This window comes from Sorex araneus, chromosome 8 (genome assembly GCF_027595985.1).
Source record: "Sorex araneus isolate mSorAra2 chromosome 8, mSorAra2.pri, whole genome shotgun sequence".
Lineage (NCBI taxonomy): Eukaryota > Metazoa > Chordata > Mammalia > Eulipotyphla > Soricidae > Sorex > Sorex araneus.
Genome location: NC_073309.1, coordinates 49,781,709 through 49,917,652, shown reverse-complemented (window position 1 = coordinate 49,917,652; position 135,944 = coordinate 49,781,709). Strand labels below are relative to the sequence as shown.

The 135,944-nt window shown below is 57.2% G+C and overlaps 8 protein-coding genes across 13 annotated transcripts in view; 6 read left to right on the top strand and 2 right to left on the bottom strand.

Annotated features, from left to right (window-relative positions):
* The window catches only part of SLC1A5 (solute carrier family 1 member 5), a 13,082-nt gene extending 622 nt beyond the window's left edge, over positions 1-12,460 (top strand). The window contains exons 1-8 of one of the 2 annotated variants that reach the window (XM_004607801.2): positions 1-506; positions 2,681-2,723; positions 3,181-3,228; positions 5,163-5,329; positions 7,798-8,031; positions 9,229-9,423; positions 9,515-9,649; positions 11,118-12,460. The exon at positions 1-506 is cut by the window's left edge and continues 622 nt beyond it. In XM_004607801.2, coding sequence (XP_004607858.1) covers positions 1-506; positions 2,681-2,723; positions 3,181-3,228; positions 5,163-5,329; positions 7,798-8,031; positions 9,229-9,423; positions 9,515-9,649; positions 11,118-11,349 — 1,560 coding nt within the window. In that variant the 3' untranslated portion in view covers positions 11,350-12,460. The remainder of the gene's footprint in view (positions 507-2,680; positions 2,724-3,180; positions 3,229-5,162; positions 5,330-7,797; positions 8,032-9,228; positions 9,424-9,514; positions 9,650-11,117) is intronic. The other variant, XM_055145810.1, reaches the window with a different exon arrangement.
* A 3,319-nt stretch (positions 12,461-15,779) lies between these two features.
* Positions 15,780-25,058, bottom strand: FKRP (fukutin related protein). 2 transcript variants are annotated; one of them, XM_055145247.1, is made up of 3 exons: positions 24,980-25,058; positions 23,370-23,431; positions 15,780-18,327 (listed from the first exon to the last, which is right to left on the bottom strand). In XM_055145247.1, exon 3 carries the CDS (start codon positions 18,295-18,297, stop codon positions 16,810-16,812), a length of 1,488 nt encoding a protein of 495 aa, XP_055001222.1. In that variant the 5' UTR covers positions 18,298-18,327; positions 23,370-23,431; positions 24,980-25,058; the 3' UTR covers positions 15,780-16,809. The 2 variants fall into 2 exon arrangements, with proteins under 2 accessions (XP_055001222.1, XP_004607769.1); XM_004607712.2 differs by lacking the exon at positions 24,980-25,058 and having other exon boundaries at positions 23,370-24,238.
* Positions 24,588-37,237, top strand: STRN4 (striatin 4). Of its 2 annotated transcripts, none has more exons than XM_055145246.1 (18): positions 24,588-24,926; positions 29,520-29,623; positions 29,808-29,881; positions 30,258-30,336; positions 31,802-31,981; positions 32,173-32,314; positions 32,886-33,045; positions 33,504-33,617; positions 33,894-33,988; positions 34,371-34,546; positions 34,624-34,671; positions 34,781-34,902; positions 35,056-35,226; positions 35,315-35,455; positions 35,534-35,632; positions 35,713-35,799; positions 36,174-36,415; positions 36,525-37,237. In XM_055145246.1, exons 1-17 carry the CDS (start codon positions 24,603-24,605, stop codon positions 36,341-36,343), a joined length of 2,286 nt encoding a protein of 761 aa, XP_055001221.1. In that variant the 5' UTR covers positions 24,588-24,602; the 3' UTR covers positions 36,344-36,415; positions 36,525-37,237. The 2 variants fall into 2 exon arrangements, with proteins under 2 accessions (XP_055001221.1, XP_055001220.1); XM_055145245.1 differs by having other exon boundaries at positions 33,873-33,988.
* Positions 37,238-39,118: 1,881 nt separating this feature from the next.
* Positions 39,119-68,550, top strand: PRKD2 (protein kinase D2). 2 transcript variants are annotated; one of them, XM_004607714.2, is made up of 19 exons: positions 39,119-39,396; positions 39,631-39,932; positions 43,187-43,325; positions 47,499-47,630; positions 50,237-50,391; positions 50,479-50,701; positions 52,862-52,939; positions 53,019-53,172; positions 54,919-55,036; positions 55,667-55,744; positions 56,668-56,926; positions 59,198-59,250; positions 59,343-59,415; positions 60,494-60,600; positions 61,485-61,646; positions 66,137-66,235; positions 66,376-66,643; positions 67,841-67,926; positions 68,186-68,550. In XM_004607714.2, the coding sequence occupies exons 2-19, from the start codon at positions 39,693-39,695 to the stop codon at positions 68,396-68,398; spliced, it is 2,637 nt and encodes an 878-aa protein (XP_004607771.1). In that variant the 5' UTR covers positions 39,119-39,396; positions 39,631-39,692; the 3' UTR covers positions 68,399-68,550. The 2 variants fall into 2 exon arrangements, with proteins under 2 accessions (XP_004607771.1, XP_055001733.1); XM_055145758.1 differs by having other exon boundaries at positions 39,555-39,932.
* A 7,118-nt stretch (positions 68,551-75,668) lies between these two features.
* Positions 75,669-87,878, top strand: DACT3 (dishevelled binding antagonist of beta catenin 3). 2 transcript variants are annotated; one of them, XM_055145989.1, is made up of 4 exons: positions 75,669-76,010; positions 83,415-83,511; positions 83,655-83,807; positions 85,611-87,878. In XM_055145989.1, exons 1-4 carry the CDS (start codon positions 75,762-75,764, stop codon positions 87,002-87,004), a joined length of 1,893 nt encoding a protein of 630 aa, XP_055001964.1. In that variant the 5' UTR covers positions 75,669-75,761; the 3' UTR covers positions 87,005-87,878. The 2 variants fall into 2 exon arrangements, with proteins under 2 accessions (XP_055001964.1, XP_055001965.1); XM_055145990.1 differs by lacking the exon at positions 83,415-83,511 and having other exon boundaries at positions 75,878-76,010.
* Positions 87,879-99,938: 12,060 nt separating this feature from the next.
* GNG8 (G protein subunit gamma 8) lies at positions 99,939-102,168 on the top strand. Its single transcript, XM_055146245.1, has 3 exons — positions 99,939-100,097; positions 101,097-101,224; positions 101,752-102,168. The coding sequence occupies exons 1-3, from the start codon at positions 100,043-100,045 to the stop codon at positions 101,878-101,880; spliced, it is 312 nt and encodes a 103-aa protein (XP_055002220.1). The 5' UTR covers positions 99,939-100,042; the 3' UTR covers positions 101,881-102,168.
* An 11,263-nt stretch (positions 102,169-113,431) lies between these two features.
* On the top strand, positions 113,432-117,897 carry PTGIR (prostaglandin I2 receptor). The gene is made up of 2 exons (XM_004607802.2): positions 113,432-114,663; positions 115,720-117,897. Exons 1-2 carry the CDS (start codon positions 113,896-113,898, stop codon positions 116,080-116,082), a joined length of 1,131 nt encoding a protein of 376 aa, XP_004607859.2. The 5' UTR covers positions 113,432-113,895; the 3' UTR covers positions 116,083-117,897.
* A 4,270-nt stretch (positions 117,898-122,167) lies between these two features.
* Positions 122,168-128,589, bottom strand: CALM3 (calmodulin 3). The gene is made up of 6 exons (XM_055145885.1): positions 128,339-128,589; positions 125,138-125,168; positions 123,967-124,110; positions 123,741-123,847; positions 123,499-123,634; positions 122,168-123,404 (listed from the first exon to the last, which is right to left on the bottom strand). Exons 1-6 carry the CDS (start codon positions 128,339-128,341, stop codon positions 123,376-123,378), a joined length of 450 nt encoding a protein of 149 aa, XP_055001860.1. The 5' UTR covers positions 128,342-128,589; the 3' UTR covers positions 122,168-123,375.
* Between the last annotated feature and the right edge of the window lie 7,355 nt (positions 128,590-135,944).

The following is a 135,944-nucleotide window of genomic DNA, read 5'->3' as shown; positions in this document are numbered from 1 at the left end:
GCCAACGGGGTCTCGGCGCGGGTAACGGTGGAGCAGGAGGAGGAGGGCGGCGGGGCCGGCGCGGGTGCCCGTGTGCGCCGCTGCCTGCGCGCCAATCTACTGGTGTTGCTGACCGTGGCGGCCGTGGTGGCGGGCGTGGTGCTGGGTTTGGTGGTGCTGGAGAGCCGCGGCGGCGCGGCGCTGGATCCCGTAAGCCTGCAAGCCTTCGCCTTCCCCGGCGAGCTGCTGCTGCGCCTGCTGAAGATGATCATCCTCCCGCTGGTGGTATGCAGCCTGGTGGGCGGCGCCGCCAGCCTGGACCCCAGCGCGCTCGGCCGTCTGGGCGCCTGGGCACTGCTCTTCTTCCTGGTCACCACGCTGCTGGCCTCGGCGCTCGGCGTGGCCCTGGCTCTGGTGCTGCAGCCTGGCGCCGGCTACGCGGTCACCAATACCTCGGTGGGCGCCCAGGGGTCCGAGCCCGAGGCCCCCAGCAAGGAAGTGGTCGATTCGTTCCTGGATCTTGTGAGGTCAGAACCCGGCCCTCAAGCCCCCCCCCCCAAAAAAAAAAAAAAACCCAAACCAATCTCCCCCCGCACAGGGGGTGGGGAGGAGGGAACGGCGGGGGTGGGTTGCCCTGGCCACGTGGACCGATCACCAGAGGGCTGAGTAGAGGAGGCTCTGCAAGGGTGGCTCAAGGCTTCTCTGTTTTTTCTTTTTTTTGCTTTTTGGGTCACACCCGGCAATGTACAGGGGTTACTCCTGGCTCATGCACTCAGGAATAACTCCTGGCAGTGCTCAGGGGGGGACCATATGGGATGCTGGGAATCAAACCCGGGTCGGCCACGTGCAAGGCAAACGCCCTATCCGCTGTGCTATTGTTCCAGCCCCAAGGCTTCTCTGTTATGGCTTGGAAGACAGCATCTGGGCGCCTGGCCTCAGCCAGCCATTCTCAGGCTTTTTCCCTTCTGGCTTGGGAGGTCCTGGCCCCCCATTTCTGCTTCTGGTGAATTCTAATCCCTTCTCTGTTTCCTGCCCCTCACTGGCAGGCCCCCAAGATAGCACACGTGTGCACGCACATGTACACAGCTGCCCAAGAAGTGACCTGTTAGAAAGGGGGCAAATTCTTTCCTTCCTTCTGTGGAGGTTCCCCACCCGCAGGCGCTCACCTCACTTTTTCTGCTTGCCCCACTTGTAAGGGGAGGGTAAATTTCCGGGTCCCTGTGACCTTGCCTTTGGAACTTCTGCTGATTCAGTGCCGCCAAATTATGGGGGAGGAAATAGTGAGTCACAGACCAGACCCAGTTCCCCCAGGCCCTTGGGGGCACCCCTGGTTGCTGAAGGGGGTTAGTTTCCAGGAGCAGGGGGTGGGCACCTCCTGGCGGGTGGAGATTAGCCAGGACTCAGCCCCGCCCTTGGCTGCAGGGCGGGCACACCCAGGCCCACGCTGTCTGTCCCCCACCTGTGGAATGAATGTGACCCACACTTGCCCCCCCCCGAGACTGAGCTGGAGCCACTCAGGCACAAACAGGTCATTTATTTAGTGAGTTTTGGGGCTTGCTGTGCTGGGAACCGTACCCGGGCTTCATCAATGGCGCAACTTGTCCTCAGCCCCTGAGAGGAGCCTTGAGCCACGCAATTTAGCTTATTTATTTTTGGTTTTGTGGCGGCCACACCCGGTGGTGCTCAGGGCTTACTCCTGGCTCCGCACTCAGGAATCACTCCTGGTGGTGCTTGGGGGAAAGCATGGGATGCCGGGGATCGAACCCGGGTCAGCCTCGGCAAAGGCAGGTACCCTCCCCGCTGTCCTATTGCTCCCGCACCTGCCACACAATTTTAGATCCAGCTGGACACAGACGCGTGCCCCAAGTGCCATAGCACCCAATGGCACCGTCACTTTGCACCGCCTGTTACACAGAAGCCCAGTAAGACGAACTGGCCTCTGTTAGGGTCTCCCCCCAACAGCCGCACACTCTGCACAGCCCATACTGGTGCCCAGAGCCCATTGCCCTCCCCCCCCCAACCCTGGCCCGCGTGGCTGGGACAGAACAGAGGGCCAGAGCAGTGAGGAGGGGGCACCTCGGGGCCTGGGGGTTAGGGCTGGGTGCCGGGCTGGGTTCAAAACCCTGAAACTGCTTGAAGCACAGCAGCTTCCCCCCTGCTTGTGTTTCCTTTTCCTTTTCTGGGAGAGGGAGGTGGGGTGAGGGGGTCCTACCCATTGCAGCTGTTCTGACTCCCCTCGGCCCCCTAAGACCAATCAGGACTCACTTCCTCACTGGCCCAATGGGGTGTGGGGGGCAGGGACAGGACACTCACGAGTGGCCATGGAAGCAGACGTTCCGCAGGACACACTTGGCCATCCTGGGTCCCTGCCACCACCTCTCTCCCAGTGGAGTTCCCTGAAGCCCCCCACCCCCGCCCCTGTGCCCTGCAGGAAGTGGCTGATGCAAGAGGCCCTGGGGATTAGGTTTGCTGTTGGGGGTGGAGCCTGCTGGGCCCAGGTTCCTCACCCCCAACACACCAGCCCGACCAGACACTCCCCACAACCGTGCAAAAGGGGTGCAGGGCCTCTCGGCCACATGTCTGAGCCAGGCATGAGTGGAAAGCACTCTTGGCTACAAACCAGCTTTCATGTGTCCCCAGCCCAGGGCCCCCCTACCATACCCCTGTAGTAACTAATCACACCTCATGTGTTTGTCTGCAGAAATATCTTCCCTTCCAACCTGGTGTCTGCAGCCTTCCGCTCAGTGAGTCCTGGGGGGGCCTGGGATGGGGGGCCTGGAAGGACCCAGGTTATTGCAGCTCTGGGGGCCTCATGTGGGGCAGTCCCTGGAAAAAAATCAACAAAAGCGCCACACTCGTGCACATCCCAGCCGAGTGACAGGGTGCCAGGGGATCTCAGGGCTCAGCCATGCCCCATGTGGACAAAAAAAGGTGGGTTCCAAGGGCCCACCCTTCCCCACATACACACCTTCTTCGGTTCTAGCTCTTGCTGTGTTACTCTGAGCAGGTGTCTTGGCCTCTCTGAGTCTCACGCGCGCCTCTGGAGAATGGGGGGTAGTGGTGGTGCTGTCAGTGCAACCACAGCGGGGACTACCGGAGGATGGCACGAGCATGCCCACCACACGCATGATGGTTTGTGCACTGCTGATGCCCATCTGGAAGCTTCAATGAAACTGACGTGTCTCCCTCTTCTCCCTGCAGTATTCGACCTCCTATGTGCCCCAAAACATCAGTGGAACCTTGATGAAGGTAAGCAGGGGTGCGGCAGTGTACCCCCGTTTTGCCCCTTCAGGTGGTTTTTCCCTTCTGTCCTGCCACTCGCCCTCCTCCCTTTCCGTTTTCCTGGTGCTTCTGCCATTTAGTGTGTCTGATTCCATCTTAACTTGGAAGTTCAGGGCTGGAATGATAGTTCAGTGGGGAGGGTGCTTGCCTTGTACGCAGCTAACCTGGGTTTGATCCCCAGCACCCGATATGGTCCCCCCAAGCCCCACCAGGAGTCAGCTCTGAGCAGCAACAGGTGTGGCCTCCCCGCCAAGTAAAAAAGCAAAAGTCTTTTTTTTTTTTTTGCTTTTTGGGTCACACCCAGCAATGCTCAGGGGTTACTCCTGGCTTTGCACTCAGGAATTACTCCTGGCAGTAAAAAAGCAAAAGTCTTAGCTTCTTCTGGTTTCTTTTTTTTTTTTTTGGGGGGGGTGGAGAGGTTCACACTCAGCAATGCTCAGGGGTTACTCCTGGCTCTGCACTTGGATCACTCCTGGCTGTGCCCAGGGGACCCTATGGGATACTGAGGATTGAACCCGGGTCAGCTGTGTAAGGGCAAATGCCCTCCCCCGCTGTCCTATCATTCTGGCTCAGGTTGTATTTTTTTCTGCCTTTCTGGACACCTCCGTTCTGTGTCCTCTTCTCCCTCCCTACTGCCCCGTTCTGGCTGGCCCAGGCCCCCACTAATCCCTTCCTCTTCCTCCCATCTTCCTCTACTCGCTTTGGATTTTTGCCTCACTCTGAGCAGGTCTGGGGGCTGATGAAGTGCTGAGGACCCAATCCAGGGCTGCCTCAGGCCAACTGTGTACTGTGGCCTCTCAGGCCACACGCCGACAGCCTGGCAGCTCTAGCACTCTCCTCAGACTGCCCCAACCCCTAAGGGTGGCCTGTCTGCCCTCAAGAGATGCCCTAGGCTCCTTGCCAGTGGTGCTCCCTTGTCCCATGCCTCTGTCCGGTTCTTCCGATTCCAGCCACTGTGAATTTCTTTCTTTCTTTCTTTCTTTTTTGGCTTTTTGGGTCACACCCAGCGATGCTCAGGGGTTATTCCTGGCTTTGCACTCAGGAATTACTCCTGGTGGTGCTCAGGGGACCATATGGGATGCCAGGGATAGAACCCGGGTCGACTGTGTGCAAGGCAAACGCCCTACCCGCTGTGCTATCGCTCCGGCCCTTGTGCATTTCTTTTTTTGTTTTGTTTTGTTTTGAGTCCACAGCCGATAATGCTTAAGAATTACCCACCCCCCCCCCCGGCTCTGTGCTTGGGGATCACCCCTAGAGGGGCTCAGGGGAGCCATAGAAGGTGCCAAGGACTGAACCCAGGTTGGCCATGTGCACGGTCAGTGCCTGATGGCTCCGCATGCCACAGAGTGGATTTCCTTTTTTTTTTTTTTCTTATTGGGTCACACCCAGCGATGCTCAGGGGTTACTCCTGGCTTTGCACTCAGGAATTACTCCTGGCAGTGCTTGGGGGACCATATGGGATGCCGGGGATCGAACCCAGGTCGGCCGCGTGCAAGGCAAACGCCCTACCCGCTGTGCTATCGCTCCGGCCCCCCAGAGTGGATTTCTTCCTGCTCTTGAATGCCCTTAGTTTCTAGCCTGGTGAATGTTATTTTCTTTCTAGAACTTTCTTCTACCCCTTCCTCCAGGTAGCCCTCTCTGGTTTCACTGCTCTCAACTTCAGCAACCCACCACCTCCCGGTTATTCCCCACCCCCATACCCTGCATTGCTGCCCCTCTCATTCCACCCCAACCCATTCTAGGACCATCCCTGGTGATGGGGTGTCTTTTCCTGTTCCTGGGCTGGGAGACTTGGGAGGGAAGACGCCTTCTCTCAACAGTGTCCCAGAACAGACCCTCAGGAATTGTGCTAGTGGCCCGAGCATCTCCCCCTCAGTCCCCGTTCTATTTCTTGTCCAAAGGTGCCCCAAGGGAAAGAGGTGGAAGGCATGAATATCCTGGGCCTGGTGGTGTTCGCCATCATCTTTGGGGTGGCCCTGCGGAGAATGGGGCCTGACGGGGAGCTGCTTATCTGCTTCTTCAACTCCTTCAATGATGCCACCATGGTGCTGGTTTCCTGGATCATGTGGTAGGTGGTGCCTGGGGGTGGCTGCTGGGCGGTCCGGCTGTGTGTCTTTGAACCAGTGTCTTACCCTCTCTGGTCCTCCATGTCTTTATTGCGAAAGTGAAAGGAAGGCTGTGTTCCCTGACACTGGTGCAGGCATCTCCTCCCTTTTTTCTTAGGGTGGAGATGTGTTTGGGCCCCACTCAGCGGTGCTCAGGTCTTCCTCCTGGCTCTGCACTCAGGGATCAGCCCATCAGCACTCAGGGGACCCTATGGGGTGTCAAAGACTGAACCGGGTTGGCTGCATGCAAGGCAAGCACCTTCCCACTGTGCTATTGCTCCAGCCTGCAGGCACCTTCTTGATCTTACTGGGAGGTAATGAAAAGAGCCCCCAGTCGTAGAACTTAACACTGGCCTGAGTTTTCAGAGGTTGATTTATTTATTTAAAACATTTCTTGGTTTGCTTTCATACCCAGTGCGCTTGCAAGGCAAGTGCCCTCCTTAAGGAGCTGTTGCTCCAGCCTCCAGAGATTTCTTTGCTTTCAGGGCATCCCACACTCAGCTCAGGGGGCCCAGTTCCGGGTGACTCTTGGTTTGTGGATCTGAAGATTTGGCACTTGGGCCCCGCAAATCTGGGGGCACCAGTGGTGCAGGGGGTGGGGCGTGGCAAGATCTCTATCTAGTTTGGGGATCCAACTCGGGGCCTAGTGGTGGCTTGCACGTGCTTCAGCCCTTTGCCCTCTTCCTGAATTTCTAGTTTCAGAGGTTTCAGAGGCATCAGAGACTGGCCTTTGCATTAAAGATGGTCTAAGCCAGTGCCCACTGGGCTGGGGAGGTGGCTGGCGGGATGAACTTGTGCCTGTGTGTGTAAGACCCTGGGTTTGAGCATCAGCTCCTCGCAGCAGCCCCTCACCCCTAGCCCCCCGCCGCAGGGCAGAGCCCGGACAGAGAGGAGGTACTGGAGCTTCAGATAACTCTCTTGGAAAGTGCCTGGCACAGTGCATGTGTTCCTTCCTGTTGGCCACAATCAGCATCAATATGGCTTTTGTAATGATCCCCGAACACGAAGATAAAAATGCTCAAGGTCTTTGATCTTCACTCTTGCTCGTCCTTGCCTGGTCCAGTTCCTCACAGGGATTCTCTGACTGCGCTACTGGGAACTCAGGGCATTTAATAAACACCCTTCTCCCCGGAGGCTGGAGCTATAGTACAGCGGGGAGGGTTCTTGCTTTGCATGTGGCTGACCTGGGTTCGAGGTCCGGCACTCAAGAAGGTCTCTTGAGCCCCTGAGAGAGAGCCAAGAGTGAGCTGAGCATGACCGCGTGTAGCCCCCAAACAATAGAAATAAGACCATGTCCTTGTAGGAGAGGCAGTAAAGGACAGGGTTCTCATGCCCCTGCTGGCCATTCCTGGGGTGCTTTAGGATCTGTTACTTGACCCTGCCTCGGCTTTCCCATCTGGAAAATGGGTTGGTGGTCCCAGGCACCAATGAGTTAATGTGTGAGATGTTTTCAGGACAGTGGCCAACCTGTAACCTGCACACAGCTGACACTAGTAGCTAATATTTACCCAGGACTTGGCTGTCTAACTTTGGGGCACACCTTACCAGCTAGGACCTGGCGTCTGGCCAAGGGCTCACTGCCCAGGTGTCTGGAAAATGGTGTTTCTCTTCTGGGAATTAAGACAAGAATAAGGTTTGGGAAACACCCGGTGTAGCGCTTAATCTGGTAGGTAATCTGGTGTGTGTGTGGGGGGTGCACAAGCCCCCCCCACACCCCCTTCAGCTCCCCTCAGGGAAAAGAGAGGGTGCTGGGAAAGCCCGGCCCAGGTTTAAACTGTGTACTGAGTGATTTCGACTGTGTTCTGCGCGCATCATGTTTCACCCTCCCAAGATTCCTGGGCGGGGGGTGGGGTGGGTGAGGGGGGAGGGCACAAGGTTACAGTTTGACCTATTATGAGTTTGTGGTTAAGGCAACAATCTCAGCCCCAGCCCCTTGGGAGTGGAGCCCTGGGTGGGGGAGGCTTCAGCCAGGTGGCGGGAAGGGCGGGCACCTCATAAACAGCCACCCCCCTCCCCCCCCCCCCACACACACCCCTGTCATTGAGCCACACAGTGCCAGGAGAGAATTTTTGGTTGAAAACACCCGGACCCGGAGCCACAGAGTCAGAAGAGGGAAAGGCTGCATGGTGAATGGCTCTATTTTGGGTGTCTCACCTGCAAATGACCCCGTTTTCTCTGACCTCCTGACACCCCCCTTCCCTCCAGCCAGCCCTGCAGCTCTCTAGGGGAGACGCTGGGGGTGGAGTCAGTTCAGTGGCTGGGCTGGACTCCGTGGCTTTGCTTGTGGGAGGTCCAGGCTCCTTCCCGGGTACCTCCTCTACAAAGAGGGGCAGGAAGGTGCCTCCGTGGACAACTGCCCAGAGTCGTCTCCGGGGCTGGAGCATGTGGCCCCGCCCCCAGTCCCAGCAGCCTTCTCTCCTCCCATCCCTAGGTACGCGCCATTGGGCATCCTGTTCCTGGTGGCCAGCAAGATCCTGGAGAGCGGGAACGTGAGGGAGCTGTTTGCCAGCCTGGGCAAATACATCCTGTGCTGCCTGCTGGGCCACGCCATCCACGGGCTGCTTGTGCTGCCGCTCATCTACTTCCTCTTCACTCGCAAAAACCCCTACCGCTTCCTCTGGGGCATCGTCTCCGCGCTAGCCACCGCCTTTGGGACGTCTTCTAGGTACGGCTGGGGACTGTGCAGGACCCTCCTAGTCCCCATTCCCGCCCACGATTTTCTGTTTGGGTGTGGGGCCCCTCAAATCAGTAATCTGCTGCCTTTAGAGACCTCTTTCTTCCACCCCCACGCCTGACCGCGGGGCCACTGTTCCCCCCAGAGCCCTCTGGAGTGGCCTCCCCCGTCTCTACCCCCGCCCCGTCTCTACTGGCCTGTGTGTTCGGAACTCAACTCCCCTTCAGCTGCATCCCCAAGAGCTTCGTAATTCTTATTTATTTATTATATATTTTTTGAACATCGTAATTTTTTCTTTTTTCTTTTCTTTCTTTCTTTCTTTTTCTTTTTTTTTTCTTTTTTTTTTTTTGGGCTTTTTGGGTCACACCTGGCGTTGCACAGGGGTTACTTCTGGCTCTGCACTCAGGAATTACTCCTGGTGGTGCTCAGGGGACCGTATGGGATGTTGGGAATGGAACCCTGGTCAGCCGGGTGCAAGGCAAACGCCCTACCCGCTGTGCTATCGCTCCAGCCCCAAGCTTCATAATTCTTTTTTTTTTCTTTTGCTTTTTGGGTCACACCCAGCGATGCTCAGGGGTTACTCCTGGCTTTGCACTCAGGAATTACTCCTGGCGGTGCTTGGAGGACCATATGGGATGCCGGGGATCGAACCCGGGTCGGCCGCGTGCAGGGCAAACGCCCTACCCGCTGTGCTATCGCTCCGGCCCCCTAAGCTTCATAATTCTTAAGCCAGAGCTCTGTTTTTGGGAGGCTCTGGGGCCGGGGTGGGGGCTTTGTGTCCGTGAGCTCTTAGACATTATTCAGGGTAAGTACAGGTTTTTAAGGGCAGGCGGAGTTTCGCCCAGGGGTGTTCTGGGATCTCTTCCAGCTTGCTCTGGGCTTCAGCCCTCCACGCCATCTCCTGGGCCAGCCAGGCGTCTGCCCTCCACTTTGCAATGCCCGCGTTCTGCCGGGTCCGCAGCGCCTTTTGCCATTTGGCCTTGGGAACAGTGAGGGGTGGCAGAAGGAGTGGGGCGGGACCGTAGGCGGGGCTTGAGTTGTGGGCGGGGCTTGAGTTGTGGGCGGGGCATGCTTGAGCAGCCTGAGCCGAGCCCTTCTGTGGGCAACTTTACGCACGAGGGGCGTGGCTTTCTCATAAGCGGGCAAGGCCTGGGCAGTGGGCACTAACCCTGCACGCTGCCCCCTCAGCTCTGCCACGCTGCCGCTGATGATGAAGTGCGTGGAGGAGAGGAACGGCGTCTCCAGGCATATCAGTCGCTTCATCCTGCCCATCGGTGCCACAGTCAACATGGACGGCGCTGCACTTTTCCAGTGCGTGGCCGCGGTCTTCATCGCTCAGCTCAGCCATCGTTCCCTGGACTTCGTGAGCATCATCACCATCCTGTGAGTGCCCCCGGGGACCGGGACCCTCCCTCCCCATCCACCGGAACCCCCTTTCTTGAGCGCGGGTGACCTGCCGCCCCTCCTCCTCTAGGGTCACCGCCACTGCATCCAGCGTGGGCGCAGCAGGTATCCCAGCGGGAGGGGTGCTGACCCTGGCCATCATCCTGGAGGCCGTCAACCTGCCCGTCCATCACATCTCCCTAATCCTAGCTGTGGACTGGCTGGTGTAAGTGCGGGGCGGGGAGCACCGCGGGGGCGCAGGAGAAGACAGGAAGGAGTTCTAGAGGAACCCGACTCCATGGTGACAAGAGGAGGTCCTTTTAGAAGAACCCCAGAAAGATAACCCGAGTGGTTAATAGAGTAGCATTCTCTGTTGGCATGTAGGGGCCCACACCCTGCCATCCTCAAGGACTGAGGGTTGGGGGAATCCAGGACTTGACATATCTAAAGCACATAGAGTACACGTTTAACTTGTGTGGGGGTGGGTGGTATCCCCCTTTGTGAAAAACAGAACCCAGATGAAGAATGGATAAAGAAATAGACCTTTCCCAGTGCCAGAGAGATGATGCAAGGATAGGGATCTTGCCTTGTATGCAGCTGACCCAGCTTCAACCTGAGCACCGAATATGGTTCCCAAGCCCTGCCAGGAGTGATCCTTGAGCACTCCAGGTGTGACTGGAAAACAAAACAGGGATTGGAGAGAGTCCAGTGGATAGGGCGTTCTCATTGCACGTGGTCAAACCAGGTTTGACTTCTTGCATCCCATATGGATCTTGAGAACTGCCAGGAGTGATCCCTGAACACAGAGCCTGGAGTAAGCTTTGCGTGGCCAAGAAACAAACAAAAAAAGAAAGATAAAGAAAGGAAGTAGCGGGCTGGAGCAATAGCACAGCAGGTAGGGCCTTGCACGCAGGCAACCCAGGTTCAATTCCCAGCATCCCATATGGTCTCCCGAGCACTGCCAGGAGTAATTCCTGAGTGAGTGATCCAGGAGTAACCCCTCTGCATTGCCAGCTGTGACCCAAAAAGGCAAGAAAGAAAGAACGAACGAAAGAAAGAAAGAAAGAAAGAAAGAAAGAAAGAAAGAAAGAAAGAAAGAAAGAAAGAAAGAAAGAAAGAAAGAAGAGTAGAGTAGAGACTGGAGTGATAGTACAGTAGGTAGAGTATTGCACGCATCTGACCCAGGTTCAATCCCCAGCATCCCATTTGGTCCTCCTAGCACCTCCAGGAGTAATTTCTGAGTTCAGAGCCAGAGTAACCCCTGAGCATGGCTGGACGTGACCCAGAAAATAAAAAAAATAAGAAAAAGTAAAGTAGAAAAAAGAAATAGAGGTCTCTCTGTGGATCCCTCAGGGAACCCGCTAAGTGAGAAGTCATATGCATCAGAAGGACGAGGGATCATGCTACTCCCATAGGGAACACCCAGCCATGCACACCCAGGACTGATGAGATGGTTCAATAAGCTGAGCGCAGGCTTTGCATGGAGGAAACCTGGGCTTTGAGCCGCAGCACCCATGGGACCCTGAGCGCAGAGCCAGGAGTGCACAAAACCAAGTGTGGCCCCAAAGGAAAAGAGAAGAGAGCAAAAGGAAACTGGGTCGGGGCAGTTTCAGAAAGTTGGAAAGGGTTAGGGAGGATGGTGGAGCGTGGTGGGGTGGGCTGGAGACCCACTCTGTCCTTGTCACTGCCTGTAGGGACCGGTCCTGCACTGTCCTCAACGTGGAGGGCGACGCCTTTGGGGCGGGGCTCCTGCAGAGTTACGCAGATGGGTCGGAAAAGCAGAGCTCCGTGCCGGAACTGCTCAACATGAAGACAGAGCCGCTCTCGGTGCCGCCCCTCCGCCCCGAGGAGGGGAACCCCCTCCTCAGACACCGCCCCGGTCCTGCTGGGGATGCAGCCACCTGCGAGAAGGAATCGGTCATGTAGAGCCCGGGTGGCCCCTCTGACAGAGCGCTATGACCCGGCCGTTGGAGAGGGTTGGAGAAACCCAGGCCATGTCCTTGCCACACACTCCAGGGAGCCGAGGCGCGCGAGCGCCCCCTGCTGCACAGCGGGGAGCCCACGGTCTGGCTGATTGGGTGTATGTGCTTTGTGTGTGTGTGTGTGTGTGTGTCTGTCTGTCTGTCTGTCTCTGTGTGTGTGTGTGTGTGCGCGCGCGCGCGCGCGCCCCCCCTGCTGCACAGCCCATGGTCTAGCTGATTGGGTGTATATGCTGTGTGTGTGTGTGTGTGTGTGTGTGTGTGTGCGCACACGCGCCCCCCCTGCTGCACAGCCCATGGTCTGGCTCATTGGGTGTATATGCTGTGTGTGTGTGTGTGTGTGTGAGTGTGTGTGTGTGCGTGCGCGCGCACACACACGCACGCATTTGTCCCTGCACCCTGATCTCTGCCCCCTCCCAGATTTTAGAAACAGCCGTAATGGAGCCTACCAGCCTCAGGGGCCAGGACACATAAGGACTTAACGTTGGAGAGCAGGACATGGCTCCTATATGGCTTCTTTTAGTGACTGTTGGTGCCTGTGTCTGCGTGTGTGCACATGCATGGGTGCATATGTGCATGTGTATGCATGCGTGTGTGCACATGTGTGTGCATGCATGTGCATGTGTGTGTTCTGTTATTCCATAGTACAACTCAGCCTGCCCCCAGGCCCCTCTGTTGCCTCAGTAACAATCACTCCTGGGGACCGGGGTAGCGTCCCTCCTGAAGACCACAGTTAGCATCAAAGGATCAAGCATCGCTGATGGGATCTTACTCGGAATTTGACGGAAAGCAACGAGGCCTGGTGGAAGCTCAAAGGGTCAGAGCACATACCTGGCACACACATGGCGCCAAATTCTTTTCCTGTCACCACATGCCCTCTTCCACTCCCCACCTGAATCACACTGGGGTGGCCCTGGTTTCCCTCGACCGTCATTGGGCCTGAACTTTGAACCTTCTGGCCCCGTTTGGCTGTGTATTGCAAGAGTGGTTTCCATCCCCCAAACTTGGTTTGAAAGCTCTCCCAACAAATAGAGGAATAAATCTCAGGATGAACTGGGCTTCATTGAAATCTCTGCTCAGCAGAAAACAGTCAGAAATCATGGGGTCCCATGCTTGCTCAAAGCCAAGGGGGGTGTAGCTGCGGATAGACTTATATGTGGCTTCCGGAACATGATCAGTTAATTTTTTTGGTGGGGGAACACACCTAGCGATTCTCAGGGGTTACTCCTGGCTCTGCATTCAGGAATCACTCCTGGTGGGGCTCAGGGATCGTATGATATGCTGGGGATTAAATGCAGGTTAGCCACTTACAAGACAAATGCCCTCCCTGCTGTACTATTGCTCCAGCCCCTCTGGGCAGCGTTTTCTTTCTGTTGCCACATCTGGTGGTGCTTAGGGACTAATCTCTGTGCTCAGGGGTCACTTCTTGCAGTTTGGAGACCCTTTTTTTTGGGGGGGTCACACCCAGCAATGCACGGGGGTTACTCCTGGCTCATGCACTCAGGAATTACTCCTGGCAGTGCTCGGGGGACCACATGGGATGCTGGGAATCGGTTGGCCACGTGCAATGCAAATGCCCTACCCGCTGTGCTATCACTCCAGCCCCCTGGAGACCTTTTTATGTTGCCCAGTATCAAACCAGGGTTGGCCAGTAAGTGCCTTACCCACTGTGCTACCCCACACAGCTACTGAGCAGACCCCTATCAAGTTGAGGGTACCCCAGCTGGTGACTTTTGAGACTTTACCCCACAACCAGTACCCACATATCTAAGGTGGTGCTCCCCCAAATGCCTGAGATTGGGAAGCAAGTCCTTTGGGTCAGCTGATGCCACAGGAAAGTGATGTCTCACTCCATCGGCACCTGTGGTATTTGGGATGACAGAGAAGCCACAGAAAGCAAAGCTGGTCTTGTTCTGTTCTACAGTGCTCAGGGCTTCTGCACTCAGGGGTGCCCCCTGGTGGAGCTTGGAATGGAACAGGCTGGCCATGGGCAAGGCAAGCACCTCACTCCTGTGCTCTTCTGCCCAGTCCTGTGTGCACCAGGGCTATGAGAACCCAGAACTTTGTTTTTCCCATTGTAGTTGCCACCAGCCCTATGTCATCCCTGCTTTGGTTATCCTGCAGTGATAGTCACAGATGACAGGTGAGCCACTGAGAGGGACTTTTTCTTTGGCTTTTTGGGTCACAGACACTGATGCTCAGGAGTTACTCCTGGCTCTGCATTTGGGAATTACTTCTGGCAGTGTTTGGGAGACCATGTGGAATGCTGGGGCTTGAACCCAGGTCTGCCGCATGCAAGGCAATCTCCCTGCCCACTGTACTATTGCTCTAGCCCTGAGAGAAACTTTAAAAACAATCTCTAGGGCTGGGTGAGATAATGCAGTCAGCAGGGAAAGCACTTGTCTTGTACACAGCCAATAATCCCCGGCATCCCATATGGTCCCGTGAGCTCCACCAGGAGTGATCCCTGAGTGCAGAGCCAGGAGTAAGCCCTGAGCACCTCCGGGTGTGACCCCAATGCCCCAGGAAGGGGAGCAGAGGCCCCCTGACATCAGCCCACATTACCAGGTGGGATCCTAGGGCTGCTGTTGGGACACCCTCTTCTCCACACCCCATCACCTCAGAGCAACAAGTGGAAGAACAAGGCCCCAAGCCCTCACATACTGCTTAGGAGGTGTCAGTTGATCCAGCTTCTATGGGTACTAATAACTCTAGAAACTTAAAGTTGAGGGGCTGGAGCAGTAGCACAGCAGGTAGGGCATTTGCTCTGCACGTGGCCAATGCGAGCTCAATCCCCTGCATCCCATATGGTCCCCTGAGCACCACCAGGAGTAATTCCTGAGTGCAGAGCCAGGAGTAACCTCTGAGCATTACCAGGTGTGACCCAAAAACAAACAAAGAAACCCCAAAACCAAACAAAGAGAAAACAGGTCAGTGATACTCCAGGGGCTAGAAACTCCACATCTGTCTCTGGCTAGACTGAAAAGGCACATATAATCCGCATTTCAGTGTAGGTGGGGCTGTGCCCCGGAGCTCAGGGCAGACCAGTTGGTACCTGTCACCTGGCCGCTCCCTGAACAAACTGATGGAACACAGGGTGCTGGTGTCTGGTTACTCTTGGCTAGGCCCAATGTACTGTTTTGAATTTGCTGACAGTCCTTGGCAAGTTTTGAGCAGAACAGAACAAAAACAGCTCCTCTTCCTTTACGTGACTGGGACACTTCCTGGAAAATCCAGAAATTGCTGGAGCCTTGTAAGGCATTGTTATTGGTCTGAAGTGAGTTAGGCCCCCTGACCTTTGTCCATTTCTTATGTTTGGGGTGTCAGGGATGGAATCCAGGCCTCACACATGGAAGGCAAATGTTTCAGCCCTGAGCTATATCCCAAATTCCTGTTTTTTATTTGAAGATTGAGGGTGGTGGTGGTGGGAATCTCCCAATCAGTGCTCAGGGGTTTTGGTGTTCTGGGGGCCAGGCTCAGTGATACTGGACCCAGTGTTGCTCAGGCCACCCCACTGCATGGAAGGGCCGATGAGTGCTAGGATATGTACCTGGGCCATCTGCAGGCCAGGCCTGTGCTCCAGGACCCTGGGCTCTCTTCCTGGCCCCTCTCTGGAGCACGCGCTCACTCTCTAGGGCCATACCTGGCGATGCTCAGGTGTTACTCCTGTGCTCTCCGCTCAGAAATCACTCCTGTTGGTGCTTGGAGAAACCATATAAGATGCCAGGGATCAAACCTGGGTCAGCCACATGCAAGGTAAACGCCCTCCCCGCTAGGCCATTACTCTGGTCCCTGGGCCTGCTGTTTTTTGAACCTGGTCTCTTTTTTTTTGCTTTTTGGGTCACACTGTTGATGCACACGGGTCACTCCTGGCTCTGCACTCAGGAATTACCCCTGGTGTGCTCAGGGGACCATATGGGATGCTGGGAATCGAACCTGGGTCGATCGCGTGCAAGGCAAACACCCTACCCGCTGTGCTATCACTCCAGCCTTGAACCTGATCTTTTTTTTTTTTTGCTTTTTGGGTCACACCCAGAGATGTTCAGGGGTTACTCCTGGCTTTGTACTCAGGAATTACTCTTGGCAGTGCTTGGGGGACCATATGGGATGCCGAGGATTGAACCCAGGTCGGCCGCGTGCAAGGCAAACGCCCTACCTGCTGTGTTATCACTCCGGCCCCCCTGAACCTGATCTTAAAGCTAAAGGCAAACATGAATGTATGTAGTGAGCCAGTGGTCTGAGATAGGTAGGTGAAAACGTCGGTATTTGTGGCTGGATCGATAGTATAGCTGATGAGACGCCAGGAGTAACTCCTGAAGCAGAGCCATGAGTAACCCCTGAGCATCGTTGGGTGTGACCCAAAACAAAACAAAACACTTTATTATTTTATTTGATTTTATTATTTGATGTTTAATATTTTATTTGAAAATAACTTAAGTCTCACAACACACACAGTCTGACAGTTACGCCTGTCAACAGAAATAAATAATATGTACTGAGGAAACGGGCCCTAAAGCAGGTGCACAATTGCCCGGGGGAGATGGCTGCCCACCTGCCATAACCAAAGAGGGCAGAGCCTTGGCAAGTGATATTCCCTTTCTGGCCTCAGTTTGCCCTGTCTATAAAATGGAAAGGCTTGCAGCTCTCCGCAGGAAAATGGAGGTGAGGGCAGAACCGAAGCATCCACAGGAAACAAGGAACCACACCTGGCTTTGAGCTCCCTGAAGGCCAGCTCTGGTTAGTGCTAAGCACCTCTGGCAAGGCAGAGCTAACTTGAGGTAAGGGTTGCAAAGGAGGGTCTGCCTCCAGACCCAGTGCTTAACCACAGCGGGCGCTTGGTGGGGCTCCTGCAGGAGGGACACAGGTGGCATTCTGGAAGACAAGGGGAGAGGGTCGTCCTGGCTCTCCAGGAAGCACAGGGCTGCGAGAAGCCCCGAAGCTCGGGCGACTTCCAGGCTCTGGTTCCTCTTGGGACCCGGAGCGGGACCAGTGCGCCCTCTGCTGGACGCAGCGCACACGGCGACCAGAGGTTCTGGGGGATACTGAAGCCCAGCCGAGACTGGCAGCCCCACCTGGCTGGTCCCAGAACCAGACTCCCACTCTTGCCAACCTCTGGCCCCTGTATCGGCCCCCAGGGTCTCGGAAATCAGGGGCAGGGCACGACTTCGAGGTCCAGGGCTGTGCTAGGTTTTGCAGGGCCACTTGACCTGATCCATGGTCTGTTCACCCATGTCATCGTGGATTGCTGGGAACCACATCGGTACCCATCAAACACAGTGGGCAGGACCAGAAGGTCCAATAGACGTGGCTTCAGTCCCTAAGTTCTCACCTCCTGTCAAAGCTGCACGCATCCTATCGCTGGCTGGGTTCCTCGTGCCTCCCCGCCAGACACAGTGCGTTGGGGCCTTCATCCGCTTCCGGACAAACTCAGCAGCGCCGGGTTGGGGTACTCGGGGTTCTCGATAACCCCGGGCCCGAACTTGAGCTCCAAGAAGCGACGGTAGTTATTGGGCGCCTGCGCCACAAAGCCAGCGAAGGCCAGGGGTACCAGGGGCTGCAGGAAGTGCTCCGGGAACTCCACGTCCTGCCGGTGGTCCAGCCACGTGTCCTTGGTCATGACCCCGTTGCGCGGGTAGAAGGGCCACAGGTCCACGTGTAGGTGGTTGCTCTCGCTGTACTGCACGCGGAAGAAGTCACCCTCCACCGCCTTCTCCCACACGAAGCCGCGCTCGTCCACCACTGAGCCCGCCTCGGCCCCACGCAGCTGCTCGCAGTTGCCCACGTCCTCCAGGTAGATGCCCAGGTCCACGTCGTAGTCCCACGGGATGATGTCGCCATGCCGGGCCGCCCCCAGCAGCGAGCCGCCCTCCAGCCAATAGCGCACGCCCGCCGCCTCCAGGACGCCCACCACGTAGCGCGCGGTCTCACGCAGGGCCCGCAGGCAGCAGGGTGGCGTCCAGCGCCCCTCGTACAGGTAGGCAGGCGTGTCCCCCACCACGGTGCCAAAGCAGCGTGGGCTCTCCTTGCTGCAGCCAAACCACTCGGACCGCCCGCCGTCCCAGGTGACGAGGCGGATGCCCAGCGCCCGCAGCAGCGCCGCCCGTCGCGAGCGTCCCTCGCGCTCCGCCTTCCAGCGCGCGTGGGCCGTGGTCAGCGGGGGTTGGCGCGCTGCGGCGAAGGACGTGTCCAGCAGCTGCACGGCCCAGCCGCGGAGTGCAGTCTGCAGGAAGAGGCCGCTGGCCAGGGGACGCGCCAGGGGCACCGAGAGGTTAAAGAGGTCACGGGTCCGCAGCAGCACCACTGCGTCCCCGTCCAGGGCGTCGCAGCGGCCGGCGGCCGGGGTGGTGCTGTAGCGCGCCGTCCACTCGCGCACGCTTACGTTCAAACCCAGGCACCGTGCTGGGTTGGTGGAGGCCACAGGTGCAGCCACCAGGCGTGCGCCCCCGGTCCGCAGCACGTCCGCCATGTGTTCCAGCTGCCCGGGGGTCTCAGCCCGCACCCCGTCGGGCACCAGAGCTACAAACTCGGTGGCCACATATGTCTCAGGGCGTGAGGCGGCGGCAGGCCGGTCCAAGGCGGGCTGCAGCAGCGCCAGGCGGACGTTGGGGACGCGGGGCAGGGCCAGCGGCGGGTAAGGCAGCGTGTCGGCGGCCACCAACACCGGCTGGGCCGGGTCCAGCTGTAGGAACGAGGCCACCAGCTCCGGCACCGCGTGGTCAAAGGCTTCGAACTCTCGCACCAGCACGGTGACGCGGGGGCCGGCTGCGGATCCATGGCGGGGCCCCCGGGCTCGTGCGCCCCGAGGCTGATGCTGCAGCCAAGAGACGTAGAAGAGAACCAGGAGGTTGAGGGTGATGGCCGCCGCCAGGGCAGCCTGGCAGCGGGTGAGCCGCATGGAGCCGATCTAGGCCCTTTGGTGGGCACCCTAGGGAGAGGGCAATGCAAAAAAGACACATGTCAGTACACCACTACCTCCACCCCCCTCCTTCAGCTGTTCCCTTCTGTCCTAACCCTTGGACATTTGGTCTCTCAGCTGATTTCCATTCCCAAGCCCAGGATGCACTGTTCCCTACCATTGCCTCCCCCAGGGAGCCTGCCCTGATCTCATCTTCCATCCCTCCTACACCCTAGAGGGCCTCAGGGCTCTTCCCGGCTGCTCTATCTTCACATTCTCAAATCCTAGGACCTCTGGTCATGGTCACTGCTTTCCTGATGGGAAACCAAACTGTTTGGGTCCAGCTTCGAAAGTAGCCTGTTTTATTTAAAAAAAAAAAAAAAAAAAGGTACTGGGTGACCAGGGGCTGGAGCGATAGCACAGCAGCAGGGCGTTTGCCTTGCACGAGGCCGATTCAGGTTCAATTCCTCCGCCCCTCCGGAGAGCCCGGCAAGCTACCGAGAGTATCTTGCCCCCATGGCAGAGCCTGGCAAAGCTGCCCATGGCGTATCTGATATGCCAAAAACAGTAACAAGTCTCACAATGGAGACATTACTGGTGCCCGCTCAAGCAAATCAATGAGCAACGGGATGACAGTGACTGGGCGACCAAACCTAAGACATACATGCAAGACACCTTACACTCAGCTACATCCCCAGGGCTACGTTGTTTTTTTTTTTTTTTCTTTTTGTAAATTCAGAATATGAGCCAGAGTGATGGTACAGCAGGTACGGTGTTTGCCTTGCATGCGGCCAACCCTGGTTCAATCCCTGGCATCCCCTATGGTCCCCAAGCACCATCAGGAGTAATTCCTGAATGTAGAGCCAGGAGAAACCCTGAGCATTCCTGGGTGTCACCCAAAGAAAAAAAAAATTCAGAATAATCCTGATGTATTTTTTTTTTTTTTTGCAGTGCAGTGCTGAGGGCAGAATGCAAGCCCTCACAAGTCCTCACTACATCCCCAGCTCAAATACTCCAATTTATTTATTTTCAATTTTTTATTAGTGAATCACCATGAGGTACAGTTACAGACTTACAAATTTTCATTGTTGTGTTTCAGTCATACAATGCTCGAGTACCCATCCCTCCACCAGTGCCCATTCTCCACCACCAATGATCCCAGTATCCCTCCCATCCCCTCCCCCCACCTCTGTGGCAGGGCATTCCCTTTTGTTCTCTCTCTCTCTCTTTGAGTGTTGTGGTTTGCAATAGAGGTATCGAGTGGCCATCACGTTTGGTTTATAGTCTACTTTCAGTGCACATCTCCCATCCCAAGCGGGTCCTTCAACCACACTTTACCTGGTGTTCCCGTGTTCCCTTCTCTATCTGAGCTGCCTTTTCCTCCATCATGTGAAGTCAGCTTCCAGGCTGTGGAGCAAACCTCCTGGCACGTAGCTCTACTATTCTTGGGTGTTAGTCACCCATTTTGTTACTTTATATCCCACAGATGAGTGCAATCTTTCTGTCTCTCTCTCTCTTTTTGACACATTTCACTTAGCATGATACTTTCCATGTTGATCCACTTATATGTCCAATTTACTTAATAAATAAATTTAAGGCTGGAGCAATAGCACAGCATGTAGGGCGTTTGCCTTGCATGCGGCCGACCTGGGTTCGATTCCCAGCATCCCACATGGTCCCCTGAGTACCACCAGGAGTAATTCCTGAGTGCATGAGCCAGAAATGACCTCTGTGTATCGCCGGGTGTGACCCAAAAAGCAATAAATAAATAAATAAATAAATAAGTTTATTTAGGGTTAGAGGTCACACCCAGTGGTGCTGAAGTATCACTCCTGGCGGGGCTTGGGAAGCCATGTGCCATGCTGGGAATCAAATTGGGGTCCCCATGCACGAGGCAAGTGCCCTCCCCGCTGTGCTACCTCTCTGGTCCTCCAATTTAAATGTTGACTTTTTACCCCAGTTTGATCCCCGGCAGCACATTTGGTTCCTTGAGCCCTGCCACAAGAGATCTCTGAGCACAGAGCCAGGAGTAAGCTTTGAGCACTGCCAGGATGGCAAAAAAGAAAAGAAAAAAGAGAATGGTGGTTGCTGGGGGGATGGGGAGCCTGAGTGGAGACAGTCAGGGAGCGTGTGCGGTGAGGGCTGTAGGTGCCACTGCCGAACTGTGTTCAGGCTGGAGAGCTCAGTGGGCTGAGCACAGGCCTAGCATCAGGAGCCCTGGGGTCCATCCCTGGCATTGCACGGTGCCCTGAGTTCCACCTGATGTGCTCCAAAGATCAACCAAGCAGTAACACACAGGGACCCCCACGCCCACCCCCAGCCCTCCCTCCAATTTATTGGCCAGCTCCTGTCTAAGCAGCTCCCAGGGGCCACTGCCACCCCCACACACACACACATGGGGGGAGGGGGTGTTTGCTACAGCATAGGAGAGGCTGTTGTGATTTAGCAACAGACACAGAACAAGATTTCCTTAGGGTGGCAGGGCGGGGGATGTTTCATCCATTTCATCCCTCCAGGAAAGGGGACACCAAAGATCCCCCCAAATATTGCCAGGAGCAACTCCCAAACACCGAGCCGGGAGTAGCCCTTGAGTACTGCTATATGGATTGATGGGTGGTCCTAGTTCCCTCCACCCCAGCACTGCCAGGTAGGAACCCTATTTGTTTATTTGAGTTTTTGTGCCACATCTGGCCATGCTCAAGGATCACTCCTGACGGGTTTTGGGGGCCATATGGGGTGCTTGGGTCGGCCACGTGCAAGGAAAACACCCTACCTGCTATAATAGTGCTCAGGCCCCATCAAGAATCATCTTGTAGGGGCTGGAGTGATAGCACAGCGGGTAGGGCGTTTGTCTTGCACGCGGCCGACCCGGGTTCAAATCCCAGCATCCCATATGGTCCCCTGAGCACCGCCAGGGGTGATTCCTGAGTGCATGAGCCAGGAGTGACCCCTGTGCATTGCTGGGTGTGACCCAAAAAGCAAAAAAAAAAAAAAAGAATCATCTTGTATTCCGACTAGGTCAGGCCTGGCTAAAAGCCTTTTCACTGGAGGCACCGAGGATTGTCTGTGTGTGTGTGTGTGTGTGTGTGTGTATGTGTGTATGTGTGTGAGTACACGTGCGTGGTGGTGTATGTGGAGTGCTGGGAACAGTATTTTGTGCATGCAAGGCAGGCAGGCACTCTACTGCTAAGCTGCTGGTGGCCATCTCAAAATGGTTTGGCTGAAGGTCAGGATGGTTTTCCCAAGGACTAATGCCATGAGGATGTCAACATCTCCAGCAGCTCCTTTGCAGATTAACTTGTTCCATTTTCTTGTTAGTATCTTTTTACCAGTGAGGAAATGGTGGTGCTGAGAGGGGGAATCCCTTGCTCCGGGTCACAGAGCTGGAAAGTGGGGAGAATTTTCTAGGCTTTTAATAAATACGTTGGGTCAGGGGCTGGAGTGAAAGTACAACAGGGAGGGTATTTGCCTTGCGTGCGGTCATCCTGGGTTCAACTCCTGGCATCCCATATGGTACCCTGAAGCTCTGCCAGGAGTGATTTCTGAGCACAGAGCCAGGAGTAAGTCCTGAGCACCGCCAGATATGGCACAAAAACAAATGTTGAGTCACACCTGATAGTGCTCAGGAATCATTTCTGGTGGGGAGCCAGGGACCCTAGAAAGTGCTGGGGATCAAACCTGCGTCAGCCGTGTGCAAGCCAAGGACCCTAACCACTATACTATCTCTCAGGCTGGGGAGAAGAGAGCACGATTTGACTCAAGAAGCTGCTATTCAGGGGCTGGAGCGATAGCACAGCAGGTAGGGCGTTTGCCTTGTACGCGGCTGACCCGGGTTCGATTCCCAGCATCCCATATATGGTCCCCTGAGCACCACCAGGAGTAATTCCTGAGTGCATAAGTCAGGAGTAACCCCTGAGCATCGCTGGTGTGACCCAAAAAGAAAAAAAAAAAAAAAAAAAAAAAAACAAGAAGCTGCTATTCAGGGAGGGCCAGAGGGAGCAATAGTATCATGACTTAGCATACCCGGCTTGCAAGCATACAGTCCTAAATTCAAATCCTTAGTGTCTCACATGTGCCAAGTGCAGCCCTGGCACCTTGCTGTCTGCGATTCCTGGTCCCACAAGCAATTTCTGCAGCCAGGTGCACAGAAGCCTCCAAAGGGGTTCCACCGCCTCATCTAAAATAACGTATGAGCACTGTGACCAGGAAGTATGACCCGGGGCAAGCAGCCAGCCGTGTTGTGCCTCAACAAAGAGATTCCCAGAGAGCACGAGTGCAAGCACCACAGCTCAAGAAGGTGCAATCCTTGATGAGCACTGGGGCCGGGCGTGTGCGCTCCATGACCTGTGTGCGGAGTGGGTGGGCTGCCCGCTGGACAGAGCCAGGAAGCTGCCCTGGCACCCTGACAGTGGTGGCAGCAACCAAGACAAAGGGAAAGGGCGGGAAGGGAACCTGGATACAAAAAACTAAACAGAAAAGCTGGTTTGAAAGCCGTGATTTAAACCCATCAGTGACAGCTTCTCTCTGGTCCTCAGAGGTGCCTTCAAATCCCAATCTGGCACAGGGGTTAATTAAGGAAGAGACGAATTGAGTGCGTGCTGTCAGTCAGACCTGCCGTGGGCCCCGGGGGAGGAAGCAGTCTGCAGACAGGCTCTCCGGAGAGCCACGCCAGACTCCAGCCAGCCGGCCGGCGATGAAGTCCGCCACAGCAAAAAGCATCAGGAAAGGAGAGGGTGGCTCAAGTGAGCCCTGTGTTGTCCCTTCGGGCCCCGCAAACCCACAAAAGTGGATCCAGGGGGCGTGGGCTTAGCTGGGTCTGAGTTCGGGTGGGGTTCAAGCTTCAGCAGGCGCACCTGCAATCACTGAAATGAGCGCTCCGTGGGTCGAAGCCCTGGCGCTTCCCTGAGTGCTGGAGACATGAAGGTACTTCTTTTTATCTTTTTGCTTTGGGGCCACACTGGTGGTGCTCTGCACCCAGGGATCACACCAGTGGGCTCAGGAGACCATACGGGGTGCCGGGGATCAAACCTCCCTGGTGGCTAGCGCTTCGGCCTCACTGAGGGATTTCTTACCTCCTAGGGAGCCGGCTGGTGGACCTCCGGGGATCTGCTTCCAGCCCAGATCAGCTGCAGGGCTAAGAAATGAGAACCAGAAAAGACCCAATCAGCCCATTTTGCATAACCCAGCACAATGGGCGCTGACCTACAAAAAGGGGGACCAGAAGGTTCGAGCGCTGTGGCTCTGAAAATCCTAGAAACTCCTACCCTGCGACCCCCCAGGCTCAGACATGTGAGAAAAGGTTGTCAGTTCACCTCAAACCGCCCCTCAGTGTCCAGAAAGGCGGGGCTGTGACAGCAGTGGTTACCATGGCAATCCTGCCTGAGACACACTCCACCCTCAGACACCAGCCTGCCCACCCCCTGCCTCGGTGGGCGGCCTCCAAGGGTCATGGCAAGGGGGTCTGGCCCCATTGCCATAGAAACCCGAGTTTGGCCTTGCCTCACTTCCCTAAGGATAGTCCAGGCCCTGTATCCATAGCAACCGTCCTTTAGCAGAGCATCTCCTCTAAAGAAAGACACCTGGCTGGCTTGTTCCCTTGCCCTCCCTGATGGGAAAGGGGGGAGATGGTAACCATGGCAATGCTGCTGGGAAGGAGAGGAGGGGGACCGAGGAAAGCGGGTTTTCCTTATGACCCCTATCCTTGGTGGTGGTGGGGTGTTGGGGAGGTGTACCCTTTCTACCTGAGGCTAGGTGAGATTGCCATGGTAACCAGTGAGAGGCCAGGGCAGAAGGACCACCGGGGACTTGGGTTACCTTAGCAACCTCTTCCTGGTGCAGGGACCAAAGGTTTAGGGGTTCCATCAACCACAAAGGGGTGAGGGGAGTCTAGGGTAAGGTTACTATGACAACCGAGCGGGTACACCAGGAATCAAAGAGGCCAGCCCACCCCACTCTCCCCCCACGTCTCTTCGGAGGTCGCCCTTTCTTTCCAAGAGTGACAGGAATCACCCAGCGGAGGGTCAGGAGCTTCCTGTGGGACGGCGGCACGGGTGGAGCAGGAGCGCAGGTCCTCCCGAAGGCCCCGCCGCGCCCAGCCTGGGTCTGGAGTGCCCGGTGGGGGGCGCACCCCCCATCCCAGCCCGCGCCTGGGTAGCCCCCCGGTGGGCGGGGCGCGTGCCCCGCCCCGCCCCCGCCCAGCAGGCTCCGCCCCGCCCCGCCGGGCGCGCGCGCCGGGGGGGGGGGGCGGGCAGCGCGGCCGCGCAGGCGCGCGAGGCTCAGCGGCGCGCGGGCCGGCCCGGGCCTCCATGATGGAGGAGCGAGCGGCCGCCGCGGTCGCCGCCGCCGCCGCCTCCTGCCGCCCGCTCGGCCCCGCCGCGGGTCCCGGCCCCACGGGGGCGGCTCCCCTCGCCGCGCCGGCCCCCGGCCCCGGCCCCGGCCCTGGCCCCGGCCCCGGCCCCGGCCCGGCCGTCAAAAGCGGCGGCGGCGGCGGCGGCGGTGGCAGCAGCCCCGGGCCCCCGGCGGGGCCCGAGCCCCTGAGCCTGCCCGGGATCCTCCACTTTATCCAGCACGAGTGGGCGCGCTTCGAGTCCGAGAAGGCCCGCTGGGAGGCCGAGCGCGCCGAGCTGCAGGTGAGCGGCGCCCCGGGACCCCCGGCCCCCCGCCCGGCCCGGCCCGGCCTCACCCGCCGCCGCCGCCGCCGCCATCTTGGAGCAATGGCCGCCGGGACGGCCGCGGGGGGCGGGAGCCGGGGCCGGGAGCACTGGGGCGGGAGCACCGGGACGGGCGCACCGGGACGGGAGCCCCGCGGGCGGCGCAGGGGAGCGTGGGAGGGAGCCTCGGCTGCAGGGCTGCGGAGGGATCCCGCCCCCGCCCTCGGCCAGGTGCGGGCGGGAGGAGGGGGTGTGGGGGGCTCGCCGGGACGTGAATTCGGGCCCCGCCCGGGGTTCCCGCCTGCGCTCGGGACCGGGGCTGTGTGTTTCGCGCCGTCTGAGCCTGGCGCAGGGCAGCGAGAGGGATGAGGATGACAGGGGCCCGGGGGGCTTCCCGCTGACAGGGAAACTCGGGAGAAGCCGCGGCTGCCGAGTGCAGGGGGCGTCGCCGGGGTGTGTGTCTGGGTGGAAGCTGCACGGGGGGCCAGCCAGGCTCCCAGCCCGTGGAGGAGGGGCTGGAGAAAGGAAACTCCAGTTTGTGGGGGGGTGGGGTGAGGGGGGACACGCTTCGCATTGGGCGAGGCCCGGGACTGAGGTGCGTGCAGGGTGTCAGGTGGGCGATGCCTGAGCTGGACAGCTCGGGGGCGGGGCGGGGGGTGGTGTTGGGTTTGGACATGAGGGAACCCAGGAGAGGGAGAGGGAGAAGGGCGTTGGGGGGCATTGGCAGAAGGGGGAGGATGTATGAGCAGGCATTTCAGGGGGACCCTGGGGGCGCACTCTTTTGGGCGGGGGACCCCACGGTGTGGAGTGGCTGGGGAGAGGGATGTGCCGTGAGGTGCTGTTGGGGAGAACCCAGAACTTGAGGAGCGGGCCTGGGGAGTGTGGGCGTCAGTGCCGTGGGGAGGGGAGGCCCAGGACCAGAGGGGTGCCCTGCGTCTCTCCTTCTGGCTTGGGGGAGCGGCTGGCTGAGGCGGGACCTGAGTGAAGAGCCGGCAGGAAATTGGTTTCTGGGATGAATGACGAGAGCAACCCTCCCTCCCATTCTCTCACACCCGCGCAGTACTGGGGGGTTGGGGTGGGAGCCCTTATGTAAGTGCCCCTTCCCAGCCTGCCATCAGCTCCTGCACGCCGGACCTTTGTCCTTGTCCATGGGGAAGGTAGTGCCGTTTATTGAACAGTTATTACATGCTGGAGCGCTAAGGTAGCACCCAGTGGGGCCCGCTTGCCTTTAATCCTGGCCACGTTCTGGGAAGGGGAACTGCCCCCTGCCACCCCTTCTTGGATAACTAGAGAGACAAGTGGAGAACTCCAGTGATCACTGGTAGGGTTTAGGGGTTGGGGCTTGGTGGTTGGTGCGGGTGCTGTGGGCAGCTTGTCCCCCACGGCATGCCCCTCTGCTGGCACAGATGATCCCAGGAAGCAGCAGCCTCAGCTCATCTAGGTTGTCACACCAGATCAGGCAGTCGAGTTCATTATTGTTATTATTATTAATAACAATTAATTACTGGTTTTGGGATTAGTCCTGGTTCTGTGTTACTCCAGGATCACTCCTCATAGGGCTCGGGGAACCCTCTGGGATGCCGGGAATTGAACCCAGGTCGGTCACGTGCAAGGCAAATGCCTTCCCTACAGCTCTCTCCAGCCCCAATAGTAAAAAAAAGAATTACTATTCTTTTTTTTTTTGTGGGGGGGGTCATACTCGGTGATGCACAGGGGTTACTCCTGGCTCATGCACTCAGGAATTACTCCTAGCGGTGCTCTGGGGACCATATGGAATGCCTGAAATCAAATCGAACCCGGGTTGGCCACATGCAAGGCAAACAACTATTCTTTTTATAGTGCCAGGAATCAAGCCCAGGGCCTTAAGCGCGTGAAGCAAGTGCCTTCTGGCCGAGCCCCTTTCCTGCCTGGAGCACGTCCGGCCACCTGGGTTTGGCCCTGCCCTCTCCCCAGCCATCACATAGCCTTCCCTGAGAGGCTGCATCAGGTCCCATCTGTGCTGCTTCCCTCACCATGGGCCCCCCTCTTACCCCGAGCACCTACACATCCACACACCCCTCTCTGCGCTTAGCCTGTTCAGGTTCCAGGCACATAACCGGGGTGTGGCTGTTCCTGGGGAGAATTTCCAGTTCCCAGGTAGCAGGTCAGGGATCCCCAAAGTATGCGGGAGTGAGGAGGGAATGATGTCCCTTGAGGCCCCTTGTTGTCCTGTTATCCCCCCCTCCAAATACACCCAGACCCCTCGCCAGCATTTCGTGTCCTCAGCCCATGGCATGTATCTGGCCACGCCCCCCGCAGCAGCCCCAGGCACTTTAGCTGCCGTTGGGAAGGCGCCTTCATGGAAGGTAGCACTGCTGGGGAACGTGAGGTTGGGGGGACCGTCAGGGAGGCGCCTCCTGTCCTGTGTGAGTGGGGAGCTAAGGAGAGGCTGATGATGGTTTTTCATTTGTTTTTTGAGGCCACACCCAGTGATGTTCAGGGGTTACTCCTACACTCAGGAATCACGCCTTGTGGTCATTGGGGACTATATGGGATGCCAGGGATTGAACGTGTGTTGGCCACATGTAAGGCAAGTGCCCTGCCTGCAAGTGCCCTGCCTGCTGTACTGTCTTCTGTACTACTTGCTGTACCCCTAGGAGAGGCTGATGGGAGGATTAGCTGCCCAAGGGGCCCCCACTTTATCTTCCTCACCCTGGCACCTCCTTTCCCAGAACATTGCCCAAATTTCCCAAGTTTGTCGTTCATGAGATGCGATATGACCTGTGAGCTCTGCTGGTCCCCACCCCGGGCCGGGCTGTTCTGGTGAACCCTCAGTCCCCCTGGCTTTGGGGACCCTGCCAGGAGGCAGCCAGGATTGGAGTGGAGTGGAATAAGCAGGCTGGAGCCAGTTTGGGGAGCGCCCCAGAAGTGGACCCTGTGGTGGCAGAAATTCCCTGGCAAGAGAGGAGGCCCCGAAGATCTTGCATAGACAGTGGGGTCCAGGGGGACCTCCCTGGGGCCCAGAAGAGCCTGGGGGGGTTGGTCAGGGTCCTGCCTGGCACATTCCTGACAGAGGAGTGGCAGGGAGTGGTGGGGAGGGCAGCGACTACAAAAGAGGGCCTAGCTGTCCCCTCCCTGCTTCCAGCCTCACCGGGGTATCAGGGAGCATTCCTGGCAGGTGGCATGGAATTTGGGGGGGGGGGCACCAGATGGACCCGCTTGCGGAACCCGAGGGGAGGCCATAGCCGCTCCCCACAGTGCATGTTTGGGGGTGTGTGACTCTGCCCAGCCCAGGCAGTGGTGTCTGGTGGGGACATTTGTGAGGGGCTGGAGGCGCCTCCACTTCCCCTTTCAGCAGGGTCCACAGACAGCCGAGCCCTGAGTGGCTGCTTCTCTGTTCCTCCTGAGGAGCACCAGGAGAGGGGACAGTGGCGCACAGAGGGCTGGAGAGTCTGTCACCATCAGGAGCAGGGAGGTCCGGGTGGTGACAGGAGCCCACAGATCCGGAGGCTCACTCAGATGTGATCGGTGTTGTGCAGCTGCCGCTGCTGATCTTTCTGGGGCTCCAGGACTTGCTCTGCCATCAGCTCTGTCCCCCAATGTTGAGGCTGGGGTGCTGGATGACACATGGCTGGTGACGACGCCTCTCCTAAGCTCTGGGCGCAGGAGGAGGGTGTGCTGCTGCCCGCGGCCTCCACCTCTGGCAGCCAGTATCCCTCCCCTGCAGGCCTAGCCCAGGACCCCTGGGTCCTGTCACCTCGATCACTGAACTCTGGTTTCTTGGGTGACTGAGAGGAGATGCAGAGGAGACTCAGACTCCAGAGGTGTCGTTCTCCCGCCAGCCTGCAGCTGTGGGGTCCAACCCGGGGCCTTGCGCTTGGGCGGCTTGTGTGAGCAGTGATGACAGGCCTGACCCTTCTTGGAGGCGGGTCTCTTTCGGGCTGGCTCTTGTGGGCCGCAGCCCTGAGCCCTGTGCACCTGAGTGATTGATTATTCAGGGTGCTTCCTCCTGCGGCCAGTGAGCCAGGGAGAAGTGTAAAGGTTCCCCCAGACCTGCTGGCTGGAAGAGGATGTCACGCCTGAGGTGGGGTCGGGAATTTCCTGTCCCTAACCTCTGACCCATCTAGGCCCTCCCAGGTGTGCTGGGTTTTCTGATGGCCCGTGGGGCAGGGCAGAGAGGGCAGTGGGGTCGGCCTCGAGCTTCACCCTGGCTGAGCGCAGTTGGACACTGGTTCTGGGAAGACATGGGGGTCCCTGCAGCCACAGACCGCTCTCCAACAATAGTTCAGGGCGGCCTACTCCTGTGGGTGGCACACATGGTAGCAGGGGCCCTGGGCTTGTCGAGGTGTTCCCGGGCTGCAAGGTCCCTGCTGTGGGGGTCGGGGCAAGGCGCTGCATGGAGCCACCTGCCGGCCGCCCACTGTGTCCCAGAGTGCCAGAAGTTGCTTCCCACGCGCAGCTTTCCAGAGACACGTGCTCAGAGCAGAGCGCCCACACCTGCTTGCCGCCCCCTGCCCGCCATCGGGGGCTGCATGCCATGCTGGGTGAGGGGACCCTGTGGGCCTGATGCTGTCTGCTGTGCCTCCTCCACAGGCTCAGGTCGCCTTCCTGCAGGGGGAGAGGAAGGGGCAGGAGAACCTGAAGACAGACCTGGTGCGGCGGATCAAGATGCTGGAGTATGCGCTGAAACAGGAGAGGTGGGCACCAGGCGCAGTGGGGTGGGGTCGGCAGTGTCCCCAAGCTGACCCAGTACCCTCCCTCGGGGTGGTCTTCTGTTGGGGGCAGCTGAGCTGCAGTGGAGGGGGAGGCCCCAGTGTCGGGGCCTGGGGTGACTGCTGTCTGACCCACCCAGCTCTGCCTCCATCACACTTGCTCTTTCAGGGCCAAATACCACAAACTGAAGTTTGGGACTGACCTGAACCAGGGGGAGAAGAAGCCGGAGCTCTCGGAGCCAGGTGTCCCCTCAGTCCTGGACAGACGGGATGGGGGCGGGGGCGGGGGCGGTGAGGATACTCCTGAGACAAGTCCCTGGGTAGGAGGTGGGGCGTGCAGGGTGGTGCGGGCTGGGGCTGCCAAGGTGGGGCAGGGGCGGGGGGGGCGGGGGGGCGCCGCTACGGGCCTGGTTTACAGCCACGCTGCCCTTGGGAGCTCTGCTGCCCGGGAGGGGAGGCGGGCTGGGACCTGCCCCAGTCTGAGGACAGGTCACTGCACACCTGAGCAGTGGGCAGCAAGGAGGCCAATGGGTTCAGAAGCCTCCCAGGAAGGGACTGCGCCTGCCTGCCTGGGACAGGGCGGGGGAGCCGAGAGCTGACACCCGTCTCTGTCCTGCAGTCTCCAATGGCCCTGTGGAGTCCGTCACTCTGGAAAACAGCCCGCTGGTGTGGAAGGAGGGGCGGCAGCTCCTGCGACAGTGAGTGGGGACCTGCAGGGCCGGAGGGCAGCTACACGGATGGGGACACACACACACACACACACACACACGCACACGCACACACACACGGCAAGTGGTTGGTTCCCCCAAGACTCGGTGTGTGGGGGGCCTCTTGCCAAGATTAGGTCTCAGGGCAATACTGTTGCCCAGGGCCGTGCCCACTGCCTGTACAGCTGAGTCAGGCTGTCACGGGGACCTCAGCCCTACCTGGGCTTTCTTGTGCACACCCCCCTCAGAAATGCGAGTGCCTCCTACGGTGTGAGCCAGTGACCCTGGTCTATGTGCCCACCACCCTTGGGGTGTGCTGCCGCAGTTTCCCCAGATAGACAAGCAGATGCAGAAGGCAAGGAGGGGGGCTGTCAAGGTCACACCAGACCCCGGCTGCCTCTAAGCAGGCTTTGTGGTTGTCTGCTGGGATGCAGACACTGGGCACTGGGCTGGGGCAGCTGTGCAGACCCAGGAAGCCCTGAGGGAGTGGGCCCCCTCCCTGGACTTTTGAAGCCACCTTGTGTGGTGTCAGCTTGAGGGTGTGTTCCCAGCTGACTGAGCCTTGCACCTGCAGGGGTAGTAGGGGTGGGCAGGAGTGCACGTGGGCAGCCCACCCTGGCTCCATTCCAGCATCCCCCATGCTGCCCCGAGAACCAGGAGTCACCTTGAGCATCACAGGGTGTGGCCCAGAGAAAAAAGAAGCAACAGGGGCCTAGAAGGTGTTTCAAGAATTTGCAGGGCTCGAACCCAGGGCTGTGCACGTGCAGGTCAGGACTTTTCTGCTGACTGGGGGCGCTCCTTGGCTTCGAGGTCTGGGAGCAGGTGTACTGCCTGCTCTGAGGTGGCTCTCCACACCCCAGCGCTGCCTGAGCAGAGGCGGCGCACGCTGTTCTGGAGCCCTGTCAGTGGTTTCTGCTCCTGGCTTGAAGGTGGGGTGTCCTTACTGACTTGGGGTTCTGTCTTGGGCCACACCTGGTGGTGGTCAGGGCTTGCCCTGGGCTCAGTGCCTCAGTCCTGGGTAATGCTCCCCAGACAGCCGGGTGAGTTCCCAGACTCACTCTGTGCCTGAACAAGCATTTGAGGGGACAGGCGGACAGGACAGGGTCACGGTGCTCGCCCTGCCTCAGCCAGCCACGGCTCAATCCCCAGCACCACATAGGATCCCCCAAGCACTGCCAGGAGTGATCCCTGAATGCCCCCAGCATGCCCCAAAATCAGTAGAAAACAAGCACTGTAAGTGGGCATACTTCATTTTCCTGGAGCCAGGCCACGAGGGTGGCCTTGTGCCTCAGTTTCTTCCCCTCCACCAGCTGCTTGGCCCCTGCAAGGGAAGTATAGGGAAAAAAAGCGGGGGGAAGTCTGGAAACAGATGGTTTGGGATATGCGTGTCCAAAGCATTGGTCACGCTGCTCTGGCAAGACTGCCACAGCCCCGCTGACACTCGCTCTGCCCACAGGTACCTAGAGGAGGTGGGCTACGCTGACACCATCCTGGACATGCGCTGCAAGCGAGTACGCTCCCTGCTGGGCCGCACCCCAGAGCTCACTGAAGGGGGCCCCCGAGCCACACCTGACCCTGGGGGGCTGAGTGGCGGGGAGTCCCTGCTGGTGAAACAGATCGAGGAGCAGATCAAGAGGTGAGGCGTGGCAAGCTCTGGTGAGCAGGCACAGGGCTCAGTGCTGGGACGTGTCCTGGGGGGTGGGGGGGGGACGTGGAGGGCAAGGGCCAGAGGATGCTCGGGGCCACTCTGAGTTGGGCTGGCTGTGGCGTGGGCAGGCCCAGTGGGGGCCTCAAGGCAGGACTGACGCCCCCTCCCTGTCGGGGCAGGAACGCGGCGGGCAAGGACGGCAGGGAGCGCAGGGCCGGCTCAGTGCTGGAGCAGGTCCCCTTCCTGCAGAGCTGCGAGGACGAGGACAGCGACGAGGATGATGAGCTGGACAGTGGACAGCACAAGAAACAGCGCGTGAAGGTGCGCAGGGTGCCCGGGCTGCGGCGTCACGTTTCTGGTCCGCCCTACCCCTTGGATCATTTCTGGTGACCTAGGTTCTGCACCCCAAGGGGTTTCCAGCACCCCATAAATATTGACAGTTGGGGTGCATGCGGCCAAACTGAGATGCCAGCCTGTTGCACAGAGTACTGATGGTCTGTCCCCCACTGGTGTCGGGCCCCAATCCCTGGGGCAGTGCCCATCGGGTGACTTCCTGTGCCCCCCCCCCCCACACACACACACTTGGTCGTCATCCCTGTGCATTCTGCCTGGCCTACTCCTGCACTCAGACACACACCCCCACCCTCGGACACCCCCCCCCCACCCCGCTTCCTTCCTCCCAACCCCCTGGCTGGACAGAAGCTGTGGGTGGAGGAAGCGGAAACCCCCTAGCTGAGACCAACTCCCCTGCCCAGGAAGGCGCAGTCCCAGGAGCCTCCAGCAGGGGTAGCACCCCAGGCTCCGCCTTGGGAAGGGGCTGGTGGGGCCCTGGGGAGTCTCTCCTGAGCCTGGCAAGTGCCCCCTGACCTGGTGGGTTTCCTCTACACGGCAGCTGCCGTCTAAGGCCTTGGTGCCCGAGATGGAGGATGAGGATGAGGAGGACGACTCGGAGGACGCCATCAATGAATTTGACTTCCTGGGCTCCGGAGAGGATGGAGAGGGCCCGGCCGACCCGCGGCGCTGTACAGGGGACGGCAGCCACCATGAGCTGGGTGAGAGTGGGTGCTTGCAGCCACTCACAGCCACACAGCCATCTGCGGCTGCTTCCTGCCCCAGGTCCCCACCGGACGGACACACTTCCTGAGCTGAGTGGCCTGCGCTGCACAGCCAACCCCTTGCCCTGGAAAATCCCGGGGGATGCACAGGGGCCCCCTCTTCCTGCAGCAGGGCCTCCAGGCTTGCAGAGACTGCTGTCTGTGCGGGCCTGGGAGGGTCAGGGAGAGCTCCAGCGAGGGCAGGGCAAGGGCGCCTTCCTCCGCAGGGCAAGGGCGCCTTCCTCCGCCCAAGTCGCTGAGCTGTGAGGGCCAGGGTCACATGGGCAGCTGAGCCCGAATCCCTGGGAGAGTGCCTGGCTCCCTCCCCACCCAGGGGTTGCGCTGCCTCCCACTCCCACCCCCTTCCCGTGGCTTTGCTGCAGCAGCTCACTCCAGCCTGGGCCTTGCCCCTGCAGAAAGCCGGCGGGTCAAACTCCAGGGGATTCTGGCCGACCTGCGGGATGTGGATGGACTGCCCCCCAAAGTGACGGGCCCGCCCCCCGGCACGCCCCAACCCCGGCCGCACGAAGGTATGAGGCTCCCCTAACCCTAGGCCCTGTCCCCAAGGGTCAGCGGAGGGGAGGTCAGTGAGACACTCGGCCTATGGCCTCCCTGTCCTGTCTGTCAGTCTCTGCCTCCCTCTCTTTGTCTGGCCTGCCCTGTCCGTCCGTCTCCCTGTCTCTTTCCAGCCGAGATTCTTGATCTTGTCCTCTCCGGCCCCCTTTCTCCCTCCCTCCTCCTCTCCCCCCCTGTCTACCCCCCTCCGCCCTCCCTCCCCCCACCAGGGTGCTTTGGCTTCTCCCCAGACGTCTTCATCATGGACACTATCGGGGGCGGGGAGGTGAGCCTGGGGGACTTGGCGGATCTCACCGTCAGCAACGACAACGACCTCAGCTGTGATGTAAGTGCACAAGGGTGGGCTGAGCTGTGAGCCAGCGGGCGCAGCCCCTTCTGGAGGCCTGTGGGTCTCTTTGAGGGGCCCAGACTCACTGACTCCTATCAGTGGCGTTGGGCTCATTCTGGGTCCCTCTGAGCCGAGGCACAAGTCACCAGGGGGCGCCCTTCCCCGCCCCTCTGCCCTGGGCCACTCTTCAGGCCACCGCACCGTGCTGGCCCCTACATGCAAAACTTCAGCGCTGCCCCTGTGTCCCCCAGAACCTCACATAGCTCCTGGCACGGGCCTGGGAGGAAGCACAGGGGAGAGGTCCAGGTCAGGGGTCCCTTGGGCCTGGTGGGGACGGCACAGACACCCCCCCCTCAGGCAGCACGTCCCCCACCCACAGCTGTCCGACAGCAAAGACGCCTTTAAGAAGACCTGGAACCCCAAGTTCACGCTGCGCTCACACTACGATGGCATCCGCGCACTGGCCTTCCACCACAGCCAGTCAGCGCTGCTTACGGCCTCCGAGGACGGCACACTCAAGCTCTGGAACCTGCAGAAGGCGGCCGCTGCCAAGAAGTGAGGGGTCCAGGGCCTGGTGGGGGGAGGGGGGCAGCAGGGGAGGGCAGGGCTGATTGTCTGTCCCTCTCCCCCAGGAATGCCGCGCTGGACGTGGAGCCCATCCATGCCTTCCGGGCCCACAGGTACGGGACTGACGCTCTGGGGACTTATGACCCGTGGTTCTTGGGGCCCCTGCACCCTTTGCCCCTCCTGTTGGGAGGAAGAGATGCTGGAACCACCCTGTGTCCACAGGGGCCCGGTGCTGGCCGTGACCATGGGCAGCGGCAGTGAGTGCTGTTACAGCGGAGGTGCTGACGCCTGCATCCGCAGCTGGAAGATTCCAGACCTCAACATGGATCCCTACGATGGCTATGGTGAGCAGCGGGCGCTCGGGCGTGCTGTGTCAGTGGCTCCTGCCTTTGCAGCCTGCCCTGCTGAGACTCGGGAGTTGCTCGGGAAGTAGGAGACCAGGGGATTTCCTGGGCTGGAATCTGAGGAGTCCGACTCTGACGCCTAGTCCCCCTCAGACCCCAGTGTGCTGAGCCATGTCCTGGAGGGCCATGGGGACGCTGTGTGGGGTCTGGCATTCAGTGGCGCCTCCCAGCGCCTGGCATCCTGCTCCGCCGACGGCACCGTCCGCATCTGGGACCCCAGTGGGAACAGCCCCTCCTGCCTCTGCACCTTCCCCGCAGCCAGTGGTGAGTGCAGGGCCACAGCCGGGGCAGGGGACTCTGTGGCCCCGATCCCCAGCGCCCAACTTCAGCCGCCCCTTTCTCCCACCCACAGACCACGGCACCCCCACCTCAGTGGCCTTCGCCAGCACCCAGCCTGCCCATGTCGTGGCGTCTTTCCGCTCGGGCGATGCCGTGCTCTATGACCTGGAGTCAGCCAGTGCCCTGCTCACGCTCGAGTCCCGTGGCAGCAGTGGTGAGTGTGGGCATGCCGGACCCCAGACCCCCACCCCATCATCTGCGTTCCCTTTGACCTGTGCCCCCTGCCCCCCAGGCCCGATGCAGATCAATCAAGTGGTAAGTCACCCCAGCGAGCCCCTCACCATCACCGCCCATGATGACAGAGGCATCCGCTTCCTGGACAACCGGACCGGTGAGCCCCCTGTCCCCCCCCACCCTGCCCCTGCTGTCCTCTGCTTGGCTGGGACTGATTCCCCCCACCGCCACCCGCAGGGAAAGCTGTCCACTCCATGGTGGCCCACCTGGATGCTGTCAGCTGCCTGGCCGTGGACCCCAATGGCGTGTTCCTGCTGTCGGGGAGTAAGTGGGCTGCTGGGCATTTCAGGGGTGGGTAGCCGGGCAGTGAGCCACCGTTTCCTGGCACCCGGGCAGTGAGCCACCATTTCCTGGCACCCATCCCCTTCCTCCCGCCAGCTTTCCCCCTCTCAGGCCCCGGGGCTCAGAAGCCACCATGGTGGTCTCCCCTTGAACCTGGCCACCTTGGGATACAGGTCAGAGCATCTGACCCAATGCTTGCCAGTGTCCACAGGGCAGGCTGGACGCGCCCGGGGCCAGCACAAGGGACAGATGCCCCCCAGGCAGCCAGACTCGACCCTGCAGTGCTCAGGGTTCTGGCTGGGGCAGGAGAGGGCCTGGGCAGCAGTGGAGCACAGAGTGACCCCTGCCTCCCACAGGCCACGACTGCTCCCTGCGCCTATGGAGTCTGGACAACAAGACGTGTGTGCAGGAGATCACAGCACACCGCAAGAAGCATGAGGAAGCCATCCACGCTGTGGCCTGCCACCCCAGCAAGGCCCTCATCGCCAGCGCGGGCGCCGATGCCCTGGCCAAGGTCTTCATCTGATGACTGCCCGGCCCTGCCCTGGCCGCCAGGCAGGCTGCTGGCCGGGGAGCAGGGCCGGGCCAGGGGCCTGAGGTGAGAGCACAACCCCCTCCTGTTCCCGCACTTCCAGAGTGTGGCATCGGGCCCTGTGCCGCCTGCACGCAGGCAGTGGTGCAGTCTCCCTGCCCTTCTGTCTCCGCAGGTGACTCCCAGCTTCCGTGTGCCAGCCTGGGCCTGGAGGTGCTAAGGGCCAATCCCCCAGGTCTGCCCTTCTCCAGCAAGAATCCTGGGAGTTTCCTGTCTGTGCTACCCTGACTCCCGGGCTCTGAGCTGCCTTCCCGGGGCAGCACAGCCAAGGCTGGGCGTCCTTGGGAATCTATCAGCTTTTCCAAGACGCCAGAAGGTGCCAGTTTCTCTTTGAACCCCAACTCTCCTCCACGCTCTCGGACCTGGGTGGGAGCTGTGCTGGGCAGAGCCCCAGATGCCTGCTTGGGACCCAGTGGGGAGCCACGGAGCCAGCCGGGTGTAAGGTGGGCTCGTCGCTGGGCATCCCTCCGCCCCTCCACGCAGCTTTCTTGACACTACCCGGTGCCTCCGGGCCAGCAGCTGCCGGGGGAGCGGCCAATGCTCAGGGGGGCACCACCCCAGTTCCCCCAGGGCATAGAGGGTGGAGTGGGGTCCCAGGCCCCTGCCTCCCTGTATATCTGTATAAATAAACGGGATTTTAATGGAGCCCCCTCCCCCATGTTATCACTGTGTGATAGTCCGTCCTTTCCTGGCCTCCACTCTGCCTCTATTTATTTCATTCTTTCGGGGTTCCGCCTTGTGCCCTTGGGCCCCCTTCCTGGTTCCTGTTTATAAGCCCCAGCCCCTGGATTGTACGTGAAACTTGTCTCAATAAACCCTTTGGAGTAAGATGGTGGCCAGCCGTGCTGATTGGGGGGGCCCATGAAGAGGGGGTGGTGTGGTCCCAGTTTTGCCTGTAGAGGGTGGGCATTTGAGGGGCTGGTTCTATGGGAGGTATCGGGCCCTCATGCTGGCAGGGTGTGGATGGAAGGGCGGAAGTGGGGGTACAGGACCGAATCTCCAGTGCCCTTCCTCCCTGGCCCTAAGATCCCCAGGGACCGCCCCCACGCTCAGGGCTGTGAAGTGGTCTGGCCTTGGCCCGTCACCGCCAAGGGCTGGAGTCTGCTTTTCAAGTCCTCAGGCCCTCAGAAGTGGTGTCACCTATATATCCCAGGGGCTGTCCTGTTCTGCCCCACACCTCCCCCGACTCCCCTATTCCTGTGAAAGGGGCCAGCCCCTGGCATGAGGTGGCACCTCACCTCAGGTCATCCTGCCACAGGAGAAGGCGGAGGGAGCTGCTGGGTAATGGTGCCTGGCTAGCAGCCACTCACCCTGCCAAGCCCCAGGGCTCTGAGCAGCTTCCCCAGGTGGGCTTTGGGTTTTCTCTACAGCCTCAGACTTCCTTCCCGCCCAGCAGCCCCCGGATGTGGTGACGGAATTGTTACTGTACCAGCCGCAGCCGCCCCCACCAGCTTCCCTGGGCCTCTTCGTGAATGGTCTGTGCAGCCTGGCTCCTCAGGGAGGGGCTGGGGTGCTGGCCAGACCCGCGGCATCTTCCTAGCAGTGTCCAGCTTCCTATCTGGGAAGGAACCAGTGGCCCCTCAGTAAGATTGGGGTAGGGAGGGGCAGGTCAAGTTTGCATGCTCCTGGAGCCTTGAGCAATAGTACAAGTAGGATGCTTGCCTTGCACGTGGCCAGCCGTGGTCTATCCCCATAGGATCCCCTGAGTCCAGCCAGGAGTAATCCCTGAGCACAGCCAAGAGTGCCCCCCCCCAAAAAAAAGTGCACATGATCCAAGCACTTAGGATTTGGGGGACCAGCCAGCACTCTGCAGACTCTTGGGCATTCTTGCTCCAGCACTGAGTGCCTTAACTAGCCATGGCCATGGAACTCGGGTGCCAGGCACCTTCCCAGCTTCCCACCATCTCGTTAACTTTCACAATGACCTCCCAGACCCCTGACAGCCGCATCTAACGCATGGAGAAACTACTCAGACCCGTGGGCGCCCTGATCAAAAATAACCACGCCCAGAAAGGCGCGCGCCAGAGTCCCCAAACAGTGGAGTAATCTCCCACCTCTGAAGGACAGAGGGCAGGCCGTCCCCCTTGCAGTCTTTCCAGACCCCTTCCGCCTCTTTACCCTCCTACAGGCCGGAGAAGGTGGGGAGCACTCGCAGGCATCCCCACCAGCTCTGGTCTTTTAGGGTATGGAAGCCCACCCTGGGGATTCTCTCCGCTCTTCGCTCCCCTCTACCTGACCTGGGTCTGGCTGCTTTGCAAGAGGCTGTGTGCCCACCTGTGGACTCGGCTGGGGGGCACCTGAGACCCTTTCCTATCCTTTCCCCTGCGGTGGTCGCCGCCGGATGCAGGTCCGATCCGACGTGCCCCCGGTTCCTTAAAGGGCCAGGCGCCTCCGCAGCCTGGCCCCGGCGCCCTGGGGTGCGGCGCGGTGATTGCGTGACCACCTCACCCGGTCCAGCTCCCGGAGTTAACTTTCCAGACCCTGGTGTGCCGGAGAATCGGAGGCAGGGGGGTGGGCAAAGGGTCAGTGCTGCCTGTCCGCTCCATAACCCCCACCCACACCCCCGACCGAGTCCCCAGACTCGGGCCCGCCCTCCCCTTCCGTCCCGGGCCCCTCGAGACGGCCCGCCCCGTGACGTCACCCAGGCGGGCGCCGATTGGTGGGCCGCGCCGTCGCTCCGGACACTTCCTTCTGGGTCTCGGCCGCCGAGGGAAACTTTGCGAGGGGGGATCGCGCCGCGGGCGCCGGCCGCCGGGCAGCCCAGCCGGGCCTCCCCACTCACCGCCCGGCCGCCAACAACGCCCTTGCTTCGTGGCCCGCCACCCAACTTTTCTGCAACTTCCGAGGCCCGCGGGAGTCCCAGCACCCCCGACCCCCGGGGGATCCCTCTCCCCATCCTCGGGTGCGTCGGATCCCCGCATCCACTCGGTGCTCGGGGAACTCGCGATTCCCGACTCGAGACTCCTGCTCTTCGCCCGCGAGGACTGGTGAATGCTTCGGGAGCCCCCGAGTCCCTGCTTTTCCCCCTGCTCGGTTTCGTGCCCCTTTTTCTCAGGGGTCTTTGGCCCTTGGGCGCTTTTTCATACCTGTGGCCCGCCCCAGCGACACGACTTCCTCTGCTTTCTTGCAATCTGTCCATCGCTAGGTCCGCGAACTCTTCCGATCCCGGTCCACGCGATCCCTTCGATTTCCCCGGCCCCCCTCTCTGCTCTCTCTGCCAGCTCCGTCACTCCGGGCACCCCGCGAGCGCGGGTCCCTGCAGCCTGGTCCCGGGTCTCCCCGCATGGCCGCCGCCCCGTCGCAGCCCGTGGCGCTCCCCGGCTCGCCGGGCCCCGGGTCTCCGCCGCCACTGGGCGGGTTCGAGCTGCTCTCGCCGCCGCCTCTGCAGCCCCCCGGGCCGCCGCCGGGCCCCGGGGTCTCCTTCCACATCCAGATCGGCTTGACCCGCGAGTTCGTTCTGCTGCCCGCGTCCTCGGAGCTGGCCCACGTGAAGCAGCTGGCTTGCTCCATCGTGGACCAGAAGGTAAGCGCGCGGGGCCCCCAGGGTCTCTCTCCGCCCTAAAGGTCTTTGCGGAGGGGGGGCGCTGGAGGAGGCCTGTAGGGTGGCACAGCGGCTGGGAGCAAGAGCGGGGCAGGCTACATTTTGGGTGACTGAGGTGGGGGGAGGCACTGGCTCCCAATTTAGTCCTCACCTCATCTTAGGAGGGAGGCCTGGGCCAGGGTGGGGTGCCCAGGAGTCCTCCCCCAAATTGCGTGTCCCTGCTTGTTGTTTGCAGCTGGCAGAGAGGAAGGGAGGGGCCACAGGTGTAGAAGGCAAAAAGGAAGGGGCAGGTGGGGGCAGCAGTTTGGGGTTCCCTGCCCGTCCAGGCCCATCCGCAACCTTCCATTTGCTGGAAACAGTAGTAAGTGAAGCCTGGCCAGATCGGGTGTCCCCAGGTCTCTCTGCCAGGGCAAATAAGGGCTCAGCGCCTAATCTCAGCCCTCCCCCCACTGGCCCCTGTGTGTGTGTGTGTGTGTGTGTGTGTGTGTGAGCTGCAGAACCCCAGCGCCTAATCTCAGCCCTCCCCCCACTGGTCACTCTGTGTGTGTGTGTGTGTGTGTGTGTGTGTGGTGTGTATGTATGTGTGTGTGTGTGTGCTGTGTGTGTGTCAGGGTCAGCTGCAGAACCCCAGCGCCTAATCTCAGCCCTACCTCCACTGGCCACTGTGTGTGTGTGTGTGTGTGTGTGTGTGTGTGTGTGTGTGTGTGTTGCAGCCCCTACGGTGGATCTCCTTCCTCATGACCCCAGGCCTGAAGCTGGCTTGTTACAGGGGCTTTCCCTGGCCTCAGCACCCCACCCCCATCCACCCCCATACCAAGCTTAGGACACCCTCCCCATGTAGGGGGAGGGGAGAGTGCATATCCAGAGAGAAGGAGAAGAAATTCAGTGCCCAAATCTTAGCATGTCTGGGGGAAAATAGACAGAATTCTAAGATGTTGACATATGCAAAAGTGGGGTGGTAAAAAAAACGCAGACGTTCAAGTGCTTAGAATCCTAGGCTGTTTAAATGCAAAAACATCAAAAGGTTGGGATAGTCAATTCCTGGGTTGTTAGAGTCCTAGATGTTTAAATGTTAGTAGGGGGAGGGGAGCATACCTGGCAGTGCTTGGAGCTTACTTCCTACTCTGTACTCAGGAGTAAGCCCTGAGTCCAGGCTTGGGGACCCCCGCCCACTTTTGACAGGGTGCCCCATGTTGGCATCAGAGATCAAATCAGGCAAGCACCTCATTCCCATACAATCTCCCTGGTCCTGGGAGCATTCAACAGTGCTGTTGAAATCCTTTCACAGGTTAAGATTTATCCTAAGAGCTGGAGAGACAATAGTTTGCCTTGCACACAACAACCTGGGTGGCATCCCATATGGTCCCCCAAGCACTGTCAGGAGTGATTCCTGAGCACAGAGCCAGCCCTGAGCATCACTGGGTGTGGCCTAAACCGCCCCCCTCCAAAAAAAAAAAGATATAATAAGAGATTCCCAGTATTATAAGAATGATTTATAACTATCTTAATCAGACACTTCATTTCAAAGGCTAAAACTGTTAAAATACTGGATTCCTACTCAGCTGGAGTTACAGGTCACTAACTTTATTAGGCTTATTGCTAATCTAACTTGAAGACCTCAAATATATCATGATAATATGTTAGAGTCTAGAATAGATTATTGTGGGCCTGGGATGATAGTCCAGCAGGGAGGGCACTTGCCTTGCACACGGCTGATCCGGGTTCGATTCCTGGCATCCCATAAGGGCCCCCAAACCTCTCAGGAGTGATCCCTGAGCACAAGGCCCAGAGTAACCCATGAGCACTGTTGGGCATGGCCCCCAAACCAAAAGAATTACCATTTAGACTCCCAAGACAGCCTCAATGCAGAACCTTTGCAAATGTGAGTCCCCAGCGGTAGGACGTTATTTGCCTTGTACACAACCTGCCTGGACTCCTTCTCCGGCATCTCAGGGTGTTCCCCCCCGCCCCGCCCCCAACCTCCCCTGCACAGCCAGGAGGAGTAATTCCTGAGCGCAGAGCCAGGAGTACCCACTGAGCATCGCTGGGTGTGACTTAAAAAAAAAAAATCTTCAAAAACTCTTGCAGGGGCTGGAGCAATAGCACAGTGGGTAGGGCGTTTGCCTTGCACGTGGCCGACCCGGGTTCGATTCCCAGCATCCCATATGGTCCCCTGAACACCGCCAGGGGTGGTTCCTGAGTGTAGAGCCAGGAGTAACCCCTGTGCATCGCCAGGTGTGACCCAAAAAGGAAAAAAAAACACAAAAACTCTTGCAAATGAACTCTGGGCTTCAGAGAAATACCGGCATCCCAGGAAACTGGGACAGCTCCCCCATTTTTTGGACAAGGAATCCTGGAGCTCACAGGGGACTGAGATCAAGGCAGTCCCACGCATCTCGGGGATCTTTCCTGCAGATCAGGACGTCAAAAGTCACATCCCAACCCCCATCCCAATTCAGCCTTCATGGCAGCAATAGTGGGGGCAGGTGACATTCTTCTTCCAAGCAGGAAACTTCAGCTCCTGCAAGTGTACAAACCCCTGCATCCCCTCGAGGACATTTGTTCTGCGAGAGGGAGCTTGGCGCCATCCAGGTGCAGTGAAGAGCCCGGTGCCCCGTCTCCCCGCTGCCCCACCTGGGAGGTTTCACTTTCTGTTTTGTTGGTTTCATTTCCTGCCCCGCCCCTGCATCCCAAGTTGGGGATCGGACATTGGGGTGGGGGATCCCCTGCCTACCTCCAGCCCTTGCAAACTCTTGCTACGTTTCCCTTTCCTGCCCCGCTCCCCAGCACCCCCCCCCCCCCCCACCTGCTCCTTCCATCCAGTTCACCATGCCCTGGTGCTGGAGCCAGGTAACTCGGAAAATAGATCCAGGAAGGAAGCTGGGGCGGGGAGTTGCTGCGCGGGGGGGGGGGGGGGTGTTGATGGGGGTGCTCACACAGCTCCCATTTCTGGAAAATTCGAGGGGTCCACACTAGCTGTCCTACCGCTGGCTCCCTGGTGCAGCCAAGTGGCGTTCGCGCCGTGCCCCCCTCACGCCCCCCCAGCACTTACCCTCCCCCTTCCCGCACACCTGGCGCCCTGGCATCCTGCCCAACTCGGATCTGTGCTCGGGAGGGGATAAGCAGGAAGCAAGGGGCTGTGAGGTCTGAGTTTCCGGGGGAAACAGCCGGCCCCTGCCCAAGAAAGCTCCCAGAGCGCTACAGGCAGCTCCGTGCTTTCCGTCCCCACCCCACAGTTTCCCGAGTGTGGCTTCTACGGGCTTTACGACAAGATCCTGCTCTTCAAACATGATCCCACCTCGGCCAACCTCCTGCAGCTGGTGCGCTCGACTGGAGACATCCAGGAGGGCGACCTGGTGGAGGTGGTACTGTCCGGTGAGTGGCTGGTGGCGGGGAGGGAGGTGGAGGGGGCGGAGCCTCAAGCAGGGGTCTGGACTGGGGGTGGGGTGGACCCAGAAGCTTGCTTCTTTCAGGTTAGGGGCCAGCGGTTCTTGGTTGTGGCTGCAGATTAGCATCACCGCGGTGCTTTTGCATAGGACGCTCTGAAGTGGGCCAATGTGCACCCTACACGCTCACACCCCACACACACGTCCCTCCCCGCACGCACCCCACACACACACCCTACACGCTCACACCCCGCACACACGTCCCTCCCCGCACGCACCCCACACACACACCCTACACGCTCACACCCCGCACACACATCCCTCCCCGCACAAACCCCTCCCACCCCCTCACGCCCCCCCCCCCACACACCCTAAAAGCTCACACCCCACAGCACAGCATCAATGGACACACTCAGTGATTTCATTTGCAAGGCAAGGAAAGGGTCAAGTTTCATTTTGGGGTTAGAATTCAGTCTTTGGCCAGGATGGGGTGTGGGAGGAGGGGAGCTCTGGGAAGCTTCTGGGGGGCCAGGGGGGAGCTTTTCTCTCTGCACCTGGGTGCTGCTGGCCCCACTTCAAAGTGTCACGAAGCCTTGGACAGAAGGTGTTTATTTTTCTAGTTAACCTTTAATGCAAACTTTTTTCTTCCTTCCTTTCTCCCTCTCTCCCTCCTTCCCCTCTTCCCTTCCTTCTTTCCTTCCTTCCTCCCTTCCTTCCTTCCTTCCTTCCTTCCTTCCTTCCTTCCTTCCTTCCTTCCTTCCTTCCTTCCTTCCTCTGTCCTTCCTTCCCTCCTTCCTTCCTTTTTTTTTTTTTTCCTTGTTTCAAATTCGCACCCAGTGATGCTCGGGGCTTACTCCCCTGGTGAGGCTCAAGGCTCATATGGGGTGCCGGGAATTGAACCCAGGTCTGTTGTGTGCAAGGAAAGTGCCCTCCCTGCTAGACTATCTCTCCAGTCCTGTAAGATTTTCTTTCTTTGGTTGGGGGCCACACCTGATGGTGCTCAGGGGTCATTACCTGCTCTGTGGTTCTGTGCTCAGGAGTTGCTCCTGGTGGTACTGCCTGGGGCACCGGGGTTGATCCAGGTTCAGCTGCCTGCAAGGCAAATGCCTTCACTCCTGTACTATCTCTTTGCTCAATATGAAGTTTTGTTTTTGCTTTTTTTGAGAGGGGAGGGTTTGGGCGGTAACCTGGTATAGTCAGGCTTTACTCCTGGTCTGTGCTCCGGTTCACTCCTAGCAGGGCTCGGGGGGATTTTATGGGGTGGCAGGGATGGAACCTGGGTGGGCTGTATACAACGCAAACATCTTACCCTCTGGAGTATCTCTCCAGCCCCACGTGAAGTTTTAAAAGAGCATTGAAGGGGGCTGGAGCAGTAGTACAGTGGGTAGGGGGTTTGCCTTGCATGTGGCCGACCCGGGATCGATCCCCACCAGCCATCCCATATGGTCCTCCAAGCACCGCCAGGAATAATTCCTGAGTGCAGACCCAGGAGTAACACCTGAGTATCGCCGGGTGTGACCCTTTCCCTCCCTCCTCAAGAAATAAATAGAATTGAAGAGGGCTGAAGCAATAGTACAGCCAGGAGGGCACTTGCCTTGCATGTTACTGACCCGGATTTGATGCCTGGCACCTTATAGGTCCCCCAAGCCTCACCAGGAGTCATCCTGAATGCAGAGCCAGGAGTAAGCCCTAAGCACTGCTGGGCGTGGCCCCAAAACAAACACAAACTAGAATTACCTCCTTCCTCCCCAGTGACAAGCTCTCAGAACTCCGCCTCTGCAGGGTCAGATGAAACCCAGGCATCTCTTGTTTGAAATGGCCCCGGTTGGTGGCTGGAACAATAGTACAGTGGGGAGGACATTGTCCTTGCATATGACTGATCCGGGTTCAATTCGCTGCATCCCATAGAGTCCCCAGAGCATCTCCAGGAGTAATTCTTGAGTGCAGAGCCAGGAGCAACCCCTGAGCATTGTCAGGTGTGACCCAAAAAGCAAAATAAATAAATACATAAAAGGCCACTTAAAGGCCAACAGAGATAGTACAACAGGTAGGGCACTTGCCTTACCATTCCTAGTACCCCATATTGTTCCCCAAGTTCACCAGAGCTAGGAGTAATCCCTGAGCACCACAATTGTAGCCCTGGCCCCCTTCCCCCCGCCGAAAATAAAGAAAAAGTTGCTTACTGCAGCAGGGTCATGGGGGGGGTGAGGGAGAGTGGTGGGGGGAGGGGAAAAGGGGAACAGGGGTGGTGTGGTAAAGCGGTTAGAGGAATAAGACTTAGTCCAAAAATAAATTTTTGAAATAAGAGTATCTATCAACAATGTTCTGAATTGCAGGCACTGTTCTCAGTGCTCTGTGTATATTCATTCATTTAAGTCTCGAATAGAACTTATCTGGAAGGGAGATGGTGAAAGCTCAAAAGCCCCTGCCTTTTATGCTGCCAACCCTGGTACACTATATGTTCCCTCAAGTGCCACCAGGGGTCGCTCCTGAGCACTGCCAGGTATGGACACCCCACCCCTCCCCCAGACAAAAGTATTAGTTTTTTTGTTTTTTTTTTCTTTTTGGGTCACACCTGGCAATGCACAGGGGTCATTCCTGGCTCATATACTCAGGAATTACCCCTGGCGGTGCTCAGGGGACCCTATGGGATGCTGGGATTCGAACCCGGGTCGCCCACGTGCAAGGCAAACGCCCTACCTGCTGTGCTATCACTCCAGCCCAAAAAAGTATTAGAAATTTAAGATACTGGCGTGCTGTGTCCTTATCCCCCACCTCCAGCAGGCCGAGCCTTTGTCTTGATGTACCATTTTTTTGTGTGTGGGGGGAGGAGAGCTTTGGTGCTCAGGTATTATTACTCCTGGCTGTGGATTTGGGGACCAGCAATGCAGGGGATCAAACCCAGGCCCCTGGCATGGGTAGCGTGCACATGAGTGTTTTCAACCATCTCCCTAGTCTTTGGACTATCTTTTCCAATTGTGGAGAAACATATGTGACATAAATTACCCCTTTAATTAAGGATACCTTTTTTTAAATGTTTATTGGGGGAGGGAGTGTCCACGTGCTGTACTCAGGGGAGTTCCTAGTGCTCAGGAGTGACCCCTGGCCATGCGCACTGCAAGGAAGCCCTAACTTAGGTCCGCTGCTCCAACCACCTCTATCTCTGTGGCATGCGCACATGGGGCCCAGGGACTCTACATGCAAGACTAATTTTTTTTTTTTTTTTGGCTTTTTGGGTCACACCCGGCGATGCACAGGGGTTACTCCTGGCTCTGCACTCAGGAATTACCCCTGGCCGTGCTCAGGGGACCATATGGGATGCTGGGATTTGAACCCGGGTTGGCCGCGTGCAAGGCAAACGCCCTACCCGCTGTGCTATCTCTCCAGCCCCGCAAGACTAATTTTTTGTAGCACTGTGGTACTGTCATCCAGTTGTTCATCGATTTGCTCAAGCGAGCACCAGTAAGTTACATCTCCATTGTGAGACTTGTTACTGTTTTTGGCATATTGAGGAATGCTTTGTTCTCTGTGCTATCATCTTTAGGGGCCTGGAGCCATAGCACAGCGGGTAGGGCGTTTGCCTTGCATGCGGCGGACCTGGGTTTGTTTCCCAGCATCCCATATAGTTCCCTGAGCACCGCCAGGAGTGATTCCTGAGTGCAAAGCCAGGAGTAACCCCTGTGCATTGCCGGGTGTGACCCAAAAAAGAAAAAAAAATTACATTGTGCTATCATCTTTAAAAACAGCTATTTAGATTTGTGAACCACACCCGGCAGTATTGGCTCAGGGGCATGCTGGCAGCACTGGAGGGGCCATATGGGATGTTGGGGATTGAACTTGAGTCTGCCTTTAGCAAGGCAAAGGCCCTGAGCACTGTATTATCGCTCAGGCCCCTGAATTCCTCTTCTGAAGTTCCAGTTCGGGTCGCGTTGGTTCTGTTCATGCTGATGTACAACCAGCCTTCCGAGCTTACCCAACGTCACACCCCTTCTACCGCAGCTCCCGGCCCCAACGTTGGTTTCTAGCCCACGTTGGTGGTGCAGCGGGGATGTGGAGTCAGGGAGACTGTCCCGTGCAAGGAAGGTCAGGGTGAGAACCCCTGGAAAGTGGAGGGGCTGCAGCAGCCCCGTCTCAGACGTCCATGCCCCTCTGCTGCCTGCAGCTTCCGCCACCTTCGAGGACTTCCAGATCCGCCCGCATGCCCTCACTGTGCACTCATACCGAGCCCCGGCCTTCTGCGACCACTGCGGGGAGATGCTGTTTGGCCTGGTGCGCCAGGGCCTCAAGTGTGATGGTGAGAAGGGGACCAGTAGGGCTAGGGGAGAGCTTGGGCTGGCGCCCGGCTGGGGGCGGAGGCGAGGGGCGGGGCCTGGTGGTGGGCGGGGCCGGGCCTGTTTAGCTCCAGGGACGGAGCCTTGGAGGCGGTTCTGGGCTGACCTAGAAACCCACCTTGGGGAAAGAGCTGGAATTCGCCTGGGCAGGGGCAGGGGGCGAGGCTGCTGAAGCCTGGGAGGTGGAGCTTGGAGGAAAAGCCTTCGCCAGTGGGCAGGGCCTCTCATTGGTCTGGAATCCACCTGGCTCTAGAGGGAGGTGTGACTGGCAGGTAGATTTCCTCATCCGGGAAATCCCAGTTCTTTTCAGCACACCTTTCAGCACAGCCGGTCGGGCGTTTTCTTTGCACGCGGTCGACCCGGGTTTGAGACCCAGCACATCATATGGTTTCCCCCCTTCCCCCCCCAAGCCCCGCCAGGAATGATCTGAGTGCAGAACCAGGAGTAAGCCCAGAACATCACCTGGTGTGACCAAAAAAATACCTTTCAGTGGGTTGAAGCATCAGTCCCCATCACAGATACCCCCCTCCCCAACCACGCCCCTCGCCCTGGGCACAACAGACTGTGTGTGGATTGAGTCACATCCATAGAATGACCTTCTCAGCAGTTTAGTGTTTGAATAACTTGGGGACGCTGACCTCGCCCACTGACACGTAAATATGACCATCAGAATCTACCTCCTGTCCGCTGGGCAACGGGGATCAAACTTGGGTCAGCCACATGCCAGGCAAACGTTCTACCTGCTTGCTGTACTATGGCTCTGGCCCCTCAAGGGCACATTCTTAGCATTGTGCCAGAAAGAGAGATGCACTGCACTGTCATCCCATTGTTCATCGATTTGCTCGAGCGGGCACCAGTAATGTCTCCATTGTGAGATTTGTTGTTACTGTTTTTTGGCAAATTGAATACCCCACGGGTAGCTTGCCAGGCTCTGCCGTGCGTGCGGGCGGGCTACTCTCGGTGGCTTGCTGGGCTCTCCAAGAGGGACGGAGGAATTGAACCTGGGTCGGCTACGTGCAAGGCAAACGCCCTACCTGCTGTGCTATCGCTCCAGTCCAGAAAGACAGAGAATGGGCCAAATTCATACAGATTAAAAAGAGGCTCAGTAACACCTCTCTCCCCTGGGAGCTGGGAGTGGATGAAACTCTGGAATCCGAGAAGCCTGTGAGAGAAGATAGGGCAAAACATGGGTGGGGTAGATGAGTCCTCAGTGCAAAGGGTGCTTGTTTGTTTAAACTGCAGTAGTAGTAGGTCCAGCAACCCCCTTCCCACCCCTACACCCCCACATACACACACATAGGATCCAGGACAGTGGCTGCCATGAGTTACCAAGTGGGGACCTTTATAACAGGCACCAAACAGAAAAACTTAAAGTTACCTTTGATCACTTGGAATCACACCAGTACTGTATTGGTGCAGGGATTCAGTAATGCCACTAGAATATGACAGAGACTGATTATCTCCTGGATAAGGACTGGAGGGGTGGGGAGGGACAAAAAGAAGAACTGGATGGGGCTGGGGCGATAGCACAGCGGGTAGGGCGCCTTGCACGCGGCCAACCCGGGTTCTAATCCCAGCATCCCATATGGTCCCCTAAGCACCGCCAAGGGTAATTCCTGAGTGCAAAGCCAGGAGTAACCCCTGTGCATCCCCAGGTGTGACCCAAAAAGAAAAAAAAAAAAGAAGAAGAACTGGAGTGCCCAAGTGATAGCACAGAGGGGAGGGGAGGATGCTTGCCTTGCATACAGCCAACCTGGGTTTGATCCTTGGTATTCCCCCCGCCGCCCCAAGCAAGACCAGAAGTGATCCTGAGCACAGAGCACAATAAGGAAGAAACATTTGTCTGAAACGCTGGGACTGGGACTGGTGACAGATCATCACCTGTCCCTTGGGGTGCGGCTTCTTTCTTCCAATGCCCAAGCCAGTCACCCTTGGCCCACAGCCTAGCTCTGGCCAGTTTCTGGTCTTTTGCTGTCTGTCCCGCCCAGACCTTCATCCCTGAAGGCTCCAGGCCATGAGCAGTGCTGAGGTTTCATGCTCCATTCCATTTTCATGCCGAGGACACATGCTCTGTCACTGAGCTACACTCCTTCCATTGGCTTTAAGGGTGCAAATCAGAGGCATCTAAAGGAGCTTAGCGGGGTTGGAGCTATAGCACAGCGGGGAGTGCGTTTGCTTTGCCCACGGCCGACCTGGGTTTGATTCCCAGCATCCCAATGGTCCCCTGAGCACCGCCAGGAGGAATTCCTGAGTGCAAAACCAGGACTAACCCCTGAGCATCGCCGGGAGTGACCCCCCCAAAAATTAAATAGAATAAAGGAGCCTAGCTACTCCACTGCTATACCAGGGGTTTGCCACTGTCCTGCAAATCAGTTCTGTGGGCCGGCAGGCCTAACCAAGGCAGTGGAGCAGGGGTTTTCAACCTTTTTTTTTCACCTGCCATCTGACAGGTGGTTGAAGGCCACTGATCTATAAAAAGGAAAAAAAAAAAAGCTGGGGAGAGGGCACAAATAGAGGGAGCTTCAGGGCGCAAACCAGGTGGACACCAACAGTTTGGCGCCCCCTGCAGGCTGCGGGCTGAACTACCACAAGCGCTGCGCTTTCAGCATCCCCAACAACTGCAGCGGGGCTCGCAAGCGGCGCCTGTCGTCCACGTCTCTGGCCAGTGGCCATTCAGTGCGCCTGGGCACTTCGGAATCCCTCCCGTACACAAATGATGAGCTGGTGAGTGCCTGGGGCGTGAGAGATGGCAGCGGGAGGGGGTATGAGAGTGGGCTTTGGGGCCACAGCCAAAGCTCCTGCACTCTCTAGAGCCGCAGCACTATGGAGCTCCTGCCCCGACGCCCTCCGTCCTCCTCCTCCTCGTCGTCCGCCTCCTCCTACACCGGCCGCCCCATCGAGCTCGACAAGATGCTTCTGTCCAAGGTCAAAGTGCCGCACACCTTCCTCATCCACAGCTACACGCGGCCCACTGTCTGCCAGGCCTGCAAAAAACTCCTCAAGGGTCTTTTCCGCCAGGGCCTGCAGTGCAAAGGTCAGCAGACCCGCTCCCCCACACCGTGGCGGCCCGGGATTGGAACACACCCCCTCCAAATGTTCCCAGACTCAGAATTGCCTCAGGGCTAGTGCCAGAATTGAGATCCCTGATGGGCACTTGCCTTGCACGGCACTGGCCCGGGTTCGATCCCCCGCACTCCATAGGGCCCCCTGAGCACCACCAGGAGTGATTCCTGAGCTCAGAGCCAGGAGTAACCCTTGAACATTGCCGGATGTGGCTCAAAAATAGAAGTAGAATCCTTTAGGGGCATAGAGGCTTAGAAGGGGTGTCCTTGAATCCTGACCTAGAATCTTAGGGATTCTGGAATTCTGGCACCTTCTCCATTAGGACTTGGAGTTCTAGACTTGAAGTCCTGTAGATTTTTTTTTTTTATGAAGTTCTAGAATCAAAGTCATTTAGATTTAAAACTCCTAAGAATGGAATTCTGAAATTAGAATGTGAGAACCTTTCTCCCCACTTCTCTATATGAATACTTTTATTGGGGACATGGGATTAGGAGGAACCACCAGTTTAGAGGACCTCAGTAACACAGGGTTCAAGCATTGTAGATGGGGGCCCAGAGTGATAGGACAACAGGGAGGGTGTTTGCCTTGCACAGGGCTGACCTGGGTTCAATCCCTGGCATTTGCTGTGGTTCCCACCCAACCACTGCCAGGAGTGATTCCTGAGAGCAGAGACAGAAGTAACTTCTGAGCATCACCAGGTGTGGCCTCCAAACAAACAAAAACCCTAAAGAATTCAAGATGGAGCTGTAGAAATACAACAGTGGGTGGAGTGTTGTGCTTGTGGAGTGTTTGCTTTGCACGCAGCTGATCTGGGCTTTATTTTATTTATTTATTTATTTATTTATTGCTTTTTGGGTCACACCCGATGATACTCAGGGGTTACTCCTGGCTCTACACTCAGGAATTACTCCTGGTGATGCTTGGGGGACCATATGGGATGCGGGGAATCGCACCCGGGTCGTCTGTGTGCAAGGCAGATGCCTTACCTGCTATGCTATTGCTCCAGCCCCCTGACCTGGGTTTTCTGTTTTTTGTTTTATTATTTTTGCTTTTTGGGTCACACCCCGTGGTGCTCAGGGATTACTCAGGGGTTACTCCTGGCTCTGCACTCAGAAATTACTCCTGGCAGTGCTCAGGGAACCATATGGGATGCTGGGGATCAAACTCAGGTCGGCCGCTGTGCAAGGCAAACAGCCTCCCTGCTCCGGCCCCCTGACCTGGGTGCTATCCCCAGCATCACAGATAGTCCCCCAAGCCTGCCAGGTGTGATCCAAGAGCACTGCCAGTTGTGCCCACCCCCCCCCAAAAAAAAACAAATTAGAATCACAGGGCCTGGGGAGATGGCAAAGTGCACGGAAGTGCAGGTTTTACACCTGGGAGCCTCGACTCCATTCCCCTAACATCAGACAAGAAGTAGCCCCAAAGGGCTGTGCCCATAGCACAGCAGGAAGGGCCTTTTTCTTGCACACGGCCAACCCGGGGTCGATTCCCAACATCCCATGTAGTCCCCCCAAGCACCGCCAGGAGTAATTTGGAGTACAGAGCCAGGAGTAACCCCTGAGCATCACGAGGTATAAACCAAAAAGAAAAAAAAAATAAAGAAGAAAAAGAAGTAGCCTGGGCACCATCGGGTATAGTCCCCAAACCATATTCCCCCTTCTTTTCCTTGCCCCCACCTTTTCCAAGCTAGAAATCTTTTTTTTTTTTCTTTTTGTGTCACACCCGGCAATACATAGGGGTTACTCCTGGCTCTGCACTCAGCAATTACCCCTGGCGGTGCTCAGGGGACCCTATGGGATGCTGAGAATCGAACTTGGGTCGGCCGTGTGCAAGGCAAACACCCTCCCCGCTGTGCTATTGCTCCAGCCCCTAGAAATCTTGTTAATGTCCATCTCCAGTGTTAGGACTTTAGACCTGGTGGGAGTTCAAGCCCCAGACCCTCATTTCCTCGACACACAACCGCTTCCTCCCTGGGAATCAGACTCAAGGACAGCCAGGAGGGGGTGGCCGGACTTCCTGCCAGGACAGCAAGAGCCAACTCCGGGGTGTGGGGGCTCGGGGTCCAGACCGTGTCTCGTGTCTCACACTCTCTGTCCCTGCACTGTCTCCGCATCGGCTGGACCCCTACCAGACTGCAAGTTTAACTGTCACAAACGCTGCGCCACCCGCGTGCCTAATGACTGTCTGGGAGAGGCCCTCCTCAATGGAGGTAAGAGAAAGGCTGGCATCTGGGCGGGGAGCGGGCGTGACCTGGGGGCATCCCTTCAGCGGCCCTTGTCCCTCCCCAGACGTGCCGATGGAGGAGGCCACAGACTTCGCAGAGGCGGACAAGACCGCGCTCCTGGACGAGCCTGATGACACAGGCGTCATCCCTGGCTCCCATGCAGAGAACGCCCTTCGTGCCAGCGAGGAGGAGGAGGGCGAGGGTGGCAAGGCCCAGAGGTACCCAGGGCCCCCTTGGGGCAGTCCCACCCCATCTCCCAGGGTTCCCCTTTCCCTCACACAGGGCCTGTTCCCAGGTTCCCAAGATGAGCCTTCGCAAGCACCCAAACTGTTTTTGAACTTTGTTCGTTAGGCTCAGCTTTGAAAAGTTCCCACCCTGGGCCACAGAGCTAGCGCAGGGGGTGAGGTGAGGCGCTCACCCTGCATGTGGTCTATCCAAGGGTGATTCTCAACACTGCATAGGGTTTCCCGCACACCGCCACGACTAAGCACAGAGCCCTGAGCACAGAGCTGCGACTAAGTCTTGAGCACCAGGGGGGTGTGGCCCCCAAACCAAAACTAAAACAAAACTTGACCCCTTGGTGGGGCCGGAGTGATAGCACAGAGGGTAGGGCGTTTGTCTTGCACGCGGCTGACCTGGGTTCAGTCCCCGGCATCCCATATGGTCCCCCGAGCATCGCCAGGAGTAATTCCTGAGTGCAAAGCCAGGAGTAACCCCTGAGCATCACCGGGTGTGACCCAAAAAGCAAAAAAAAAAACAAAAACTTGACCCCTTGGATCAAGGCAGCATTAACTATGGGAGAATGGCCCTTCCGCGCATCCCTGCATCTGTTCATGTTTTGTGTATTAGTGGGGCACAACAGCAGTGCTTAGTGGCTGCTTCTGGCTCAATGTGGGGGACAACTCCAAGCAAGTACCTGGGGGACTATGATAGCAACCTGCAGGCAACACACATTCTCAACCTGTTGAGCTTTCTCTCTGGCCCATATCGGTAAATACTTAACGAGTACCTGCTGATTCTAACCTCATCTACCGTGAGCAAAACCAGTGAAAGCGTCAGAGAACTACCACTCTACCTGGGGCCAGGAGGTGCAAAGGCCCTGGGGTCGGACCAAGCATGTTCTGGCAACTGCAATTGCCCTGTGTGCTTGGAGCAGGAAGGGTGAGTGGAAGAGGATGGTGGCTGAAGTTCTGTGGACAGAGCATCTGAATTTAAGAAGGGTTCCTTACGGGTGCCCCCTGAGAGCCACTGCCAGGAACCCCGAACTTTGGGAACTGTAAGAGCTGTTAGAATAGAAACTTGTTGACTGGAGGGTAGGAGTGTTGGGAGACAGCCTGTTACACACAGGAGGACACTCTCAGACAGGCAAAGGGCCGTATAGGGGCTGTCAGCCAAAGCCTGGCACAGGGTTCAGGATGATTGGTTCCTGTTTGAGCTGGGGGCGCTTCCCTCTCCTCCCACAGATGAGGGAAACCCAGAGAGGTTGTCTCCTGCCCAGTGTCACACCACTGACAGCACCATCACTGTGTCGCCTGCTCAGGGCCCCTAATTTGAGGCCTGCCATGTGCCAAGCTAAGAATTTAGCCCCTCATAAGCTCTTCATGGCTTTCTCACCCTTTGGGTGGAGAAACCGAGGCACAAAGCTTGGAGACGATTTGACAGATAGTGTGAACCCAGCCTCTTCACATGGTTCTCTCTAGTGAACACACACACACGTTTGTTGTACCTCGGGGATGGTCTTGGGCCACACCCAGTGGTGCTCAGGGGTCGGTCACATCCAAGGCTGTCAAGGCAAGTGTCTTACTCTCTGCCACCTCTCTGGCCCCTAGAACCCCCTCTTTTTCACTCTGGAACATCTGAGGTGTGGCTCCCCCTAATCCCCCACTCCACTCCCTGCCACGTGCCCCGCAGTAACGTTATTTTCTGCTTGTAACCCTCTCCCTTTCCCCTTCATGCACCCACAGCTCCCTGGGGTACATTCCGCTGATGAGGGTGGTGCAGTCGGTGCGACACACGACACGGAAGTCCAGCACCACCCTGCGAGAGGGGTGGGTGGTGCACTACAGCAGCAAGGACACGCTGGTGAGCGGGGGCGGGCGGGAGCCCAGGAGGGTCAAGGTTGTGGAGGGTGAGATCTGGGCTCGGGCAGGATTAAACTAAAGTCAGTCAAGGGCGCGCGTGCGGGCATGTGTGTGCGTGTGCTTGTGTGTGTGTGTGTGTGTGTGTGTAGAGCTCGAGCGGGTGTGTGTGCGTGCACATGTGTGCCTCTGTGTGTGTGTGTGTGTGTGTGTGTGTGCCTGTGTACCTGTATACCTGTGTGCGTGCGTGTGTATGTCCAGATGGAGCAAAATTGGGATTAAATGACAGGAAAGGAGAAGTTTGCCATAGCTGGGCAAGATCAGGGCAAGGCAGGAAGTAAGGGGAAGGGTTAAGATTAGTTTAACAAGGGGACAGGTGGGAGTAGGACTGGCCTGGGCAGCAGTGCAGCCTATGAGGGGTTGGAGTTGCCCATGTGGTTTGAATCTCTGAGGGGTGGGGGGAGTTGTGGGCGGGGCTAGTTGTTGGGCGGGCTTGGCTGGGGGTATCGGTGGGTGGACTAAGTCGTTGGGGTGGGGTTAGTTGGCAGAGTTAGGCATGGGGGGGGGCCTCTGCTGGAGGCTGGAAGGTGGGCAGAAGCCAGACCCCATCGGAACCCCCCACGTCTCCCTGCAGAGGAAGCGGCACTACTGGCGTCTGGACTGCAAGTGCATCACGCTCTTCCAGAACAACACGACCAACAGATACTACAAGGTGGCCCCAGCTACCCCCTACCCCTGCGCGCCCGCACCCCACTCCTCTCCCAGTACCTCAGGCCACCCACTGCCGCCTGTCCATGAGTGTGTGCCCCCCAGCAGGACCTATCTAAGTTGTGTGCCGGGGGCGGCGGCGGGGACGGAATTCAGAGGGATCTACAGGAAGCCCAAGACTTTGGGGTGGTCACTCGTTTCTCATGACTGGCTCATTCCCCTGTATTCACCACCACTCTGTAGCGCTGTGTGCAGCCTGCAGACATGCGTGCGGCAGTTTCCTCCCCCTGGCCTGGCCTCTCCCTTGTCCCCGTGGCAGCCAGAGGAGCTGCCTCCAGCCATTAGAATGCTCCCATGGCCCCATTGCCCTTGAAAGAAACTCGGGACATGGGGCTGGAGCCATAGCACAGCAGGGAGGGCGCTTGCCTAGTTCTTGGCTGTCCTGGATTCTATCCCAGAGACCCCCTATGGTTTCCAGAGCCTGCCAGGAGTAATTACTGAGTGCAAGAGCCAGGAGTAACCCCTAGAACACTGCCCAGTATAGTGCCCACCCCCCCACACACACCAAAAATAAAATAAACCTGGGGTCCCCAGGGTCCCCTGGAGAGAAGGCTGAGGCTCCTTCTGCAGCCCTCACCCCAACCCCTCATTTACTAACCAAGCATGAGGCAGCCCAGCACTACACCCCAAGTTGTGGATGTGCTACCTTCCCTGAACTCAAGCCCTTTATACCACAGGGCCTTTGCACATGCTGTGTCCACCGCTTCTCTGCCTGCTGGCCTCCTCTTTCCTTTCTGGTGTCTACTTCAGTGTCAGTGCCATTAAGAGGCCCTTTGCCTGCTCATTCCACTCCCACCACACCTTTCCCTGCTGCCCCTGTATCCCCTGTGCTCTTCATCCCCTAACATGCCCTGCCCTCGCCTGTAGGAAATCCCACTGTCGGAGATCCTTGCGGTGGAACCTGCCCAGAACTTCAGCCTTGTGCCACCTGGCACCAACCCACACTGCTTCGAGATCATCACTGCCAACGCCACCTACTTCGTGGGCGAGACGCCAGGCGGGGCTCCCGGAGCACCGAGTGGGCAGGGGGCTGAGGCTGCCCGGGGCTGGGAGACCGCCATCCGCCAGGCTTTGATGCCCGTTATCCTCCAGGATGCGCCGAGCGCTCCTGGCCACACTCCCCACCGTAAGTTCCCCTCCTGGGGCCCTGTGAGCTGGATCCTGGCTGGGCGTAGGCCTGGGGCGAGTCCCAGGTACCAGGGGTGGCCCCATGAGTATGTGGCCTCCAGACTCAACAGGCGTGTAGTCCACGCTCTGCCCAGCTCTGGACTGGTGCGTGCCCTCGGACAGGTCCCCTTCCCAAGCTGATCCCAGCTGGGCCCAGGCCTCAGGTATTCCAGGAGGGATTCATGGAGGAGGGAGCACTCAGGAGCACCTGAGAAGGAGAGAGAAGAGGGGCTCGCAAATGGGAAGTCACTTCAGAGGTGAAGGGGGATCTGAATTCCAGGGTCCTACTTTCATACTCTGGTGTGAGTGATGGATGGCCCTGAGTGTCAGACGGGACAGGGAACATGGGCTCGAGGAATTGAACTTGGTCCCAGGGGTTGAGGATGAAAACTGTCACTGTCATCCCATTGCTCATCGATTTGCTCGAGCGGGCACCAGTAACGTCTCCATGGTGAGACTTGTTACTGTTTTTTGGCATATCGAATACACCATGGGGAGCTTGCCAGGCTCTGCCGTATGGGCGGGATGCTCTCGGTAGCTTGCCGGGCTCTCTGAGAGGAACGGAGGAATCGAACTCGGATCAGCTGCGTGCAAGGTGAACGCCCTACCCGCTATGCTATTGCTTCAGCCGAGGATGAAGAACAGGAATGAATAAGTGTGTGTGTGTATGTGTGTGTGTGTGTGTGTGTGTGTGTGTGTGTGTGTTGGTGGGTACCACACCTAGTGGTACTCAGGGCTTACTCCTGGCTCTGTGCTCAGAAATTACCCCTGGCAGTGCTTGGAGGACTCTGTGCGGTGTTGGGGATCAAACCCAGTTGACGTATGCCAGGCAGGCACCCAACCAGATGTACTTAGCTCCCGCCCTGATTTTTTGTTTGAGCTGTTTATTTAGGGGGATCACATCTAGTAGTGCTCAGGGGCTACTCCCAGCTCTGTGCTCATGGGTTACTCCCTCCAGGCCTTGTGGGACCCTCTGCACTGGGGATGGTGCATGGGCCCTCATATGTAAGTGTGTGTCACAGCCCTTTGAGCCGGCCATCTGGCCCAGAGTGGGGAGGATTTAACTTGAGGCAGATTGAGGGGAAAAATGCATTCTCAGCACAGGGAACAGCAGGTGCAAAGGCCCAGTGGTAGGAGAAAACCTGAGTAACAGTTCAAGGTATAAGGAATACAGGGAAGCCTGATTCTTTGGTTTGGGGCCACACCCAGTGATGCTTAGGGCTTAATTATGTCTCTGTACTCAGGAATCATTCCTGTCAGTGCTCAGGGGACCTTATGGGTTGCTGGGGATCAAACCTGGGCTGGCCATGTGTAGGCAGATGCCCTCTCCATTGTCCTATCGCTCTGGCCCCACAGTGTTCCCGGTTTTTGGCCTTTGGAGCCACACCTGGCAGCAGCCGGGTTCAGATTTCTCCTTGTGCCAGGGATCAAACCCCGAATCCCACATCGCAGAGCAGGCGCTATGGTCCCTTGAGCTGCCTTCCCAGCCCTTGGGGGTCACAGAGGTAGAGGAGGGACCAGCCTCTCCATCAGGTCATCCCGAGGCTCGACTTTCTCCCAGGGCACCGAGGGGCTGTAACATGGGTGCGAGCACAGTGGGGAGAGGGGCAGGGCTGAGGGACAGCAGGAGAGAGACCTGGAAGCTGAATTGGGGGAGGGAGGGGTGAAGAGAGACTTTCAAATGGCAGGAAGGTGGGGGTGGTGGGCGTGTCTGCCGCCTCTGGGAAGAGGCAGCAGGCTCAGACTGGCCACTGCATCCCAGCTCCCCCTGGCACAGCCCTCCTTGATTCTGGGGGAAATTCACACAGTCATCTTACAGCGTCGCCTCAAGGAACCGCATCCCCACCCCACCCCCCACTTCACTTCTTCCCCTGGCGGTCCCCTTCTCCCAGTGAGGACGCTGGCGCTCCTAGTGTAGCCACCCCATCCACATGCGCGTTGGGAGGTCTGGATTTGAATCCTCGAGGTCTGGCTCCAGAAACTGCCTCTGGGTTTAGGGGCGAAGAGATCCTGGGTGGGGACGGAGTGATAATAGAGTGATAATACAGTCCCATCTCCATCTCCCCCGCCCCTCCCCCACCCTGGGCTTCCCATGTGGTCCCTTATGCACCACCGCCAGGAGAGATCCCTGAGTGTAGAGCCAAGAGTAAGCCCCGAGCATCGCTGGGTGTGACCCAAAAACCTCAACAGAGTCTGGGGTCCCTCATCTCTGCCTCTCCTCTCCCCCCAGGACAAGCTTCTCTGAGCATCTCTGTGTCCAACAGCCAGATCCAAGAGAACGTGGTGAGTCCCAGCACGGCCCATCCTCCCCTGCACGGCCCCTCGGCCTGGGTGGGGCCTTCTCCAGCCTGACTCCCCGAAACCCTTCCCCCCAGGACATTGCCACCGTATACCAGATCTTCCCCGATGAGGTGCTGGGCTCCGGGCAGTTTGGTGTGGTGTACGGAGGTAAGGGTGTTCGGGAAACGGCCCGCGGGGTGCGGGGAGTTTGGAGGCTCGCACCTTCCCATTGGGTTGACGTGAAAGACTGGACCCCGGGCGCGGGTAGCCTGGGAACTAGGGTGGCCTTTCCTGGTTGTTAGACGAGAGGGTGCAGCCTGTGTTCTGATTGGCGACAGCCCACGGTCCTCGATTCTGATTGGTCAGCACTCTGGTTTCCCATGATTGACATCAGCGGAACTCTGGCCTTTTTTTCTTTTTCCTTTTGGGTCACACCCGGAGATGCTCAGGGGTTACTCCTGGCTCTATGCTCAGAAATTATTCCTGGCCGTGCTCAGGGGACCGTATGGGATGCCGGAGACGGAACCCTGGTTGGCCAGGTGCAAGGCAAACGCCCTCCTGCTGTATTACAGCTTCGCCACCAATTCTGGGTTTTTTTTGTGTTTTTGGGGTTTTGGTTTTTTTTTTCCCCCTTTTTGAGCCACACCTGGAGATGCTCAGGGGTTACTCCTGGCTCTGTGCTCTGGATTCACTCCTGTTGGTACTCGGGAGACCAAATTGGGTGCTGGGAATTAAACTCAGGTTAGCCATGTGCAAGGCAAACGCCCTTCCCTCTGTCCTGTCACTCTGGCCCCAGATCTTTGTGCCTTTCTTTTCTTCACCCCACCTGCATGCTCAGACCCCCTACCCCATATTGCCTGTTTCTCTCTCTCTCTCTCTCTCTCTCTCTCTCTCTCTCTCTCTCTCTCTCTCTCTCTCTCTCTCTCTCTCTCTCTTTTGGCTCTTTGGGTCACACTTGGCGATGCTCAAGGGTTACTCCTGACAATGCACTTAGGAATCATTCCTGACAGTTCTCAAAGGACTGTATAGGATGCTGGAGATGGTACCTAGGACGGCCACATGCAAGGCAAACATCCTACCCACTGGTCTATGGCTCCAGCCCCACCAATTTCTCTCCTGAGGGCCTCTTAGCCCCCCCAGCTGCTTCTGTCTACCTCTGTCCAGCTCTGGCCATGTCTCTGCAAGGGATTCCCTTTTGCCAGGACTGGGAAGGTCCTATTCCCTGCATTTTCCCTGGCCCATGCAGGAAAGCACCGTAAGACAGGCCGGGATGTTGCAGTGAAGGTCATCGACAAACTACGCTTCCCCACCAAGCAGGAGAGCCAGCTCCGGAATGAAGTGGCCATCCTGCAGGTGAGCTCCGTGACCTTACCCTGTGCCCACCCAGGAAGGCCCTTCTCATCATTTTCTCTGGGCCAGGTTCCAATAACCCATTTGAGGCGCTGGGGGTGGGGGCAGTCAGGGAAGACTTCCTGGAGGAGAGGGGACCTGTTGGCAGAGACAGGGGAGGGGGTGGCGCTCTGCCTCTGCTGGAGTAAGCTGGAAGGGAACTTGAAGGGGTTCGAAGATCCTAGATGACTTCTGGAGAGGGGTGGGTTTCCCCTAAGGAGCCGTGTAGGAGAATGAGCAAGGAAGGAAGAACCGTTTGTGTACTTCAGAAAAAAACCTCTCCAGGGGCCAGAGATAGCACAGCGGGAGAGCATTTGCCTTGCATGTGGCTGACCCAAGTTCGATCCCCAGCATCTCGTATGACCCCCAAACCCCAGCAGGAGTAATTCCTGAGTGCAGAACCAGGAGTAAGACCTGAGCACAACCGGGTGTGGGAAAAAAAAAAAATGTAAAGTCTCTCTGGCTGTCATTGGTGGGTAGGTGGGCCGGAAGGGGAAGGATCCAGGGATGCTGAATGAGGGCCAGAGTGGGAGAAAAGGGCTGAGCCAGGCCAGGGCTGGGAAGAGGGAGGAGGTTCTACAGCTCAGAGAGACAGACCCGGGTGGGGGAGAGAGTGTGAAGGGCCAGAGTCCGGGAGCCTTGAGTCAGCCCCACAGGAAGACCCAAACTTAGGAACCACCTCCACCCTCCACACCGCAGCCAGGGCCTTCAGCCCGATGTCACGCTGTGCAGATGCTGGCAGCTTCCTGCCGCCCCCAGGGAAGGAGCCCCCCCATCTTCCCAGCCCTCGCCCAGAGCTGGTCCTCCAGGCTCCCTCACCTCTCCCCCGCGCTGTCCTTACTCCCTAGAGTCTGCGGCACTCGGGCATCGTGAACCTGGAGTGCATGTTTGAGACGCCCGAGAAGGTCTTCGTGGTGATGGAGAAGCTGCATGGGGACATGCTGGAGATGATCCTGTCCAGCGAGAAGGGGCGGCTTCCCGAGCGTCTCACCAAGTTCCTCATCACCCAGGTGCGCCGCCACCTCCCCTCCCCGCTCTGGGAGGCAGGCAGCCGGAGTGGGGAGTCACAGGAGCAGGCACTCAAGGGATGGGAGGGGCCAGAGCCCTGGTCGGGGAGTGGGGAGGGTATTTGCCTCGTATGCGGCCAGTTTGGATTCGGTCCCCAGCATCCCATATGGTCCCTCAAGCACCACCGGGAGTGATTCCTGAATGCAGAGGCAAAAAGAATAAAAAATCAAGGGATGGGAGTGTAGACTTGGAATGTGAAGGGCCCCAAGTTCACCTGGGCTTGATCCCCAACATTCCAGTATTGCATGGTCCCTTAGCAAACCCTACGGGACCATGCAGTGCTGGGCATCGAACCCAAATCCCTTAGCACTGCTGGCCCCAAAACTCCGTCCCACAAAAAAAAAAAAAAAAATCCCAGATGCAAAACTCACCAGCTCTGTGACCCTAGGCATGTTTCTTGATCCAGAACCTCAGTTTCTTCACCTGTAAAATGGGGTCTCTGTGCAAACTAAATCAGTTTTTATAAGTCTGAGGACAGGGGCCAGAGCAATAGTACAGCAGGGAAGGTGTTTGCCTTGCATGCGACCAAACCTGGGCTCAATCCCCAGCATCCCATATGATCCCTCAAGCTCGTCAGGAGTAATTTCTGAGGAGTGCAGAGCCAGGAGTAACCCCAGTGCATTGCCAGGTGTGATCCAAAAAGAAAAAAATAAATAAATAAATGAGGGGCTGGAGCGATGGCACAGCGGGTAGGGCATTTGCCTTGCACAAGGCCAACCCAGGTTCGATTCCCAGCATCCCATATGGTCCCCCGAGCACTGCCAGGAGTGAATCCTGAGTACATGAGCCAGGAGTAACCCCTGTGCACCGCCAGATGTGATCCCCCCCCAAAAAAAATGAGAATAGTGCTGAAGTGATAGTCCAACAGGAGGGCATTTGTCTTGCATGTGGCTGACCCCAGTTCAATCATGGCACCCCACAGTCCCCTGAGCAGCTCCAGGAGCACCTCCCTGAGCACCACTGAGTGCGATGACCTACCCCCCACAAAACACTCTGAGAGCCATGCCTGGCACCCAGTAAGTGTTACAGAAGTCTTAGGACCCCTCATTTATCCTCGTCATGGTCAGCATTATCTGTCCCAGCCCTGCCCACTCATCACTGTCACCATCACTGTGTCACCATCACTGCCCAGTGTCAGGCCAGGCCCAGAGAAATGTTGGTTGAACAATCTAAGGGATGAATCAACTGTGCAGAGGGGCGGGGGTCCGGCCCCACTCCTGTTTCCCTGCAGAAATGCAGCCCCAGGGCTTATCCATCACAGGGAGCAAGAGCAGGAAATAGAGTGATTTATTATTATCATTATATCATTATACTTATTCTTCCATAGTGTTAATGACTGCTATTATTGTTACAAAAAATTTAAGCTATTTATTATTTCTTATTATAGTATTTTTATATATAATAGTAATAATAGTACTGTTTTGTTTTGGGGGGTAATTGGGCCCCACTGTATAGTGCTCAGGGCTCATTCCTGCTCTGCACTCAGGAATCACTCCTGGCAGTGCTCTGAGGACCATATGAGATGCTGGAGATTGAACCCAGTAGATTGTGCAGGGCAAGCGTCCTCCTTCCTTTACTCCAGCCCTCTATTCTTTTATTATCTATAACTGTTTTATACTCTTTTTTTTTTTTTTTTTTTTTTTTACTTTTTGGGTTATACCCAGCGATGCTCAGGGGTTATTCCTGGCTCTGCACTCAGGAATTACTCCTGGTGGTGCTCAGGGGACCATATGGGGTGCTGGGAATCAAACCCGGGTCAGCCTCGTGCAAGGCAAATGCCCTATCCGCTGTGCTATTGTTCCAGTCCCTCTATTCTATTCTTTTCTTGGGGGGGTCACACTCAGAGATGCTCAGGGGTTGCTCCTGGCTCTGCACTCAGGAATAACCCCTGGCAGTGCCCTGGGGACCCTGTGGGATGCCAGGGATCAAACCCAGGTTGACCCCAAGCAAGGCAAACCCCCTCCCCACTGGACTATTGCTCCGGCCCCCTCTATTCTATAAAATTATCATCACTCAGTTTTTCCTGTTTTATTACTGAGCCTATTCCTAAACAATGATGCTGTCGATTGTTCACCTTTTTGGGTTTTGCTGTGCTTTTGGGGCTACACCCGTAAGTGCTCAGGGTCCCGTGTCGTGCTGGGATTCAGGCCTGGGGTCTCCCTCCGGAAAGGTCCACTCAGTCCACTGAGCTCTCTCTGCCTCTCTCAGTGAGTGGAACCCCGGCTAGCCACTTGCAAGTACCTTACCACTCAACTCTCTCTTGGCCCCTTCAAAAAAAAAAAAACAAAACTTTTTTTGGGAGGCGGAGTTTGTTTTGGGGCCTGAGTACCTAGAGATACTTCTGGCTCTGTCTGTGCTCAGGGAGCACTCCGGGTGGTGTTTGGGGGAACCTATGGGATGCCAGGATCAAATCTGGGTCACCTGTGTGCAAGACAAGCACCCTAGCCAGTACTTTCACTCTGGCCTCCAATATAATTTTGGTTTTGTTTTGGGGCCCACCCAGTGGTGCTCAGGGGTTACTTCTGGCTCTGCATTCAGGAATCACTTCTGGCGGGGGTCAGGGGTCAAAATGGGATGCCAAGGATCAAACCAGGGATGGCCACATGCAAGGCAAGGGCACACCACTGTACTAATGCTTTGGCCCAGATTTTTTTAAAAAAATTTTTTTTTTTTTTGCTTTTTGGGTCACACCTGGCGATGTACAGGGGTTATTCCTGGCTCATCACTCAGGAATTACTCCTGATGGTGCTCAGGGGACCATATGGGATGCTGGGGATCGAACCTGGGTCGGCCGCGAGCAAGGCAAAAGCCCTACCTACTGTGCTATTGCTCTAGCCCCAATAAAAATATTTTTAAAAGATTGAATCAGAAAGGCCTCAGGACTCAAGGGTAGATATAGGTAGTACCTATCTCTTTTGTCTCCTATGTGAGGCCGTAGATTTGATCCCTGGCTCCAAAAAAGAAGAAGAAGAAAAGGAAAAAGAATCAAACAATAGTATCTCCATGAAAACCTGTGCTGGGGGCAGGGGCAGGAGGCGGGGTGGGGGATGGAACTCGGGACTTCACACATATGAGGCAAATGTTCTACCGCTGAGCCACATCCTGGCACAAACCACAGCTTTATTTATAGCTCTTTTATTTTATGCTTTTCTTTTTCCTCTTTGGGCCACACCCAGCGAGACCCAGGGGGTTACTCCTGGCTCTGCACTCAGGGATCACCACTGGCTGTGCACAGGGGACCATATGGAATGCCGGGGATTGAACCCGGGTCAGCCGAGTGCAGCAAGAACTTTACATGCTGTACTATTGTTTTTTTGTTTTGTTTTGTTTTGTTGCTTTTTTTTGGGGTCATACCTGGCGATGCTCAGAGGTTACTCCTGGCTCTGCACACAGGAATTACTCTTGGCGGTGCTCAGGGGACCATATGGGATGCTGGGAATCGAACCTAGGTCGGCCTCGGCCTCGTGCAAGGCAAACACCCTACCCACTGTGCTACCACTCCAGCCCCATGTACCATTGTTTTTGTTTGGGAGCCACACCTGGTGGTGCTCAGGGGCTATTCCTGGCTCTGTATTCAGGAGTCACACAGCTAGACCTGGGGCACCATATGTGGTGCTGGGGATTGAACACGGGTCGGCCACAGGTGAGGCAGAAGCTTCCCTTCTATCCTCACTCTCCATGATCTTGGTTCTTTATATCTGGAGGACCCACAGAATCTTTCCCCCCCCCCCTTTATTGATTCACAGTGAGAAACAATTACAAAGCTTTTATGTTTGAGCTTTGGTCATACAATCATCAAACACCCATCCCTTCACCAGTGCACACTTTCCACCACCAAAATCCCCAGTATCCCCCTGCCCAGCCCCCTTCCAACCCTTCCCCTGCCTGTGTAGTGGCCATTCTTTTTGTTTGTTTGGATTTGGTCCTCACCCAGCGGTGTGCAGTGCATACTCCTGCCTGTACTTCAGGGATTAACTCCTGAAAGTGCTCAAGGTGCCCAGGAACCCTATGGGATGCCCTGGATCCAACCAAGACGGCTGCATGCAAGAAAAAACACCCAGGGGCTGAAGCGATAGCACAGAGAGTAGGGTGTTTGCCCTGCACACCGCTGACCTGTGTTCCGTCCTTGGCATCCCACATGGTCCTCTGAGCACCACGAGGAGTGATTCCTGAGTACAGAGCCAGGAGTAACTCCTGAGCAGCACTGGGTGTGACACAAATACCCAAAAAGAAAGAAAAAAACACCCAGCCGCTGTATTGTGCTGCGGCCCCAGTGCTGGGCTTCTTAGATCTCTGTGTACCTGTGCCTCTCCGGTCCCCGGAGAAGTATCTTTAAAGGGTCCCGAGAGTGGCGTGGACTGGGTTTGGAAGCTGCAGACGGAGTCTGGGGCCCTCATCCTTCTCTCTGACCAGTCCTCTCTCGTGAGCGCAGATCCTGGTGGCCTTGAGGCACCTCCATTTTAAGAACATTGTCCACTGCGACTTGAAGCCCGAAAACGTGTTGCTGGCATCAGCCGATCCGTTTCCTCAGGTCAGCTGTGCACCCCCCTGATTTCTGGGAGCCCAGCCCACAGGGGTGGGGAGCTGGGAGCGCGTTGACCATGATCATTCCTGTGGGGCGGGGCCGCTGGAGAGGGGGTCCCTCACCCCAACATCCCGGGCTCCCTGTAGGTGAAGCTGTGCGACTTCGGCTTCGCCCGCATCATCGGGGAGAAGTCGTTCCGGCGCTCCGTGGTGGGCACGCCAGCCTACCTGGCGCCCGAGGTGCTGCTCAACCAGGGCTACAACCGCTCCCTGGACATGTGGTCAGTGGGCGTGATCATGTATGTCAGCCTTAGTGGCACGTTTCCCTTCAATGAAGATGAGGACATCAACGACCAGATCCAGAATGCGGCCTTCATGTACCCTGCCTGTCCCTGGAGCCTCATCTCTGCGGGAGGTGGGCGGGGGCTGGGGGCGGGGCCTGGAGGGTGGGGTGGGTGGGGCCTAGGGGTGGTTCCTAGGCGAGGGGTGGGGCCATAGGGGCATCCTGGACCCAGATCCTTGCTAGCCCCGACATAGCTCGAGGTGGGATGGGAAGGAAGTGCCCCCGAGGTGCTAGGGCAGACCCTTGGTTGACACCTTGGGAACTGAGCGAGGGTCACCTGGTCAGTCTAGAAGAGAAGCTGAACCTGAGGAAGCCAAAAGTCTGGGGTAACGGGGAGAAGGAGAGGGTCCCCCAGGGAGCACCCCTGGTGGTGTTTGGGGGAGAATTTGGGATGCCGGGGATCGGATCCGAGTCTGCTGCATGTAAGACAGGTGCCCACCTGCTGTACTATCAATCTGGCCCTAATAGAAGGATTTTTAAAAGATTGGAGCCCCAAGGACTGAGGATATGGCTCAGGGGTCGAAATAGGCAATTAAGTCCTGAGCACCACAGGATGTGGCCCCAAAACCAAGTGAATTGGGGGCTGGAGAGATAGTACGGCAGGGATGGAGCTTGCTTTGCATGTCTCACAGATGGCTAACCGAGATTCAATCCCCAGCATCCCAAACGATCCCCCAAGCACTGCCAGGAATGATCCCTGAGCACAGAGCCAGGAGTAAGCCTAAACACCACCGGCTGTGCTTGCCCCTCCCCCAAATAGGAAGTGGGTAGTAGTACAAATGATAAGTACGTCCTTAGCTATGCATGACAAAATGTATGAGGGTCATAAGTAGACTTGGTGAAGAGACCTAGAAGTCATTGTGTGTGCCACGTTTGGGTGGTGGGGGGAGACAAATTTGTAATTGAAGGAGGAAATGAGTAGATGAGTGTTAGGTGTAGATGAGGCTTTGGAAAAGAAGCAAAGCCCAAAGGAAGGAAGGCAGGTGGCTTATTGGAGGAGACCGCTCCTTGCCCTGAAGTCTTTTTTTTTTTTGTTTCTTTTGGGGGGGTCACTTTTATTTTTAAGCGTGGTGTCTCACCTGGTGATGCTCAGGGATTATTCCTGGGCTCTGCACTCAGAAATTACTCCTGGCTCAGGGGACCCTATGGGATGCCGAGGATCGAACCCGTTTCGGCCGCGTGCTAGAAGGCTAACGCCCTCCTCGCCGTGCTATCGCTCTGGCCCGTCCTGCAGTTCTCGAGCTCTCACTCTCTCTCTCTCCTTTCCAGCCATCGACCTCATCAACAACCTCCTACAGGTGAAGATGCGCAAGCGGTACAGTGTGGACAAGTCGCTCAGCCACCCTTGGTTACAGGTGAGGCAGGAGGCAGGGCTGAGCGCAAAGGGGCGGGGCTGGAGGGGTGGGTGTAGCCAGATTTGCTATTGGTCCAGGTAGTGAAGCATGACTGTCAGTCTGGGATGGGCCTCTGATTGGCCGGGCTGGAGACTTGGGGGCTGAACAGTTGTGAGGGAGCCTCTTACAGGCTGGGCAATTAATGTGGCGCCTCAGCACCAGACGCTGCTGGCCGCCCGCCGTGCGGCCCCCCAGTAAGCCCCTGTTTTGCCGGATTCAGGAGTACCAGACGTGGCTGGACCTCCGAGAACTGGAGCGCAAGATGGGCGAGAGGTATATCACGCACGAGAGTGACGACGCGCGCTGGGAGCAGTTCGTAGCCGAGCATCCACTGCCCAGGCCGGGGCTGCTTGCTGACGGAGAGCTCAGTGGGGTCCTCCTGCCTCAGGACCACGAGATGCAGGGGCTGGCTGAGCGCATCAGCGTCCTCTGAGACCCTGTGCAGCCGCCTCGCCTGCCCCTTTGCTACCCTCCCAAAGTGGAACTGTTCCGGGGCGGGGCTTCGTGTGCAAACTTTTGGGCCACACCCCTTGGGGCGGAGCCTGGCGAGGGACTTTCCACAAAGTCTATTCCCCAACCATTAAAATGGACTCTTCCCTGGCCCAGCTGCACTGTGGTATCGTGCGCGGAGACTAGTTAAATGGCTGTTGTGGTGGAGGGGACTGTGAGGGGCAGGGGAGAGGGCACTGAAGAGGGATTCTGGGGGACTCAGTGCAGGAGAGAATGGAAGGAAGAAGACCAGGAGGGGAGGCGATGAGATAAACATCAGGAGAGGAAGAACAATGGACCAAGAGTTGGAAATGGAAGGGTTGATGGAGAGGTCGAGGGTTTAGAGAAAAACAGTGGTTTGATTTTTTTTTTAATTTGATGTGTTACTCTTGATCGCAAATAATGATAATATTAATAATAATGCCATTAGTGCAAGTCTGGGTCACACAGCAGAAAGATTATACACATTACATATTTTTCTTTTCTTTTTTTTCTTTTTGGGTCACACCTGGTGATGCTTAGGGGTTACTCCTGGCTTTTCACTCAGGAATTACTCCTGGAAGTGCTCAGGCAACCATATGGGATGCTGGGAATCAAACCCAGGTCAGCTGCATGCAAGGCAAACGCCCTACCCGCTGTGCTATCGCTCCAACCCCACATTCCATGTTTTCTTATTTTATTTTGGGGCTCCTCTTGGAGAGCTCAGCAAGCTACCAAGAGTATCCTACCTGCATGGCAGAGCCTGGCAAGCTCTCCATGGCGTATTCGATATGACAAAAACAGTAACAATAATAGGTCTCATTCCCCCGACCCTGAAAGAGCCTCCAATCATTGGGAAAGACGAGTAAGGAGAGGCTGCTAAAATCTCAGGGCTGGGACGAATGGAGATGTTACTGGTGCCCGCTCAAGTAAATCGATGAACAACAGGATGACAGTGATACAGTGATTTTTGTATTTTATAGTGATATCATGCCAGAGGAATTGATGTTGGACTAGGGGTGTTGGGACCATCTGGGCCATCCCTCAAGGGCCTTAGGTGGCTTCCGGGGCTACTCCTGGTAGTGTTTAGGGGGCCAAGCAGGATCAGAGTTTGAACTGGGGAGCTGGAGCGATAGCACAGCGGGTAGGGCGTTTGCCTTGCACGCGGCTGACCCGAGTTCGATTCCCAACATCCCATATGGTCCCCCGAGCACCACCAGGAGTAATTACTGAGTGCATGAACCAGGAGTGACCCCTGTGAATTGCCGGGTGTGACCCAAAAGGCAAAACAAAACAAATTACAGAATTTGAGCTGGGATCCTGGTGCCTTAGCATCCAGGTAATCCATTTGATGCTATTTTCTTGGAAAATAATGTAATGACTTTACACACCAAGTATGCTCTTCCACTTCCTGACTTTTTTGTTGTTTTGTTTTGGGACCACGCCAGGCGGTGCTCAGGGATAACTCCTGACTCTGCACTCAGGAATTGTTCCTGGCAATGCTTGTGGACCCTATGGGATGCAAGGAATTGAGAACCCAGGTCTGCACGTGCAAGGCAAGTGCCCTCCCCGCTGTGCTATGGCTCCAACCCCTTTCGCGCTCCCTGTCTTATCCATTGGTCATACATCTACCAAGTCTGGAAGGAAACATTGAAGAGACCCCAATACCCCCTTTTTTTTTTCTTTTTGGGTCACACCCGGTGATGCACAGGAGTTACTTCTGGCTCTCACTCAGGAATTACTCCTCGCGGTGCTCGGGGAACCATATGGGATGCTGGGAATCGAACCCGGGTCAGACGCATGCAAGGCAAACGCCCTACCTGCTGTGCTATTGCTCCAGCCCCCCCCCCCCCCATTCCCCTTTCAGGGGGTTTATCATCCAGTGGAGAGAAAAGCCTGATCCTAGACAGTAAGGATCTGGATCAGGTCTTCTGAATATATTTAAGCTATATCTTGCTCCTGAGGTTCCAGGTCCAGGGAGCCTCTCTTTCCCATTGACCAATGTCCCCCAGCTCACAGCCCTTACCCCGATTTTCTGACCATAGACCTTTTCTCTAGCCCTCCTATAGCCAAATAGACCAGACAAAGGCTGACCCAATTTATGTCAATTGTGCCCTCTGCTGGCCAGCTCGGGTACTGCAGCTCTTGAGTTTGAGGATCTGAGATTCAGGAGAGCAGACGGCTGACATGAATCCAACCCTACCAACCGACCCAGGCTGGGAAATGTCCAGAAAGACTACTTAGACCTGGGCTGGGGATCTTGTGTAGGGGTTAAAGCGCTTGCCTTGCATGCAGCTGAACATAATTCTATCCATGGTGCCACATGGTCCCCTGAGCACTGCCAGGTGTGGCACCTCCCTCCCCCCAAATACTCAGATCTGATCTTGGACAATCACTTCATCTTAGACATTAGTTTCTTTAACATTCTCAAGTCAGGGCATGTTCTAAAGTACCCTTTTCATGGAACAATGCTCCAATGGCAGAATCCCATGAGCTGGTATGAGAAGGCCTCAGCAGAATCAACAGCCACACAGAGAAATTCAATGATCAATGAATAAAGTGGAGACAGAAAACCCAGGGGCCAGAGCCACAGTACAGCGGGCATGGCACTTGCCTTGCATGCAGGTGGCCTGGATTTGATACCCAGCATCTCATCTGATATGATCTGAGTACAGCCATAAAGTAATTTCTGAGCTCAGAGCCAGAAGTAACTCCTGAGCATTGTCAGGTGTTGCCCAAAAGTGAATGTGTGAGGGGGGCAGAACAATTCTATAGCAGGAAGAACATTTACCTAATATGTGGCCAACCAGGATTTGATCCCCCCTCAAAATAAAAAATAAAAGAAAAAGAAAGGAAGAAAGAAAGAAACCCTCTGGAGATGTGAGTCAATGGGGGAGCACATGTCTGGCATGTGTGAAGCCCAGGTTTGATGCCCTGTACCAACTACAGTGATAAAATGGTTAGTGAACCCAGGTGGATACGTCAGAGGGCTGAGCACCTGCTTTGCACTCAAAAGTCCTGAGTTTCACCCCGCTATCCATCCTGGCCTGAGCACCATTGAGTATGGCTCAAAAATGACAACAAGATGCATCGCCGGGTGAGACCCAAAAAACAAAAACAAAAAAAATGGCAACAAGATAAATCTATATAAAGGAACTCAAGCATCCAACTTAGTCTCCCCAGTGACTCACTTCCTGCCGACTGTCTCCTCTGTGTCCATAAATACCCCTTAACGGCAGGGGGAAATGACCCAGACCCCTTAATGGCCATACCACCCCTTTCACTTTGATAGTCCACAGGCCTCCCCCAACCCCATAAATAACTCACAGTTTCCCCGCCTTTCCCTCACCGTATCAAAGAATGCAGTGAGACCCCAGTATCCACCACGTGGTTTGTGCTTGTGTGAGCCACTTCCCTTGGGTCCCTTGGAATTCAGCCTGGTTGTTTCATTCCCAGTACTCTGCTACATCTTTCAGGAAAGACTTTTCTAGCAGCCTGGAACATTCCATGTTATGTGAGACCAATTCTTTTTTTATTTATTTCTTTTTGCTTTTTGGGTCACACCTGGCGATGCACAGGTGTTACTCCTGGCTCATGCACTCAGGAATTACCCTGGCGGTGCTCAGGGGACCACTTGGGATGCTGGGAATCGAACCCAGGTCAGTCGTATGTAAGGCAAACGCCCTACCCGCTGTGCTATCGCTCCAGCCCCATGAGACCAATTGTAACTTAGTCCGTTAACTCCACCTTCCCACCTTACCCCCACAAAAACAGGAAAGAAACCAGCAACTTCTTCTCAGACTCACGGAGTCAAAGAGACGGATCTGAAGTCTTGGTTCTTCTTGGCCTCGCACAGGGCATACGGACAGGAGAGGTGGACGCACTTGCCTTGAGTCTTGGGGATCCCCGGTAGATCCTTGGCTGTGTGACCCGCAGGCACCACCAGGGGGCAGGCCTGAGCCACTTTCAGCAGAAAGAGGTGCTTTGCTCGCCCACCAGGAATTGCCGAACATCCCTGAAGCCAAAAGCCTTCCAAGGCTCCCCCAGTCCTTCAGCACCCCTGACACCCACCCCCGTGCCCCACTTCCATACCCTCCCTCAAGAGTCCAGCGCTAATTTGGTTTTGTTTGGGGGCCACACCCAGTTGTGCTCAGGGATCACTCTTAGTGGTGCTCGGGAGACCATCTGGGGTGCCAAGGGAACAAACTCAGTCATCCTCGTGCAAGGCAAGTGCCCTACCCACTGTACCATGGCTCCAGCCCCAGAGCCCAGTGCTAAATCCAGAGGCCCCAGGGATATCCATGCACTGGGCACAGGTTTTTTTGTTTTATTTTTTTCTGGTCACACCCAGTGATACTCAGGGGTTACTCCTGGCTCTGCACTCAGGAATTACCCCTGGCTGTGCTCAGGGGACCATATGGGATACTGGGAATTGAACCCAGGTCAGCTGTGTGCAAGACAAATGCCCTGCCCACTGTGCTATCGCTCCAGCCTCATGGACACAGGCTTGGTGTGTTGGAGGTCTGGGTTTCAGTCCCACATTGTATGGTCTGGAACAACCTCAGAGCACAGAGCCAGGAGTAACTCCCCCCCACTTTTTTTTTTTTTTTTTTGCTTTTTTGGGTCACACCCGGCGATGCACAGGGGTCACTCCTGGCTCATGCACTCAGGAATCACCCCTGGCGGTGCTCAGGGGACCATATGGGATGCTGGGATTCGAACCCGGGTCGGCCGCCTGCAAGGCAAATGCCCTACCCGCTATGCTATCGCTCCAGCCCCCCCCACTTTTAAAATAAAAAAAGATGACGATATCCAGCTTCCCAGCTGTCAGCAACTTTATGTCTCAAGAAATGGGAAGCCCAGAGCAGAACAACAGCACAGCAGCGGGGAGGTGCTTGCCTTGCATCAGCTGGTCAGGTTCAATCCCAGGCATCTCAGATAGTTCCCTAAGCACAGCCAGGAAGAATTCCTGAGCACAGAGCCAAGAGTAACCCTGAGCACCGCCAGGTATACCCCCTTCCTCCGCCAAAAAAGTGGCAAACCCAGGCCCAGTGAAATAAAGCAAGGAGCAGACATTTGCCTGGCAAGCAGCTGGTCTCAGTTCAATCCCCAGACACACATGATCCCCCCAATCCCACAGGTACCCCTAAGCACAGAGCCAGAAGGTAGTCCTGAGTACCACTGGGTATAGCTCAAGAAAGAAATCAAAGGTAGTGGTGATCAACAAACCCCAGACACATGCAAGCAGCCAGACCCCCCCAAACTAAAGGAAACCCTGTGCTGTCCAGCCCACAGATCGTGTCCTTGCTCGCACCTCAAGTTCCTTCCCCATTTGCTCCAATGAGTCCAAAAATTCACCTAAGGCCCCACCTGGCAAGGCCAGTCAGAAGTCAGAAAAACACACTGCATCACTGTATCACTATCATCGATTTGCTCAAGCAGGTACCAGTAACGTCTCCATTGTGAGACTTATTGTTACTGTTTTTGGCATATCCAATACGCCACGGGTAGTTTGCCAGGCTCTGCCCTGTGGGTGAGATACTCTCAGCAGCTTGCCAGGCTCTCGGAGAGGGGCAGAGGAATCAAACCTGGGTCGGCCGCGTACAAGGCAAACGCCCTACCCGCTGTGCTATCACTCCAGCCCTCAGAAAACACAACTGCTTCATAAACTGAAGGCCAGCAGGCAGTCATGGAATACCATCCTGGCGGTTCACTTCAAATCCTGTCTCTCTGAATGCTCAGCTCCTGGCTGGGGAAATGGCTTAAAGGACCAGAACACAAGCTTTGCCTGTGGGAAGCCAGGGTTAGAGCACCAGCTGCATGCAAAGCAACCGCCCTATTGTACTGTCTCTCCAGCCCCCTGAGGAGATGTCTTCTCTGATGTGTGTGTTTGGTCTTTGGGCCATGCCTGGAGGTGTTCAGGAGCTTCTCTTGGATCTGTGCTCACGGGTCACCACTGGCAGGATTTGGGAGACCATATGCAGTGCTGGGGACTGAACCAGGTTCTTCTGTGTGCCTCACCCGCTGGACTGTCTCTCCAGCCCCTGGTCTTAAGTGTCTTTACTCACAAGTGACTCCTTTGTGTCTCCAGTTTGCAAACAAGTTACCTTGTGCACAGGGGTTGATTAGAAAAGAAAGAGGTTCTTGGATGATCTTCTGGGCCCTGACTTTTAGGAAGCCCACCTATGTTTGAGAACTAGGTATAGCTGGAGAGGTTGCAGGGATAGTGACCCAGCACAATCCCACAGGCTGGCCCGCCCCAGCCCAGAAGGAGGAACCCTTGGAAATCAATGTCAGGCTCAGACTCCTAAGGCCATGAACGTGAGAACAGAGCATCTTAGAAGATGGAGAACAAAGGGTCTTAGAAGGTCGAACAAAGGGTCCCTGGAAACACGGATTTGTGATTGTGAAGCCTCACAGCATCTGGAGGACAAAAGATGCTCAGAATGTGTCCTGATGGGATTAGAATTCTCACCCAGACTGTTGGCATTCCAAGATTTTGGACTTAACGGATCTGGGACTCAGGCAGGACGGGCTACTTGGTGCACGTGAAAAATGCAGAAACCCCTTGTTCAAAAATAACTTCAAGAGAATCCCAGCTGAATTTGAAAACCAGCGAGGGGACCCTTCTAAACCAGAACGGACCAGAGAAATTGGCTCGACGTAGAAGCACAATTTTTTTTTTCCTCTTGAGAAAATGTCGGTCTCGGTGGACCTAGCTTTCTAGTTTTACAGCTAAGGGTCTGGGAAGACTTCGTGGAAGAGGAGGAAATACGGGCTCCAACACTTTCGGCCCCCCTGCGCAGTCTCAGAAGCTGAGGGTGGCGGCGGGTGGGGAGAGTGGGGAGGGGGAGAGGAGCAGCTGCCAAACTGTCACGTGGACCCACTCTCTATTTATAGATCTCCCCTGCCCCTCTCGCGGGACCGCCCAATGAGAAGGAGAACTGGCCCGCAAGGGGGCGGAACCATGGGAGGGGGCGGCCCAATGATACTAGAGCGGGGGTGGACTGGTTTCATTGTGACGCGGGGGCGTGGCCAGGAGGGGGCGTGGCCAGGCCACCGGGCCGCTGGAGCGAGTAGACAGCTGCGAGCATGCGTCGCTCCCGGGGCCGCGGGGGACTGCCCCAGCCAATGGGCGCCGGTTGCTCCGCGGCCGGGGGCGTGCCCATGCAGATGAGGCGCGGGTGGGCGGACCAATGGGCGGGCGCCTATGCAGATGAGACGGTGACAGCCGGGCCAGCGGGCGGGCGGGCTGCTGGGGCGGGGAGGTGGGACCCGGAGAGGGGTGGCCGCGGGGCCCGGCCGGGCTGGGGCGGGGGGCCGCAGCCATGATCCGGGCCTTCTCGTTCCCGGTGAGCCCCGAGCGGGGCCGGCTGCGGGGCTGGCTGGAGGGCAGCCTGGCCGGGCTCTGCGAGTTGCACTGGCTGCGGGAGCGGCAGGAGTACCGCGTGCAGCAGGCGCTGCGGCTGGCCCAGCCCGGAGCGGGGGGCGCCGAGGCCGAGGACGAGGAGGACGGCGACGAGGACGAGGATGCGGCGGCGGCGCGCCGGGCCGCGGCCGCCCTGGAGGAGCAGCTGGTGAGGGCCCGCCTGTCCGTGCGTCCGTCCCTCCCTCCGCCCCCAGTCTGTGTCTGTCCGTCTCGGCTGGATGCTCAGACACTCGCCCGGCGGTGGGGGAGGGGGCAGGGAAAGAGGACAGGGGGTGGGGCTGAAGACCCCAGAGTCTGGCGGGCGGCGGGCGGGATCTTGTCTCCCCGCCCCCAAACTGGGGGAGACGGGGCCGCATCGCCTCCGCTGGAACCTCGCGTGATGATGCCCAGGTCCTCCCCATCCCCTACACCCTTTCCCCCAATACACCCCACCCCAGGAAAAACCTCTCTGGGCGCCAAGCGTGTGTCACACCCAGGTTTGGCATCTGGCAGGGGTTGTCTTCTTGCAGCTTGGGTGACAGGGGGTGAGAGTCCCCATTTTACGGAGAAGGAAACTGAGGTCCAGAGAGGGCAAGTGACTCACCCAAGGTCACACAGCCCTGCTTCAAAAGGCTTCTCTCCCAGGCCTCTCCATCTTTCCCAAGTCCTGGTGTGCATGGGAGCTCTCCCGAGGGGGCGGGGTGGGGGGAGGGGACCTGGGGATCTTAAGGCCTGCTGAGGGAAGGATGGCAGCTGAGATGACGCCTACAGCCCGGAGGCCTCCATGGTGGTGGTGACCCGCACTCACCTTCTCTCCTGCCTGCTCCCAGCTTGGCTAGACCAAGCCCTCCCTTAACGCGCCCCCCCCATACACACACGCACACCGGTGCGCGCCGGATCTGGGCTGGGGTGCTCCCGGGAGGTAGAGGTCACCAGAATGATTCAGGGAGGCCCCATCCCGCGCTCCCTGCCCGGCCTCTCCTGCCCGGGTTTCTGCACCTTCTCCCCCCACGCACACTCCCGGACTTTCTGGGCCGGGTTCCCTCTGAACCCTGGCCCGCTCGCTCCAGGCCTCCCCGTCCCCCCTCGGCATTTCCGCAGCCCCCTCTCTCCAGCCCAGCCCCATCCCTGTCCCTAGCTTGCCCCTCCCCCTCCTCAGCCCGCCAGGCCCCCGGACGACCCCCGCCCCCCCCCAGCACAGCCCACCCCAAAGCCTGTGTGTGGCCACAGTCTCCTGTTTGGGGAAACCTGAGCTGAGGTGGCGAGGGGGGAGGGGCTCTCCCCAGCGCTGACCTCATCTGCCCCCTCCCCAGATGGGAGGGAATGTGGAGGTGTTGGGGGGGTGGGCGGGCCCGGGTCCGCCAGACTCGGGGGCTGCACGCCCCGCCCCTCCCAGGCCGGCCGGGAGAGGGACCCCCGGCACATTCTTCGAGGGAAGCAGAAACAGCTGTGGGAGGCCCCACCCCCTCCAAAGTTAGAGCCGCGGGGTGGGGTCCTGCCCCGGCTCCCCTCCCCTCCCTCCCCTCCCGGCGCGGGCTGGGCTGGGGACGGCGTGGAGCACCTCGCTCGGGGCTGGCTGGGCGAGGGGGGCCTTCCACCACGGCTCCTCTCCCCCACGCACCCCGCTCTGCCTCAGTGTCCCCATCTCCGCGCCTCTCCGCGTCCCCATCTCTGCCTCCAGCCTGCCCTATTCTCTGCCTCCGTGCGTATCCTCCCCGCACACCCTTAGCGCCCCCCACGGTTGTAGTGGAGAGGCCCCCCCAGTCCCCCACCCCCAGTCTCCAGGCAAAGCTCGAGTCCCGGCCGCGGGAGGAGGCGGTGGTGGCAGCAGAGGGAGGAGCAGAGAAGCGCTAAATATAACCCCATTGGGGGGGCGCCTGGGTCCTTCAGAGAGGGGGTGGGGGCCATCGATCCCAGAACGGTGGGCTCCCCGAGCCCACCCGGGGAGGGGGGAATGCACCCCTCCCAAGGCAGAGAAGGAAGCGGGACTAGGTGAGCAGCAAAAGACGGAGGAAGGGGCCAGCGTAGCCTGGGAGGGAGCGGAACCGGCTCACACCAACCCGGTGGTTCCCTGAGCCCCCGCCATGAGTGACTCCTGAGCTCACAGCCAGCCCGAAAACCAAACTGTGGAGAAGGGCAGGTGGCTGAGGACATTTCTGAGGAAATGTGGCCAGAATGGCTGGGGCTGGGGGCACTGCTGTCACCCACCAAGGCAAAAAGATCTTCAACTTTTTTTGGGGGGGGGTCACACCCGGCGATGCACAGGGGTTACTCCTGGCTCTGCACTCAGGAATGACCCCTGGGTAGGTGCTCAGGGGACCCTATGGGATGCTGGGAATCAAACTCAGGTCCGCTGCGAGCAAGGCCAACGCCCTCCCCGCTGTGCTATTATTGCTCCAGCCACAGGTCTTCAACTTTTTGAGACTCAAACAAGTCTCTTTCCAGCAAGAAGGACTTCAGCTAGACACAGGGAAGGACTTCCCAGTGAGAAAGCAGGCATAGAGACGTAAAGGTGTGGGGGCCCGGACAGAGGGGCGCGGGCTGGCAGCAAGGCAGCCTCAGGCCGGACCTTCTGCTCTTTTCATTCCTTTGCAGTGGGAAGGGATGAGGTCAGACTAACAAACAGTGGGGAGGGGCGGCCAGGCAGCAGAAAAGGGGCCTCTGAAGTCTCTGAACTTGAGTCTGCAAAATGGAACTCCTCTACACCTGGCAGTGCTCAGGGCTCGCTCCTGGCTCTGCTCTCAGGTCTGGTTCCTGGCTCTGTGCTCAGGGCTGGCTCTTGGCTCTGTGCTCATGGTGGACTCATGACTCTGTGCTCAGGGCTGACTCCTGGCTCTGTGCTCAGGGAGCACTCCTGGTGGGACTGGGGGACTCATGTATGTAGTACCGGGGATTGACCTGGGTCAGCTGCGTGCAAGGCAAGGTACCTCCCTGCTGTCCTATAGCTCCTGTCACTCACCCTCACTTTTACAATTCTTTTGTTGTTGTTGTTTTGACTCCATACCTAGCGATGCTAGGAGTTACTCCTGGTTCTGCATTCAGGAATTACTCCTTGCAGTGCTCAGGGGACACTATGGGATACCAGGAATCAAATCTGAGTTGGCCCCGTGCAAGGCAAATGCCTTCCCTGCTGTCCTATTGCTCCCGCCCTGACCTTTCTTTTTCATTGCACAAATAAAAGCTGATCGCATTGATTCCAGGTTAGAGACTCTGGAGTTTGCATATCACCCTAAAAGCTTGCATTGATCAGGGGCTGGAGTGATAGCATAGCGGGTAGGGCGTTGGGGTTTGCCTTGCACGCGGCTGACCTGGGTTCAAATCCCAGCGTCCCATATGGTCCCCTGAGCACCGCCAGGAGTAATTCCTGAGTGCAGAGCCAGGAGTAACCCCTGTGCATCGCCAGGTGTGACCCAAAAACAAAAAAAACAAAAAAAAAAAAAAAGCTTGCATTGATCAGCCCTTAAAAGGAGCTGCTGTTTCAACTCTGAGCCCTGAGAATGGACGTTCAAGAAGGGAGGGAGGGAGGGTGCTGTGTAGTGTTGTGTGATAGACCCACAGAAGATCAGAGAGGGCAAGAACTGAGCCTGCGGTCACATAGCAGGCAGCGGGGAGAGAGAAGTTGCAGCCCTAGCAAGGTGGCACTCCACAAGTCTTTTGAGCTCCTTCCCAATCCAGCCCTTCTCTCTTCCTGCCCCTCTCCCATCATCACACTCCCCAGAGTTCTCCATGGGATGCTAGTCCCAGAAACAGTTTACATACCAAGCCACAAGACTCTGGCTTTGCTTTATACAGATTCCACTTTTGGTGGTGGTGGGAGGGGAGGTCCTAGACTCTATGCCAGCGGTTCTCCAAGTGTGGCCTGGTGGGTGGAGCAGCTGAAGCAGCAGGGGGAAGTGGGGCGGGCGGCAGGGGCGGGGAATGGGAACCAATCAGAAGTGCAAATTCTGGGACTTTGGACAGATCTGGCTGAGGCCCCTCTGGCTGAGGCCCCAGAGACTGAGCTCTTAACCTGTGCTCCAGGAATTCTGTGCTTCCCTCCTACTCTCCTCTCGCACACTTCTTGTTTTACTCCACCTTTCTGGGGGCTGGTTCTGTGCAGTCATGGCCCGGTTCCCTTTGAATGGCTGTATAGTATTCCACAGTCTAGAGCTTGGGGCTGTGTGTGAGATGGGGCCCAAAAGGTCACGCCCTCTAGCCCAGAGACACAGCTGGGGGTGTTGTTGAGGTGTGTGAGCCCGTCCTGGTGTTCACACACTGGAGTTGTCCAGAGGCGCCTGGCATGGCCATGGGCATCATCTCTGCTCTTCTACCTCCCGAGCTCCTGCTTCCTGTAGGGTGGTTCTGGCAGTAGAGGAGGAAGGTCAAAGTGGGGACCCAAAGAACTCAAACCTTTGCCCTCCTGCTGACAACCTGAGACACCTCCCTAGGAAATAGGGCACAGCATGGACTGGGGGGCACTGCTGGGGAAGGGATCCTGTAAACCAGGCAGGGAATGAACCAAGGCGTGGTGGAGGGGGGGAGAAACAGCCCCATCAGGAGACTCTCACGGCCCAGAGGAAGGGGCCGTGTGGGGTGCACGTGGCCAGGGGTGCAGAGGCAGTGCCTCCCCCCCCCCATTTTTTTTGCCCCTGGAGCTATGGCAGCCCAGCCTTGGGCTATCTACCTGGGTGCTGCTCAGAGATGGGGCCTCCCTGAGCACTGAGCCAGGAGCCCAGGGCCAGCAGGGGAAGATAATGGGTTCACCTTCCAATCATAAACAAGGTTCAGTGTGGGGGGTGGGAGTGGGAGGGGGCTGTTATTCTCGGGGAGCCCCGGGGACCAGGAGAGCAGCCTGGAGTGTGGGTAAGCAGGGGGAGGGTGTCTGCGGGTGAAGGGGGTGGGCCAGCCAGTCCTTCTGCCCTAAATAGGCAGCGCTGGGCTCCTGCCCCCGCCCCTCCCCCCTCCTCCAGTCTAGACAAGCAGCTTTTGTCTGAGGGTCAACCGTCAGCCCCAGGCTGCCAGCCAGCACCTCGCGCCTCCCCCCAGGTCCCCCTGCAAGCCTCTTGCTGGCTCTCACCCGGTTAGCCAGATGAGGTGAAGTCCGGCTCTCTCTGAGACCCCCTGCCTGCCCGCCCCCCTTGCCCCTGCCCCCAGCCCCCTGCGCGCTTCGCTTCGCTGCCATCTAGGCTGGAGAGAGCGCCAGGGGTTGATGAAGCCCCAGCGTTGCAGGAGCCAGGGAACGCGGGCGCTCCAGAGGCTTCCCTCCCCTTGCTGCCCTACGCCACCAAGACTGACTCCTGAGCACAGAGCAAGGAGTAAGCCCTGCGCACTGGCCCCTCCCCCCCTACAAAAGGTGGATGTTTGGGGGCTGGTCCTGTGGGGCAGAGAGCATACACGGTGCATGTGTGAGGATCTGGGTCCTGTCTCTGGCACCCGGTACCCCTCCCAGCCCCCCATCCTGCAGAGGGGAGCTGAAAAGAAAGTAAATGGGGGGTGTTGCCTTCTACTAGACATTGTACATGTTTCCTTTGAACCTGCTAATGTGAATGGTGGATTTGTGAGAAACTCCTCCAAAGGGCCAGGGAGCTATGTACGTGAAGGTGGGGTGGGGAAACCAGGACAGGAGGACACTCTGGGTCCCAGAACCAAAGAGCCTGCTGGGGCTGGTAGTACCACCGAGGCACAGCAGACTTGAAGAGTTTTTTTTTTTTTTTTTGCTTTTTGGGTCTCACCCAGAGCACAGGGGTTACTCCTGGCTCTGCACTCAGGAATTACTCCTGGCAGTGCTTGGGGGACCATATGGGATGCCAGGGATTGAACCCAGGTCAGCTGCGTGCAAGGCAAACGCCCTACCCGTTGTGCTATTGCTCCGGCCCCTTGAAGAGCTTACTAAAGGGGTATAAGGGGCTATCCAGAGACTGAGGGAGGGGTCCCGGAAAGAAGAGCTAGGAGAAGCAGACCAGTGGTGCAGGGCTCTGCCCCGTCCTGGCCACCAACAAATTTGGGGGTTGTGGGGGTCTTGAGGGCCACATCTGGTGGTGCTCAGGAGACCATGTGGTGGCTGGGTGAAAAGGACCCTAGTCCTTTGAACTCACTCCCTGGCCCTGAAATACCTATGGGGTTAGGGTCAGAGAGGACCAGGGAGGGGAAGGGAGCAGGAGGGCCAGGGCTGCAGCGCAGGGACAGCACTTATGGCCATGTGTGAGGTGCCTGCCGGGGTCCATCCCTGGCAGGAGAAAAAAATAAAAAGAGAGAGGGGATGGGCCATGAACACAGACAGAGGGAAGAGGTAGGAGTCAAGGCTGCAGCATCCCGGCCCAGAGAGATAGTACAGCGAGGGAAGGTGTTTGCCTTACATACAGCTGACCCAGTTTGATCCCCGGCATCCAATAAGGTTGCACGTGGGGAATAATTCGGTTTGGTTTTGTTTTTGCCTTTTTGGGGTAACACCCAGCAGTTCTTAGGTGTTCCTCTTGGCTCTGCATTCACTCAGGAATTACTCCTGATGGTGCTTAGTGTACGCCATGGGATACTGGGGACTGAACCCGAGCCGGCCACATGAAAGCAAACATCTTCCCCAGTGTACTGTTGCTCCGGCCCCAGGAGTAATTCTTTTTTTTTTCTTTTTGGGTCACACCCGGCAATGCACAGGGGTTACTCCAGGCTCTGCACTCAGGAATTACTCCTGGCGGTGCTTGGGGGACCATATGGGATGCTGGGAATCGAACCCGGGTTGGCCGTGTGCAAGGCAAACGCCCTACCTGCTGTGCTATCCCTCCAGCCCTCTTTTTTTTTCTTTTTGGGTCACACCCAGCAATGCTAAGGGGTTGCTCCTGGCTCTGCACTCAGGAGTTACTCCTGGCAGTGCTTGGGGGATCATATGGAATGCCGGGGATTAAACCTGGGTCAGGCATGTGCAAGGCAAATGCCCTACCCACTGTACTATTGCTTCAGTCCCTCTAGGAGTAATTCTTTTTTTTTTAAAAAATGGATAGTGATGCGTGTTTAATAGTAAAAATGTTTGACAGGAGTAATTCTCTCTTTTTTTTTTTCTTTTTGGATCACACTGGTGATGCACAGGGGTTATTCCTGGCTTATGCACTCAGGAATTACCCCTGGCGGTGCTCAGGGGACCATATGGGATGCTGGGAATCGAACCTGGGTTGGCCGCATGCAAGGCAAACGCCCTACCCGCTGTGCTATTGCTCCAGCCTCCATGACAGGAGCAAATCTTAAGTTCTAGTTGGGAGTAATTCTGAGCTGGGTATGGTCGTAAACAAACAGGTGCAAAAAAATAATAATGACCCCCTAAAAAATAGATGAGGTATCCTGAAACTCATCAGCCCCAAGCAGGAATGTGGCAGCTGAGCAGGAAGGGCTAGAGCCAGCAGAAAGGCTGTCCGATGGGCATGAGAGCTGAAGAGCTTAAGGATGGGGACTGGAGTGACAGGACAGTGGGGAGGGCATTGGCCCGGCATGCATGCAGCAACCCAGGTCTGATCCCCGGCATCCCATGAGCGTGGCCAGGAGTGATTTCTGAGCAGAGCCAGGAAGGACCAAGCGTCCTGATGGCCTGGTCTCCTTCTGTCCTCAGGAAGCCCTGCCTGGGCTCATCTGGGGCTTGGAGCAGCAGCTGGGGGACCTGAGCCTGGAGTCGGGGGGCCTGGACCAGGAGAGTGGGCGCAGCTCCGGTGAGCACAAGGAGATGGAGTGAGGCCTGCCTGGGACACCTCCCCCCCGCCCCCCTTCTTCCCCACTGGGCCCAGCCCCTCTGTCCCCTCCCACCCACACCCTTTCTCTCCTGATCTTCTCTGCTCGTCTCCCTGGACCCCAGGCTGCTATGAAGACCCCAGCTCCACGGGCGGCATGGACTCCCCGCCCTCCACCTACTGCGGAGACAGCGGCTTCTCCGGCTCCGGCTCCTATGGACGCCTGGGTCCCTCCGAACCCCGAGGCATCTACGCAAGTGAGAGGCCCAAGTCCCTAGGTAAGGGGGGGCGCAAAGGGGGTGTGGGGGCTCTGAGAGACAGGAAAGTCAGAAGGGTCGTGTTGTGGAGGCCCACACCCCGTGGTGCTCAGGGCTAATTCCTGGCTCCGCTCTCAGGGATCTATCCCAGTGGGCTCAGAGAACCCTGCTGGGGATTGAAGGCAGGTCGGCAGCATGCAAGACACGCGCCCTCCCCGCTGCCCTATCTCTCCGGCCCAGTCAGAACAGTTTCGAGCATACACACATTTTCTGGACACGATTCTGGGCTCAGCTGTGTCCCTCTCTCCGTGCTGGGAGAGGACCCCTCTGCAGAGCTCCGTTTCTCCATCTGTTCGGACAGGAAGCATGGCAGCTCCCCGTGACAGACGGAATGTCTGGATCATCAGGGAGCCTCAGCCCAGCCCAAACTCTGAACTTGGCCTTGGGAGCAGCTGGTCCCCAGGGACTCTTTCCTCCTTTAGAGAAGCTCAGAGTCTCACACACACACACACACACACACACACACACACACACACACACACACACACACACACATCAGCCCCATGCACCTCAGGTCATAGCCCAGCACTGGAGGGGGGTTGTTGGGGAGAAGGACCCAGCTGGGAAAAACTCCCAATTCTCACCCTGCTGACATTCTGGTGGAAGAAATCATCAGCTGGGGGCAAGGGAGTGGCCTCAGGTCACAAGGATGTGGCCTGGGTTCCATCCCCCGCCCCAGCATCCTCCGCCCAAATCAAGATCCAAGAAAGAGAGAGAAGCCACAAGATACAGGAGTCAGTAGTCTCAGAAGGAACACCAAGCTTTAGAAGAACTAGAAAACAAACTAGGGAAGGAAGGAGGGAGGGCGTCCCCTTGGAGTTGGGGGGCAGTTTGGGAAACCAGAGTGATTCTTCACTGGGAGGTGACAGTTGAGTCCCCTGGAAAGGGAGTGCAGGAGCCAGCTGGCAGGTGCCTTAAGAGAGGGGTCCCCAGGACAGCCGGGTGAGGTGTTTGGAAGGTGAAGGGGAGTTTGGAGAGGACCTCACAGAGAGCCGGGGCCACCGTGAGAGGAGAGGACAGCAGGGCGGACCCCACCCCACCCCGGAGGTGTGTGGTTTTGTTACAAGCCTGGTAAAATTGAAGCTGACCGGGTACCAGACAGGAAAACATTGTCAGTAGGTAAGTTAGAGAAGGGTCAACACCTAGAGAAGATACCACCAAGATGCCAGGCACCTCTTAGGGTCCCCTAAGCCTTGCCCAGTCTGAGCACAGAGCCAGGAGTAAGCCCTGAGCACCACCAGGTGTGGCCCCCAAACAGCCATAACAACAAAAGAGACTCAAGGCTCAGAGCCAGGGGGCTGGAGCCATAGATAGTCCAGTGGGAAGGGCGTTTGCCTTGCTCGCGGCCGACCCGGATTCGATTCCCAGCATCCCATATGGTCCCCCGAACCCCGCCAGGAGCAATTCCTGAGTGCAAAGCCAGGAGTAACCCCTGTGCATTGCCGGTGTGACCCAAAAAGAAAGAAGAAATAAAGAAAAAAAGGCTGGGAGCCAGAGAGATAGTCCCCGGGTTAAGGCACCTGCGTTACATGCCGCCTGCCCTGGCCATTGCGGGAACCACCAGCCTGCAGCCCCGCCCTGATGGGAGTGAGGACTGCTGGTGTGGCCCAACAGCAACCCCCTAATAAAGAGGGGGGAACAGTCAGGCCTTTAAGGCCTCTGCATCGTGCCCCGAACACTGCTCCGGAGGCAGTGAGTGACCAGGGCCAGGCGGTGGGGCCGTATCCACCGCTCCCACTGCCCCTTCTTTTGCTCCCTCCCTAGGAGACGCCTGTCCCAGCGCGCCCGAGGTGGTCAGCACCCGCCCAGCCGTGCCACGGTCCTTCTCGGCGCCCTATCCGACAGGCGCGGGCCCTGAGGGCTGCTCGTCCGCAGAGCGGCGGACCCGCGCCGGACCCTTCCTCACGCCCAGCCCCCTGCACGCCGTGGCACTGCGGAGCCCGCGGCCCTGCGGCCGGGTCCCGGGGGACTCGAGCGACGCGGCGGCGGGCGCGGGGCGGCCCCTAGACGGCTACATCTCGGCGCTCCTGCGCAGGCGCCGCCGCCGGGGGGCGGGCCAGCCCCGGACCAGCCCCGGGGGCGCGGACGGGGCCCCGCGGCGCCAGAACAGCGTGCGCCAGCGGCCCCCCGACGCGTCCCCGCCCCCCGGCGGCGCGCGGCCCGCGCCCGAGCTGCCCGGGGAGCGCCCCGGGGGCCGCCCCGCCAGCCCGGCCGCCCTGGGTCGCGCCTGGGCCTCGCAGTGGGAGTCGGAGGTGGCCCCCGAGCCCCCAGCGCCGCCCGCCGCGCCCGAGCCCCCGGACAGCCCGGCCGAGGGCCGCCTGGTGAAGGCGCAGTACATCCCCGGCGCGCAGGCGGCCACCCGCGGCCTCCCGGGGCGCGCTGCCCGCCGCAAGGCGCCGCCGCTGACCCGCGGCCGCAGCGTGGAGCAGTCGCCGCCCCGGGAGCGTCCCCGGGCCGCGGGCCGTCGCGGACGCCTGGCCGAGGCGTCGGGCCGCCGGGGGTCGCCCCGGGCCCGCAAGGCGGCGCGCTCGCAGTCGGAGACCAGCCTGCTGGGCCGCGCGGCCGCCGCGCCCCCGGTGCCCCCCAAGTACCCGACGGCCGAGCGCGAGGAGCCGCGGCCGCCCCGGCCCCGCCGCGGGCCCGCGCCCACCTTGGCGGCCCAGGCCGCGGGCTCGTGCCGCCGCTGGCGCTCCACCGCCGAGATCGACGCGGCCGACGGCCGCCGCGGCCGGCCCCGCGCCCCGTCGGCGCGAGGCCCCGGGCCTGGCCCGTCCCCGTCGGTGCCGCCGCGGCGGCTGCTCTACGGCTGCGCGGGCAGCGACTCCGAGTGCTCGACCGGCCGCCTCGGGCCGCTGGGCCGCCGGGGACCTGCGGGCGGCGGCGCCGACGGCGAGAGCGAGTCGAGCGCCAGCGATGGGGAGTCGCCCGCCTTCAGCTCGGCGGCGTCCAGCGACTCAGACGGCAGCGGGGGCCTGGTGTGGCCGCAGCAGCTGGTGGCCGCCACCGCCGCCGCCGCCGCCGGCCCCGGGGCCGCCGCTGGTGGAGGGGCGCCCGCGGGCCCCGCCAAGGTCTTTGTGAAGATCAAGGCGTCCCACGCGCTCAAGAAAAAGATTCTGCGATTCCGGTCGGGGTCGCTCAAGGTCATGACCACCGTGTGAGTTCGGGGTTGGCTTAGGGTCCCCTTTCATGGCCTCTGTGCCCCTACCCGGCACCATCACACACACAGCCCCCGCCACTGGCCCTCCCACCTCTCCCTTCCAAAGACCATGATTTCAGCTTCCAAAGACCCTTCCTCACTCCCTGCCTTGCCAGAGTCCGATGAGAAGTTCCCTGCCCGGCCCCCACCGTGCGACCCCCACTGGACTAGGAGCCCCGCCCCAACCCTTCTCCAGTTCTGTTCAGCTGCTGGTTCTGTACCCTGGCAAGAAAGTTCCCCATTCCTAGGCCTCACTTTGCTCATCTGTCCCTATGGGTGCACTTTGGTATGCAGCAGGTGGCATTCCGTGGAGAGATCCCCATTTTAGTTTAGAGCACAGTTTGTCCCTTCTCACAGTGAGGTCTCTGAGTCCTTTCCATGCCCAGGTATGCCCCCCCCATTCACAAGTGCCCCCCGCCATGTCCCTGGACCCCTCTGACATCCCCTTGGCACTCCATTGGCAACTCTGAGTCCCACCCAGTTGGTGCCTAGAGGGCCCTGAGGAGGGAAGGAGCCCAACATTGGGGTTTTGAGGGTCAAGTAGGAGTTGGCAACACCTGAAAAGAAAGCCACTTGCCTCTCCTGGACAATCTTGCAGCATTGGGGAGGTGGAAATGGGAAAGGAAGATGGTTTCTATCTCGTGCCTCCCCACAGCCCTTGTGAGAGGGAGTTTGGGGCAGCCCAGGGTGTGGCCCTCAGCTGTTTCGATCCAGTTGTTTTATTTTTAAACTTACTGTATTTATTACGACGATGATGACTCCCCCGTGCACAGGGGGGCCAGATTCTGTGTGTTTCTCTAACCTCTTTGTAAATAAATTCACAATCTTACATAGTTTATAGACTGGCCTTCTGGGGTCGTAGGGGGGAAGTGCTTTCCTTGAGTCAGCATGGGTTGAGTCGTTCCTGATTCTGTGAGACTGGGCAGCATCCAGCTGCAAACAGGACATTGCAGGGCTGTCTTCATGCACTGGCTACGGTGATGTCTAATTGAACTCTCCTGACCTTTGGAAAGAGGGAGGGGAGGTGGGGCTGGAGCCATAGCACAGCGGTCAGGGCGTTTGCTTTGCACAAGGCCAGCCGGATGTCCTAGGTTCGATTCCCAGAGTCCCGTCCCCTGAGCACAGAGACAGGAGTAACCCCTGTGCATTGCCGGGTGTGACCCAAAAAGAAAAAAAGGAGGGAGGGAGAGAGAGAGAGAGAGAGAGAGAGAGAGAGAGAGAGAGAGAGAGCAAAAAGCAGGGCCCCCCACATGAAACATGCACTCAACCACTGAGCCACATCCGTGGCTCCAAATCTGACCTCTCACTGAGCTTTATTTGTTCAGACATAGAAATAGAAGCACACTGGGGCTGGAGCAATAGCACAGCGGGTAGGGCGTTTGCCTTGCACGCGGCCAACCCAGGTTTGATTCCCAGCATCCCATATGGTCCCCCGAGCACCGCCAGGAGTAATTCCTGAGTGCATGAGCCAGGAGTAACCCCTGTGCATTGCCGGGTGTGGCCCAAAAAGCAAAAAAAAAAAAAAAAAGAAAAGAAATAGAAGCACTGCCTGGGCCAAGGTGAAGGCTCAAAGGGCTGGAACACATTCTTTGCATGTGGGAGCCCTGGGTTTAATCTCTGGCACCGCATGGTTCCCAAGCCTTCTGAGAGCATCACTGGGTCAAGAGTAGTGTCTGAGCACTGTCAGTGACCTTCATGATTGTCTTTGTGGACATAGGGGAACAGGAACAGAAAAATTATATATATGAAATATACATTTAAGTATTCTGTTATATAAAACTACATCAGTTAAACTATGTACTTAGCAATTTACTTATTTATTTTTGCATGGCAGAGCCTGCCAAGCTACCCGTGGCATATTTGATATGCCAAAAACAGTAACAACAAGTCTCACAATGGAGATGTTACTGGTGTCTGCTTGGGCAAATCAATGAACAATGGGATAACAGTGCTACAGTGCTATCTTTGGTTTTGGGCCACACCTGACAATATTCTGGGCTTACTCCTGGCTCTCCTTTCAGGGCTCACTCCTGGTGGGGTGCGGGGGACCCTATAGGATGCCAGGGATTGAACGCAGGTTAGCCGCATGTCAGGCAAGTACCCTACCAGCTGTACTATCTCTTCAGCCCCTTTGTTTAAGTATTTTACTTATTTTTTTGTCTACACTAGCAGGCCTCAGGTGCTCTTCTTGGCTTACTGCTTCAGGGTCACTGCTGGCTGTGCTTGGAGGACCAATCAGAGCCTGGAGTTTAACATAGGGTGCACACATGCAAGACAAGTGCTTGACCACTGAGCCTCCTCTGTGGCCCTTAAAATTGGTTATGGGAGGCCAGAGAGATGGCACAGTGAGTAAAGTTCTTGTCTTTCACCTGGCTTACCCAGGTTTGATCCCTAGGCACCTGATGTGGTCCCCAGAGCCCTCCAGGGGTGCCTGAGCTCAGAGCCAGGAGTAAGCCCTGAGCACTGCCAGGTGTGACCCCCAAACAAAAACAAAGCAACATTGACAACAGATGAAAATTTATCTAAATTAATCCACGCCCAGCTCACCCACTTTCCCTCTATACCCTTTTGTTTTGTTTTGTTTTTGTTTTTTTGGTTTTGGGTCACACCCAGCAATGCACAGGGGTTACTCCTGGCTCTTCACTCAGGAATTACCCCTGGCGGTGCTCAGGGGACCATATGGGATGCTGGGATTAGAACCCGGGTCGGCCGAGTGCAAGGCAAATGCCCTACCCGCTGTGCTATCACTCCAGGCCCAACAAAACAAAATTTTTTATTATTATTATTATTTTTTTTTGCTTTTTGGGTCACACCCAGTGATGCTCAGGGGTTCCTCCTGGCTTCTGCACTCAGGAATCACTCCTGGCTGTGCTCAGGGGACATATGGGATGCTGGGAATTGAACCCGGGTCAGCTGCATACAAGGCAAATGCCCTACCCGCTGTGCTATTGCTCCAGCCCCCAAAACAAAATTTTTTAAAAAATTTGTAGGGGCTATCTCTGGAGATGCTGAAACAGGAGGAGTCTTGGGTCCAGGTGGGAGTTGAAGTGATCAATCATTAATGTACTCGGGCCTGGCTATGCTCTGGGGCCCTTAGGGCCACACTTGACCATACCTGGTCGGGGAATTGTGTTGCAGGGGATCAACTCAGGGTATCACATGCCAGACTTGTCTTGGGATGGGGGGCAGATTGGACCACATCTGGCAGTACTCAGGGGCTATGCCTGGCTCTGTACACAGGGGCCCTATGTGGTGCCAGAGATGAAACAGGCACCAACCATGCCTGCCTATTTATTTTGAGGGGCACTCACACCCAGTAGTACTCCTGGCTCTGTGCTCAGGGATCAGTCCTCGCGGGCTCGGGAGACCATATGGGATACTGGGGATTGAGCCCAGGACAGCTATGTGCAAGGCAGACACCCTCCCCACTGTACTATCTTTTGGTTTAGTCACTTCTGCCTAAAGATTCATTTTGGGGAAGGATTTTAATTAAGAATTGCATTTCAGGACGGAGGGATAGTACCATGGGCACTTACCTTGCACACGACCAACCCAGACTCTGTCCCTGGCAGTGCATATGCTGGAGTGCTCCCTGAGTGCAAGCCTTGAGCATCACTTTGGGTGACCCCAAGTCACCCAAAAATTGGAATTTGGGGCAGGAGGAACAACAGTACAGGGATCACACAACAGAGGTTTCTGTGCTGTCTTGCATCTCACTGAATCTGGTTAAAATCCTCAGCATAGTCTATGGTCCCACCCTCTACCCACCCCGTCCCTACCCCCATTACAGCAGAGGTCATTACAGAGCATAGATGCAGGAATAGCTCCTGAACATTACCAAAAGTAGCTCAAAATCAATCAAACAAAAATGTGTGATGGTTAGAGTACTATTTAGCCTTTCTGTTTCTTCTTGTGTCAGTTTTACTAAATTGTATCCTTCAGGAGTTTGTCCATTTCAGTCTAGCTTAGCCCTTACAGTTTCCTGTGGCCTTATTACTAATAGTAGCTCTGAGGAGTCTAATCCCTGTGTCAGCTCTGCAGATGCTTTGCTATTGCAGATGATCAGTGCATCAGGGAAGACCCTTTCACAGACTTTTTGTGCATTTGGTGCATGTGTTTCTGCACCTTCTGTTCTTAGAAGCAGAACTGCTCTCTCTCGCGCTCTCTCTCTCTCTGTCTCATCTTTTTGGGTTACTCCTAGCTCTGCAGTCAGGAATTACTCCTGGGGGACCATATGGGATGCTGGGAATCGAACCCATGTTGGGTGTATGCAAGGCAAATGCCTTACCTGCTGTACTATCACTCCGGTCCCAACCTAGCACTCATTAACATTGTCACCCTTCCTCCCACCAAGACTGTCCTCACTTGACATTTCCAACAAGCTCTTTTTGAGACGCCCATTTTCCACCTCTTCACCAAACAACAGATGCTATTAATCATTTTAAGTTTGCTAATCATATGGAGGGGTGTTGGGAATTGTTCTATTTAATTGGCCTGTCCCCTTCTCTTGTTTCTCGGGGGTTACATATCATCTGTGTGCTCCATGTATGCCAGTTATATTTTGGAAGTGGGGAGGAGCACATTTACTGTTTTCAGGGGCTCCTCCAGACACTGTTGCTCAGGAGCGCCCCTAGCGGAATGCAGAAGATCGTGTGTGTGTGTGTGTGTGTGTGTGTGTGTGTGTGTGTGTGTGTTTGAGTGGGATCCTAGTCAGCATACAAGACTAGATCCTTACCCCCTGTTCTATCCCCAGGCCCCATTTGTGTTTCTTTATGTGAACTTCCTTTTCTCTCTTTATCCCATTTTCCTAGTGTGTAAGGTCCACTTATGGGTAAGTCTTTGTGGGGCTGGAGCAATAGCACAGCGGGTAGGGCATTTGCCTTGCACGCGGCCGACCCGGGTTCGATTCCCAGCATCCCATATGGTCCCCTGAGCACTGCCAGGTGGTAATTCCTGAGTGCAGAGCCAGGAGTAACCCTTGTGCATCACCGGGTGTGACCCAAAAAAGCAAAAAAAAAAAAAAAAAAATGGGTAAGTCTTTGTGGATGGGTAAAATAGAGGTTCAGGGGTCAGAACCATAATACAGCAAGGAGGAAATTTGCCTTGCATGCAGCCCACCCAGGTTCAATTGCTAACACCCCTTAGGGTCGCCCAAACCACCAGGAGTGATCCGTGAGCAAAGAGCTATGAGTAAATCCTGAGCATGGCCGGGTATGGCCACCAAACAAACACAAAAAATTAGAGGCTCAGGGGCTGGAGCCATAGCACAGCGGGTAGGGTGTTTGCCTTGCACGCAGCCGACCCGGGTTCTAATCCCAGCATCCCATATGGTCCCCTGAGCACCGCCAGGGGTAATTCCTGAGTGAAGAGCCAGAAGTAACCCCTGTGCATCGCCGGGTGTGACCCAAAAAACAAACAAAAAAAAATTAGAGGTTCAAGGAAGGGCCATGACAATCCCTCCTTACCCAGCAAGAGGAAGTCCCACCCAAGTCCACCTGAGTTGGGGACACTGGTTACTGCTTTCACCTGAGTGCCACAGGACCCCCCTGTCTGGTCGCTGAGCTCCCAAATGGTTGCACTAGGACTTGCTGTGCTCACCCATTTCCAGGATGGTGGCAAAGGGAACAATGAGAATGCAGGTAGAAGAAAAGTGCCTGTGCCCTGGGGTCCTGAGTTGGGTACGAGTGAGAGGATAAGCTTGGCCAACGGACCCTGGGCTCATTCAGAGACGGGGTGTTAGCAATGCCCACATCCTCAAAACCCTTGTGGAATGTTTGCTGCCATCACACAGCTAGACTGTCCCTGGGTGTCCTTGGAGCGGAGATGGGGGGAAACTCCAGGCTTAAATGCCCCGCTGTGTATCCTCTGGACCAGCGGGTTCCAAAACAAGCTGCAGCCAAACAAACACATCAGAGCTTGGCTAACTCCAAGAATGTAGAACCCTGGGGCCAGAGTGATAGTACAGTGAGTAGGGCCTTTGCTTTGCACGCAGCTGACCGGGGTGGGTTCGATACCTGGCATCCCATACAGACCCCGAGCACCACCAAGAGTCATTCCTGAGTGCAGAGCCAGGAGTAATCCCTGAGCATTGCCGGGTGTGACCCCCAGAATAAGACAAAACAAAACAAAAAAAGAGAATGGGGGCTGGAGCAATAGCACAGTGGGTAGGGCGTTTGCCTTGCACGCGGTCCCGGGTTCGATTCCCAGCATCCCATATGGTCCTCTGAGCACCACCAGGAGTAATTCCTGAGTGCAGAGCCAGGAGTAACTCCTGTGCATCGCCGGGTGTGACCCAAAAGCAAAAAAAAAAAAAAAAGAGAGAGAGAGAGAATGTAGAACCTTGAGATAATGGAGATAAAGCAAAAACCGGGGAGGTCAAAAAGGGTTTCCCAAACCCTGACAACGGTCACTTGAGTACCACGGAGTCAGGAACAACCCCTGAGCATTGCTGGGTTTTTGTGCCAATCCCCCACAAACCTTCATATAGTGTGTCTTCACAGTTCAAACCCACATTTTTACTTTTTATTCAACTTTATTGCTTTTGCTGGGGTGAGGGGGAGTGTTGGGTCACACCTGCTGTGCTCAAGGCCTATTCTTGGCTCTGCATTAAGGGATCACTCTTGGGGGGGGCTTAGAGGTCTGTGTAGGGTGTTGAGGGTCAAACCTGGGTCAGCCGTAAGCAAGTCAAGAGCACTGCCCGCTATACTATTGCCTTGGTCTCTGTTTATTGTTTTGGGCCATACCTGGCAGTAGTCAGGGCTCCTGGCTCAGGAATTACTCCGGCAGTGTTTAGGGGATCATATGTGGTGTCTGGGATCAAGCCCAGATTAGCTGCATGCAAAGTAAGCACCCTACCCTCTGTGCTATCTCTCTGTCCCTGCTTTTTCTTAATAAAAGCGGGGGGGGGGGAAGCAGAGAGCACAGCATGTAGGGCATTTGCACACAGCTGACCTGGGCTAGATCCCTGATATGGTGTCTTAAACCCACCAGGAGTGATCCTTGAATGCAGAACCAGGAGTAATCCCTAAATACCACCAAGGCTGGCAAAAAAAAAAAAAAATGGATCATACTTGGTGGTGCTTGGGAGTTACTCTCAGCTTAGTGCTCTGGGTACCAGCAGTGTTGGGGGTTGAATCCTGGGTCCCCGCTCATTCAGCTGGACTTTGATCTGTTTCCACAGCCCTCAGCTCTATTTATTTTTTAGTGCACATCTGGCAGTGCTCTGGGCTTACTTCTGGCTCTGACCTCAGGAATCATTCCTGGTGGGGCATGGGGGACTCTATGGAATCTGGGAAATGAATGCAGGTCCACCACATGGGAGGCAAGTGTCCGGCCTTCTTCACTATCAATCCAGCCCCTAGGCTTTTAGTTTATTTAGCATATTTGAAGTTATACAACCGAGGATATCCCACCTGCACAGCAGAGCCCGGCAAGCTACCTGTGACGTATTTGATTTGTCACAAACAGTAACAATAACGTGCTCTTCATGTTCCTGGAGCGAGCAGATGCCATTGGGCTATACTAGCACGCGACAGGGACGAATGGAGACGTTACTGGTGCTTGCACAGGCAATCGAGCAATGGGATGACAATGATACAGTGATATAACTCTCTACCATTTTATTTATTTATTTATTTATTTATTTTTGGGGGGTCACACCCAGCTATGCATAGGGGTTACTCCTGGCCCATGCACTCAGGAATTACCCCTAGCAGTGCTCAGGGGACCATATGGGATGCTGGGATTCGAACCTGGGTTGGCTGCATGCAAGGCAAACACCCTACTCGTTGTGCTATCACTCCAGCCCCCTCTCTACCATTTTAATACAACTTTATCACCCCCAAAGAAGCCGTGTACCCCCAAAGTGTCCTGCTGTGCCCCCAAAAAATCTCTAGCTTTTGGCAGCCACTAGTTTGTTTTCTTGACTCTGGATTTGCCTTTGGGGGCATAGGAAAGTCATTATTCCACAGAAGGCGTCTGCCAGAGGCCTGGCCAAGGGTCCTGGTGTGTCGCATGTCACTTCTTGGTACCATCTGTGGATGTCCCAATAATGGAATGGACACCTCAGAGTTTCCTTTCATGAAAGGACCAGTGGGTTGTGTTCTTGGGGGGGGGTTGATTGTTTTTTTTTTGCTTTGGGGGTCACACCCAGCAATGCACAGGGGTCACTCCTGGCTTTGCACTCAGGAATTATCCCTGGCGGTGCTCAGGGGACCATATGGGATGCTGGGAATCGAACCCAGGTCGGATGCATGCAAAGCAGACGCCCTACCCGCTGTGCTATCACTCCAGCCCCTTGGGGGTGGTATTTTGAAAAATGCCGCTAGAACTTTCGTGGACAAGTGTTCACATAGGGGTCTCTTTGTATTTCTCCTTGGCTAGTGCCCGGTAGTGGAAGTTCTGTGTCTCATGGGACCCTGTCAGTTTTTCAGAGGCTGAGGGGCCCTGCAAAAGGTTACCCCCAGGCAGTGTTCAGGCTCTATATACTGTGCCACAGGTAGCGACACTGCGGCTGGACCACAGGGGAGGCAGTAGAGACCCACTAGGGAACTGGATGGGGAGAAACTTTGGAAATGCAGTTAGGGAACCAGAGAGCTAGTACCCCGGTTGAGGTGCGGACCTGCGCACAGCTGGCCCTGGTTGTTCACCTGAGCACCACCAGGGGTCACTCCTTAGCACGCTGGGCGTGGCCCAAATTCCTGCTCCTCCCCAAAGTATCACTGTATCGCTGTCTTTCGGTTGCTTATGGATTTGCTAGAGCGGGCACCAGTAACGTCTCCATTGTGAGACTTGTTACTGTTTTTGGCATATCAAATATGCCACGAGTGCTTGCTGGGTTCTGCCGTAAGGGTGGGATACTCTCGGTAGCTTGCCAGGCTCTCCAAGAGGGGTGGAGGAATCGAACCTGGGTTGGCCACATGCAAGGCAAATGCCCGACCCGCTGTGCTATCGCTCCAGTCCCTCCCAAAAGTACTTAATCAAATTAGTTGCTTTGTCAGTTTTGGGGTGAGAAAGGAAGGGAAAGGTCCAGAATGACCCGAAAAGGGCAGAAGGAATAGAACAACCGCTAAGGTACTTGTCTTGCATGAGGCTCACCTGGGTTAGTTCCTCAGCACCCTATATGGTCCCCCCTGGGTCCCGCCAGGAGTGATCCTTGAAGAGTCAGGAGTAAGCTGTGAGCACTGCTGGGTGTGCCCCCTACCCAAAAATAAATAAATAAATAAATAATGACCCCAAAGATTTACTGCAATCTGAGAAGGAAAAGACAGTGGTGGGAGGATTTGGGGGGGTTGCATGTGGACTGGGGAGCTGAGATTTGGAGGGATCAACTTTTTTTTTTTGGCTTTTTGGGTCACACCCGGCGATGTACAGGAGTTACTCCTGGCTTTGCACTCAGGAATTACTCCTGGCGGTGCTCAGGGGACCATATGGGATGCTGGGAATCAAACCTGGGTCGGCCGCGTGCAAGGCAAACGCCCTACCCGTTGTGTTATCGCTCCAGCCCCAAGAGGGATCAAGTTTTTAGATTCCCACCGGACATCTTGGTGGAAATACTTGGGTATTCCAATTTCTAGAATTACTCTTGGCGTTCATTTCACGATCCTTGAGTAAAAACTGGCGACAAGACATGGAGAGGACAAGGCTGTCACAAGGCTGGGACAGTGTCTGAGCAGCCCTGGGCAGGACTGTACCCATGGAAATGAAGGTTATGGAGAACGGGCTGCGGTGAGCCGCTCGCTGCGTAGTGGTGATCATGCTGGGTCGGACAGGGTCCGACTATCCGTCCGCCGCCGTCGGGGGGGGGGGCACACCAGCCTGGGGCAGCCCTGATTTCCCCTGGCCTAAACTGTGCTTCGTCCTGGGGGGCCCGCCCCGGCCAGAACGCTGATGAAAACCATCTGCAGAACGCGCCGATGGTCGGCGCGCGTCCAGGCTCCTCCCCGGCGCCGGCAGACCCCGCTAAGGGGGGAACAGGGGCGCCCGAACTCCCTTCCCCCTTCTGCAGCCAGGCCCAGAGCTCTGGCACGTCCGGCGCGCCTGATGCTTTCCAGATGTGAGCCGGGTTCTCCTCCCCCACCTGGCCCCATTGCTCCCTTGGGGGCTCAGGGGGGTGGGGAGCCAGGAGCCCACCAAATTGCTATCAAATCACTACCAGGGACCTGGGCCAGTGTCCCGTTCCCTCCCATCTGGTTTCCCAGTCCGTGGCGGCAACAAACAAACAAAACAACAACAAAAAACTTGATTGGGATGGGCTGACTGCGGTAGAGATACTCCTCCCCCAACCTCCACTTCTTCCCAGGCTCCGGCCTCCACCGCGCACTCGAACTCTGGTGGCCTGGTCGGAAGCAAGTCCTACGCCCCGCCCACGGCTGCTCCTGACCACGCCCCAACGCAGCACAGGACACACCCCCAACGAGCCACGCTCCTGTCCCAGGCCACGCCTCCTCAGGCTCCGCCTCCGATGTTCAAGCCCGGTTCAAAGCATGGTGTGCTCGTGTCTGTCCGCCTGTCCTCTATCACTGACTTCACATTTCTTCTTTTCTCTCTTTCTCTCTTTCTTTTGCTTTTTGGGTCACACCTGGCGATGCACAGGGGTTATTCCTGGCTTTGCACTCAGGAATTATTCCTGGCGGTGCTCAGGGGACCATATGGGATGCTGGGAATCGAAGCCGGGTCGGCCGTGTGCAAAGCAAACTCCCTACCCGCTGTGCTATCACTCCAGTCCCTCTTTCTTTCCTTCCTTCCTTCCTTCCTTCCTTCTTTCTTTCTTTCTTTCTTTCTTTCTTTCTTTCTTTCTTTCTTTCTTTCTTTCTTTCTTTCTTTCTTTCTTTCTTCCTACTCCTTCTTCTCCTTCTCCTTCTCCTTCCCCACAGTTGGCTGTGCTCAGGGACCACTCCTGGCGGGGCTCCAGGGCTCCGGTGATGGGAATCTTAATCTAGATGGGGTGCATGCATCGCAAGGACCCCAACTCTTGACCTTACATTTCTGTCCTCGTCTCTCCAGCTCCCTGGTGTGCCTGTCTCTCGTTTTCTGTTTCTGTCTCAAGTGTGTCTGTTTCTGTCTCTCTGCTTGTCTGCCTCTCCGGCATCTCTCTAGCCTATTGTGTGTACCAGTTCATTCTTAGTTCTCTCCCTCTTTTCTGCGGTCCCCGCCACCTTTCCCTGACTCTGCCTCACGAGGTTAGCATCTCCAGCCGGCCGGGGCAGGGGGCGGGGGTGCAAGGGAGGGCGCTTGGCCCACCAAGCTTTACCCCTTGTCTCACTCTGTGGGCCGCGCGCGCCCCCGTGTGGCCTGCACGAGGATGGCTGCGCCGCCCCTCTGGACAGACTGATGGTTTCCCTGTGATGCCAGAAGTCGTGTGTGGCCGTGTAATCTTGTGAGATTGTACCGGTGAGATGGGGTGTTACATGGAGACCTGTGTGACCCCTGTGCTTGTGAAATGACAGACATGACATGCCGGTTGCTCTGTGACTCCCTGAGGTGGGTCATGCCATTGGGAGGGGTGTGTGACTCTGTGACCTGGCAAGACTGTGAGAGATGGTCACAGAGTGTCAACTAGTGAGGACACGAGCCAGGTGGCTGGTGTGTGAGTGAGTGAGCTTGGAGGACAGGTGTGGTTCACCAAGGCATGACATCTGACATGAAGGACACATGAGTGTGCATTAGCCTGAGCCAGCCATTCTGCTAAGCCGAGAGTACAACATTGACATCACCTGTGACAATGACACTGACATCACCCATGACTATGACATTAACACATGTAACAATGATATGCAACAATGACATGTAATCACATGTAACAATGACACGGGCATCACCCATGACCATGACATTGACATCACACATGACTATGACACTGACATCATGTTTGACTACGACACTGACATCACTTGTGACCATGAGACTGACATCACCCATGACATTGACATCACACATGACTATGACACTGACATCATGGGTGACCATGACACTGATATCATCTGTGACCATGACACTAACATCACGTGTGACTGTGACACTGACATCACATGTGACCATGAAACTGATATCACCCATGACCATGACATTGACATCACACATGACTATGACACTGACATCATGTGTGACTATGACACTGACATCTCATGTGACCATGAAACTGACATCACATGAGGGGTGTGGTGTGGGGATGTGGCATGAGGTGGACAGCTGTGTGTGATCCGGATGCCGTGAGCCTCAGCCTGTAGATTGCCCCCTTGATGGTGTGAGTATGTGACATTGAGAGGGAGGCACCAAACTGATGGGTATCGGATGTGAGGGACTCTGTGAGATCCCAGGAGATGGTGCAGTGCGGAATGCTTGTAACTCTCGGGGAACTCTCTGGACTGGGATGCTGAGAGCTGAGAACTAGAGCTGGGCCAGGGGAGGTGGCTTGAGTCAGGACATGTGACTTGGGGTGTGCGTGCCTGTGTGTGGCAAGGTGGGAGGTGAAAAAGGGTGTGACATTTTGAGAGCATAGAGGCGACTTGCTGCTTGTCTGCTTGACACCATCAGCCAGGAGCTGACGGTTGGAGAGCTTATGAGGGATGGCGGTGGCATTTGGAGAGTCCCCTTGCTCCCACGAGGGTGACTCTGGCCCCCAGAGAGACCTGGATTCTGGTGGTGCAGAAACCAAGGGACACAGAGTGGTAGAGAGTGTCTCAGAGCCAGGGACTACAAGTGTGAGTATGGGTGGAGGGCGCTGGGTGACACGGGGGTGACAGGCATGATGGGGGACAGGAGGGGGAGCACTGGGGCGCTGTGAGAGTCTGTGTGTGACTGCAGGGGCACCTGAGAGATGTGTGTTCAACATAGATCCCGACTCCCAGAGAACAGGGTGACGCAGATCCAAGGATGGGGACAAAGCAAGGCAGGAGCAGAGACAGCGAGGACCCAGGTGGTGGCTGGGGCTGGCTGCTGCTGCAGGAGGCGGGGCCCTGGGCCCCTGGGGAGGGGCTGAGGCGGGGCTGGGGGCCCCCAGATGCTGTCTGACAGCCTCAGCCACAGCCTGTCATCCCAGCCCTCAGCAGCAACAGGTAGGTGGCTCCTGGCCCCTTCAGCGAGTCCCTCTGTCCATCCCTGCCTGCCTTTTTGTCCCTCTGGGAGCTAATGAATGAGTGTGAGGGAACAAATGATTGTGTGCTTGTGAGTCTCTCTTATCTGTCGCCCTCTCTGGCCCGTTCTACCCCCCAGCTCGCAACTGGCCTGCCCAGCTTTGCCCCCGCACTCTGTCTCCTTCTCCTTGTCACGTCTCACCTCTGTCCCCTTTTGTCCCTTTCTGTGTGATCCCCTGCCCTCAGTGTCCTACCCCTTTCCCTTTTCCTTGTCCCTCTCTTCCCTCTCCCAGCCCCAGCCTGTCCCACCTGTGTCTCTCCACCCAGTCCCCTGCCTCAGTCTCTCCCTCTGTCACTGTCATCCCCAGTGCCTTGAATCGGTTCCGCTCTCTATCCCCTCTCCCAGTCCTTTCTGGGGCCTCCTCCCATCTCTCTCTCCTCTCTCTCTCTCTCTCTCTCTCTCTCTCTCTCTCTCTCTCTCTCTCTCTCTGGCTGCTAATGAGCAGAGGAGTCTTTGAGTTGCCCAGAGCTGGGGTGGGGGCTCCCTGAGGGGGGCGGAGGGGGCAGCTGCTGCCAAGGCCCTAATGAGGCCCCCTCGGTGCCCCTCCTGCGGAGATCTTAATTCCTTGTTCTCCCTGGAGCTGCCACTAATTGGCGTGGCGAGGCCCCCTCCTGCTCCTGTTCTTCCCCAGGGTGGGGTGGGGTGGGGTGAGGACACCTGGACCCTGAGCCAGCACCTGTGGCCCTGTCCTTTCCCTCTGCCGCAGTCCTCCAGAGACCCCACGGGTGCAGCCCTGCGTCCCGCCTTTCTCCTCTCCTCCGGCTCCTCCGTCCCTTACTGACTGCCTCTCGCTCCGTCATCTGAGGGTCTCTTCCTCCTGCCCCTTTCCCCTTCGGTCTTCCTTTCCTTCCCGCACCTGCTTCCTGGCACCCCCTTTGCGCGCCTTTTTTCACCTTGCGTGTCTGGCCACCCCTATCTAGGCACCCCGACTTGTCCTCGCCTACACCCCACTATTGCCGCAGCCATGTCCAATAACATGGCCAAGATTGCGGAGGCCCGCAAGACGGTGGAACAGCTAAAGCTGGAGGTGAACATCGACCGCATGAAGGTGCCCGGGCGGGGAAGGGAGGAAGCGGGAGGCGCTGCGGGTCCGGGGTCGGCGGGGTAGCTCCTGGGACAGGAGTCATTTGGGAAGACGACAGGACCCAGGGCGGGACTCGAACAAGGGGCGGGCAAAGGGAGGAGGGAGGGTCCTGGAGGTCGAATCAGGGGTCGGCGGGGAGAAACGCGAGCTGGCGGAGGGGAGACGGGGCCGGGCGAGTGGGCGGGCCTTTGCAGAGGCGGGTCCCAAACGACGGGCGTGTCCTGGGGGCCTTGGGGCGGAGCGTCAGGGCGTGGCCTTGGGCGGTGCATGAAGGCGGAGCCTTGGGGAGGAGGGCGGATTTAGGGCGCGTCGAGTGGGCGGAGCCTTGGGGGCGGGGCGAGTCATGATAGGGCGGAGCCTTGGGGCGGGGCTGGGTCCTGATAGGGCGGAGCCTTGGGGCCGGGCGGGTCCCGATAGGGCGGAGCCTTGGGGCGGGTCCTGGCGGCGGGTCCTGAGGACGAGGCGCGGACATTACCACTCGGCACCCGCAGGTGTCGCAGGCTGCGGGCGAGCTCTTGGCCTTCTGCGAGTCGCACGCCAAGGATGACCCGCTGGTGACACCGGTACCGGCTGCCGAGAATCCTTTCCGTGACAAGCGGCTCTTCTGTGTCCTGCTGTGAGCCCTCCCGGCAGCTTACTCCCGCACCGAAGTCCGAGTCCAATAAACGAGGTCACTGTGGTGGCGGTCTGCTTTGGGGAAAGGGGCACGCGCAGACCTGCTCCTCCCTTTGGGTGGAGGGTGGAATTAGCCCGTGCCAGGTTAGAGCATTCAGAGCCGGTGGGCAGGAACCCAGGGCTCCTGGCTCTGTTCACCCCTTGGAGACAGACCTTGGCTTCTTGTACGACACCTGTTTGACAGATGAGGAGAGGAAGCACATAACCAGGAGGGGAAGTGGGGTGAAGCTTGGGCATAGCACACGGCCTACTTGGGTTCTATCAGTTGACACACGGCCTATAGGGTTCTCTGAGCACCTCCAGAGTCAATCCTGACTGCAGAGTCAGAAATAACCCCTGAGTATCGCCGGGTGTGACTCAAAAAGCCCTAAACAAAAGACTATGGACTCTACACCCCTCAACTGACCTCTCTTCTCCTTTCCTGAGTCTGAGATTCCTAGGGATTTCAGTGCCAGCCCCGCTTTGTCACCCTCAAATGACTCCAGCTCCAACCTTTATAAAAAAATCCTCGTTGAATACACTAATGTTCTTTTAAAAAAATTTATTAAATATCCATAGATAGACCATTATAAAACAGTTCATAATTTTTTCTTTTTTTTTTTTTTTTGCCTTTCGGGTTACACCCGGCGATGCACAGGGGTTATTCCTGGCTCTGCATTCAGGAATTACCCCTGGCGGTGCTCAGAGGACCATGTGGGATGCTGGGAATCAAACCCGGGTTGGCCGCGTGCAAGGCAAAGACCCTACTCGCTGTGCTATCGCTGCAGCCCCAACACTTCATGATTGGGTTCAGTCATACAATGTTCCAACACTCATCCCTCCACCAGTGTACATTTCCCACTACCAATGTCCCCTTTTCCCTTCCATCATTCCCCGACACCCTCCCCCCACACAACACACACAAACCCCTACTATGGCAGGTACTTTCTTCTTTCTCTCTCTTCTTTTGTGCATTATGGTTTGCATTATAGGTACTAAAAGGTCATCGTGTTTGTGCAGGGCGTTCAGTATTTTTATGGGGAAGGTAAGGCTGGAGTAGCTTTTTTAACTGAGTGGCAGTTGTGGATTGTGAACATGACTGCTGAGGCTTCTGGAGGTACAGGGAGATGGGAGGAGGTAGCCCATCCCAACCCTGAGAAAGCCTGGAGATTTCAGTCACAAAACCCACATAACCCAAATTTTCAATAAGTTTATATCTTGGTGAGGTCCTTCCCAAGATGGTGGAGTCTGGTGGCGATTTTGGATTTTGGGAGCAAGTGGCTGCCAGTGGCTCTGCTTGGGTGGGCACCAGACTGACCTGCCTCCCTCTGATTTATCCGGGCCTATGTAGCCTTGTGTGAGTCCAATATTAACTGTGGCTTTTGATCTTTTTTGAGATTTATTTATGGGTCTCTGAAGAAAAGTGGATTAAATGAGTTTATATAGCTGAGCCAGAGGTGGTTTATGGGTTTGGATCCCCCATACCTAAATTTTTGTAGTTTAATTTCTTGGGTAACTTGTTCTTGAGGTGTTGGGGTACATCCAGAGGCACAGCCTCAATTTTGAGGTATCAGGAAGTCTGAAGGCACCATCAGGCAGCAGATGTACTTGCCCTGTAGGTACAGGATGACCTGCTGGTGGCACCAAACTCTTGCCTTTTTTATTTTTTCAGCAAAAGATTTTTATTTAGAGAAAGGTCACAGAGGAGAAAGGAACGAAAGGAAGCATCCTGCTTGCAGGAGGGGTCTCTGAAAGCATGATTCCAAGGAAAGGCCGAATTCCTTCCCCCTTGATAGCTTTTGACAAAGATTGGGGGGTTCATGAGCATTTCTTTATTATTTTGCTCAAAGAATGCGGGCCATTAACTATGGGAGAGTATGAGTAGTTTCTGGGGTAGGGACGTGGCAGGATGTGGCCACCAGGTTAGCGGTCCCGCCTCCCCTCCATTTTCCTGCTAGTAATTCTTTCCTGCTGTGCCATCCCCCTAATCTTGCCCAGCTTCTTCCCCTTTTGTCTCTATAATCCCCACTCTTAGGCAGGGGGCTCCCCATATGGGGGAATGGGGGTGAAGAACTCATCTGGCTGCTTCCTGCTGAAGTTTCAGGCTGCTGATGGATCCCCCTATAAAAGGGTCTGTCCCTAGGCCCTTTGTTCAAGTCAGATGGAATGTCCACTTTGGGCCTTATCAGCATCTGTAACTTTAGAGATTTTGAATAGAAACAGAGGTGTTTTTTTTTTCTTTTTGGATCACATAGGTGATGCTCAGGGGTTACTCCTGGCTCTGCGCTCAGGGATTACTACTGGTGGCAGGGGACCATATGAGATGCCAGAAATTGAACCCAGGTCAGCTGCCTGCAAGGCAAACACCCTACCTGCTGTAAATCACTCCAGTCCCCTAAAAATAAGTTTTAAGTTGTTTATGGGACAAATATATATTTTTTTGCTTTTTTTTTGGGGGGGGTCACACCCGGCGATGCACAGGGGTTACTCCTGGCTCTGCACTCAGGAATTACTTCTGGCGGTGCTCAGGGGACCATATGGGATGCTGGGATTTGAACCCGGGTTGGCCGCATGCAAGGCAAACGCCCTACCCGCTGTGCTATCACTCCAGCCCCGGGACAAATATTTTTGCATGGATAGAAAATGAAAGACCCTTGGGGCTGGAGTGATAGCACAGTGGGTAGGGTGTTGGCCTTGCACATGGCCAACCCGGTTCAATTACCAGCATCCCATAGGGTCCCCCGAGCACCCCCAGGAGTAATTCCTGAGTGCAGAGCCAGGAGTAATCCCTGTGCATCACCTGGTATGACCCAAAAAGAAAAAAAAAGAAAGACCCTAAAGGGCCAGAACAATAATACAATGGGGAAGGCACTGTCCCTGCACATGGCCAACCTGGGCTTGATCCCCAGCATTCCATATGGTCCACTGAGAACTGCCAGAAGTAATTTCCTGAGAGCCGAGTTAGGAGTAATCCCTGAGCATCGCCAGGTATGGATCCAAAAACAAACAAAATTTAAGGCCCCAAATTTTATTTAATGATAGACACCCCCAATCCTTGAAATAGATCTTTATTTGATCCCTTGATTGATGGATTCAGACCTCACCTTTAAAAATTTTTTTTATTGAGTATCTGTGAGATAGACATTACAAAGCTGTTCATTATTGGGTTTCAGTCATACAGGGATCCAATATCCATCCCTCCATCAGTGTACATTTACCACCACCAGTGTCTCCTGTTTCCCTCCCACCATCCCCCAACACCCCCCACCCCCAGCCTGCCTCTATGGCAGATACTTTCCTTCTTTTTCTTCCTTTCTTTTTGTGCATTATGGTTTGCAACACAGGTACTAAGAGGTCATTGTGTTTGTTTGAAGCGTTCAGGGTATTTTTATCGGGAAGGTAAGGCTGAAGTAGTTTTGAAACTGAGTGATTGCTGAGGCTCCTGGAAGTACAGTGAAGTGGGGAGAGGTAGCCCATCCTGGCCCTGAGAAAGCCTGAAGATTGCAACCACAAAACCCTCATACTCAAATTTCCAGCAGATTATATCTTGGTGAGGGCCATCCCGAGATGATGGAGTCTGGCTGGGGGCATGTTGGCGATTTTTTTTTGGGGGGGTTGCACTCAGCCATGCACAGGGGTTACTTCTGGCTCACTCAAGAATTACTCCCTGGCGGTGCTCAGGGGACCATATGGGATGCTGGGAATCAAACTCGGGTCAGCTGAGTGCAAGGCAAATGCCCTACCTGCTGTGCTATCGCTCCAGTCCCATGATGGCGATTTTGAATTGTGGGAGCAAGCAGCTGCCAGGGGCTCTGCCTCGGTGGACACCAGGCTGACCCAACCCCCTCAGATGTATCAGGGTCTATTCAGCCTTGAGCGGGTCCTAGATTCACTGTGGCTTTCAATCTCTATCGAGATTTATTTATGGGTCTCTGAAGCAAGGCCAGTAGGAGAGCTTACCTGGTGGTGCTGAAGTTGGTTCATGGGGGTGACTGTTGGTGCTTCCAGGAGTACAAGGAAATGGGGGGAGGTAGCAAATCCTGACCCCCAGAAAGCTTAGAGATTTCAGTCACAAAACCCGCATACCCAAATTTTCAGCAGAGGGCTGGAGCAATAGCACATCGGGTAGGGTGTTTGCCTTGCATGCGGCCGACCCGGGTTCGATTCATTCGTCCCTCTCTGAGAGTCCGGCAAGCTACCAAGAGTATCTCGCCCGCACGGCAGAGCCTGGCAAGCTACCTGTGGTGTATTCAATATGCCAAATACAGTAACAACAAGTCTCACAATGGAGATGTTACTGGTGCCTGCTCAAGCAAATTGATGAGCAACGGGATGACAGTGAGATAGTGATGCAGTGATATATCTCAGTGAGGTCCATCGCAAAATGGTGGAGTCTGGCTGGGGACATGGCAGTACAGCAGCACTTGGATTGGAGACCCTCTCCCCCCTTTCTTTTTACCTTTGGCTACCCACTGCCACTGCAGTGGGGTGGGGGGGTATCCTCCCAAGAGACCATACTCTGTTCATTTGTTTATTCATTTCTTCATTCTCCCAACCATGTCCTGGGGACCTTCTTCATGAACCCCCAGACTTAGCTGTGACTTATAACTGCCCAGACCCTGTCCTCCTGGGACTCACCGTCCAGAGGGACAGACAGACATAAGCTTAGAGAGCAATGAGCCATGACTGTGGGGTTTGGGGGGAGGGAGCCCAGAATGGACACGGGATCAGCTTAGCTCGACAGTCAGAGAAGACTTCCTGGGTGTGGGGACTCTGAGCGGGGATAATGTGGCAGTAACACTTGGGAAACCCAGACAAGAGGGAGGTGTGGGTAGCAGAAGGGGGTGGAGGCGGATCAATGTTTGCATCCCCGGCTTCCATGATGATTGTCTCTGTTCCGGGGCCCATGGGAGGGGACAGTTGCCGTCACAGCCCCGACCTCTGGGCACCCTGTAGGACAGACACGGCACAAGCAGCATTTTTTTTGTTTTGTTTTGTTTAATTTGGGGGGCCACACCCAAAGATGCTCAGGGGTTACTCCTGGCTCTGCACTCAGGAATGACTCCTGGTGTGACTTGGGGGAGACCACGTGGGATGCTGGGGATCGAACCTGGGTCAGCCACATGTGAGGAAAGCCCCCTACCTGCTGTGGTCTCTCTTTGGCTCCTCTTTTTTTTTTCCTAGCGGAATTGGGTTGCTCATTCTCAGGGTGACTCCTGGCTCAGTGCTCAGGGGTCACTCCCTGCAGTGCTCAGGAGATCGAGCGGTCCTAGGGACTCACCCTGGGACTCCCACCTATCAAGCCCAAGCGTCTCCCCAACTCTGCCTCTCCCTTTTCGAGGCCTACTGGGGACCCCACAACTGCATGACCCCAGGGATTGATCTCAGACCGGGAGGTGGCAGCTGGGCTTAGGAACTCCACGATGCGATGTCCCTGCCGTGCCCTCCCATCTCCCCAGAGTAGGAGGCCCAGGGCTCGGGGCTGTTTCTCCCCCAGATGGCTTGTGTCAAAGTTTCTTTCCGAGAAGGCTGCACTGCCTCAAAGCTCTGTCTCGCTTGAAAAAGAACTGCTGCCGGGCTTGAGAGAATGCCACAAGCTGACTGCAGCTCCGCATAACAGAGGCCGGGGGTTAGTCCCTGGCACGGCATGGTCCCCGGAGCACAGAACTGGGAGCAGCTCCTGAGCAGAGACGGGTGTGGCCCTCCAACAAAACCCCCAAAGAGCCGCAGAGAGGCTGTCGGTTCATTTACAGCCGGGACTGCATCCAAGACCCTCTTCCTGCTCTCTCCTCACTCCCCCCTCTTGCTCTCTGCTCCCCCAGCTTGGGGCTGAGGCTCGGAGAAAGGAGAAAGGCAGCGCTCTGTGCCTCGGACCTCACCCCCACTTCCCAGAGGGGGCTGGGCCTGCATTTGGCAAGAGTTCCATTATTTGTCGCGGATTTGGGTCCCCTGGGCTCCTAACCCCGAGCTTTCTGTAGAATCGAAGCGGACGAGGTTGTAATTACATCTCCTTCCCGCCTCCCACCTCTCAGCTGGCTCCGGTCTGGTTGCATCATGTCTGTGGGAGCCCCGGGGGAAACGGGGGACAGAGCGAGCCAAGGATAGCTGGTGGGGGGAGTGAAGGAAAGATGCTGGAGGGAAGTTGCCAGAAGGATTTGGGAATTTCACAGACCCTATCCTGGTCTCCTAGCAGCTGAGATGCAAAGGAATCCAGAAGTCGGGGGTTTGTGGTGGGGGGTGCCGGTAAGGGTTGAGTTTCTGGGCTTCTGCTCTGGTCCTGTGCGGACAGTTTGCTGGAGACTTTGGGGGTGCCAGGATTTCTTGAGGGGGGCACTGCTTGGCTATCAAACCGCCAAGAGCTTTCTGGCTGCCAAAACTATGGGAGACAGATGCTTCCTCTTTGTCATTGCTCGCCCTGCAGGGTGAGAGCAGGGTGTGTGTGTGTGGGGGGGACACAGGGTGATGGGAGAGGTTTGCCTGGGGGCGCAGCAGGGTGGGGGCTGGTGGGAGCCTGTATCCAGACACAGGGCTGGAAGGCAGGAGACAGAGGGGACAGGGACATTGACGTGCAAGCCAGTAATCTCATTAGTGGCCCTGATTTTATCAGGGCCTTTTTCTTGGGCCTTCTGGTTTTATCCACTGCTGTGTATGTGTGTGGGGGTGGGGGTGGGGGACAGGGGTCAGAGTCAGGCCAAAGGGCAGAGTTGAGGGATGCCTGGGGAAGTGGCCACTCCCAGCAGACTCCGCCCTCCTTGCTCCCCCCAAATGGCCGAGGTGGAGGGGGGCGATGCTACTCTGCCCGGATGCCCTCCCTCAGTGCTCTGCACACGAAGAGGTCTGGGGAGGGACACCACGGCGCCAGCACCTCCCAGGGGTCCCCTTCACACGCCCTTCTGCTCCCGACTCACTGTAGCTCCCAAGGGCACTCAGTTTGGAGGGGGTTATTTTTGGGGTGCCAGGACCCAGCCCGGGGCCTGAACCTGCAAGGCCGGTGCTCTAACAGAAAGCCACATTAGCAGCCTGTTTATTCCCATTTGTTTTTTTCATTTCTTTTTTTAGTTTTGGGGACACACCCTGTATTACTCAGGGACTAGGGACTAATCCTGACTCGGTGCTTGGAGGGGGTACGAGGTGCCGGTTTGTGAACCCCCAGGCCTCCCGTAAGCAAAGCAGACACTCAGCCTGCTGCTCTATCTCTCTGACCCCTATTTCCACTTTTTTTGGTGTGTGTGGGTGGGCACACCCGGCAGTGCTCAGAGATCACTTCTTGCTCTGCACTCAGGAATTACTCCTGGAGGGCTTAAAGATATGGAATACTGGGGCTGGAGCGATAGCACAGTGGGTAGGGTGTTGGCCTTGCACGCGGCCAACCCGGGTTCGATTTCCAGGATGCCATATGGTTCCCCGAGCACCCCCAGGAGTAATTCCTGAGTGCAGAGCCAGGAGTAACCCCTGTGCAACGCCAGGTATGACCCCCAAAAAGAAAAGGATGCTGGGGACCAAACCTGGGTCGGTCACGTGCAAGGTAACCCTACCCTCTGTACTCTGACTTGGGAACTTAAAGCAGAGATATAATGTATTATGTTCCCCCCTCCTCATTTTCTTCCCTCTTGGCTTTTGGGCTACACCAGCAGTAACCAGGGCTTGCTCCTGGCTTTGTGCTCAGGGATTACTCCTGGTGGGATCAGGGGTCCATATAAGGTGCCAGGGGTTAAACTTGGGCTGGTCGTGTGCCAGACAAACCCCTAATCACTGATATTACCATGTTATTTTATCTTATCATGGAGGGGGGCCGTGGATCACATCTGGTGGTGCTCAGGGCCTACTCCTGGCTCTGTGCTCAGGGGTCACTCCTGGTCGTCCCTTGAGGGAACAAACCTGTGCAAGGCCAGTGTACCCTCCATACTGTCTTTCCAGCCCCCTTAATCTTATTAAAAACAAGACCATTTAGAGGGCGGGAGAGATCAACAATAGACGAATTGAGCCACGTGTCTGGCAAATGACTGACCCAATTTGAATCCTGAGCACAACTGGGTGTGACCTTCAAACAATGATAAAGATAATCGCAAACATTTTAGGGTTGGAGGTGCATCTCCGGAGCAGACCACGTGCCTCACATGTATGAAGTCCCAGGTTCAAGTCCTGGCATCTGGAAAAAAAAAATTATTTCCCTCTCTCCTCTTTCCTTCCTGCTGCTGTGGCTGTGTCTAGAGTGGGCAGAACTTGGGTGCTAGCAGGGCTCTGAGATTTTTTACTGTGGTGCTCTGAACCCCTATAATCTCACCCGGCACGTGTGGGGTGGTCCTGGGTTCGCTCTCGGGCCTTGCACCTACAAGGTGGGCGCTGAGCTGTGCCCTGGCCACGTCTCGTCCTTACAACCCTGGGAGTAGTCAGGGAGTGACCTGACCTGAAAATATGGGGGTGTTGGGGCTGGAATGGGGTGTAAAACCTATTCAGAAGAGGCTGGAGGTATCTCAGGACCTCGTGGAAAGGAACTGGGGGTCTGGGGGATGTGGCGTTAGGTGCTGGGCCTTGCCCTGCCAGTCGTGATCTGAAGAGCACTTTCAGCAATGGTACCATGGGCTGAGAACAGGCTTTGCATGTGGGAGGCCTGAGGTCCAGCCCTGCCCTTCACACCCCCACCCCCGCGATCCCCTGAGCACTGCCTGGAGCAAGCCCTGCACTGAGCCGGAGTCATCCCTGAGCACCACCAGGTATGGCCCTCAAAGGAAAACAGAGGGGCTGGAGTGATAGCACAGCGGGTAGGGCGTTTGCCTTGCACGCGGCCGACCCGGGTTTGATTCCCAGCATTCCATATGGTCCCCTGAGCACGGCCAGGAGTAATTCCTGAGTGCATGAGCCAGGAGTAACCCCTGTGCATCGCCAGGTGTGACCCAAAAAGAAAAAAAAAAGGAAAACAGAAAAGCAGTCATGCTCCTCACGGTGAAGGCGGGTGGGCGGGCCTGCAGGTGCAAGGGGCCAGTGGGGCGTGTGTGTGCAGGGAGTGTGCAAACTGCAGCTGGGGCTCCCGCCAGGCCAGGAGGCTGGAAACTGGGGGGCTGGGAGGGGCTGGACAGGATCTGAGGGCTGCTGCACAGCAGTCACAGGACGGGGGCATGCGTGGAGGAGGCTCCTCTGGACCCCATTTCCTGCCCTGCTGGAGACACGCGCAGATGGGAATCGGGGTGTGGGATGACTCAGCCCGGCCCCAGTGGCAGCTCTCCGGCTCTCCTCGTCTCTGCACGCTATTTGGGGAGCCACCCCTGCCAGGGGGCACCGCGATGCCCCGGACCCTGGTGCAGTTGGAGAGAATCCCCAGCCCGGCAGTAGCTGTTTCTGGGAAGCGGGTGGGCATGCTGTCTGTTGGGGGGCTGCAGCCACTGCGTGGGCAGGAATGCGTGTGGCGCCCCCAGTCTCGGATGGAGCCCAGCTGCTGCAGCTGGGGGAGCCGGTTCTCAGGGCCGGCCCCGCTGGGGGGTGAGGCGAGCCTCCACACATGCTCTTCCCTCTGTCCTGGCATCTTGCAGCGAGCCCCGAGATACACACATGTGCATGCAGACCCACTGATCACACCCACGATCCCTCATGCACCCCCCCCCAAAGTCCAAAGGGAAATTCCTCTTTTGCTCCCAGTCCTGGGGTCCCCCATGGGCTGGCCTGTCTGCTCCTGGCAGCTGACTCAGTTGCTCAGAATGGTGCCTTGTTCCCCCCACCCCCACCTCAGCCCGTGACCTCTCACCCACACCATCTAGATAGAAGTGAAAAAATCTCTGTGGGCTCAGCCACATCCGGGGCAGGAGGGGGTTCCCCAGAAGGTGACTGCGGTGTGCCCAGAACTGGCATGGACCCCAGCCCACGCCTTCTCTCCGTCCTCCACCCCAGGGTAGGGCTTGGGTGAGGCCCTGCAGGCCTCGGAATAGAATGAGCCTCTGGAAGATTCTATGGCCCCTGGTGGGGACAGGAAGTCAGCAGGAGCAGCTTCAGGAATCAGAGCTTCTCTGCCTCACCTCCCCCCCACCAACCCCCCCCCCCACTAACTCCCTTGACGCAGAAACAGGACCCAAGCCTGCCGGGCGTCATCCTTCATTAATATGAAATAACTTCCTGCGTGAGCTCTAGTCTGCGGCGGCCAGGAGCGGCCTGAGGGCCCGTGGGGTGGGGGGGCGGGGGGGGCTGAGAGCCACACACTCACAGCTCCCCCCTGTCCTCCCAGAGAAAGGCTGTGCAGCCACTTGGGGAGCCCCTGAATGTGGCTGCAGCTGGGGCGCCCATCCTGCCGGAAGTGGAGGTTGCCAGCCGGCTGGGGTGATAAGGAGCAGGGTGGGGGCCTGGGGGGGTCATCCTGCTGGAAGCTGACCTTGCCAGCCGGCTGGGGTGATAGGGGGGCATGAGGGTTTGGGAGCTGCCTGTTTCCATCAGGACCATCTTTCCTTGACCTTAGACGTGACACAACAGCAAAGAGCTTCTCTCTTTGCTGCGTGCATGTGGGGCGGAGTCCTCTGGGCTGGCCTGGGCCCTGTGCGCCCCATTGTTCACTATCAGAGCAAGGGCATGGGGAGAGGGGTGGCATGGGACCCAGGAAGCAGGCCTCGGCATGGTCTTCTCTCTACTTAACCACCCCGCTGGGAAAAAACGGGCTCTGGGAGTGGGCTTCCCAGAAGAACACATGAGAAGTTGGGGGGTCCAGGGATGAGATCACTGCTGGCACCTGGGACCCACAGGCTCACCCCGCTGGCAGTCACGAGGCAGGGTGTCAGTGCTGGGAACGTGGGGACAGTTTTAGTGTCCATCATGGCGCCAGCCCAGGCTGCCGGTCGTGACCAATAGTGATTAGCGCGGCTCGGGGTCGAGAGGTCGCCAGCACCGGGTCCCTAGCTCTTGACCTCCGGGGCCTGGGAGCTGGAAGGTAGGGAGTCAGGGGAAAGTCCCCAGACTGTCCCCTCCTCCCACCCACACATGCCCTTCCTCCTGCGCCCCAGGAGGGTTCCTGGACACGACATTCTTTCCTCTGGCCTGGCCACCTCCTTCCCCAGCCTTCTGGAAGGGGTGAATGAATCCTGGGAGCGACTCTCTCGGGGCCTTGGAAAACACTGCATGCAGGAGGAATTTCCTGGTCATTTCTCAATCCCTGGGCAGCGACTAACCCCGAGGCTGGGAGCCCAGAATAGATCCCAGAGCACACCCCCTCCCAGACTGGCCCCCTCCCAACTCCCCTGGGGAGCTGCCCCCCAAACTCAGGGACGGCTCAGTGACTCCCACTGGACCCTGGGGAGACGGTGACAAAGAGTGGGGTCTAGTGCTGACAGGTGTATGGGGAGACAGGGGAGCAGAGGGGAGGCAGGGAGGGTGGGAGAGGCCGGAGATGGATGCGTGGATGGGGGGGGGAAATGGAGGGAGAAGGTGGGAGGGAGGCATGGGGGCCCCTGGAGAAAGCAGGGGGAGGGAAGGCGGGGCAGAGAGAGGAAATGAAAAAGCCGGGGCAAGCGAGCCGGCGGGCAGGAGACATAAGTAGAGAGAGAAGGAGCAGAGGGATCTGAGCAGAACCAAGAGCCCAGCGCCCCTGAGCCCAGGAGGGACGGACTGGTCAGGGCGGACCGCAGAGGTGTGGTGAGGAGGGGCCGGGGTGTCCCAAAGCACAGGGGGAGAGAGAGGGGGAAGAGGCAGAGGCAGAGGGAGGAGAGACAGGAGCCAGAGAAAGAAAAAAGGGGAGGGGAGAGAGGGAAGGAGAGAGAAAAACAGACAGACAGGAACAAGAGGAGAGAAAGGGGAGAGGAGGAGAGAAGAGGAAAGAGCAGAGGGGAGAGGAGAGGGGGGAGAGGAGAGGGGAGAGACGGAGGGAGAGGACGCAGTGGCGGTGGGCACCATGGGGAGGGCAGCGCTGAGCCTCTGAGTGGGTCCCCGGCCCAGCGCGGCCACCCCCTCCCCTGACCCCCACCCCCGTCCACCCCTCGCGTCCAGGCCAGGCCCCCGGGGGGTGGGGGATGGCCGACTCGTGCCGCAACCTCACCTATGTGCGGGACTCGGTGGGCCCGGCCACCAGCACGCTGATGTTCGTGGCGGGCGTGGTGGGCAACGGACTGGCGCTGGGCATCCTGGGCGCGCGGCGGCGCTCGCGGCCGTCGGCCTTCGCCGTGCTGGTCACCGGGCTGGCGGCCACCGACCTGCTGGGCACGTGCTTCCTGAGCCCGGCCGTGTTCACCGCGTACGCGCGCAACAGCTCGCTGCTGGGGCTGGCGCACGGCGGGCCCGCGCTGTGCCAGGCCTTCGCCTTCGCCATGACCTTCTTCGGGCTGGCGTCCACGCTGCTGCTGTTCGCCATGGCCGTGGAGCGCTGCGTGGCCCTGAGCCACCCCTACGCCTACGCGCAGCGGGACGCGCCGCGCTGTGCCCGCCGCGCGCTGCCCGCCATCTACGCCTTCTGCGCGCTCTTCTGCGCGCTGCCCCTGCTGGGCCTGGGCCAGCACCAGCAGTACTGTCCGGGCAGCTGGTGCTTCATTCGCCTGCGCTCCGCGCGGCCCGGCGGCTGCGCCTTCTCGCTGGCCTACGCCAGCTTGGTGGCCCTGCTGGTGGTCGCCATCGTCCTCTGCAACGCCTCGGTCACCCTCAGCCTCTGCCGCATGCACCGCCAGCAGCGGCGCCACCAGGCCTCGGCGCTGCCGGGGCCCCGCGCCCGCGAGGATGAGGTGGACCATCTGATCCTGCTGGCCCTCATGACGGGCGTCATGGCCGTGTGTTCGCTGCCTCTCACGGTGAGTCCCCCGGGCCGCGGGGGTGGAGGGTGGGCAGGAGGGAAGAGGCAATGCCCCCCTCCTCCATGAGGGAACGGCCCCCCACCTCAGTCGTGTCTTTTTGGGCTGTGCCCACTTCCCAGATGGGAAAACTGAGACCACAAAAGGCTGTGTCCATTCCTGGCTGCCTTCTCACTGCTTTCCAGCTCCTCGCCTTCCCCCTCCCACAGCTCTGCTTTTTTTTTTTTTCTTTTTGGCTTTTTGGGTCACATCTGGCTTTGCACAGGGGTTACTCCTGGCTCATGCACTCAGGAATTACTCCTGGCCGTGCTTGGGGGACCATATGGGATACTGGCAATCAAACCCGGGTCGGCCGCGTGCAAGGCAAATGCCCTACCCGCTGTGCTATTGCTCCAGACCCCTCCCACAGCACTGGACCTCCCCGATGCCCCCCAACCTTCCCTGACCACCCCTCTCTGTCCACCCCCAGCCCAGCGGCTTGCAGAGACCACCCCGCACCTCAGTATCTCTAAGAGCCTCTTGGAGGCACCAGACTTGCGTTTAGCTGATCTCAGGACCTGGGTGGGTCGGTTTCTCAGCGGACAGGCTGGCTCTGCGTTCATCACCCGATCCTGGGGTCCAAAGTCAGCTCCTCTCTCAACACCCCCTGCCCACACCCCTCCGTCTGTCCTGCCTCCTCAAACTGCAGCCCTGCTCCCCAAGGCATGTGCTGCCCCCCCACCTCATTCAGCGCCTGTTTCCCCCAGGCCATGCCAGCACTGGCCGTGGGTCGAAGGCTTCTCAAACCTCTCTGGGGTACCGATGATGACTCAGAGGTGCCTACGGGCTGTGGGGGGGCCCATGTGCCCCTGTCCATCCGTCCCTCCTGCTTGCTCCTCCCTCATCTGTTTCCTGGTCTGTTTCCCTCTGAAGGTCCATCCATCCATCCATCCATCCATCCATCCATCCATCCATCCATCCATCCAGCTTCTGGCTGCGGAGAGCCAGTGGGAGGAGGGAAATGAGGAGGGGGCAGGGGGCGGGACAGCAGCCCTCACCCCCTTTCTGTGCCCTCAGATCCGCGGCTTCACCCAGGCCATCGCCCCCGACAGCAGCGAGATGGGGGACCTGCTGGCCTTCCGCTTCAACGCCTTCAACCCCATCCTGGACCCCTGGGTCTTCATCCTCTTCCGCAAGGCTGTGTTCCAGCGGCTCCAGGGCTGGTTCTGCCGCCTGCTGCCCAGACCTGCCCGGCCCGCCTCAGGGAGGACGGACCTGGGACCCCCCGCTGCTCCTGGGGGCAAGGAAGGGCACGGAGTGCCTCTGTCAGCCTGGGACGAGGGCCAGGGACCCCCCTTGCCTCCTGCAGCGGTGTCCAGCATCGGCACTGTGGGGTCTCCGTCTAAAGGGGGGTCTGCTGCCGTCTGCTCCCTCTGCTGACCGTGCCCCTTTGCCTGGTGGGAGGAGAATCTCCCCAACTCATGGCTGAGGGCTTCGGCGGGGGGATGAAACCCTAACCTTCGCCTGATAGACCATGGCCCCCTGGATTGAGTGGGAATCAGCTGCTACTTCTCCTCCCACGGGAGGGGTCCTGGGGGGGCAGGGGGGGACCTGGTACAAAGAGCAGTGCTCTCAAAATAACCAAGGGTCCTGCTTGCTCATCCATCTCGCTGTCTAAATATTTAGCGGCGGGACAGTCTCCAGCTGCTTCTGTGCGTCGATCCGCTGCTGTAATGGTCTGACTTCGTCCTCAGCCGTCAGGGTAACTGGCAGCCCACCCCAAGCCCCCAGGGGATGGCCTGGCCTTTCCCAAGCCATTTTCTCTCTCCCTCTGCCCCGTGGGGGGTCTGATATCTCCCCTGGCCTCTGACTTCTGGCAGTGGACTGGAACCCCCAGCTCCCCCAGCCCTAAGGGAAGCGGGAAGAAGGAGGTTTATTTCACTACGCGTGACGGGGCGGGGCCCAGTGGTCACCCAGCATGGACATGGAGGAATATATGTATGAGGAGGAGATGGAGATGTCAGAGAGCGAGGAGGTGGTAGGGGGTATGGATCCATGAATTGCTCCCCCAAATACAAACCAGACTCCTGGGATTTTTTTTGGGGGGGTCACACCTGGTGATGGTCAGGGCTGACTCCTGGCTCTGTGCTTAGGAATCAGTCCTGGTGGGGCTTGGGGGACCCTATGGGGTGCTGGGAATTGAACCCAGGTCAGCCGCATGCAAGATGAATGCCCTCCCCTTTGTGCCTCTGTGCTTTCGCTCTGGTCCCTGGATCTTTTCTTGAATAACTTGCATCCCCTCCCAGAGCCTGACCTCATCTCATATGTCCTTGGACCTTTCTTCCACCCCCATGCCAAGAGTGGGTACTGACTCTGCCAGATCTGGGGACCACCGCCAGAAGCCTGTCCCCACCCTGTCCCCCACAGGGTGATATCCAGTTCCCCAGCCTGGCTCCTCTTTCCTAGCAGAAAGTTCCCCCAAACCAAGGACCCTTCCAGAAATTAACTGACTGACATAGAAATAAATGTGGTTGGGGGCTGGAGAATGAATAGAAAGCACCCCCTCCTGCCCGCCCCTGTTCTGTTTTATTTCATTTGTGGCTGCCAAGTGAGGGGGAAAAAATCACACCTTGGAAAGGGTAGGAAGCAGCCTAGAGAAATAGCAGCTGACTACCTTGAGGTGCCCTCTCCACCAGGAAGTCCACCGCGTCTCACAGCAAGAAGGTGGAGGTTGTGGGTGTGGAGCCGTCTCTCCTCTCTGCAGCCCAGCTGGCTTTTGGGCTGACTCTTGGTTTCCAGGGGGCCTGAATTTCCTCCCTTGGGATTGAGATCCCAATCTGGTATCAGCTACTCCCCAGCACGGCCACCACACAAAATCCTTCCCCTGCAGAGCGGCCCACAGACCGCGACGGAGGCGCTGTGTGGCCAGCATGCGTGCTCGCAGTGCAGAAGTGGTTTGCAAAGCTGCTCTCCACTCTGCTGCTGTTTTGTTTTTGTTTTTTCCCCCCTTTCTCCCCAGTCACATAAGGGCATTTAAGAAGAACAAGTGTTTCTGGGAGAGTTAAACACGGGTGAGGGGCAACTGTGTCCTGGAGAAAGGCATCCCTTGTGGGGGCAATAAGGATGTTTTGGAATTCGGGAGAGGTGCCCATTGTACGGCATCTTTGAGAGGTTACTGAACTTGAACGCGTGAAAGCGCTCCATTCTCTGTTATGGGTACTTGATCACAATAAAAAAAAAACTTGTCAAACAAACAAACAAAACAGGAAGGTGTTTCAAACTTTTAGAAGCAGTATTGTTTAGTAATGTACGCGTCGATATTTATTGCATTCAGTTTTGGGCCACACCCTGTGGCGTTCAGGGGCGACCCCTGGTGGTGCTGGGGGGAACCACATGCAGTGCCCGGGATTCCGTCAGGCTTGGGGCGCTGCAGCTGTTCGTGAGGCATATACTTTCCTTCTTGTACTCTCTCCGGTCCCTAAACGACAACCACAAAACTCCAGAACTCTCAGTCCCGGCATTTGTCACCAAAGCTAGCATATCTAAAGGGACACGAGCCCCAAAGGGACCAGGACCACAGCCAGGGATGGCATCGTGGGGAGCACAAAGTCTCCTGAAGTTCCAGGTGGGGCCGCTAGGGGGCGCTCTGCGTCCTGTCTCTCGTTCCCATTTCTCAGCGGTGCGCAGGTTAAGGGCAGGCGAGGGTCCCCCACCTTCCTGCCCTCCTTTCCGTCCCTACTGTGGCTGTGATGATTGCAGGTCCCACAACAGGTTTCACTGTGGTGCTCCCCAGGACGTTGCATTCAGATCGTGAGGCTTGCACACTCTCGGCCAAGGTGCTTGCCAGGGAGCATGGCTCTTTCAGGCGTGGCGCTCACGCACGTTCTAATGATGATACTTGTGCCATTGCAGCGCAGCGCTCAAAAGCAACTCGATGGCTGGGCGGCCCGAGATTGCCCACAGAAGGTTGCGTTTGTGCATGAGCCCCGCCCCCAGGGTGGGAGGACTTGTAAGGGGCGGGGAGAGCACAGCTGGTTTTCTGTAGGTTCTAAGCCTCAGACCTTCCTTTACAGCCCCCAGTTGGTATAAGAGCGCTCGCCCAACTCTCTGCCACGGTGTGTTTGCCCATCACAGGTCATTTCAATGGTTGAAGCTATAGGACAGCGGGAAGACTGTTTCCCTTGCACGTGGTCGACCCTGATTCGATCCCAGCATCCCATATGGGCATCTCATATGGGCATCCCATCACCCCAAGCACCGCCAGAAGTGATTCCTGAGTGCAGAGGCAGGACTAACCCCTGAGCACCGCCGGGTGTGACCCCAAAAGCCACCCCCCCCAAAAAAAAAAAACCATGAAAATGAAAGTCAGTTCTGCGCAAGCTTTTCTGCTCTCTCCGAGGCTGGTCCAGACCCCAACAGCCCGCGCTCCTCTCTGCTGGTTGCTGTCGTCCTGCCCCATGTGAACCTGGTCCTGCTTGCCAATCTGCAAAGGGCGTCTACTGCCTGAGGCTGAGGGCCAACCGCAGGGGTTCTGCCCTGTGACCCCAGACATTCTCCCCCAAAATAGCTCACCCTCACCCCACAAACACTTCTTGACTTTCCGGAGTTGGGAAAAGTCCTTCCAGAAAGTTCATCCTTCCTGGAACAGTGCATCCCTTCTCGCTTCCTCAGGAGCAACCTTGCCCTTTGCTCAAGTGCTAATCTGGGCAGACACACCTGCCCAGACTCTTAGGCATGCTAGCTCTGTTTTGGGCTTCATGGTGGTCCCCGGGGTAGTCTGGTGGAGCCCAAACATTTGTACAAACCTTCAGCAGGTCCCGGCTCTACCCTCTGAAGGTCACAGTCCAGAGTGGACAGGGCTGGGATGTGGGTGGAGGGTGGGGTGCAGTATAGTGGGATACCCAGGAGGACTTCTTGGAGGAGGTGATGGTTGGGGCAGTGAGTCTGACTTTGTTCTGATGATTTCTTCCTTTACCCTCTGCTCATTCATGTGTACTCCCAGGAGTCCCTTCTGGGCCCAAGACAGCTGAATGCTCGGTGGGAAATTCAGTGACTGCCAGACCTGGCCTTGGTCCTCCCTTCATCCCGATATGGTGGAGTGTCCCCTGTGTAATGGCAGAAATACAATCAGCAGCAAAAACACGTTCCAAACGCTGCTGGGTGCTGAAAGTGCCCAGGCCAAGGAAAAGAGTCTAAGAGACGGGAGAGCCCAGGGCGAGAGTGGGGAGCTTGTGGGGGGGCGGGTGGTGGTGATGGTGCAGACTCTGTGGTTCATTTGAATCCTTTCGCTTCTTTCTCGCACTGACCCGCAGGAAGAGAACACATGCGCGCGCGCACACGCGCACACACGCACGTGCACGCACAGCTGCTACACGTACGTATCCCCCGAACCACACACCTACCGGCCACCCACATGGCTGCTCCCCCAGCCCTGCTCCCCTCCCGCGTGCTGTGGCCACTGCCCCACCTGCTGGCCGTGCTGGGAATGACAGCTGAGAATGGCCCCAGCGTCTGCCCCAGGATCTGGCGACTCTAACCCGGGGAAGTGGAGGCGAACCGAGATCTTGGGATCTCCGGCCGCCTCAAGGAGAGATTGTCTGCGCGCCACCTTCTGGGGTCCGTGCTGGAACTTTCTCCCTGCCCCACCCCTCAGAGCCCGCCCTTGTCCCGTGTCCGCCGATGCCATGCCAGGGGAGGCTCCAGAGAAGTCTGTTAATAAAGGACAGGAAGCCGCCGGTTGGGGAGGCTGCACGAGGAAGGCACTGGCTTTGCGTGCAGCTGACCTGGGTTTGAATCCCCTGCAGGACAAGGGGTCACTCCTGAGCACAGGGTGGGAGTGGGGGGTTTGGGGGAGTTGGTCCCTGATCACCGCCAGAGACTTTCCCCAGACCAAAAAAGAAAAAAAAAAAAAGGAAAGTCTTAATAACTTAATAGTACAGAATGTCTGGAAGGGGCAAGGGGCGCAGAACAAGGAAGGAAGCAGCAGTACTGAACAGGGGCTCAAAGGTGCATTCTGGGGCGAGGGAGGGGTCAGGCCCAGTTCAGCCACTTCATTTTCCACTCGCAGTGTCATCCTGGTACCTCTCCCAGGCCCTCTGCCTTGCATTCAGATCTTCAAGTAAAAAAACATATTTTGGTTATTGGGCCCCACCTGGCAGGGCTCAGGTACCATACGGGGGTTCAGGGATTGAACCTGAGTCAGCTGCAAGGCAGGGCAAGTGCCCTGCCCACTGTGCTATGGCCCTGGCCCCTTGCCAGCAGCTGTTGGTGCTGATTTATCTTAGCTGGAGCAGGTGTAGAGCTCACGGTGCTGAGGTGGCCTTTGAGACCCTGCAGGTGAGGTGTTTAGGTCTCCCAAGTAACAACACTCAGGATGCCCTGGGTCCCTCTGAGATTCGTGGCCAACCAGATTGGGGGTCCGGCGTGAGGGTCCCAGGCGGTGGCTGAGGTGTAACCCCAACGGAGCTGGCTGTGTCAGGGATACAGGGTTGTGCCTTGTGATACTTGGAAATGTTATGGGTGGGGAGTTTTAGCTTGTTCTTTTTTTTTTGGGGGGCACACCCAGAGGTGCTCCTATATCGTGCCCGGGATCACATACAGGGCACATGCCTTTCCCACTGTTCTAACTCTCCAACCCCAAGTGGGTGTTCTTTTTTTTTGGCGATGCTCAGGAGTTACTCCTGGCTCTGCACTCAGGAATTACTCCTGCTGGCGCTCTGGAGCCCATATACAGTGCAGGCGATCAAATCTGCAAGTTAAGTGCAAGACAAGTCCCCTACCTACTAGACCATTTCTCCAGCCCCTTGAATCCCTATTTTAGAGATAGGCATGTAGAGGTCCGACAGAGCCCACTTGAACCCCATTTACCCATTATATTCCTGCAGCGCCACTGCCTCACCCAACCCCCATCCCCCAGAGATGGCAGAGCCAAAGGAGCTGGGGTTCTAGAAAAATAGGCCCCATGCTCCCTACTCCCCTCTGCCCCCTCAGCGCTGGGGTCTGGAGGTGGAGCCACGCAGGAAGGCCGCCCCCCCCCCCCGGGCTGGCCCTCCATGCTCAGGCCAGATGAGCGGCTAGGGGTGGGGGGAGACAGTCTCTGCCTGACTCCAGGGAGTGTTGGGGAGGGGCCCCTCTGGCTGTGCAGGACCCCAGACTCCTTCTCCCCACCCTGTTCACCTGGGGGGAGGCAGGGGCTGGGCTCCCCTGCAAGGGGGCCTGCCTGCAAGATCCCACTTCCCAAAGCCCCTGCTGGCACCTCCTCACTCCCACCGACCTACTGTGCCCCTTGTGGGTCTGTGTGCCCCCTGCCTCACGCATCAACCTCGGGGCCCTGCCACATTCCCAGACAACCTTCCGAAGCTTCTGTTCAGGCCTCACACTGACCCCGCCCCTATTCCTCACCCACAGGGGTTGGGACTCGAACCCTGCCCCCCTCCGTCCCCCATGCAGAGGGTGCCCAGTCCTGGGTTCACCTGGGTGAGGCAGGGTGAAGGCCGCGCCCGGCCGTCAGGGGAGGAGACAGTCAGGCCGTCACGGATTTTATTGGAAAACAGTGATATATATTTTTCTTCACAGCTTGAACTGAACACGATATTGCCCGGTTTAAAAAAAAAAAAAATTCAAAACGAAACACTCCGAGAATGCCCACAGCCTCATGCCTACCTGCCCTTCCTCAGCTCCGGGGCGGGTCCCTGCCCCAGGGGGTACCTGAGGGTGAAGGAGGGGAGCCCCAAAGCTGGGCAGGCCCAGGAAAAACCACCGACCGACGATCTGGGGTGTGGGGGTGTGAGGGAATGCAATGAAGGGGGGAGGAAAAAGAACCCAAAAGGACGAAGGCTGAAGGGCCCACATCGACACACTTGTCCCAGAGGCAGAGTCTGAAGCAAGCGAGCGGATGCATCATGCTCTCCGCGGCGTGGGGGCAGGCAGGCGGGGGAGGGGGCAGAGACAGCAGGACAGGGAGGGGTGCTTATTGCAGGGGTGTTCTCAAGAGAGCCTGGTGGGGTGCACTGTCCCTCTCCCCACCCTTCAGCGGGCCCAGCGCGGTGCTGGACACAAGTCAGGCTGGGGGGGAGGGGGCGGGAAGACACACGCGGGGGAGCGGCGCGGTACAGAGCATCCAGCCCCGCCCCTGACAGGGATGCGGCCGGCGGGCAGAGCAGGGCTTACTTAGCACCAGGTAAGGAGAGAACAGCTGGAGTGTGGGGCCGAGGCCTGGATGGCCACAGGTGGGGTGGCCACCCCGCCCATCGCCAGGAAAACCCCTGGGTGGTCATAGAAGCGCAGTCGCAGGGTTCTGAGTGCTGTCCCCTCGCTTGCCTGGGCCCGCTGCCCCCAGACCGGGCGGTGGCCAATGCCCCCTACCTCGGGGCCGCACGCGGCAGCAGCAGGCAAGGCTCTGGCGCCTGCGTGACGGCTGGGTCCCCCCCTGGCAGCCACCCCGGCACCCCAAATCAGATGACAAACGAACGGAGACACAGGGACAGGGCGCGCCCCCTCACCTTTGCACCCTGGCTGGAGGAGGAAGGCCGCGGGGAGTGGGGGAAGGACAGAGGCAGAGGGGGGCATGGAGGGAGACCCCGGAGGAAGGAGAAAGAGCATTCATGCAGCTTGGGACAAATCTTTTGTGGCTTTATCAGATTCTCAGTCAATCGATTGGTGTTAGCGAGAACCGGGCGCGGGGGTGGCAGAGCGCGAGAGGAGGTCCAGGCCGGCACGGCCGCTGCCCGCCCTTCACTTCGCGGTCATCATCTGTACAAACTCTGCAGAGGGGGGACAGGAGGGCCTCGGGGTGAGGGGGCCGCCCTGCTGACCCGACCCCACCGCCCAGTCCCGGCAGCCCGGCCCCCTGCTCACCTTCATAGTTGACCTGCCCGTCGCCATCGATGTCAGCCTCCCGGATCATCTCGTCCACCTCCTCATCCGTCAGCTTCTCCCCGAGGTTCGTCATCACGTGACGCAGCTCGGCGGCACTGATGTACCCGTTACCATCCTGCCGGGGGCGTGCACAGAGACAGCCTTGAGCCCGCCAGGTGGGGGTGCCCTTTCCCCTCCCAACCCCCGCTGGGCAGGGGCCACTCTGGGCTGGGCCCGCTGACCTTGTCGAAGACGCGGAAGGCCTCTCGGATCTCCTCCTCGCTGTCCGTGTCCTTCATCTTCCTGGCCATCATGGTCAGGAACTCGGGGAAGTCGATGGTGCCGTTGCCTGCAGCGCCGGGAGGCAGAGGGGGGGCTCGGGGCCTGGCCCGCCAGGAGCCCCCTGAGCCCTGGGGAGTGGAGCGGGGATCGTGCGGGGGGTGCTGCCCACCCACTCTGGGGGCTCACCGTCCGCGTCCACCTCATTGATCATGTCCTGCAGCTCTGCCTCGGTGGGGTTCTGGCCCAGCGACCGCATCACCGTGCCCAGCTCCTTGGTGGTGATGGTGCCGTCCCCATCCTTGTCGAAGAGGGAGAAGGCCTCCTTGAACTCTGGGGGGATGGAGACGTCAGAGCCGGGGGGCCTCTCCTGCCACCCACGGCCCCCGACTCTGAGGGCAGGGTCCCGCTGCAGGGGCCGGAGGGTTCCTGGCTATGCAGGGGTGACTGCAGAGTATGGGGCTGGCGGCCGGTGCGTGGGGGGGTGGGGGAGGGGAGGGGGGCCGGCTGCCAAGCCCGGAGGATGCAGAGCTGGTGGCGCTGAGTGGGAGGGCCACAGCTGGGGGACGGGGGGTGGGGGGGAGCCGCAGAGAAGCACGCGGATCCTGCCCTCCCACTGGGCCCATTTTGGCACCTGGACAGCACGCCCCAAAACCTCCCGGGAGCAGACGCCTGGCAGCCTAGGCAGCCTAGCCGGGGGAAGCACGCCCCCAACCCCCACGAGTCTGCGGGTGCAATGAGTGGAAAGTGGATCGGATGTGTGGGTCCAGCTAGGGCAGAAGTGGCCTGGGGGACAGTGAGAGTCTGGCTGGGAGGTCTCCCAAGGCCCAGCGCAGAAGCTGATGGTCTCTCTGGGGGGCAGGGGGATACCCTCTTCTCCTGTTCCCTCGGAAGCTGGCCCCCGGAACCGGTCGCAGAGCCCTCCTGAACCCAACAGCAGAGCCGTGGTCCAGGGCGCTGGGGGCGGGGGGTCTCTGCCCCACCTCTGAACTGTGCCTCGCGCACTCACTGGCCTGGGCAGAGGCCAAGCCTGAATGGGGGCACGGGTGCGGGGGAGAGTCAGATGAGCTGCCCGCGTGGGGGTGGGGGTGTCCCTGTAGGCCTGGGCTGATCAGGCGTCCTTCAGGCCTCCAGGCAGCTGACCCAAACCTGGAGCACTGCCAAGTTTTCTGTCTGGTAAAGAGCCTGGAAGTTTTGGGGGGCTTGGGCGGTGGCGTGCCGTGTGGGCACAGGCATGGCCCATCACCCCAGCAGCCGCACGGGCAGAACTGGCCAGGCCCAGGAAGATGACATGCCCCTGGGGCGGGGGGTCCCCCAAGGGCCTGTCCCTACCACTGTGGGGCCAGTGGGGCCGGCTCACCTGCTATCTGCTCCTCGGTCAGCTGGTCAGCCTGCAAGAGCCAGAGAGAGAGAGAGAGAGAGCGGTCAGCGGGAGGCGCGCAAGGGCCAGAGACTGGGGGGCCCCCGGGAAACACCCGGCTCAGCCGTCACGTGTCTCAGCACTGACACTGCCAATGGTGGCATCCCGGGAGCCCCCGAGGCTGAGAGAAGGAGCAAGAGCCCCAGAGGCTAATCCAGGCTTCTAGAAGGTTCCTCACTGAAAGAGGACAGTCCCCGGGCAGGGCCTTGGGAAGATTCTGGGCGTTTTCTGTGTCACCTATTTGAAGGTACTGGGTCCAGGCCGGGTGGAGGCTGCTGGCAGTAGGGTCTCCTCAAGTCCCAGGACGGGAGAGGACAAGAGGGGATGGAGGCACCAGGTCAGCTCCCTGCCACAGTGCTCGGCGTGGGTGCCCTAGGCCTCCGGAAGGAGCTCAGTGGGGCGCTGCCCCACCCCAACCAAGGTCTGGGCAGCAGTGAACGAAGGACAGGCCTGACTTGGGTAAATTTTGCTGAAGGGGTGCAGGCACCACCCCCATCTCTGGCAGATGGGGTTCAGGGTTCAAGCTTGGAACTGCAAGGCCTCCAACAAATCACCTTCGCATCCTTCTATCAAGTGGTTCTGGGGGCAGCACCCCACTCCTACAACCATCCACTGAAGAAATGGGCTAAAATGACTTTTTAAAAATTCTTGCTTTTTGGGTCACACCCAGCAATGCACAGGGGTTACTCCTGGCTCATGCACTCAGGAATCACCCCTGGCAGTGCTCAGGGGACCATATGGGATGCTGGGAATCGAACCCGGGTCGTCCGCGTGCAAGGCAAACGCCCTCCCCGCTGTGCTATCGCTCCAGCCCGTAAAATGGTTTTTTAAAGGAAAGGAAAACCTGAGGGGAGAGGTACTTGGGCACTTGAATCCAGCCCCAAACAGGCAGACCGGTGGTGGAGGCAGGGAAGATTCCCGTTCATTCTGGAACAGTCTGAAGGCTGCAGCGAAGGCGGGGCAATGCTGCTGGCCCCTACATGCCAGCCCAGAAAGCCAGTGCTCCCCGCACCCCATCCTCCCTTCCAGGGACCCCCTGGAGCCATGAACCAAGCAGCCTTGCTCGCTGATGGGGGTTGCTGTCCCTCCCCTGAGGATTAGGGGAGGCTCCAGCTGCCTTTCCACCTCCTCACGCACCCCCCCTCCATTCCCAGTGCAGTTCAGCCCCCCTACCCGAGACCGGGGGAGGAAGGGATATTCAGAATGCATGAGGGGGCAACAACGCTGCCCCTCATTGGAGCCCTCAGACCCAGCCCTTGTCTTTCAGGGCCCTGGCTGGGAACCCCCACACCCCCAGGCTTCTGGCCCTGGCAATGTTCTACTTCACCTAAAACTGGCTCACCAGTGACGGGCCTGTCTCTGCATCCTTCTATTTCCCAAGTTCCTTCAAGGGGCTGGGGGAGATAATCCTGGGGGGCGGGGAGCATAGTAGCACCCAGCTGGCAGGGTTGAGGGGAGCAGTGCGTGGGGGAGAGGGTGAGTGGGAAACCAAGGCTGGCCCCTCGTTGGCCAAGGAGGCGGCACTGCGCTGAGCCCAAAGTCCAAGGCTGCGCCCAGGGCCGGTCCCACCCAGCCGCGGCTGATTACAAAGGGAAAGAGAAACCAATTGGGGAGAAGTTCGAGGGTCCCGCCATGGAGGGTTCCCTAGGCGAGGAGGCTGGGGAGCAGCGGGCGGGGCGCGAGCTCTGTGGGAGCCGATGTTGGGGAGCTGAGAGCAGCCCCGAGGGGGCCAGGGACGCGCCGAGCCTGCGGCTGGGGCCGGCAGCGGGCTGCAGTCCAGCACCCACCCAGGCACCCAGGGTGCCGGGATACCAGGGAGGTCCCCCGCCCCCACCCCCAGGCTCCAGGAAGAGGCGTCCGATTGTCGCCGACGCCACACTGCGCCGCGCTGTCATTTGGCACCAGGCGGAGCTGCAGCGCACTGCGTGGGGCTGGGGTGCGGGCGAGTCCCCGCACTCAGTGCTGGCACCCGCGGCGCGCTGGGGCTGGTGAGGGGCGCACGGTTCGAGGCTCCGGGCGGGGGCACCCCCAACTTGCACCCCACCCCCATCTCCTGCGGCTTCAGTGCGCAACGGGCCGGGCGACTCCGCCCACCTGCTCCCCTCCACCCAGCCCGCAGCGGCCCCGGGAAGGGGACCGCTCCACAGTCACTTCTGTCCCCCTCGAAGCCCACTCCCCACCCCCGGGGTCGGCCTTTGTCCCCATCCTCTCCTCGACACTTCTAGGGAGCTCCGCACCTCCCATACCAAACCTGGGACCCCCTCGCTGCCGCTCATTTTCTCCGCCAACACCCCCACCCCCGTTCTCACCTCCCACCAGCCAAACGCAAGGAGGTGGCAGAGGGTCCCACCCGCTCCTGCAAACCCCTCTTTTCCGGGAGCCGAAGGGACCCCCCTCTCCTCCCTAAATCTCATCTCCCCCTTAGTTCCACCACCTGAAATCATAGAAACGTCAGAACCTTCTCTGGCCGCCTCCACCCGCTCACGACCCCATCACCCAACCCAAGGCCTTCCTCTCCAAGTTTGCACCTTGCCCTCCTCCTTCTCCCTTTACTGCAGCGCCGGTCTGGGAAGCACCCCCTCCCCTTTCGCCCTCCAGGGTCTGATGTGCAATAGGGTTCCCCCTCCGCTGCGCCCCAGGTGGTAACCCAGCCCACTCCGTCTCCTCTCCGGGTCGCCCCCATCCCCGGCAGCCCGGCCTCCTCCCGGCGCCCCCCACCTCCTCTGCATCCTCTTCTCTCAGGACCCAAGCCCCCGTCCGAGTCCCTGACCCCCTTCCTCAGCCCAAGTTCCTGAAATCGGCCCCCGGAGCTCCTGGAACACCCAACCTCGGAGACTCAAAGCCCCAGCGTGGGTTCAAAAGCCCGCAGGGAGATCCCGACCTCCACGAGGGGTGGTCAATGCCCCTCTGAGGGTCTGGCTGCCCATCTAGGGGGCGGGGGGTCTCAACGCCCCCATCTGGTGCTAAGCGTCGCTTTAGGGGTCGGGGGTCTAGACCTCCACCTCCGGTCTCTGGTGCCCCTGATCTGCGGGGAAGATGGGTCCCAGGGCTCCGGTCCGAGCCCCTGGCCTCCTGGGGGTCCTGCCCCCGGCGTGCCCACCTAGAAGTCCCCAGCAGGGATGGTCCCTGCCCCTCACTCACCATGGCGAGGTTAGGGGTGTCCGGAGCGCGGGGATCAAGGTTCCTCCGGCGGCGGCAGCAGCTGCAGCAGCTCGAGCTCCGCCGCGCGTCCGCGCCTCCAGACTCACTGCCCGCAGCGCGCGCCGCCGCCGCCGCCGCCCGCCCCAACGGTCCCTCAACGGCCGCCGCGCGCGCCCCGCCTCGCCCGGCCCCGCCCCGCCCGGGCCGCGCGCCGCCGCACTGCGGAGCCCACGGATCCCTCCGCGCGCCGCGCCGCCGGGCCCGCGCCTAGCTCGCGCCGCCCAGCAGCCCCGGGCTCCCCGCCGGCCGCGCGCGCGCGCGTTCTCGTTGCCGAACTACTTTTTGCCGCCGCGCGCCCCGCCCCTTGGGGGGGGCCCTCGCGCCTCTTCCCGCCCCGGCGGAGGGGTACCGCTCGGCGGACCGTGAAGCGACCCTGTGAGAGCCGCGGCACTATTGGTCTGGGTCCCTAGCGGAAATGAGAGCGTGGCTCCTATTGGTCCAGCCTTCCCTGCAATGCGTCAAACTGGGGCGAGCCACTGTGTGGAGGTGGCGGGGAAGCCCCTAGTGCGTGACTCGCGTGGAGTTTCTGAGGTGTAGTAGAGGGGAATGTGGGAGCCCGTGGCTGTTAACGGAGCGAATACGTCATCTGTCCGTGTCCAGAGAGTGGTAGAAGGGTCGGCAGCAGATGCCCAAAGACTTTCTGGGTTCTCCCCTCAAATGAAGGAGTTGGTGCGATCCAAAATGCAGCCGTCTGTAGTCCCGCCCCCATCTGGGCCTGACCAGGTGGCGGGGTCTTCTGGGTTTCCCCGTCGCCACTTTGAGGGTCCGTGCACCACGGCAGGTGTCTGCATCCTGAGCTGCAGCCCATGTGTATGCGGGACCCCTATCCCGCTTCACTCAGCCCCCAAACACCCTCTGGAAATAGTACACTCATTCATTCATAAATAAGCATAAAGTGGCTGCAGGCAGGGAATTGTGCTTGCCTAGGGTGGGGCACCCATACATCCTAACCATTTTCTTATTAACCATTCCTCGAGCACGTGAATCTAGCATCATTTCTCAAGGTTACAATCATGAGAACGGAAACAAAGACAATGCGAAAGTTAGCCTAACTGTACTCTTCTGTTTAAATAGGCCTTACCTCTGTTTCTGTGACCCTCCCACTTTCCTGTGATTGGCTGGGGCATGAGCAGGTTAGCCAGGCAGGGCCAATCATTTATGGATGGAATGACACTTGAGCCAACGACTGCCTTTTCCTGGGATTTTGGATCTGGGGATTTCCTGAAGACTTGAGGAAAGTTTTGAGATGGTGAAGCTGTGCAAATCCAAAATTGTCTGTGACCGTTTTCCCACTCTGTAGCCCCAATCTTCCAATCTCCTCAATACCTCCTCAATACGAAGAAAGTGTCTAGAGAGGTGCAAGCAGATAAAACTGATAAGGGACAGACGCAAAAAGATATGGCTTGAGTGAGTTCTGTTGGCATTTACTTCTCTGGTTCCCTGGTTCAGGTACCCATTGAGACCAGCCGCGCACCCTGATAGGAGTCTGATTACCTGAGACATTAATGCCTGAGACATTAATGCCTTCCTTTTATCTCAAGCTAGTTAGTATTGAATTTCTGTCACTTGCAACCAAAGAGTTAGTGATGTATATGAGCTGTGCTAATCTGGGTCCTGTTGTCAGCACCGAACCTGAAACAGAATCCCAAAAGCCCAGTCGACATCTGCTGAACAAAGAAACAGGACAATAGGTAGGTTTCTAATGCTCTCTCTTCTTTCTTTCTCTCTCACTTTATTATTTTTTTTTTAGTCGCAGTTTCTACCAAGTAGATATTCATTGATGGATTGCTTAGGAATGTAAAATAATAAAGATATTTCTACCGATGCTTTTGAGCACTTACTCAGGCACTGTTCCAAGCACTTAGCACATTTAATTCTCACAAACTCCCTATGGATTTGCTACTTCCATTTTCCACCTGATGAAACTATTTTAGTTCTGCTGAAATTAAAAGCAACCAGAACAATAGGAAGACTTGGCCAAGGTCAGAGAAATGAAGTAGTGGCTCATCATCTCACAGTGGGGAGTCATCAGGATTTGGGGGTGTGGGAAGGGCCATTCCTCACAGTGCTTGGGAGATTATATGCTGCTGGAGCTCCAACCCCAGTCTCCTGCATGCAAAGTATGCATCCCAGCCCTTTTATTGTCCTGTCTTGTTTTTTTATCATCTCCAGCAGTGCTCAGGGCTTACTCATGACCCTACACTCTGGGATCAATCTTGGTGTGACTCAGGGGACCATATGGGGCACCAGAGAGAGAACCTGGGTTGGCCACGTGCAAGGCAAATGCCTCACCCACTGTACTGTTACTCCAGCATGCATCCAGCCCTTTGAGCCATCACCCTGGCCCAGTAGGGTTTGAACCAAAGCACTTGAAAAAACCTTCAGTCTTAAGTACTGTTACTGTGTCGTGGGGAAGACTGTATTTGTCTTCCGTGCTCCACTTTCCCTGTCTTCGTGTTAGCTGGGTGCCACTGCTAAGTTGCCACAAGGAATAAAAACAACATCTCTCAAGCTTCCTTGCTGTTCGAGGTGGTCATCTGATTGAATTCTGGCCAGAAAGGATGTAAGCAGAGATGCTATCTGCGGCTTCTAGACATGCCCTTCAAGCAAAGGGGCATGCCTTCCTCTTGAGGCTGCCAGAACAGCCGACGTGGGCATTAGATTGAGGACTGATGGTGAGCATATCATCAAAGCATTGAACATGCCCTCTGTGCTTTCCTGATGCCAAACTTGTTCTCCCATCCTCAGGTATCCAACTGTGATTCAAGACAGCTGTATGCTTCTATAGTGAGCTATTATTTGGATCACTTTGTTACAGTGTTCAAACAAGCTTGCCCTACATCACGTGTGCCTCCTGCTAAGCCCTCTATATAATCGCCCTTGCTTTGATGGATGCTGATGTGCATACGTGTGATTCTAGCTTAAGCCAATCAGCACATGCCATGTCTTTGCTTCTCATCCCAGAAGTTCAGAACCCCCTGCGTGACCCTTTCATTTTCTTTTCTTCTTCCTTCCTTCCTTCCTTCCTTCCTTCCTTCCTTCCTTCCTTCCTTCCTTCCTTCCTTCCTTCCTTCCTTCCTTCCTTCCTTTTTTTCTTTCTTTCTTTCTTTTTTTTTTTGCATGGCACGATTTATAGTCAATAAAACGTCACAGATCTTATGTGTTTATTTCAATGTGTTTTGACATCTGCATTGTCTGTGTAAGGTCATCCCAGAAAAGCTAAAGAACAGTTCTATCAGCCCAGAACTTAGCACCCACTCTCCTGGTTTCTGTCATTAAAAATTAGTGTTGCCTGGATTAGAGATCTATGAAAATGGAATTTTCATAAGAGCATGTATTCTTTTGTTTCCTTTTAGTGATAGGATATCTTTGTTTTCATTTTTGGTTTTTGTTTTTGTGTCACACCCAGAGGTGCTCAGGACTTACCTGACTTTGTGCTCAGGGATAACTCCTGGTGGATCAAACCTGGGTTGACTGTGTGCAAGAGAAGCATCTTACTGGCTATCCCATTTCTCCAGCCCTGTTCAATAGAATATCTTTGAACAAAAGTTGCGCGGAGCTTACTTAAACGGAAATTTACTTATTTATTTAGTTTTGCTTTTCTGGGTCACCCGGCCCTGCTCAATGGTTATTCCTGACTCTGCACTAAGGAATTACTCTTGGTGATGCTCAGGGGACCATATGGGATGTCAAAAATCGAACCCAGGTCGGCCATATGCAAGGCAAACGCTCTACTTGTTGTACTATTGCTCTGGCCCCAAACTTTAATTTTTTTCTTTTGTTTTTTGGGCCACACCCAGCGCTGCTCTGCCCTTGTGTTCAGAGATCACTCTTGGCAAGGCTTGGGGGATCTTGTGGCTTGCCGGGGATCAAACCCGGGTTGGCCGCTTGCAATGCAAGTGCTCTCCCTGTTGTACCATCGCTCCAGCGTCAGCTCCCCCTATTTTTAGCCAGAGAAATTAAAATGATCATCATACACACACATTTCTCTTCATCACTTGGTCAGTGATGACACAATATCCCTCTCTGATGACCCCCTTGTCTCTATCCACCCCCACTTGCATTCTCCTTGCTGCTCTCTCCATTCCTGCCCCACTGATCTCTTTGCTGCTACTTGCCAATGACACCTGCTTTCTTTTCTTTAATTTTTTTCTCTTTTATATTCACACCCATAATCTCCTCATCGGCCACCCTCCAGAACTCATGGCTGCTTCTCCTGGAAGGGAGCATAAAATGAGGCCCCCATAACCATGCCACCAGACTCAGCACCAGGGGTGCCCCAGAGGGGGGCAGGTGAGAGCCCTCCCTGCCCCAAGGGACCTAGCCCCTGGCAGCTGACCACTACCCCACTGCCACCACGCTCCAGTCCACTTTCCACACGCTCAGGCTGAGTCTCATGCATGAGTGAACATATTCCTGGACACATCATCATAAAGGGAAATATATATATATATGTATATATATATATACATATACACACATATATATATACCTCTTGGAGAGTCTGGCAAGCTACCAAGAGTATCCCACCTTCACGGCAGAGCCTGGCAAGTTTCCCATGGCATATTCGATATGCCAAATACAGTAACAATAACAGGTCTCATTCCCCTGACCCTGAAAAGAGCCTCCAATCATTGGGAAAAATGAGTAAGGAGAAGCTGCTAAAATCTCAGGGCTAGGACAAATAGAGACATTATTGGCACCCGCTCGAGTAAATTGATGAACAATGGGATGACAGTGATACAGTGACAGTGATACGGTGATGGTCACACCCAGTAATGCTCAGAGGCTTACTCCTGGCTCTGTACTCAGGAATTACTCCTGGTGGTGGTAAGGGGACCATAAGGGATGTCAGGGATCAAAACCACTGAACTATGGCTCCATCGCCCCCCCTCCCTTTTTTTAATGAATCACCATGAGATATACATCACAAAGCTGTTCATGACTGGGTTTCAGGCATACAATGTTCCAACTCTCATCCTTCTACCAGTTTACGTTTTCCATCACCAATATTCCCAGTTTCCTTTCCACCCTCCTGTTTGCTGCTGTGGCAGGCACATTTCTTCTTGCTTCCTCTCTCCTTCCATGCTTCATGGTTTACAGCTGGGTGGCAGCTCTGGGTTTGTACGTGACTGCTGGGCTTCCAGAAGGACAGGGAGGTGTGGAGAGGTATCCCATACCGACTTACATGCTGATTCGTGGGGGTGACTGCTGAAGTGGGGGGAAGTAGCCCATCTTGGCTCTGAGAAAGACTGGAGATTTCAGTCACAAAATCGGCCTACCCAATTTTTCAGCAGGTTAGTATCTTGGTGAGGTCTGTCCCGGGAGAGTGGAATCTGGGGACATGGTAGCAATTTTGAGTTATGGGAGTAGGCGGCTGCCAAGGGCTCTGCTTGTGTGGGCACGGGCAAACCTGAGCTCCTCCAATGTACCCTGCCTGTACAGCCTTGTGCAGGTCCAAGATTAACTGTAGCTTCTGATTTCTTCCAAGATTTATTTGTGGGTCTCTGGACTGGAGCGATAGCACAGCGGGTAGGGCATTTGCCTTGCACGCGACTGACCCGGGTTCGATTCCTCCGTCCCTCTCGGAGAGCCCAGCAAGCTACCGAGAGTATCCCGCCCGCTCGGCAGAGACTGACAAGCTCTCCATGGCGTATTCGATATGCCAAAAACAGTAACAATAAGTCTCACAATGGAGACGTTACTGGTGCCTGCTCAAGCAAATCGGTGAACAACAGGACCACAGTGCTACGGTGCTCTGAAGCAAGGCAGATTAATGAGCTTATGTGGCTGAGCCAGTGGTGGTTTGTGGGTGTGGCTCCTACATACCTAACTTTCCGTAGCTTAATTTCTCGGGAAACTTGGTCATGGGTTGTTGGAATCCGGCCAGAGCCTCAGTGGTAATTTTAGGGTCTCAGGAAGCCTGAGGGCACCACCAGGCTGCTGACCCACTCGCCCCCCCCCCCCAGGTTCAGGTTGACCTGCTGGCAGCGCGGCAACCCCGGGACCCCAGTAGTGACAGCAGCAGTGGCCCTGGCAGGGACCAGGACTAAAGCCAGGGCTGCTCCACTGTTCCAACATTCGTGGCTAGGGTGCTCTGGGCAGGCTGAGGCTACCAATCCAGCAGAACCTGACCAGGGGGCACATAGCCCCATATTTGGTCTCCAGACAAATGGTGGTCAGGGAGGCCTCCCTCCACCATATGTTGTGGGGGGTGTGGGCTGGACCAGGGATGAAATGGCAGCGGGGCTGCCATCCTGCCGGCGGCAGATTGTCAGGGCCCCACGGTGAGGACCCGGAGCGCCTGCTCAATTCAGGGACCTCAACACCCACACTCCACAGTGGTGCCGAGTTGGACCCGAAGAGCCCTTTCAGACCCATTAAAACTCTGCTGGCCACCCAGAGTACTAGGGGCACAGTGGTCATTTTAGGGTATCAGGAAGCCTGAGGGCAGTCACCCTGTTGCCACCTCACACATCGCACTCAGGACGCAACCGTCTGGTTTTTTTTTCTTTTTGGGTCACACCTGGCGATGCACAGGGGTTACTCCTGGCTTTGCACTCAGGAATTACTCCTGGCGGTGCTCGGGGGACCCTATGGGATGCTGGGAACCGAACCTGGGTCAGCTACATGCAAGGCAAACACCCTACCCGCTGTGCTATGGCTCCAGCCCCCAGTGACCGGCTGGTTTTGTTGAATGATGCTCTCCCTGAGGCAGATATCCAAGAGGCTCCCGCATTCACTCACACAGAAATTTTGTGGTGCCGTTGGTGGTTCAGAGTGCTGAGAGCTGCCGTCTCTCCAGAGCTTCTGCCGCACCACCACTGTCTTGACCTGTGGTTTGACACCTTATTTCTTACCTCCCTCCACCCCACACATGCTCCCCGCAACGGCCACGGGGCGTGCCCCCGCTCAGCCTCCAGCCTTAGTTCAGTGGCAGGAGGACCAGTCATGAGTGCCTGCTGCTCCCGGGAGCTCCACCCAAGTCCTTGAACGGGCTTCACTGCCTGCCCGGTGCAATCTCCAGCGAACACGCAGACTCACATGCTCAACCTTGCTGTTTCGCGTTGGAGCCTCCCTCGGGACAGCAGCCCCTGAGACCTGACACCGCACTCTGTGCTGCTCGGGGGATTGGGTGGCAGGGCACGTGAGAGGTGCTTGATAAACCATCTGGAGTGAGAGCCGGAGAGATGAAACAGCGGGGAAGGGCGCTTGCCTTGCACGCAGCCAACCCGGATTCAATGTCCGGCATCTCCATTGTTTCTCCTGAGCACTGTCAGGAATGAGCCCTGAGTGCAGAGCCAGGAGTAACCCCTAATAATCACCGGGTGTGGCCCCCAAACCAAATAAATAGTCTGTAGTAAATAAATGGTTCAGGAGTGGTTCACTGAATTTGCCTTCCTATTCTTCAGGAATTGAAGCAGTCATAGGCAAGAATTTCCCAATTTTGTGGCATATAGTTGCTCGGAGCGATAGCACAGCGGGTAGGGCGTTTGCCTTGCATGCGGTGGACTTGGGTTTGATTCCTCCATCCCTCTTGGAGAGC

What these genes read in the sequence shown, in the direction of transcription:
- FKRP (XM_055145247.1), bottom strand. Translation starts at nt 18,297, where the DNA reads ATGCGGCTCACCCGCTGCCAGGCTGCCCTGGCGGCGGCCATCACCCTC.
- STRN4 (XM_055145245.1), top strand. Translation starts at nt 24,603, where the DNA reads ATGATGGAGGAGCGAGCGGCCGCCGCGGTCGCCGCCGCCGCCGCCTCC. An exon ending in CATGCCTTCCGGGCCCACAG is followed by an intron (nt 34,672 to 34,780) that starts GTACGGGACTGA and finishes CTGTGTCCACAG; the next exon opens with GGGCCCGGTGCTGGCCGTGA. An exon ending in GGATCCCTACGATGGCTATG is followed by an intron (nt 34,903 to 35,055) that starts GTGAGCAGCGGG and finishes AGTCCCCCTCAG; the next exon opens with ACCCCAGTGTGCTGAGCCAT.
- GNG8 (XM_055146245.1), top strand. Translation starts at nt 100,043, where the DNA reads ATGCTGTCTGACAGCCTCAGCCACAGCCTGTCATCCCAGCCCTCAGCA. An exon ending in CCAGCCCTCAGCAGCAACAG is followed by an intron (nt 100,098 to 101,096) that starts GTAGGTGGCTCC and finishes ACCCCTATCTAG; the next exon opens with GCACCCCGACTTGTCCTCGC. An exon ending in TGAACATCGACCGCATGAAG is followed by an intron (nt 101,225 to 101,751) that starts GTGCCCGGGCGG and finishes CGGCACCCGCAG; the next exon opens with GTGTCGCAGGCTGCGGGCGA.
- DACT3 (XM_055145989.1), top strand. Translation starts at nt 75,762, where the DNA reads ATGATCCGGGCCTTCTCGTTCCCGGTGAGCCCCGAGCGGGGCCGGCTG. An exon ending in CCGCCCTGGAGGAGCAGCTG is followed by an intron (nt 76,011 to 83,414) that starts GTGAGGGCCCGC and finishes TTCTGTCCTCAG; the next exon opens with GAAGCCCTGCCTGGGCTCAT. An exon ending in TGAGAGGCCCAAGTCCCTAG is followed by an intron (nt 83,808 to 85,610) that starts GTAAGGGGGGGC and finishes CTCCCTCCCTAG; the next exon opens with GAGACGCCTGTCCCAGCGCG.
- CALM3 (XM_055145885.1), bottom strand. An exon ending in GACCGAGGAGCAGATAGCAG is followed by an intron (nt 124,111 to 125,137) that starts GTGAGCCGGCCC and finishes CCATCCCCCCAG; the next exon opens with AGTTCAAGGAGGCCTTCTCC. An exon ending in CCTTCCGCGTCTTCGACAAG is followed by an intron (nt 123,635 to 123,740) that starts GTCAGCGGGCCC and finishes CGCCCCCGGCAG; the next exon opens with GATGGTAACGGGTACATCAG.
- PTGIR (XM_004607802.2), top strand. Translation starts at nt 113,896, where the DNA reads ATGGCCGACTCGTGCCGCAACCTCACCTATGTGCGGGACTCGGTGGGC. An exon ending in TGTGTTCGCTGCCTCTCACG is followed by an intron (nt 114,664 to 115,719) that starts GTGAGTCCCCCG and finishes CTGTGCCCTCAG; the next exon opens with ATCCGCGGCTTCACCCAGGC.
- PRKD2 (XM_004607714.2), top strand. Translation starts at nt 39,693, where the DNA reads ATGGCCGCCGCCCCGTCGCAGCCCGTGGCGCTCCCCGGCTCGCCGGGC. An exon ending in GCTCCATCGTGGACCAGAAG is followed by an intron (nt 39,933 to 43,186) that starts GTAAGCGCGCGG and finishes CCCACCCCACAG; the next exon opens with TTTCCCGAGTGTGGCTTCTA. An exon ending in GGTGGAGGTGGTACTGTCCG is followed by an intron (nt 43,326 to 47,498) that starts GTGAGTGGCTGG and finishes TGCTGCCTGCAG; the next exon opens with CTTCCGCCACCTTCGAGGAC.